The 144,179-nt window shown below is 44.4% G+C and overlaps 1 protein-coding gene across 1 annotated transcript; it reads right to left on the bottom strand.

Annotated features, from left to right (window-relative positions):
- Positions 1 to 43,090: 43,090 nt before the first annotated feature.
- RAB2A (RAB2A, member RAS oncogene family) lies at positions 43,091 to 124,504 on the bottom strand. Its single transcript, XM_068237429.1, has 8 exons — positions 124,397 to 124,504; positions 109,560 to 109,631; positions 99,979 to 100,046; positions 90,398 to 90,480; positions 87,504 to 87,596; positions 79,723 to 79,834; positions 55,599 to 55,667; positions 43,091 to 45,343 (listed from the first exon to the last, which is right to left on the bottom strand). Exons 1-8 carry the CDS (start codon positions 124,440 to 124,442, stop codon positions 45,251 to 45,253), a joined length of 636 nt encoding a protein of 211 aa, XP_068093530.1. The 5' UTR covers positions 124,443 to 124,504; the 3' UTR covers positions 43,091 to 45,250.
- Between the last annotated feature and the right edge of the window lie 19,675 nt (positions 124,505 to 144,179).

Here is a 144,179-nt window from a genome sequence, read left to right as displayed (position 1 = left end):
CCGACGGTCCATAAGAATTTTTTTAGAGCAGTTTTAGAGCTACTTCGTATATACGGAGATTAGCAGTAGCAAATGAACGCTCTTAAAGGTAACCTGTAAAAAGAAAAATCCCCCCTAGGGGGTACTCACCTCGGGAGGGGGAAGCCTCTGGATCCTAAAGAAATGTCTCCCATACTCCTCTATCCTCTTGATCCTGTGGTAGAACCCTTGAAAGGTGGCATCCCTGCGCATGCACATCCCTGCGCATGCACACTAGCTCGGTCCAGTTCAAGCTCCAGTGGAAATAGCCAAGCCTGATTGTGTATGCTCTACTGCGCTGACACAGTGGCTCACACAGTGCTGCAGACCCGATCCAGCCCACCTTTTTCCGAAGATAGCCGAGTGAAATGAAGTAGTGTAGCTCTCTACGAGTAGCACAAGTAGGTAGCTACTCGTAATCAAAATAAAATTACATTAGGCTGCCCGCAGCTGAGGGGGTTAACTTACCTATGCCGCCTACAGACGATGCGTTCCACTCACAGCCTATGTAACTCCATTACTTCCTCCTTCCGGGTGACCACCCTCTGGACTGTGTCATATTGAACTATTCAGTACCAATAGTGTGTTTTGTAGAAGAGGCAGCTACCACAGCTGTTAGGGGTTTTGGTTCTTGGACTCCCCTCCCCCCTTTTCTTCCCAATACAGGGTATGAAAGTTTTGTAGTAGCACCCCTAAGCAGTACCTTCAAGCAGGAAGCATGCGAGCCTTGAGGGGTAAGCAAATCTCTGATTGGTTACCTCCATGACAACAAAGGCACTGAATAGGTAGAGTTTCTGGCCATTCGGTGTTTGTCATGATATTTCCCTGTCAGAAGTTAATTAAAGGGAATCTGAAGTAAAAATAAACTTGTGAAATAATGAATTGTATGTGTAGTGCAGCTAAGAAGTAGAACGTTAATAGCAAAGAAACAAGTCATATATTGTTTCCCGTACAGGAAGAGTTAAGAAACTTAATTTGTTATATATGCAAAAGAGCTTCTCTTAGCCCAACCACCAAATTGGTTGCTGATTTCTGGAGCACTATACATCAAAGGAACAGTAACAGCTGAAGATAAGGTTCAGTGAGAAGAGAAGTTCAAAGGGTCCTTAGCTCTGCAAACCACAAACCATAAGACAGAGCAAACTGCAAATATGACAATGTGATGCAATGCTATAAAAAAAAACCCGATATATAACTGAAAATAAAAATATGAGACTAATTTGTTTGCTACTAATGTTCTATTCCTTATCCGAACTACACATACAATTTATTATATCATAAGGTTTTTTTTCACGTTAGTGTCACTTTAAACAATGAACGTTCTCCTAATAAAAAGTATGAAATGTCACAAAGTAGTAGTGACAAGAGACCAGTGTCTCGGGGACTGTGAGGCACAAGAGGTGCACTGCATCCACAACAGCAGATATTCTCGCTAAATGATCTTACATGAGAAATCTGCCGGTCTTCATCACTATACAGGAATGTGAGTCTGAAGCAGGCGGATTAGCCGAAAGCTTACTCTTTTTTTGTATCATCCTGATTGACAACTTTTTGCTACCACCAAAAAATGGTCACAAAATCAATGTTTTTTTTTTTTTTGTTTTTTTTTAACAATAAACTTTTATTGGTCACTTCACAGAAATTGACAGCATCATTGAGTCCTCACAGAGGACAAAATCAATGTTTCTATCAAGGCTGCACTCATTCCTAATGGCTGCTATAAATATGTGAGTTACAGTACTATATAGTCTCATGCTCAGTAATGATAGTAAAAGCGACACTGAAGTGAAAAAAAAACATACATAATGAATTATTTGTGTAGTACGGATAATTAATAAAACATTAGTAGCAAAGAAAAGGGTCTCATATTTTTATTTTCAGTTATAGATTTTTTATAACATTGCATCATTCTCTTATATTTGCAGTCTACAAACTACCCACTGCACATGAAACTATGAAACAGAGCAGAGCTGATGACCCTTTGAACTTTCCTGCAGTAAAATCTTATCTGAAGTTGTCTTTCACTGTTTCTTTGATGTATAAGTGCTGCAAAAAATAGCATTGCTCTCTGATTAAATTAGTCGGAGAGCTCAGGGAAGCTATTTTGCATAGGTAACAAGTGAAGTTTCTTAAGGCCCCATTCACACTAGAGTGTTTTGCCGCGATTTTCGGCAAAACGCTCAAACGCTAGCGCTTTTACAAAGCGCTAGTGTAATTAAAGTCTATGGGCCTGTTCTTACTTGAGCGACTTGCGGGAACTGCCGCAAATCACCCAGAAACGGCCAAAAACGGCAAACGCAAACGCGTAGCCTGCACCATTTTCAGGCGATTTTCAGGCGATCGGGTCTTAGTGCTATAGAAGCGCTAAAAGCGATCGCGGCAAAATCGCCGCAGTGTTCAGTGATTTTTCCACATGAAATCGCGGAAAAATCACTCCTGCAAATTTGCCGGCGTTTTAAAAACGCAGGTGTGAAAAAAGCCTTACTCTTCCTGTACTGGAAACAATAGGAGACTCATATATGTGCTACTAATATTCTATTTCTTAGCTGTACTAAACATACAGTTCATTATATCATATGTTTATTTTCACTTCAGATTCAGAAATGGTACATAGCCTCTTTACATTACCATCTTCATCCATATTCTTCTAGATTTCTATTTCCCATCATTTGTCATTTTAGCAGCTGGATTGATGTGAATGATGCCGTTTAGCTCTGAGACAGCTATGCCAGCGTATGTATAGACTAGGGAGCTACAGCAATGCTATAATTGAATATTATATAATCACAATTCTTGTTTTACTATTTCAGTCTTGATCTGCGTTATCGCTTGCAATTAACCTGCCCTGTGTGACAAAACTATTCCACTATATGTTGTGACAAGGGGTAATTTTTAATTGGAATCGGCAATGGAAGGTCATACATTGCTGGATGAATGCCCATTATTACTTGCAGAAACAATTAATAGCACATTTTCCTTCATGAGTACCTAACTCAGGATCTAAGCAGATACTGGGTCTGATTTATGGGTGCCGCTCTAGGAGGAGGTATCCTGTGACTGGGGGAAAAAATGCCTATTGCCTACAAAACACTCTTCTCTCTATGGTGTGGAAAAGAAGCACATTCCCACCTCTGGTTCACGGGATGTAGAGGTAATAGTATGGGAGAGGGAATTAAAGTAAACCCGAGGTGAAAATAAACTGATGAGATAAACAATTGTATTTATGCTCCTACCCCTAAAAATGCCTTTTTTGTAGATATCCCATGGTTTTACTTTATACTAGCTGATTGCCCGGCGTTGCCCGGGAATGTATTTGGCTGGTGTTGGCTCCGCCCACTTTTCTAACCCTAACACACAATAAAATGACTCAATGACTTAGTTTGTGAGCTGAAATAAAATGAAACAAAACAAATCTGATTGGCTGTGGCTCCACCCTCTTTTCTGATTTGGAACCCCAGTCACCCAATGACCAACTGGATTTATTTTATATTTAAACATTTACAAACTAGATTGAATGTTTTGCTGCCTCTGCTCAGTGCCAGCCTAATAAGTGTCCCAGAGTTAGAAAAAAGTCAATAGTTCATGTATTTTATCCCTCCCTGCCCTCAGAAGTTGTATTCTGCCAGGAATACTTTTATGGCTGTAATTTTCTTATCAGTGATGTATTCCTGACAAGGTACCAAGCTGTCATTTCCATGCGTAGAAATTAACTCTTTCAGGCAGCAAAAATAAAACAAGTAAAACAGCCTGGTTATTAATATATTTTGCACTGTACATATACATGTTTATCTCATCATGTCACATGTCGCTTTGGGTACACTTTAAAGTTATATATGATCACCGTCATAAGAAAGAGGAAATCAATTAGCCAACCCCTTAATATATAGGTAAAAAAGAGTCATTTCTGACTGAACGCATAACTGGGGTTCTTAAAGGACACCTGAACTGAGGGGGGATATGGAGGCTGCCATATTTATTTGCTTTTAAACAATACCAGTTGCCTGGCTGTCCTGCTCATCCTCTGCTTCTAAAACTCGTCTTAGCCATAGACCCTGAATCAGCATACAGATCAGAGGTTTCTGACTAAGCCTGACTTAATTTAGTCGGACTTCCGTTCCAAGCTGCATGCTTGTTTCAGGTGTGTGTGCCAGATGCTACTGCAGCCTAAGAGACCCACAGGATGGCCAGGCAACTAGTATGGTTTAAAAGAAAATGAATATGGCAGTCTCCATATCCAGTATCAGTTCAGGTGTCCTTTAACCATCAAATAAAGGGAACACACATATGCATCTAGGACAGGCATGGGCAAACTTGGCCCTCCAGCTGTTGAGGAACTACAAGTCCCACAATGCATTGCAGGAGTCTGACAGCCACAGTCATGACTCATAAAGGCAAATGCATTGTGGGATTTGTAGTTCCTTAACAGCTGGAGGGCCAAGTTTATCTATGCCTGATCTAGGAGCTACAAACCTTCTCTTAGGCCTAGTGCACACCAGAGCGGTTCGGCTGCAGTTTGCGATCCGCTTGCGGGTACGGATCTGCTAGGGTAATGTATTTCAATGGGGTGGTGCACACCAGAGCGGGAGGCGTTTTGCAGAAACGCATACTCCCGGGCTGCTGCAGATTTTGGATTGCGGATGCGTTTCTGCCTCAATGTTAAGTATAGGAAAAACGCAAACCGCTCTGAAAAACGGCACTTCAGAGCGGTTTGCCAGGCGTTTTTTGTTACAGTAGCTGTTCAGTAACAGCTTTACTGTAACAATAAATGAAATCTTCTATACCAAAACTGCTACACAAAACCGCAAAACGCTAGCTGAAAGGCTGCAGAAAAAGAAGAAAAAGCGTTTCAAAATCTGCTAGCATTTTGCGGATCTGCTAGCGTTTTTTGGTGTGCACCAGGCCTAAGAGTGGCCGAGAGGGGTCGGCAGCTGATGTACATATGCTGTATTCTTGGTAGAGCTGGACAATAATGATCACCTTGACCAATTTGTATCTAGTGTGTGCACAGGCCTAACACTGTTGGCAGTGATTTAGTTGCTGTGAGTACAATAACTCTACACCACTAAAGATGTATAAAGAAGCTATTATAGCTGCAAAAGGATGTGGAGATATCAGCATAGGAAAGGAAATGCATGCTGAACTCCCAATTCTCTTGGCACTAAGAGGAAATCAATACAAAGTGCAGCTGTTGGACCAGCACTGAGTAAAAAAAGCTCTTATTGAATATTTTTTTTTAAATAGGCGATTGCAGTATTTTCAGTTCAATGGTAAATTTGATCCATAGAAATCATAAAAAAAATATTTTTGTTTTGTTTTGCCTGAGTCACACACTTACAACAAGCATACAGCCAGGACAGTTAGCAAGGAATAAGAACACATCATCTGGTTACTCATTCTGGTGATTCAAGAAGACAGAGGATAAGCACAAGGCAAATAGTGATTTCAAAAGTAAAACCCGGCCAGCAACAGTATCTTCTGTATTCCTCTCAGTTCAAGTTACCTGTAAAAACGCACTCCAAAAAATGCATTACTATGCGATTATATCTCCTTCAGTAATCGATCTGAACGATGTTGTGCCTTCATACTCTCAACCAAAAATCAGTTCTGTGTCGACCAAAATTATATGAACAGCAGCCGATTCCTTTTAGATCGACCAACGTTTTCCATCCTGCCGATTGAGTAAACTGATCGATTCGACCAGATATCAGCCAATTTCTATTGATTGAGCAGAATGGAACATAACTGATTCTCCCCCGATCTGAATGATTGAATCGTTATACAGGAAAATCAAGTATTGTATGTCAACCTTAAGAATTCACCTGGAGTTGGAGTCTTTCTATTAATGGATAAGTGGGACAAATAGCTCTGCCTTCCTAAAATAAACAAAATGATTTGATCGAATTGAATCATCGCAGGCTGATTCCTGTTCAATATCGGCACAAAATCTCTCGGGAATCGTCCGAGTCTGCCACTGCCTCTGTAGTGTATAAATCTAGTGTGTGCATTCATACATTACTTGTCCTGTGTTGTCCCCCGTGCAGTGTCCATTCGTCTTCCGGTTCTTCCTCTTCTACTTGCGCCTCACATGCCGCTGGCACCACCAGCTATACGCCAGCGGCGTGCGACGCACAAATGTAAGAGGAAGAACCGGAAGGGATGGATATATATATACACTAGGGGCGGAGGAGCCGGAGGTATCGTCGCATTCGTCACTCGTCCCGATATCGCTCGCTGTTACCACCCAGGATTCGATCAACCACAACCCAGCATCTTGCAGCATGTCCAATTGATACATGCAACCAATTTTGGCCCCAAATTCATTGCATCGTCGATCGGGCATGCTCTTGGCAGCACCGATTTTCATCTGATTTCATAATAGTTATCGAATCGGATGGTCAATCGGCCACCAAGTCGAGAGTTGTATGGCCACCTTTAGACCATCTACAAAGCAGAATCTGTTCTCTAGTCCTCCTTGAGCTCCTCATCAGACAGCTGGAAGTGCCTATGTGTGTGTATGGGGGGGATTACGCTTGCTTTCTGTGCTGGCAATAAATTGAGGGAGACCCCTGCTTTCTGCAGTCTCTGACTTGCTCCACTGCTCTGATGGATAAATATGACATTTTTCTGCATCAATCAATCTCCCGACTCCGGGATGAAGGGATGTATTATTATAATGCCCCTCTTCGCTAGATGGGGATACGCAAAATAGATTCAGTGGGAGAATATTTTAGTACAGATTTATGCAGAGGAATACTTCCCAAGTATGGAGGCAGCTTAGAAAAATGAGCCTGATTCTGTGGCTAAAAGCCGATAGCACTAAGCGCTCGCGTTTTTACATCTCACTCTTCCCCGAGCCCTGTCAGGCGGCATTTGCCCCGTCACTCAGTCTATTTGTGTTGTGCTCCGCAGAACGGCGCGCTGCCACAAACTGTCATAAACACAATTTAGTCTAAATTACCATTGAATAATTTTACCTTTGCAATGGAAATTGGGCATGAAGTCTGGAATTCCACAGGCACCTTTTTTGGTTTGATTACAGCTGTTATCACACTGACAGCCGGGTTCCAGTCTGCATAAAACAGATGTACAGGGTTTCCATGCCTCCCACAGTTAAGTTTCCATGAGAATGATGCAGTTCACACCTCACTTCTCAATCATCGCTGTTTATGCCACTTAACATAGTGTTTGTAAAACGAGCAGAATACGGTTTCACAGAAGGTCTGCGAAAAATTTGTTCCATTAGTTGGACTGAGCGGAAAAAAAATAAAGAGGAACTCTTGTCAGTAAAGGGAACAGTTATTCAAGACACAGAATATTTATATCTCACTTTTCTCCTGGCGGACTCAAAGCACCAGCCACTAGGGCATGCTCTATAGGCAGTAGCAGTGTTAAGGAGTCTTGCCCAAGGTCTCCTACTGAAAAGGTGCAGGCTGAACAGGAAGAGCCGAGATTCGAGGTCTCCTGTATCAGAGGCAGAGCCTTTAACCAGAACACTTCCAGCCACTTCCGAACAGTTCTTATGGTAGTTGTTCCTGCATGTTTGTTGTTTGCAGCACATCTTTGGGTTTTTTCATTTTCTCCCTATGCTTACATCCCCCTGGCCTATGCTTACTGACAGGCAGTCACCGAAGAGCTTCCTAACACAGCTTCACAACCAATGTCTCACGCACTCCTGTAATTTACATGTAGACAGTAAGTAAGCTAGAAAAGAAGGTAGACTAAATTTCCCACTCCACCAACCCTGAGGCCGGTTTCACTCTGCAAGCCAGCGTTGCCCCCACTGCACCGCCAAAAACAGGCCTTCGGGGAATACTGCGTTACTACGCGGAATTCCCCATCTGGCAAAGCAGGAAGTGATGCACGCTTGCGGTCACTTCCTGCTTCGGGGTATGCAGAAGTTCACAGAAGCGTATTGTAAAAATACGTTTGCACACCGCGACCTGGACGTTTAAAGAGACTCCGTAACAAAAATTGCATCCTGTTTTTTATCATCCTACAAGTTCCAAAAGCTATTCTAATGTGTTCTGGCTTACTGCAGCACTTTCTACTATCACCATCTCTGTAATAAATCAATGTATCTTTCCCCTATCAGACTTGTCGGCCTGTGTCTGGAGGGCTGCCAAGTTCTTCAGTGATGTGGTTCTGCTATGAACTCCCCCTTCCAGGCCCCTCTATGCACACTGCCTGTGTGTTATTTAGATTAGGGCAGCTTCTCTCTTCTCTCTTATAAGCTGGATAAATCGTCCTCTGAGCTGGCTGGGCTTTCACATACTGAGGAATTACAGACAAGGGCAAAGCTGTTTGCAGGAAGAAACGAGCAGCCTGAAACTTCAGTGCATGACAGCTGCAGGGGGAAAGAAACACACAAATGATCTCTTGAGATTCAAAAGGAAGGGTGTATATAGCCTGCTTGTGTATGGATGTATTTTCTATGTGTGGACATACTGTACATCAACCTACTTCCTGTTTTGGTGGCCATTTTGTTTGTTTATAAACAAACTTTTTAAAACTGTTTTTAACCACTTTTAAAGTGGTGAGGAGCGGCGAAATTGTGACAGAGGGTAATAGGAGATGTCCCCTAACGCACTGGTATGTTTACTTTTGTGCGATTTTAACAATACAGATTCTCTTTAAAAATAACCGTCACCATAGACCAGGCGTCAGGAACCTTTTTGGCTAAGAGAGCCATAAACTCCACATTGTAAGGGATTGCTCCTCTCGGCCGCAGTATGGTCTGAGGCGGCGACAGAGGTAGAGTCAGCTAACACTTAGGCCGGGGTTTATGTAATAAATAATAGTGTGTGGATGCTGATCCTGGCTGGGGTTGAACCCTGGTCTCTCGCCTCGGAGATGATGCTCTTGACCGCTGTGCTTTGGCTGACACACAGTCAGGATGTTTTGCTGGTAGTATTGGTTACTCAGCTGACATGTATTGCTACCCGTGTCAGCTGATCTCTCTCTCAGATGATACTTAAAGGGAACATAAACTTAGAGGGATATAAATGTTTCTTTTTAAACAATAGCAGTTGCCTGGAAGTCCTGCTGATCTCTTTGTCTGCTGTAGTGGCTGAATCACACACCTGAAACAAGCATGCAGCCAATCCAGTCTGACTTCAGTCAGAGCACCTGATCTGCATGCTTGTTGAGGGGCTGTGGCTACAAGTATTAGAGACACAGGATCAGTAGGACAGTCAGGCAACTGGTATTATGTTAAAAGGAAAAATCCATATCCTTCTCAGTTTAGGTTCCCTTTAAACAAGATTAATGCCTGCGTGTGATTGGCTGTTGTGTGCATGTGGCCGGCCACTGATTGGATGCTGTCAGTATTTAAACCTTGCTGTGACACTTGCATGTTGCCCGTGATAAGCTGTAGCTTGCTGGTTGCTCGGTGCTCTGGACTGCGCTGTCTTGTTGTATTGGATTACTTGGATTTTGACCTTTGTCTGTTATTGGACCTTCCTTGCCTGCCACCTGAACCAACCTCTTGCCTGGATTATCGTTACGACTGTTTGCTGCCTGGTTTGACCTCGGATCGGTTCTTGACCTTACTCCTGCCTAGCCCTCCTGTACTGCGATATATCTGTTTACCCGTGTATGACCCTGGACTGTTACTAGACTTTGCTAACTCTGAATTCGCCGGGCAGCGGAAGTGTCAGACACATCTTCAGCTTCTCTTGGATTTCAGCAACATGAGCAATTTCCCCGAGAGCCAGACAGGAGAAATACCAACTAACAGCTTGTACAAAAAGCTAGTTGACTTGGGGGTTGATTCACATTGTAGGACGAGATCCCTGCACTTTGGCTCAATAGGTTGCCTGTCAAGTGACAGGCAGCCTATTGAGCCAATCAAAGTGTGGGGATCTCGTCCTACAAAGTCACTGGATCTGACAGGGTCCAGAGTGGGAAAATTGGAGCAGCCGTTCATTTTGGGGGGAGTGTGAGTAAGTCAATAGAGCTACATGCAGTACCATGCCTACTTTGAAAATGTTACTTGCACTGCCACACTAAGCTGCGTTGCTTGAGCAGTATAGCTTAGTGAATTAACCCTTACTGATTTGTATGTGAGCCAGATGTAGCCATCAAAAGAGCCACATCTGGCTCCCGAGCCATAGGTTCCCTACCCCTGCAATAGACTAACATGACTTCCGGCTCAACGCAGAGCGAGGCATGTACACAAGTTCATAGCGCTGGGGATGCTGCGAAAAACACGTCACTTCCAGTATGAAAATCTCCATAGACTTTCATTGCCCAGCTGCCCTAAGTTATCCTTTGTTATCTACCCACCTCCCATAAGCCTCGTACACAGGCTAGATCAGGGCTGCCCACACTTTTTCGGCTCGCGAGCTACTTTCAAAACCGCAGCGGCCATGAGCTCTCCCCCCCCCCCAGCATGCATAGACAGTCACAGTATTCTAGCCCCCACTCCCCCATATCAAGCCTAGTGAATACATTACAAAAGCCTTCTCCCCTTCATTCACAGTATAACGAATCCCCCCCCCCCCCCCCGGCAGTTAGGCGGTCCACAATCCTTCTCCCCCTTCAGACATACATATATAAGTATAGCAAATAGCTTCAGAATCCTCCTGCAGCTATTTGCCCACATTACACTACCTCATATGTCATGCAGCCAGGGGGGAGAAGACGCTGCGCACACAGGCAGCCTGGAGGGGAAGAGACTCACGGCTCACAAGCAGCCTGGAGGGGAGGAGACCTGTCTCCTCATTGGCTCCTCTACCCTCTAGCCGCGCCTCCCCTTTAGCCGCGCCTCTCCCTTCTTCTCCCTGATGCGAGCGGCAGCAAAATCTGACCGCCGCGGCTGTGCGGCTTCAGATTTTGACAGGACGCGGCCAGGCAGCCGCGATCTACTCATCGGGTGGTCGCAATCTACCGGTAGATCGCGATCGACCTATTGGGCACCCCTGGGCTAGACATATAAGTCAAACGCCAGCACGCAGGCCAAATTTGGCCCGCAAGTGGTTTCCACACTATATTGGAGGAGAAGATCATGCTAATGACTGTGTAGTGAGAGGAATTTGGAAGCTGCAATGTTTATTTCATTTTAAATAATGCCACTGCTGACTCCTCCACGTGGCTCTGAAGCTGCTGAACAGACTGGAGGCCAGCAGGAGCATGTGGCTCCTCATAGGATTACAATAGACCCAATGGCGGACACAGCCAGCAGTGGGCCCCTGTGCAAAATGCCAATTGTGGGCCCCTAACAGGCAACTAAAAGTGGGTGTGTCCATAACTAAATTGGGTGTGGTTACACATTGCATATATCTTTATCAATACAGTCTATGGCAACCTTCCCTGAGGCCCAGAAATATTTCTTGATGCAAACATGTAACATCTGCATTATACAGGTTACTGAACAAAAGCAAAACGTAACCCCAATCCTGCATCAAGACAGGGCATGACATGACAGGCTCTGTCTTTCATACTTGAAAACACACCTGAGGTGAGAGGGATATGGAGGCTGACATATTTATTTCCTTTTAAACAATGCATATTGCCCGGCTGTCCTGCTGATCCTCTGCCTCTAATACATTTAGCCATAGACCCTGAACAAGCATGTAAATCAGATGTTTCTGACTGAAGTGTGGAGCTGACTGGAGCAAATGCAAATGAATCTAGGCAGTCTGCAATCTAGACTACCTGGCTGGAACTTAGTACAGAGGGTGAGTGAGCTAGGAGGCAGGAGGTGCACTGGGAAGACAAGGCAGTGGATTGTAAACAGGGGGTGGCTCCAAGTTTTTTTTTTTTTTGCTAGATAGATAGCTGGGTGAGAGGGTGGGCAGATAGATACAGTAGATAAATAGATAGATAGATAGATAGATAGATAGACAGCCGGGTGGCAGGATGGGCAGATAGCCAGGTGGCAGGGTGGGCAGATAAATAGCCGGGTGGGCAGATAGGTAACATCAGATTGATAGCTGGGTGGGAGGGTGGCCAGATAGGTAGCATCAGATAGATAGCCGGGTGGGAGGGTGGCCAGATAGGTAGCCAGGTGGGCATATAGGTAGCTGGGTGGGAGGGTAGGCAGATAGGTAGCCAGGTGGCGGTGTGGGCAGATAGGTAGCCGGGTGGGAGGGTAGGCAGATAGGTAGCCAGGTGGGCAGATAGGTAGCCAGGTGGCAGGGTGGGCAGATAGGTAGCCGGGTGGGAGGGTAGGCAGATAGGTAGCCGGGTTGGCAGATAGGTAGCCAGGTGGGCAGATAGGTAGCTGGGTGGGAGGGTAGGCAGATAGGTTGCCGGGTGGCAGGGTGGGCAGATAGGTAGCTTGGTGGGAGGGTAGGCAGATAGGTAGCCAGGTTGGAAGATAGGTAGCCAGGTGGGCAGATAGGTAGCCGGGTGGGGGGGTAGGCAGATAGGTAGCCGGGTGGCAGGGTAGGCAGATAGGTAGCCGGGTGGGCAGATAGGTAGCTGGGTGGGAGGGTTGGCAGATGGGTAGCCAGGTGGCAGGGTAGGCAGATAGGTAGCCGGGGGGCCGGGTGGGCAGATAGGTAGCCGGGTGGTAGGGTGGGCAGATAGGTGGGAGGGTAGGCAGATAGGTAGCTGGGTGGCAGGGTCGGCAGATAGGTAGCCGGGTGGGAGGGTAGGCAGATAGGTAGCCGGATGGGCAGTTAGGTAGCTGGGTGGCAGGGTAGCTGGGTGGGCAGTTAGGTAGCTGGGTGGGAGGGTAGGCAGATAGGTAGCCGGGTGGGCAGTTAGGTAGCTGGGTGGGAGGGTAAGCAGATAGGTAGCCGGATGGGAGGGTAGGCAGACAGGTAGCTTAGTGGGGAAGGGGGGGCCCGACTCCTATCCTCCATGCCTCACTTGCGGGTCCCCCCTCCTTTTATGAGTGGCAGATACAGCAAGGCTCTGGCGGGGTAAAGCAGATGATAGATGTCCAGCCTCCCGGTCCACGCTGTCTCAACGAGGAAGCAGTGCGAACAGCATACAGAGGAGACAGCGAAGACTGGGAGGCTGGACCTCTAGCGTCTACTTTACCCCGCCGGATCCTTGCCGTATATGCTGCTCCTCCGCCGCTCACAATAGGAGGGGGCCCCCCGAGGTGAGGGAGGATAGAAGTCAGGCCCCTCGGAGGAAAGTAAAAAAAAACAAAAACCTGGAGAAACTGAATGGGCCCCTCAAGAAACGGAACTTGAGGGGCCCTTGTGCCCTGGTATGGCCATATATCTGCCAGTGAATAGACCAATTCTCCCTAACAACAAGGAGGATTTTCATTGGTCCACCATGAACCAATGAGAGACCTTCCTGTTGATGAGGATGGTATTTTGCAATCCATTGGTGAGCCCCATGCTTCTGCTGGGCACCAATCTGTTTACCAGCTTTGGGGATGAGTGGAGGAATCAGCAGTGGCGGAACCAGGATACGTAGTATTCGCATGGTGGTTGTGGACCGCAGCAGACAGAGCGGGCAAAGCAGTTGTGGTTACCAGCCTAGTGAAAATGGACACTGTCCATTTTCATAGGCTTTCATTGTGCCTGTGCACCCAGCACTTTGCAGTCCGTTCTGGAAAAATGCAGCAGGGCGGGACTATGACCTACCGAACGGGCATGTGGGTAAGTGGGAACTGAGCCTAAGTAAGGGCCGGTTCACACTCGGCGCTTTGCATTCGGCTCCGCGATCGCGATTTGCGGGCAAGATCTCGCGATTCAGCGTGGTTTGCGCTTGTGATTCACGTTCAATAGAACAAGAACCACAGCGCAATCGCCCCTGACACGCTGCGTGCAGGCCGTTTGCGGTTGATCAAAATCACACCTGCTGCAGTGTGAATGTGTCCATAGGGATACATTAGTAGCAGCACTTTGCTGCTCGCTGGTGATCAGGAAAGCGCTAAAGAATAACCCTAGTGTGAACCAGTTCTAATAGTCAGGGCAGTCTCTAGGCTAAATTGCACCCAGGGCGAGGGTGTAAAAAGTGCACCATATCCCTCTCACTACAAGGTCACTGTATGCTGCTCTCCAGGCAGACACCCCCCTATAGAGCCAGAACACACATAGGTGAAGTGTTGTCTCTGCCAGGGATAATGTAATGTACTTCAGCATCTCCTGTGATGTATACGGTTCTGTCACACTGAAGTCAGGCAGGCAGATGACACCCCTATTTAAGCTTTCCAGCTTCCTGCTGATTCATTTTCCAGTGTGTAGGCAGGTGACGCAGGAAGCTGCCGGGCTGAAATAGGGGTGTCACTTGACTGGCTATACAGAGTGACAGAGGTGTATATCACAAGACTGGAGGAGATTTGCAGCTTTCCTATGCAGGTAAGAATGCACATATTATTTATGTTCGCCTGGATCCTGCTTTAAATAAGCAGTGAACTTATTTCTTGTGGACCATAAAGCAAAAAATGGTCAATAGCAGCTGCATCCCTGTATTACAGTTGATGATTTTAGAAGGTTGCATTGGAAGCTATATGTGTACGCCAGAGGATCTTGAACTGAAACGATTTCAGAGTGAAACTTTAATGTGACTTAAATGTGCAATTACAGGAATTGTATAAAAGAAGCACCTTCACTGCATTTTGCTTCACCGTGTTTCCAGACAGTTCAAGATGTGCTCTCTCTATGCAACAACAGAAGGATCAGGCTGACAGCCCATCCCCCAGCACTTGTAAACCCACACGTGAACGTATATGGTCATGTGACCCACAGAAGGTCAATGTACGGTAAATGGTCATGTGACCCATAGAGGTTCAACGTAAATGGTCATGTGACCCACAGGAGGTGAATGTACAGTATATGGTTATGTAACCGACCGGAAGTGGACGTATATGGTCATGTGACCCACAGGAGGTGGACGTATATGGTCATGTGACCCACAGGAGGTGGACGTATAAGGTCATGTGACCCACAGGAGGTGGACGTATATGGTCATGTGACCCACAGGAGGTGGACGTATATGGTCATGTGACCCACAGGAGGTGGACGTATATGGTCAGGTGACCCACAGGAGGTGGAAGTATATGGTCATGTGACCCACAGGAGGTGAACATATATGGTCATGTGACCATTCCTTTATTCATCTGTAAAAGGTATGTCATGGTTTGTGCTCTTAATAAATATGTCAGCCTCCATATTCCTCCAACGTCAGGTGTACTTTAAATGCTTGCTTAATTAAACTCAACTCAGCATTGATTTAATAAAATGTAGATTCCTTTTAAGGGAGGTTCATAAATAGTATGGGCCGTTGGGGGGATGACAAGCATTACCTACCTTTGGGAGGCTGCACCCTAGCCCCTGGTCTGCCCGTCATCTTCTCCATCCAGATCCACTGCTAGCTTTCAGACTTACTACTAGCCAGGAGATGTCTCGCATTAAAGGACTACATTTCCCAGCATGCATTGTGCGACAGTGACACGGGCACTCCAAACTGCTGCACCTGTGGGTCTGGCTGGAGAAGAGTGCACACAGATGGGGGGGGGGGGGCTAGGGAACAGCCCCCCAAAAGGTAAGTCATGCTTTCAACCACCCCTAACGGCCCACACTAATTATTATTATTATTATTTATATAGTGCTAACATCTTCCGCAGTGCTGTGCAGAGTACATAGAACTGTACCTCAGGGGAGCTCACAATCTAATCCCTGCCATACGTCTATGTATGATAGCGTGTAGTGTAGGTATCATAGTCTAGGGCCAATTTAAGGGGAAGCCAATTAACTTATCTGTATATTTATGAGATGTTGGAGGAAACCAGAGTGCCCAGAGAAACCCATGCAGACACAGGGAGAACAAACAAACTCCATGCAGACTTTGCTCTTGCTGGGATTCAAATATGGGATCCAGTGGTGCCAGGCAAAAGTGCTAATCGCTACACCACCATGTTGCACGGTGCTCCCTGCTTTAGGAGGAGGATCTTTTTTTTATATTTTATTAAATTGTTACTCAAGTCCCTTTAACCTCTCTGGTGGTGCATTTCTGTGTGGAATTATGAGTCAAAAGTGGTATATTTTTTTTCAAAAATTTTAGGCCTCCAATTCTTAAGTCATAACTCACCAAAATATGCCATAATAAAAGCCTGGTAGACATTCTGCATATAAATAAAAGACTAGAGCACAAATTTGTTGAATTAATTAAATTTATAAATAAACTTAAAAATTGTGAAACTGTACAAATAAGGCAGGCAGAGAGCAGTCAAAATCCAGGCAGACGTCGGTGCAGGTGGCAGACTAACTATATATATATATATATATATATATATATATATATATATATATATATACATACATACACACATGGCTCACTCTTTTTCCTCTGTCTAAAAAAATGTTCAGGTCAGCTTTAAAATTAGTCCCGCCGCCACCGCCGAAAACAAAGGTAGACAGCGAGGGGGAGAAGTCTGGGTCCCGCTGTGCAGTGCTGATCGTGCGCGGGACCCAGAAACTGTGCGCACGCCAGTGCTCAGGTCGGGATTACTGCCAGGGGGGTTAAAGAAATATATTAGGACCTGAATTAAAAAATGAATTTGAAAGACAAAAGAAATTGAGAGCCCAAATAGTACAGTATGTCAATTAAATATGTGTTATGTTATATGTATACAGTATGTTATATGTATGAGATTACACTCACAAGGCAGGGTTTGTAACGCCCGAAACATGTCAGCATGTGGTGTTGGATTTTAGCCTGTCATGTGTATTGATTGAATAAAGCCATATTGATTCTACCGACATCGTGCGGATTTCACTTTCTACAATATTGGATCTGAGGTCTTAGCAGCCCGTTTTCCTGCACTGTGAGTGGATGGAGGTCATGAGCGGAGTTCCACGTATTTTGTGACCCCACTCAGGTTAAGAATGTTTCTTTCCGTAGAAGTAGAAAAAGGTAGACTCATCTCATTAAAATGCAGTTTTTCTTTTTTTTTCTTCAAGAATGCCAGTATTTAACAGCTACGCTTTGAATGTCTTTTTAAGGCGTTTAAAGAGACTCTGTAACTAAATTTTCATCCTTATTTCTTCTATCCTATAAGTTCCTATACCTGTTCTAATGTGCTCTGTCTAACTGCAGCCTGTCCTATTTGCACAGTGGCTGTATTCTCTGTTATATGAGCTGATCTTCTCTCCTCTGTCGGCTCTGTCGGGGTGAGGCAGTCAGGCTGGAATGTGCAGGGCTGCTTGTGATTGGCTAGAAGCTATACACACCCTCTCCAGGCCCCCTCCAAGCTCTGTATGACTCACACACTGAGCTATGTCTTTTGTTTGTAAACACTGGATAAAAATGGCAATTACAAGCCAGGATTGCAGCAGGGAGTGGCAGAAACAGCACAGAGGGGCCCAGGAGAACACAATGAATAGCATGGTATGCCTTTTATTGTAAGAATTTTAGAGTACGGATTCTCTTTAATGGCATTCAGTGCATAGCGCACCCATTCACTTGCATGGGATGGCGCTCACTCCCTAAAAACGTTGCTATTGCCTGTCGTCTAAAACACAGCATTTAATGCCCACAAATGACTGTGTGAACCGGCCCTAAAACCATTAAAATCCGTTTAAAATAGGGAGGTAGTGGTGGACTTACCTCCCCCAAATAGAGTCGACAGTCAATATTCACTGAAAAATAGTTTGTTTATTCAAGGGTACTCCACAAAATATGCAACGTGTTTCACAGGCAACATCCTGCTTCGTCAGGCAATAAAAGGAGCTTATTTAAGTCCAGACAGGTATTAGCACCTCCGTCTGTAAACTTCAGCACACCGTCAGTACACTACAGACCAATTTCCTGCCACTGCCGCCCATGCTCCCCAGTACACTCACGCTCTTAGGCTCCCTGCACATTGCAAATCCGATTTCCGATTCCAATTTGCGATTCCGATTTTCCCTGAATGCTATCAACAAAAAAAAAAATGCAGCATGCGGTAACGATTAAAAATCGGAAATCAGAATCGCATAAAAAAACTATTAAAAATCGGAATCACATGCAGTGTGCAGGGAGCTTTATACAGACTAATTTCCTGCCACTGTTGCCCATGCTCCCCAGTACACTCACGCTCTTATACAGAACAATTTCCTGCCACTGTTGCCCATGCTTCCAAGTACACTCACGCTCTTATACAGAACAATTTCCTGCCACTGTCGCCCATGCTCCCCAGTACAGTTACGCTCTTGAACTGACCAATTTCCTGCCACTGTTGCCCATGCTCTCCAGTACAGTCACGCTCTTATACAGACCGATTTCCGACCACTGCCGCCCATGCTCCCCAGTACACTCACGCTCTTATACATACCAATTTCCTGCCACTGCTGCCCATACTCCCCAGTACAGTCAAGCACTTGTACAGACCAATTTCCTGCCACTGTTGCCCATGCTCCCCAGTACAGTCAAGCACTTGTACAGACCAATTTCCTGCCACTGTTGCCCATGCTCCCCAGTACACTCACGCTCTTATACAGGCCAATTTCCTGCCACTGCTGCCCATACTTCCAAGTACACTCACGCTCTTATACAGACCAATTTCCTGCCACTGTTGCCCATTCTCCCCAGTACACTCACGCTCTTATACAGACCAATTTCCTGCCACTGTTGCCCATGCTCCCCAGTACAGTCAAGTTCTTTATACAGAACAATTTCCTGCCACTGCCGCCCATACTTCCAAGTACACTCATGCTCTTATACAGAACAATTTCCTGCCACTGCCGCCCATACTTCCAAGTATACTCACGCTCTTATACAGACCAATTTCCTGCCACTGTTGCCCATACTCCCTAGTACACTCACACTCTTATACAGACCAATTTCCTGCCACTGTTGCCCATGCTCCCCAGCAAACTCACACTTATACAGACCAATTTCCTGCCACTGTTGCCCATGCTCCACAGTACACTCATGCTCTTATACAGACCAATTTCCTGCCACTGACGCCCATGCTCCCCAGTACACTCATGCTCTTATACATACCAATTTCCTGCCACTGCCGCCCATGATCCCCAGTACACTCACGCTCTTATACATACCAATTTCCTGTCACTGCCGCCCATGCTCCCCAGTACAGTTACGCTCTTTATACAGACCAATTTCCTGCCACTCTTGCCCATGCTCCCCAGTGCAGTCACGCTCTTATACATACCAATTTTCTGCCACTGCCGCCCATACTCCCAAGTACACTCTTGCTCTTATACATACCAATTTCCTGCCACTGCCGCCCAAGATCCCCAGTACAGTCACGCTACTATACAGACCAATGTCCTGCTCTGGCTCCCAAGTACACTCACGCTCACATACACACAGCAGTGGTGCTGACATTTTTTGGGGTCAATTACTTTTTGGCATAGTGGAATGAGATGGGTCTGTGCCGTACCATTCCTCACTGCGGCCAGGAGCGGTCTCCTCTGGTCCATGCCACTGATAGACACTGTAAACGGACCCTAAACACTAGCAGTACTGCTACCTATAAAAGGGAAATACTTGTTTATGTATTTGTTTAGGTCTCAAGCTGTCAAAAGAATAGCACAGAATTGACATTCTCCGTGCCACATTAGCTTCTTAATTTAAAGATTTGTTTCCATGATAGATGATGTTACGTAAGACAGCTTCCAAGAATGCTATCGACTGACAGCACAGTCCGTGCTAAAAGAGCCTTCCTAATTAGAGCCTGAGTGACAATTTTTATTTTATACTTGCCATTAGCGTGTCTGTTGACTTTAAGATAAATAGTCGTTTTCCCTATTAATATTAAAGCGGAACAGCGGTACGCCAGCCTGGCTTGAAGGATCCACTGATTACAGAGTGTTACATTTAATAATTAGTTCGCAGGATATCTGATATTTATAATCTAGCTACTCCTAGTGATTAAATCAAGTGTGTCGCTTAATATTTAATTTGAATTGAATAGACTCCTTTGGGGCACATCGTGTTTTGACAAAATACTAGTCGAAGGGGTCTATTTAAATGTGGTGAAAGTTGGATTTGTTCCAAAATTTACACAGAATTGCCACACATTCAAATTCTCTATCCATTCCCAAATCTATTTGCCATCAATATCCACAAACAAAATATACTCTGAACATCTTTATTTGCTCTTTACCATGTTAAAGGAGACCTGTAGTGAAAGGAGTTTTGAATCAGAATGATACCATTTATTGGCTAACTTAGAGATGAATAAACAGTGAGCTTTCGGCTTATAAAAAGCCTTTGTCGGACTAGTTCCTGACAAAAACTGAAAAACACAGCTAAAGGTGGCCATACACTGGTCGATTTTCCATCAGATCGACCAACAGATAGATCCTTCTCTGATCGAATCTGATCAGAGAGGTATCGTATGGCTGCCTCTACTGCAAACAGATTGTGAATCGATTTCAGCATGAAATCGATTCACCATCTGTGGAGCTGCCGCTGCCCCCGCCCCCCCGGGCCCCCGCATACATTTCCTGATCCAGGCGGCGCGAGTCCCCGGTCTCCGCTGTCTTCTTCACCGCGCTCGGCTCCAGCTTCACTCTAATTCCTGCCAGGGGAAGTTTAAACAGTAGGGGGCGCTGTACTGTTTAAACTTCCTGCCGGGACAGGAAGAAGTGAAGCCTGCTGGACTCGGAGCCCAGCGGAGAAGAGGCAGCGGAGAGAGCCGGGACTCGGAACAGGTAATGTATTGCCGCTATCGTCGGTCATCAGGCATTTGAACGCCGCTATTGACGCACTCCCAACCTGCCGGCGATCGAGCGAAATCTTCCGCATGGACAGAAACGACCGGAATCGACGGGAACGATGGATTTCGGACGGAAATCGATCGTTCGGTAGGCGTTTACGCGACGATTTCACAGCCGATTCGATCACAGTGATCGTATTGGCTGTATATCGGCGGGAAAATCGGTAAGTGTATGGGCCCCTTTATATACACTGACATACAGAGGAGAAACATTCTTTAGCAAACACAAACGTAATTAGATGCCTTAACTGTTACTCAGGAGGCTTTCCCAGGCATCCTGGCTAAATTGATAAGATCAACAGTTCCCTCAACATAACATAAAGTAGACTTATACCTACAACCCTGATCAACAAGGTGTGCAGCAAGCAGCAAAGTACCTCAACCAGATATTACACACCATTGCAGAAATGGCCAACATAAGAAGGACTGCCCAAAAGAGACCATCAAAGAAAAACTCAAACAAATGGTTCGACAAGGAATGCAAGTCACTAAGAAACAACCTACGAGTTATATCAAACAAAAAACACAGACATCCAAACAACATAGAATTGAGGACAGCACATGAAGCCGCACAATGCCAATATAAAGCGACTATTAAAAAGAAAAAACAAAACCACATCCAAAATCGACTCCAATGGCTTGAAGAATCCCTGCAAGACAACTCCTTTTGGGAGACCTGGAAACAAATTGGCAAAAAACCCAAACAAAATAATCAGCACATCCAAAATGGCCAAGTCTGGTTCCAATACTTCAAAGACCTATACAGAGATATTCCTATAAAAGAACTCAGCCCAGAACAAGTACAAATATTCAGCAAATTAAAGAACCTGGAGGAGAAGGTGAAAGATTTTCAAAACCCACTTGACACACCTTTCACACTGGAGGAAATTAAAGAGAAGATAAAATCCATGCAAGGCAAAAAAGCTAGTGGCACAGATGGAATCCTATCAGAAATTATCATATCTGGCTCCCCAGAAATCCATGCTGCTTACTTCCCTGAGGTCTGGAATGAAGGACTAATAACTCCCATTTACAAGAGTGGAGATCGCTATGACCCAGCCAACTACAGAGGCATCTGTGTGAGCAGCACACTGGGAAAACTGTTCAACAGCATCCTGAATAAGAGAATCCTCACCTTTCTCACACAGCACAATGTTATCAGTAAGAGCCAAGCAGGTTTTATGCCAAACCATCGCACCACCGACCACATCTACACCCTGCACACCCTTATCAAGCACCATGTACACAGACGAAGAATGGGGAAAATATTTGCCTGCTTTGTGGACTTTAAAAAGGCTTTTGACTCAGTGTGGCATCCAGGTTTGTTCCTGAGACTCCTAGAGAGCGGAATAGGAGGGAAAACATATGATGTCATAAAGAGCTCATACACTGGTGCAGTGTGAAAGTAAATGGGAAAAGAACACCTTTTTTCCTCCAGGATCAGGGGATAAGACAGGGTTGCAGCCTGAGCCCAACACTTTTCAACATATACATCAACAAATTAGCCTCAGCCCTAGAGGCTTCACCAGCACCAGGACTCACCCTGCATGACACAACAGTGAAAATCTTACTGTACGCAGATGACCTCTTACTACTATCACCAACTAAAGAAGGTCTACAAGACAGCCTAGAAATCCTGGAGAAATTTAGCACAACATGGGCATTCCCCATTAATCTAAATAAAACCAAAACCATGGTGTTCCAGAGGAAAAACAGATCAGCCCAGAGCCCATCCTTTATACTCGATGACTGTGAAATCAGCAGAACTGATAAATATACCTACCTTGGTCTGGAAATCAACCAATCAGGAAGCCTTAAGTCAGCCATGGAAGCCCTAAAAGCCAAAGCATGCCGAACGTTCTATGCCATCAGGAAAGAACTGTACCACATCAAACCACCAGTAAAGTTAAGGCTGAAAGTATTTGACAGAGTCATTACCCCAATCCTACTGTACGGAAGTAAAGTATGGGGCCCCACCACCTACCCAAACCAATCAAAATGGGAATCCAGCCCAACAGAAATATTCCACCTTGAGTTCTGCAAACACCTTCTCAATGTCCATCGGAGTACCTCAAACAATGCCTGCCGAGCTGAGCTGGGGAGATTCCCATTACTGCTTGAGATACAGAAGAGAGTGTTGTCCTTCTGGGCCCACCTACAGAGCAGCAGCCCCGACTCACCCCACTACAAAGCCATGCTGCACAATGAAGACCAAGAAAAGCTGTGTGCACTGAAAGTCGTGGTTAGCTCTATACTCCCTCCAACCCCCGACCCACAGGTCATAACAAAAGTCCAGATAAAACACACCACAGCTAAGAGCAAAGAAGACTATGTGGAAAAATGGAGGAGTGAAATAAAACCGTCACAAAAGCTAACCATATACCAGTCTCTACAAAGAGAATATAAAATGGCCCCATACCTGGAAAAGCTGCAAAACTCTCAAGAGAGGAAAATCCTGAGTGTCTACAGATTGAGTGCTCACAACCTCGAAATAGAGTCTGGGAGACACAGACAGACGTACAAACCCAGGGAGGAGAGTCTATGCCAACACTGTGAGCAGAAGACCCTTGAGGATGAAAGCCACTTCCTATTGCACTGGCCCCAAATATACTGCAACCGGGGACACTTACTTTAAGAAATTGTTGGAACTATTCCCAGACTTTCTTACACTAGAAGAGGAGAGAAAAACATATATCCTACTGGGAGAAGAGGAATCCACAGTGACTATCGCTGCACACTATGTCTCAGCATGCCACAGACTGAGAGGAGCATAACGGAACTGTAAACCTAAAAATTGTCCACAGACTGCTTAGCCACTGTCCCCCTACCCCACCCCCTCCCATGTCCCCCTTTTTCCCCTTGCTTTGGCTATACCTGTAATGAATCTTGGTCATGCCAATAAAGCTATATTTGATTAGATTTGACTCTGGTGATGGGGAGACATCGTAAATTCCGAGTTCAAATTGTAACTGGGCTGGTTACATGCACCATTAATTCTAAGCTAAAGAGAATAGTGGCATTTAAAACTAGCACATGAAAGCAAATAAAATGAATAGTGACAGTAAACATCATCTTACACAGCATATGGCACAAAAAAATGAATGAAACGATAGAAAAATAAAAAGAACTGTGGCATTTAACCACCTTAGCGGTATGAACGAGCTCAGCTCATCCATTACCACCGCGGTGGATTGTTCAGTCCCTGGTGGGTCTTATTTTACAATTTTTTTTCAAAACACGCAATTAGCACTTTGCTAGCTGCGTGTTTAGTTCAATCGCCGCCGCTCGCTGCTACGCGCCGCGAAAGAGGGCCCCCCAGACCCTCAGCGTCGCCTGGCCAATCACCGCCAGGCTGCGCTATGGGGTGGATCGGGACTCCCACTGATGTCATTCCGATCGTCGCCGTGGCGACGAGGGAAGCCCTAACAGGATATCCCGTTCAGAGCGGGATTTCCTGTTGGGTATGATCGCCAGCGGCGATCGGAGGGGTGGGAGGGATGCCGCAGGGAGGGGGGAATCATGTAGCTAGCGCTAGGCTAGCTACATGATTAAAAAAAAAACACCCGCGGCCGAGCGCCGGAAAAAAATAAACCACCAGGGTTTAAAACCCATCCTACCAGCACAAGAACTCCAATGAATGCCTATGGGCCTGTTTTCACTAAACGCAATTTTTCTGATGCAGATTTTCCCATAGGCATTAATTGGAGTCAGTTTTTCTGCATCCATTCTGCATCAATTCTGCAACCAATCTGCGTGTAGTGGAAATAGGCCCTAAAAGAGAACCCCAAGTGGGGATGTAAATTTAAAAAACAAAACAAAAAACAATGCTACCTGATCCATTGGGCCTGGGCGGATCAGACAGCCACAATCCCTGCTGCCGCCTGCCACACTCCTCTGGCCTGCAGTCTTCCACTTTCGGTTTCTGTGACCTGGGGTCACAACGCTGGTACAGAGCAGCGTGCAGGGAGTGGCCAGGGAGAGAAAGCATGCAAGAACACCCCAGTGGCCGTTTGAGCAGGGATTACTTCACTCCTCACTTACCCTCGAGATTAGCGACAATCGTTGTCGCCAATTTTGGGGGGGTTATAGGGCGGTGGTGGAGGGGGGATTGCTGTGAATTCTCCATGTTGTGTACTGTGCTGACATCACCAACAAGGTGGCAACTCTCATGGAAGTTAAAAAACAGTGATGAAAAAGTAACAGTGGAAATGTTCTATCTTAAGCATATTTGTTACTTGAACAGATGACCATTACACAACACTGGCTGCAACAAACAGCTCATTGGCCATAGTTAAAAACAATGAAAGACTGTTATTGCTCTTCCCAAAGTAAGGCCCCTTTCACACAGGCAGCTGACAGGGAGTGAATTCACCGCCTGTCAGCTGCTCTCCTGCACCAGGCAAGGTGCAGGTGGCAGCCCCATAGAGTCCGATCTCAGCTCGATTCAACATATCTTCGACCTTTGCTGCCCAATAACACCATCGCGTGTCAACACTTGACATGCATAGTGTTATTACCACTCAATTCGGCTGCATTTAAATTGCACCTGAATTGCATTGGCGGCGGCAGACAGACAATTGAACTGCTTAGCAAATGCGCAGTTCAGCCTCCCGTGTGAGAGAGACCTAATACTGGCAGTGTAATCTGGCTCATTGCTCGTCCCCCCTCTCCAGAGACATAAACTGACTACAAACCGCAGCCGACTATGTGAGTTAATGATTGGTTATGCCAGTAATATCCCGCTGAGGTTGGTGGTTGAATTGTGCCTGCACGTCTGACTGCCCTCTCATGTGTGTGGCAGGTCTAGTTACCAGATTAATATAATTCATATAATTAAAGCTATACAATAAATTGCCCTACACTCTATAAAACACAGCCAGTTAATTGATATCACAAATTAGCCTAAAATTAAATTAATTCGATTAAGTAAGTCAATACACTTAATTTGTAAAACGAATCAGGTTCTAGCAAGTCATTAATTAAAAACAATTGATTGGTAACAATCAAAGCAAATGAAAAACAACACCTATATGATTCTGCTATGAAATTAATTGCCAATTATAAAGCATTTATCAACCAGCTAAAACTATACTATAAAATAACCTTATTAAATATTCCTTACCTATTAACTTACTAATTAACTACCTGTCACATTTATAGTTACCCTTAACTATTGCATCAGCCTTAACCTGAGCTTACTTGGAAGGAGGGGAGATGTAATTCACTTGTATACATTTTAATTTAATGTAACCCACGCCAGTCAGCCACAACATTGAAACCAGTGACAGGTGATGTAAATAACAATTATCGTGATACTGTGGCACCTGCCAAGGAGTGGGATGTATTAGATAGTGAACAGTCAGCTCTTGAAAGTGATGCGCTGTAAGCATTCAAAATATTAATTGTAAGGCATAGCACAATGGGCAGCACGGTGGCATAGTGGTTAGCACACTCGTCCTGCAGTGCTGGGCCCCCGATTCTTATCCCAGCCAAGGCACTATCTGTATATTCTCCCGTTGTCTGAGTGGGTTTCCTCTGGGCACTCCTTCATGCCAAAAACATACAGAAAAGGTAATTGGCTTCCCCCTAAATTGGCCCTAGACTGACACATATATAGACTTATGACTAGTGTAGGGATTAGATTGTGAGCCCCTCTGAGGGCCCTTTCACACTGGCGCAGTGTGTTACCCTGTTTTGCCACAGAGTAACGCTAGACCAATGTAAATCTATGGTGCATTTCATATCTTGTGCAGTGTAATGCGCAGGAAGTTGCAAATTTAACACACAGGCAACAGCGCATTGTCGGGCAACATGCATAACGACCGGAAGTCAGTAAGTCTATGGCGACGGAGATATTTTACATTTTTCGCGTTGAGGCACGCATGGGTGGAAGCGTATTTTTTCAATACACTTCCACGCAATTCTAATTTCGTTCACAGGAAGTGAGCGCTAGAGAGCCTGCAGCCAGAAGGGGTATTACCGCAGTAATCACCGAAGACTTTTTAGCTTTGCGATCGTCGCAAAGCAGCGCTCCATGATGCCGGCTGAGGTGTGAAACTGCCCTAAGGGACAGTTGTGACAATATACTCTGTACAGTGCGGAGGAAGATGTCGCAGATAAATAAATACTAAAAATATTAATAGGATCAGAGCAGCTTTGACATGGGCGGAACTGTGATGGCTGAATGACTGGGTCAGAGCATTTCCAGAACAGCAGACCATGTATGGGGGTCCTGGTATGCAGTGGCTAGTGCCTGCTAAAAGTGGTTCATAGAAAGACAGCTGGTGATAAGGTCATGGCTGCCCGAAGCTTATTGATGCACATGGGGAGCAAAGGTTAGCCCATCCGTGTGCTTCAATTCCACAGAACAACACCTGTAGAACTACTTACTGAAAAATAAATGTTGGCCATGAGAGAGCAAATATTTTTATATTTTTTCTTGCAGCAGATGAAAATGCATGGCTGCAGTGCAAATGCTGCTGACCCTAATGCAGTACTAAACCTTGGCAGCAATAGAACAACAAGGCTTGGCGTTACATCAATATTATCCCTTGCTCACTCCAATCAGGCATCTCTGGGATTTGATGGAGCCTCCACTTTGCAACTTACAGGACTTAGAGGTTTGCTCCTAACATCTAATGTAACATATCCAGGGACGTAACTACAAACCATGGGATCCCACCTGGTGAACTTCGGTCATACCGGTAAACCCACCTTAAAGGACAACTGAAGTGAAAATAAACTAAAGAAATAAACAATTGTATCTATCTTCCTTCTCCTAAAAATTACTTTTTAAGATATTCCAGTTTTATTTTATGTTTAAATCTACTTGTTACATTTTAGCCGCTTTATTGTGTTTGCTCAATGAACTATTGACCCTTTTTATCTCTTTCCTGCTCTCAGAAGCTATTTTCTGCTAGGAAATAGTTTTATAGTTGGAATTTCTTATCAGTGAAGGTCACTCTGTAGTCACTTCCTGTCTGAGTCAGGACTGAGTCAGCCACTTACATACCTGATATTTAACGCTTTCAGGCAGAGAAAAAAAAAAGGAACCCAGCATAGTTATTAGTGTGCTTGGCACTGTACATACCCATGTCTATCTCATCATGTCACACGTCACTTCGGGTATCCTTTAACCTCTCTCATTCTTTCCATTGCAAGTGCAGTCAACTACTACAAGTGTGTTCATCATAACACTCTCTACCCCCTTCATCCCATCAAGTGTGACTACCATCTCCCCCACACCCCCATAGCAAATATGGCTGCATAACTCATATCACCAAAATAAATGTAGGCAACGACCCCAACAACGGTGGCTAGCATGATGTCTCTCTTCCCCTATAAAATGTGTGACTGGTATAACTCTGCTCTCCCCAACAAGTGTAGCCAGTCTAACACTTCTACCCTTGTAGGCTCCCCTTCCTCAGAGTAATGCAACAAAAGACAGTAGTTTACCTGACCAGCACCTGGTTAGGTCCACTTTCCTGGTAACTGGTACAGTTGTAGCAGTTGCGCTGGTTATCATTATGCGCTTGAACTTGCCATAGAAAACCTTTGGAGGTTATGTGGTGTCCATGCTTCAATGCATCAGAGCTTGATCAGAGTATGTACAACTTTATAAAACCATATCTTTAACTGGTACTTACGTATTATCCTGTGTGGAAAGTTTGGCAGCTTTTTGTTAAAGTTCTGTTTGATCCTCTAGCCACATCTAACTATTTTTGGAAAGCTGAAAGTCCCGGCTTTCCTTTGCACTGGTGTTCCAAGTCAATGCGATGCCCCATTCCCAAGTTAGGGAGGGTTTGGGGGACGGGTGTTACCTGCACTTTGCTGCAGAGAGCGCAGTGGAATTGAGTCTCCTGCCCATGCAAGTAAGACAGAGAGGAGACGAGGGTGCATAGCTGCGCTGTTCCTTCACCTGTAATAAGAGACCCAGGGCACTTGACTTAAGTTTTGAAGACACAGATGTATGCTGCAAAGGAAGAAGACGACCTACTGGGTGTGCTGTTTATCATCATGTTGGTTCGTCCTGTACTTCTATAATTGCACTTTCTGAAGCCAAGTTCAGGGGATACCCCTCCTTCAAACTCAGGACTCAGGACCAGGTGCAACAGAAAGCCAGGACTTTCAGCCAGGCATGGGCTTAAATTCGGATTCGGGTGATCCGGATAGTTACTATCCGGATTTCACCCAGCAATGCTGTGCGGGCTGTGCGGGAGGGGGGTCAAGCTTACCCGTCTGACGTCTCCTTCGCTCGTCCCCTCCCACGATGCATTCCAATGCGCCATCACGTGATTACAAATACTTCCGGGTTGAAGGAGGAAGTGTTTGTAATCACGTGACGGCGCATTGGAACTCGGATAGTAACTATGAAATCCGGATAGTAACTATCCGGATCACCCGAATCCGAATTTAAGCCCATGTCTGCTTTCAGCTTCCCAAAAATGAAAAAAAAAAATCATATCTTCCTGGGGGAGCAAACAGAACTTTAACAAAAAGCTGCCAAACTTTCCAGATGGGATAATACGCAAGTACCCTTTAACTATGCACTATGTGAAGTTTCTGATCAACCTTATGATGCTCACACATGATGACATTTTTTCAAATTTTATTTGATTATTCTGTTAACTTGAAAAAAATTGCATAGTTGTTTTTAAGATACCATACACAAACCCTCGATTTGTCAGAAAATCTGGGAAAAAATGTGAGAATATAAAGATTTTTTCCAACATGTCCAATCAGATTTTTATCAGAAGATGGGCTAAGCGTTTGTTTTTCTTGATTGAAAAAAAAAATTATTTTCAACATTCGTTCGTTTTGGTCGAATAAAAAGGGAAAATCGAACTTTTTTTTACTGTACTGTGTATGGGCACCATTAGACATTCATTACAAATGTGCCTGAAATATTCTGTTTCCTAAAAAACGGACACTTAGCACAGATAGGGCAACTACAGCGCCATGGAATATGTTGGCGCTTTATAAATCAATAATAATAATAACTGTGTTGAGCACTCAGGGATAGTTTGATCCAAACCAGCAGCATGCACAAATCTACTAAGACTGTAAGTAAAGGAGGTGTTTCCCTGCCAGGAAGCATCAGGTGGAGCAGGGGTGCAGCAGGGCCTCCACACTGCTACCTGCAGAAATAAACTGATCTGTGAAGGAAGCAGGAGAATATGCAGAGTTCCCAACTAAGGATGATCAACGAGATGAAAATATTTCCAAGTTCATGCAGGATTATGTAAATTTTGTAGCTTGAAAATGGACCAATCAATTTAAACCTTAGTGGGACTTGATTGGTCCATTTTCAAGCTGCATACGTTTTCACACATGTCCTGTAGCTCATCCCTATTCACAACATGTGCATTTGAAAGCAAACATTCGACCAATGAGCCACCAGTCAACAACACCCCATGGGTGTAAGATAACACTGGCGGTGTAGCAGTAGGTAGGTTGTTAATATTGAAGATAAAATGACTTGGTTCCGCAAATGGGAATAACTCTTGTAATACATTGGTGGCGAGTCAAGCAGTTAATTGAAGGGGTTGGGTAGTGTACTGGTTAAGGGCATTACCTTCGACATAGGAGACCAGGGTTTGAAATGTAGTACTAGTCAGTAAAGAGTAAACCGCATCCAGTGGGAGTAGTAAAGAGAACAATGTGCAATCTGGCACTCTGGATCTCTCTCAGCAACACATTGGGGAGACCATGTACAAGCTTGTTTCCCGGCAGGGATGGCCCCGGCTGACCACCATCTAGCGTGTGTATGAGTCTTTAGACTAAAGGTAACCACTAATGATACAATCATGATTGTATACTACTACCAAATCTATCTAGTAGAATGGTAAACAGAGGGAACATACTTTGAATGGATACTTTAGGGTCAGAATCCATAGAAGTGGTAAGATTGTACAAATAAGATCATTAGTGGGTACCTCTACTCAAATCTGTATCAACCTCATAGGATTGGCCACGCCCCCTGGATTGGCCCAATTCCAATATACAGTAATGCTACATACACACTTGAGATAAAAGTCTTTGGAAAAGGCAAGATCACAGACCAATTTTACCCCATTCCATGTAGTATGAGAGCCATACTCTACACAGTCTATTCTATTGAGCTGCACTTCACATCAGATAAAAATCTCTGCAAGACAATGTACATAAAGATGCTGTACACATGCAACAGATCAGTATCTGCAAAAGATCAGTTCCTGCAAAAAATTCGTTCTTGCAAAAAGCATTTTGCATGGATTTCTCAGGCCGATTTGCATAATTTTTTTTTATTGCACGCAGCTAGCACTTTGCTAGCTGCATGCATACTACGATCGCCGCTACGATTCGCCGCTACCCACCGCGCCACCCCCTCCAGACCCCTTGCGCAGCCTGGCCAATCAGCGCTGAGGGGTGGATCGGGATTTCCTCTGACGTCCCGTCATCCCGCCCCGTCGCCCTGGCGACCGGGGAAGCCCAGCAGGAAGTCCCGAGGTGATCGGAGTGGGGGGGGGATGCCGCTGCTCAGCGGCTATCATGTAGCCAGCCCTGGGCTCGCTACATGATTAAAAAAAAATAAATTGAAAAACAAGTGCTGCGCTGCCCCCTTGCCGCAGGAATTGGAACGGCAAGGGGGTTAAACAAGGTGTGTATGAGATCTGCAGATATCATAGACTATGAATGCATTTTGCAAGAATGGATTTTTTGCAGGAACTGATCTTTTGCAGATACTGATCTTTTGAATGTGTGAAGGATCTTGCAAAGATGTGTATCTGATGGGGAGTTTAGCTCAATCGAATAGACTGTGTAGAGTATGGCTCTCATACTACATGGAATGGGGTAAAATTGGTCCGTGATCTTGCCTTTTCCAAAGACTTTTATCTTAAGTGTGTATGTAACATTAGTTTGAATTAGACAAATTAGCATCTCATTGATCATCTCTGAAGAGAAGCAGCATTTGAGGTGTACAAAGAGAGGTACAGTAGATGGTACAACACCTTGCAGAAAAAGAGAAAGCCATCTAGGGCACTATATCAAAGTAATAAACTCCACAATGTCTCCAAATCAAGTCATAAATCTTTATTTTAACAAGCCGGTTCACAAGAATAAAAACAATTAAAAATCTCTGTAAAAAGCTCCCAGAGGCTACCAATGTAATGGATAGATAATCCCACTATTGCATAAATAACTTGGTACATATACATCAATTAAATAAATACCATACAGGTATAAGCAGATGCTGTTTGTGCAGAATGTATAAAGTGCTTGAAGTGCAAAGAGAAAGTGCAGATGCTATAAATCTGGATATTAAAACATATAATAAACAACAAATACAAGTAATGTAAACAACAGTGTCTGCAAAAAAGTGTCAGTGCATAAGAGGTAGACACGTGTGTGCATGCCCACACCCATCAAAACAAAACAATGGGTGTGCGCATACACACAGGACACCAAAACCAAATGGAATATAGTGCTAGTGAACATTGAAAAAACAAACAGAGTCCCTATCTATACAGTGCATTTCGGAAGCATCAAAGTATTAAGATCAAACATGGACAGTGCTGTGCCCAGTGAAAAGCATCCGCTTACCAGTAAATTGACCGTGGGAAGCGGATGGTTTACTGGTAATTTACTGGTAAGCGGATGCTTTTCACTGGGCACAGCACTGTCCATGTTTGATCTTAATACTTTGATGCTTCCGAAATGCACTGTATAGATAGGGACTCAGTTTGTTTTTTCAATGTTCACTAGCACTATATTCCATTTGGTTTTGGTGTCCTGTGTGTATGCGCACACCCATTGTTTTGTTTTGATGGGTGTGGGCATGCACACACGTGTCTACCTCTTATGCACTGACACTTTTTTGCAGACACTGTTGTTTACATTACTTGTATTTGTTGTTTATTATATGTTTTAATATCCAGATTTATAGCATCTGCACTTTCTCTTTGCACTTCAAGCACTTTATACATTCTGCACAAACAGCATCTGCTTATACCTGTATGGTATTTATTTAATTGATGTATATGTACCAAGTTATTTATGCAATAGTGGGATTATCTATCCATTACATTGGTAGCCTCTGGGAGCTTTTTACAGAGCTTTTTAATTGTTTTTATTCTTGTGAACCGGCTTGTTAAAATAAAGATTTATGACTTGATTTGGAGACATTGTGGAGTTTATTACTTTGATATAGTGCCCTAGATGGCTTTCTCTTTTTCTGCAAGGTGTTGTATCTTCTTACTTGATTGCCACAGGGCTTAATTTGGAATGCACAGTAGTGCGAAGTATTTGATAGTGCTCATCTTTGGTTATAGGTACAGTAGATGGATCATGAAACAAAGTTAAGGGTAGACTAGAGAGGTGCCAATCCATTCACTGGTGTTACAGCAGTCTAGTTAAGTTATAATCATGGTATGTACAAGCAGGGCCGGATTTGTACTCTTCACTGCCCAAGGCCACCGTCACCAGCCGCCCCTCTTCAGTATAGGTAACGAGTTGACCCTTCCCTCCAGTATAGGTAGCCTAATGACCCCCCCAGTATAGGTAGCCAGATGACCCCTCCGCCCTTTCCCTCCAGTATAGGTAGCCAGATGACCCCTCCGCCCTTTCCCTCCAGTATAGGTAGCCAGATGATCCCTTCCCCCCCTTTCCTTCCAGTATAGTTAGCTAGATGACTCCCTTAATCCCTCCTTCCTTCCACCCCCCTTTCAGCATAGGTAGCGTCTTCACACTGTAGCAGCTATCTACGGCACTCCTTTGTCTGCTCATCTCCAGTGCAGAAGCGTCCTCTTCCTTTCCGTCTCCAATGCTGCCCACGTCCATAGCCGCCGGCCACTATGCAAATGTGCACAGAGAGCAAGGTGGCTGCTGCACAGGCTGCTGGCAGCAGAGTACCATGGTCTGGCGCTTGCCTGATCTCCCTGCAGTGCTGCATTTGCAAGCTTGCAAATGTTGCAACAGTTTATCCTGCTGCTGTGGTGCACTAGGCCACGGCCTAGGTGGCCTTGGCCTAAATCCGGCCCTATGTACAAGAACTTTATTAAGGTCCTGTGTCAGGAAAAAGTGGGGCTGGAGATAACAGCATGTGGTCAACCTATGGCACGCACCAGAGTATCAATTCAAATGTTATTCCTGAACAGTGAACTTTCAGAACTTTAAGTTAGCATGACATCAATATTTTTCTTCTTGCGCTAGTCTTTTGGGATCTAAACGAAGTCTCTATATACATTTTTTTTTTTATAGATCAACCCTATTACTGCTGGTCTGGAGTTGCGCTTTACTTTACTGTTCAGAATACAGTACAGCAATAATCACTGATTCCAAGCAAAGCCATGTACATTTTTTTTCTGGCTAAAACAAGTGTTTGTGATTGCTTCATCCAACAACCTGATGGCAGCCTTTGTCAGTGCTTGCACAAGCAGAAGGCTGCCCACAGCATTCGAGGACAAAGAAACTGGCTGAAAAATTCCTCTCCTGTCTATTCCTGGTCACCCATGATTTTATGGATGAAGATGATGGGGGATTCTTGTACAGACAGGTACAGAGGGGGAAAAAAAAAACAACACAAAAAAATTACAGATTGAACTAATTATTGTCAATATGTAGAATGGAGTTTACTTGCTTGTAAAGATCCCATCCATAGAGCAGATTTAATGCACTTTGCACATGCAGACCGAGTGACTAGCAGGCGGCTAACGCCTGGTACACACCATGCAATTTCTTGTCAGATCAATATGTCGAATCGATAATTTCCGACAGGTCTGAGCAGGTCTCTGATCACTTCTGTACAACATCTGTTGGAAAATTGATCGGAAACCGATCAGACCTGTCGGAATTTGTGAACACTGTGGAATTTCCACAACTATGAAACTTGAGATATTTAGATCTGACCTGCAAAAAGAAAATCTAGGGGTCAACTTCCGCATGACAATTAATTACAAGGATATGGATAGGTCAGTAAATATCAGGAAACCAGTAATCAAGATGAGCTTATTTATAATATTCCAAAAGTGCAAAAAGTACAACATTCTTCAATCAATTTAAAGGCCTTTAAAGTGAGTCTGAAGTGTAAATTAAAAAAACAAAACAAAAAAAACTCTGGGTCCTAAAGATCAAAGTTCCCCAACACTGTCCTCAAGGCCCATGAACAGTACGTTTTGCAGACAACCACAAACATGCACAGGTGAGGTAGTGTTTCAGCAGAGTGGATTAACTACCTCTGTGGATTTCCACAAAACGTACTGTTGGTGGGCCTTGAGGACGGGGTTGGGGAACACTGCATAGAGCCTTTCCATTCCTCTTATGGTCCCCGCGTTCCAGCACTGGATCCCCGTTAGCAGTCTCCAGCCGATGAGTCGGAAACGGTTCACTTCCGCTGCTGCGGGAGGCATCGGAAATCTTCAGGAGCCAGAGTGCTCCTAAAGACAGCCACTCCGTACTGCGCATGTATGAGCACGCATTCTTGTGGACTCACCAATGTGCAGTACGGAGCGGCAGTCTTCTGGAGCATACATCGGCCATAGACTGCTAACCAGGTATCCAGCGTTGGAACGCGGGGACCATAGGAGGCACGGGAATGCTCTATAGGACCCAGGGCCTTCCCTCTACTTAGGCAGGTATGTTATTTTCATTAATTTAGTCAGACTATTTAAAGATGATCTAAAAATGTATTGCACTTTACATTTTTGCATAGACCTATGCTTATGGATGGGGATTTATTGATTGAAGATATTTTAGTACTTTTTGGAATATTAAAATTGCTGGTTTCCTGATATTTTTGCAACCTATCCATATCCTTGTATTTAGTTGCGATGATGATCGGTGAAGTGGAACCACTAAGGATAACTGGTACCCATCTCCCAATAAATGCAATTACAGTCAACTTGTGCATGAGTCAGCCCTACATTTTTGACTTCTAGCTGGTAGGACTATGTGGTTGGATGGCTCCATTCCCAGCCTCCAAATGGCCCACGATGCAGCGTGGCCGCAGCACCATCTCAGCCACTTGCTGAGCTGGCTGTAAAGAGAGCTGGGTTGATACAGTGCCGGGGCCACATCGCCTGGGACGCACTACAGTCGGCTCTGGGATGGAGGGGAGTTATTGGGAACTATTATTTCCAGTTGCCACCACTAATTGGATTTACAAAATTGGATGAACACTAGCTGGTTGAGGCTGAACTCTGACAAAACAGAGGTGTTGGTGGTAGGTGGTCCACACGATGGATAAAGTTCAAAACGCTCACCACCTCAAACTAGCCATTGAGGGAGATACCGTACAGTATAAAGACTCTGTGCGAAACCTTGGGGTGATCTTGGATGGAAATCTAAAACTCAGGGCTCGTTTTCACTATTGTGGTGCGGAATCGCCTAGATTCCACCGCTGATGAAATCGCATGCGGATGCGATTCCCCATGCGGTTTTTGCCGCGAATTCGCATAGGTGAGGGTATATGGGATTTTAACAATGTCACTGCCTGTGTGAATTTACATTAGTACCTATGCGAATTCGCGGCAAAAACGCATGGGGAAAACGCATGCGATTTCCCTATTAAATACATTGTGTGCGATTCGCCTGCATTCCACACGCAGACGAATTCTGCAGGGTGTTCCGTGCAGATTTTCTCCGCACAATAAAACGCTCCCGCAGACGCACAAGTGGAAACAGGCCCATTCACTTATATTGTCTATGCGAATCCGCATACGCAAGACGCATGCGGATTCGCGATAGTGAAAACGAGGCCTCAGACGGCAGGTATCAGCTGTCGTCAAGTCTTCCTTCTTCCAACTAAGAAATATAGCGAAAATCAAACACCTTATCCCAGCTGAAGACCTACCTAACCTGGTTCATGCATTTGTATCCTCCCGCCTAGACTACTGCAACACCCTGTTCCATCGGATCTACAGATAAGGTTCTGCGCCCCTTACAGCTAGTACAGAATGCTGCAGCCAGACTCCTAGCCAATGCCCCCTGCAGCTCACACATCACCCCAGTACTGCACTCTTCACTGGCTGCCCGTAAAAAATGGAGAATCAATTTTAAGATCTGCCTGCTGACATTCAAGGCTCTAAACCACATGGCACCCAAATACATAGTGGATCTATTGGAACTTGCCCCTCCACTCTGCCAAAGATGAAGCTGATTATTCCCAGGATACACTTAACATTTGGTGCCCGGGCCTTTTCCTATGTAGCCCCTAAATAAGTCAACATAGCTTAACGGGGTCAAATAGAGTTGAGTTATACGGAAGTGGAGTATATACTGGTAGGGAATTGAAAATGTATACCTATGAAATCACCGCGATTCGGGAGACTTGGGCGCAGGATACAGCCGATATATGGCTTACCCAGCTACTGCACAAGTCCCGGCGGCGTTAATTACTATTCCCCCTCCAGGTCGACGTGGATGGTGGGGAATAATGTAATTCGGCTTCCAGCTATTGCTGGAGGCCGAATTACAGTGTTTTAAAAGTAACTTCTGCTCCGTCTTCTGATAGCACCAAAGTTACTCACTTTGCGTCACTATAGCCATAATTCCTATTACGGTCTAAGGTGGCGCCAGCTGCGCCCAAATCTCCTGCGCTGTTATTACAGCGCTCGATTGAAAATATATTTTTCCCATAAATCCATATTGTTGTATAAATGAATCATGGAATAATATTGTTCTCAAAGTGGAACTTTCTCTTTGTTCCTATTAAAATGGGAACACCATCCAAATCTAATTATTATGCTGGTTTTCTTATTCTTGCTACAGACATTTCCAATGATACTACAAAAAATATAATCAGAAAGTAAGCCACACTTCTCGCCTGGTGTAAATGATGGGATTTATTAAAAACAGACAAGTATCCAGGTGGCCTTCCCAAAGTTAGGGTGTGAAGTTGAGTGGCCTAGTGGTTAGTGCTCTCGCTTTGCAAGCACTGGGTCCCCGGTTTAAATCTCAGCCAGGTCAACATCTGCAAAGAGTTTGTATGTTTTTTCCGTGTCTGTGTGGGTTTCCTCAATGCACTCAGGTTTCCTCCCACATCCCAAAAACATATGGATAAGTTAATTGGCGTCCCCTTAAATTGGCCATAGACTGATGCATGCACTATAATGATACAGACATACGACTAGGGTAGGGACTAGATTGTGAGCCCCTCTGAGGGACAGTTAGTGACAAGACAATATACTTTGTACAGCACTGCATAATATGCCAGTGCTATTTAAATAATACAGTGAACAGTTAACAACTAGTTACTCAGAATATTATGTGGAACTCCTAAAGCCAGTTATCCCTTAATTTATATTTTTGGGCTGGTAATTGTACTTTGAAAAAATGTCACAGCTGCAAGAGATATAGTTTACAATATTAAGAAAAGTAATTTTTATTTAGTTTTTGTTTTACATTTATGACATCATATTCTGACACAATGCAAAGTCCACCTGAACAAAGATCTAGATGAAAAACTTAGATTGTGTTGAACACAAAAGAAAAAAAAAAATATATATAATCCTCTATATGTAAAAGCTTGCAGCAATCATGCCTAGACAGATGAACAGCAATTTGTTAAAAGAGTCAGCCCTTCCTCAGACTGGCCCAAGGTTCCCCAAACCATTGGCACAGAAAGGGATACTGGAACGAGTATGATAAATCAACTAACATACTTCACATGAAACTGTAACTGGGCTGGGATGAACATGCCAAGCAACGTAAACTTCAAAACTCAGCAATGTAGCAAATCCTAACGCAACACTCTCTGTAAGCTCTACACAGCATAGGAAGGATGGGAAATCTCAACAACCTTAGCTTGGCTGATAAACCAAGGCACGTTATACTTTATATACAAAACAGTTAAATACAGAGTTTAGAATTAAGCTCCCCCCCCCATTTTTAAATTTTGCAAAATAGAACCTATAAAAAGCTACAAAAAAAAGGGACACATTTATTCATGATGGTGGTCTCCTGGTAAGGTATACAAGCAAGCACAAGGGCGGGACTATACTTCAGCAAAACTCAAGTTCTGCTACATCAAAACTGCAAGTTGTAAATCCAGCTTATTTCTCGGTGGATGTTCACATATACTCATGTTACTGGGCCAACTTTACACATGGGCCCATATGCAATTAAGTGTTTCACCTGAATTTTCTGGGAGATCATTTTTAATCTCTTTCAACATTTTGCAATTCAAAAAGTAGTTGGAAAAGTACTATCTTTTTTTTTTTTTTTTTTTCTCTCAGAGTAACATCTTGCTTGCAGGTGGTTTTAAAGACAATATACTCACAAGTGTGAAAATATTACCTAGGAGAAAAATTGAATTGCATATGGGCTAGTTAGAGTAATAAATGGAAAATGCATTGTAAGGTGGATGCAAGAATGAAACTGTGATAGGGCCAAAAAGGCAGCCCAAAAAGAGTCATGTAATAACTTATTGAACCAATCAGAGCTTATCCTTCAAATTACCCAAATTAAGTTACAAAGAACCACCAGCATGTTGTGTAGCAGGTTGAATGAAAGTTACTATGACCGCCAAGTACAGTACTGTACTATTCTTCTCTTTAAAAAATAAATAAATGTAATAACAGATCATTGAATCAGACATTTAATAGTTGGAATAAAAAAGAATTACTAGATGTGATATATAGACCACCAACAGTACCGTACAGGACAAGGTGGACCTACAAGAGTAAAAAGGTCGCAAAACTGTCCAGTGTGCTGAAGTGACACATTACCGTCTGGCTTTTTGGAGTGGTGACCGGCCATTACGCTGTTTAGAAGCCCAACTAAACCCCAACACTGAACAAGTAAATCAGTATGATAAGTGAATATGAAATGGGTATAAAGGCAAAGTGTAGGCAGAATACAAGCTTCATGGGCCAAACGTGCTTGTCGCTGAAAATGATCCATTACAGACTCCATGATACACGCTCTATCATCAGCACAAATACAGCTATCAGTTATAAGTCCAAGCATAACATAAATAAGTTTACAAAAGAAAAATTAATTATGATTAAACTAAGGCAAAAAAAAATAATATTTAGCACAACCTAAAGTTCTACCTTTAAAAAGGCAACTTTTCCTTCATGGAGATGAAATATGACTGACTGCTAGGAGTTCAGCATTGATTCTTCATAATACCACCTTCATTCTAATTGTCATCAGGTTTTGAAAATAGACCAGGCATTTGTAACTGAAATTACTCAAAATATAGGGGAGGTGTGTAAAAAAGTAGCAGTCTGATTACAGGTTGACACTTTAAAGGGAACCTGAGGTGAGAGGGATATGGAGGCTGACATGTTTATTTCCTTTTAAATAATGTACATTTGCTGGCTGTCCTGCTGATCCTCTGCCTCTAAAGCCCAATCTACACAATATGATTCTTTGTACGATTCGATTAAATCCAACATGTCCGATCGGGATTCGATTCGCCATTGTTTTGCAATTGCAAATGGAACTGAATCGAATCCCGATCGGACATGTCGGATTTAATCGAATCGTAAAAAAAATCTTATCGTGTAGATTGGGCTTCATACTTTAACACAGTGTTCCCCAACCCTGTCATCAAGGCCCACCAACAGAGCATGTTTTGTGGAAATCCACACAGGTTGGTAATCAGCTCTGCTGAGACACTAATTACCCCACCTGTGCATGTTTGTGGTTTTCTGCTAAACATCTACTGTTGGTGGGCCTTGAGGACAGGGTTGGGGAACTCTGCTAACCCACAGACCTTCAACAATCATACCCATTCAGATCAGATGTCTAAAGGTGCGTACACACGCACTACAAAAATCAATGACGGGTCCGCCGGACCCTCCCACTGGGCGGTCTTTTAGCCGACAGTAGCGCGTGTGTACGCGCTTTCGGCGTACTGATAAGGCTGTTTTCAAACGATCCACTCAGCTTTTTCAAACACTTTATGGAACGTTTGATAATTTACCTCATTGGTAAAATCTAATTTTGAATTCCCTAAGGTGTTATAGATTTATAGAACACTTTATCGATGAAACATTTGATAAATATATAACATCTTAGTGAATTCAAAATTAGATTTCACCCATGAGGTAAATTATCAAACATTCGATAAAGCTCCACGTATTGATGCCATTCTGAGCCAAAAGTGGCCAATAGTTGTTCCCCCCCCCCCCCCCAAAAAAAAACATGAACCTATTCCTATTGAAGCCAATAGCATTCTCTACTTTCAAAGTGCGAGACACTGTCCAGTGTCCCACAAAATGGTGATCACACCGACAGCCAATTTTTAAAATATGGCAGCTGTCACTTATTACTGATAATTATGGGTACCAGTGACAATCATTGGAAGCTGACGCTAATAAAACTGGCAATAATTTAAGCCAATTGCTACTCGTATAAATATGTCAACCAACGGATCATCAGATAAGTGCAATTATTTCTGCAGAAGGAAAAAGCAGTTTCCTGACGATTTAGCTTATTGCCACAGTTACAGATATGCTTGTTTATCTCTGTAATGACATCACACGATTCAGCGAAAAAGTGTTCTATGATGACATCACACAATACTTGTAGAAATAGTTCTATGATGTAATACTATCGCTGGCCATCTAGGCATAAAAAAAAAAAAACAATTAAAATAAACTGTAGATATCCATGGGAAAATGGAATGCATGAAAAGTATGACTTCTAACATTGTGTTAATTTATATTTTACTGCAAGCGGAATGCTTGGGGCAGTGTTCGGTTAAGCAGCTGCAATTCAAACATGTTGGCAAAGTTTTTACACAATGTATTATGAGCAGAAATTCTAGCATAGAAATGATTGCACCTGTCCAAAACTAATCATTCAGAATTCAGTCACCCAGCTGACAATTAATGGATCTGTTCATGCAATAGGGCTTACTAGGCTACAGGTGACATCACTGCTGAGGTCAAATAGCATAAAGAATCAGTCCCATATAGGAACATTAGTTGATGTGTTTGTTCTGCACAACAGTAGGATTGCAGGTGAAATGAGTGATGCTTATCTGTATATAGAAAAAGGCAGATGCAGGAGGCTCCCCGCAACTCCAGGGGACAAACCAATCAAACTTAAAATCTTTCATGCCCGACAGCCCATCACCCGTGTTGAGAAGCCGTACTGGACATAAAAATGCCTATTCAGACATCAAACAGACCAAATTATGTGCAGGTCAGGTAGAGCAAATATTAGCGATGTTTGGATCTAGTGTGGACTAACTTACGTGGGTGCAATATAGTCTGTGCTCACCATAGCAGTAAATTTAGCCCATATGTATGCATACAGGAGTGAGCCATCAGTTTGGTAAGACTTGGCAGCTGAAAAAGTACCCAGTAATTTGGGTGCTGTTATAGACTACAGTGTTAATATCTAGTGTATAATTTGGACATGAGACGTGGCCGAACTAGCGGCAGAGGGAAAGAAGGTAATGACGGCGCTGGTGGTGGGGGGAGTCAGTGTGAAAGGTAAAGCAATAGACACAGAACATTTATATCTCATTCTCCAGGCAGACTCAAAGCACTAAAGCTGCAGCCATTAAGACACGCTCTGTGGGCAGTAGCAGTGTTAGGGGGTCTTGCCCAAGCTTTCCTACTGAATAGTTGCTGGCTTACTGAACAGGAAGAGCCAAGATTTGAACCCTGGTCTCCTATGTCAGAGGCGCCCAAATGTCCTGACGGCTGCGGAATGACGCATCTGCAGAGACTCACAGAATTGTCTGTGTGCAAAACACTTTGTATTTGAAGCCCGGCCTGACTTATTGATGTTCTTCAGGACTGTAGAACATGAGCAATGCTGCAAACCTGCCTGGTTTTATTAAAGACTGTCAGCTAATAGATGGAGAAGGAAATGCCAGTAAGGACTACAGAAAAGGCTAATGAATGAGCCACTGTAAGACTGCAGTTACATGCCTTCACCTGCAGGGAAACAGACACTGTTCATAAAAATAAAGCAAATAAATAATTGGAGCCGTGGTTTTGTTGCAGATGTACCGCTCCTGCCAACTTCCTCTTATACTAGCTGGAACCCACCCCCTGAAGTAACATGACTGAGTTGGGTGAGCTCTGGACAGCAGTACAGGATCCCTCAGGGCACTTTTCCACTAGCCACCACGCGCTGCTGCGAGACGCGCGTCAGCACTTCCTGGTCTGCCATGAACGGCTACGGGATTCGCTGCCTCTCGCTCGAAAACTGATTGCAAGGTCAGCCGAATCGCTAGGGCAAGCGATTCAGCTGGCTGCGCCATTATTTCCTATGGCACAGTTTCCTTGCACGATTTGCTTGTGGGGAAACTGCGGATTCGGCCCAGTTTGCACGCTAGTGGAAACGGGCCCTCATGCTTCCAAATCCTGGCTGATCAATCCCAGCATGCAGCAGAGAAAAGGCCACTCACATGTTGCCGTTCCTACAAAATAACCACTACTTGTAAATAATTTACCAGGTGAGGTTTGACACGACTGTAAAATCACAAAGTCCTTATCAAGCCTGTAACAAAATCAGTTTAATATCCCAACAAAGTCCCAAAACAGTTTTTACACTGAGAACAAAAGCCACTTAATAGTCGCAATAGGATGTGCAAAAAAAAAAATGATAACAGTGCAATAAAAGCAACATAAGTCTGTATTAAAATGAAAACCAAAATAAATGTTCTCACTAAATCAGTTCATGACAGGATGAGTGTTTTACTTCATGACAAAAGCAGGACTATAGCAGGTTATGGTTATCTTCTCCAGTAAATCATGCCCGCTCCTCCCTCCAATGTTCCATGCCTTGCTCGCATACACATTGCAGCATTACATTTTTACATATGCACACTGTACATGAGTAAATATGATACATATACACCTTGATTATGCATTATTTCCCATCTACCAATATCTTAAAAAATACATTTTGCAGAATCCTGCTTCCTCCACCCGTTGGGCCAGGAGCCTAGGGAAGTTATAACACAGCTTCATCGCCAACCCATAACCTGCTTGAGATAGTTTGACACCTCCCATAAACTCTGACCCACTGCTAGACCATCCTGTAGAGTATATACAGAAACTACACTCAGGAGTGTGATAATACAGCTAGAATGAAAGCTCTGTCAGGGCTGCAGGAGGACTAGCATTATCTGTGTAGAGCACTGCTGTCTATTGTGAAGAACCTCAGCTTGCAGAACCTAGCGTGGTCTGGTTCTACTAGTGAAAACAAGCTTTAAATAGTTCTGAAAATGCAGAACCAGCACCTACATGGTGGATCTTTCCTCAGAAGTTCTCTGTGCAGCAAAAGCAAAACAGTTGGTCTTAAAAACATGCAGCTGGAAAAATTCCAAAAGATTTGCCTGTACGCTTCTCTCATGATTCTACGGAATAGCAGACTGGTCATTTACACGTGCGGTTCCACCTGATAAGCGGTTCCCTCTCAAAGCACCTGTCACAGGGTAAAGATACTTTAGCCTAGGGAAATGTTAAATGTAGTGAAAGGAGTCTCCACTGCAACTAGGGCACAGAATGAAGATTGACAATATTCTAGATCCCTTTTGCTATTTATTCAATCAATGAGCTCCAAAGAGTTAAATGGAGAGGTCCTAAAGAGTTGGCAGAGGCAGTAAACTGGTGAGGAATCAAGTTCTTTCCCTGCACAGACGGCAGTGGGAATTGTGTTGGTCACTGGAACGCTCTTCAATGCATTTAATCCTTTCAGTAGAAGTGCCTAACTGACAGTTTCCTTCATGCACATTTAGCACTTTGCTCACACTACCTAAAAACATCTTATCCTGTAATGCCATTTATACTCAGCAGTCATGCAGCATGAGTGTGGGCTGCAGTGCTCCGACATACTGACTGGATAAAACACTAAGTAACTAAGTGGGAAATACCAGCAGCACTGAAGTGAGTACTAAATTATTTCTCTTCATAACAGAATCTCACACTGCCTGCTGATACTGTCACACAGATGAATCTTACAACAAACTCATGCAAGTCCGCTTCTGAGCAAGTACTGGTCTGACTGGTCAGAAGAGGGCGGAGTTCCTGCTGGCACTTGTAGTTCAACATGTGGAGCAATGCAGGTTTCACCAGCCTATAACAAGACTTGTATGCAAAAAATACAACATTTAGGATCAACCTACTGATTTCCTGCAGAGCCAATGAGGTAACAAAATGTAGGAACATTCACTGTGCGTTGTTACCATCGGTGCTGTAAAATACATCTCCAAATGAGCGAACGTCCATTTGACAATCTAAACCAGCTTCAAATATATAGATATTTATTTTGGTAGACAGGAAACAGGCATAATCAGTGGTTTTATTGTTTGATTTCATGTCCCTTGCACAGGTCACCACAGAGCTGTGAATCCTACCTACACAAACCATTTAAAATACTATGAAAACGTTTTAGTGTCAGTAATTCAGTTTTTTCGCTTTTTTTTCATATTTTTTTTTTTTACTTGGAGAGGGAACGAGACGACATTGAACAACCACAATCAAACCTATAAATCAAAAACAAATGATACAGTATGAATACAATTTTGAAAATCTTCTTTAAAGTGAACATTGAAACTGGAGGAGGGGTAGAGGAGAAGGTAAAAATACAATAGCCTATGGGCAGGAAACGGCCGTGTGTCAGGCTCTTCAGATGGAATGACAAAGCTCAACAACAGCCGCCACCAGCTTGTTGTCCCCCCAGGTGAGATCCAGGCGATCCAGGCGTTGAATGCTGTGGTCCAATTTTAATGCCGTTTGCCTAAAATAAAGGATAAAGACTGTTAAACTCTGCTATGCGTTTTAACTTACCATGCAGATAAAAGGGAGCCTTGTGCCTGGTACACACAATGCAATTTTCCATCAAATTGACAGTCGAATCGATTATTTCCGACAGGTTCGACCTGTTTTTGTGATCAATTTTGTATAAAGGTGACAAATCTATCAGAACAACCATCGGAAATCAGGTTGGACCCTTTGGAAATAATCAATTTGACAGTCAATCTGATGGAAAATTGCATCTGGTATACCAGGCATTAGACTGCCAACTATTATTTTAAGAGGAGCTGTCAGCCATACTGTCTCAGGAAAAAAATCAAATATCTAAGTAGATCAATACTTGCTCTACTTACATAACATATGTATTGCACTGTCCACGTTATGATTCCTGTGAATTTTATAAAGGAAAAGTAGAGAGAATCCTATTCTAGACAGTTTCCATATTTAATGTGGCTACTTTGAAGCCAGTCGTGATGTAATATCCGCCCTTAGTCTCCTCTGCTTGATTTGCCTGCCCTTTACTATAGAAAGTGCATTGTTTCAGCTTGTTCCCCACTCCCTCTGGAACTGTAAAATGACTCACTCTGCTCCTGCAAAAGTCCTGGTGGCGTAAGACATAGGTGTAGCCAGTAGTAGGTGGCCATAGCATAGGTAGCCAGGGATAGGGTGTAGGCAGTAGTAGGTGGCCGTAGCATAGGTAGCCAGGAATAAGTGTAGCCAGTAGTAGGTGCTGGCAGCATAGATAGCCAGGGATAGGGTGTAGGCAGTAGTAGGTGGCCGTAGCATAGGTAGCCAGGGATAGGTGTAGCCAGTAGTAGGTGGCCGCAGCAAAGGTAGCCAGGGATAGGGTGTAGGCAGTAGTAGGTGGCCGTAGCATAGGTAGCCAGGGATAGGGTGTAGGCAGTAGTAGGTGGCCATAGCATAGGTAGCCAGGAATACGTGTAGCTAGTAGTAGGTGGCCGCAGCATAGGTAGCCAGGGATAGGGTGTAGGCAGTAATAGGTGGCCGTAGCATAGGTAGCCAGGGTTAGGTGTAGCCAGTAGTAGGTGGCCGTAGCATAGGTAGCCAGGAATAAGTGTAGCTAGTAGTAGGTGGCCGCAGCATAGGTAGCCAGGGATAGGGTGTAGGCAGTAATAGGTGGCCGTAGCATAGGTAGCCAGGGATAGGTGTAGGCAGGATAGGTGGCGGTAGCATAGGTAGCCAGGAATAGGTGTAGCCAGTAGTAGGTGGCTGCAGCATAGGTAGCCAGGGATAGGGTGTAGGCAGTAGTAGGTGGCCGTAGCATAGGTAGCCAGGGATAGGGTGTAGGCAGTAGTAGGTGGCCATAGCATAGGTAGCCAGGCATACGTGTAGCTAGTAGTAGGTGGCCGCAGCATAGGTAGCCAGGGATAGGGTGTAGGCAGTAATAGGTGGCCGTAGCATAGGTAGCCAGGGATAGGGTGTAGGCAGTGCAGTCATAGGTGGCACAAGTGGAAAGGAAAGAGTGCCGGTGATGTAATACTGCCTAAAATGTGCCAAGCTTACCAGTCCTGTTTGTAGAGCTTGGACCGGGCATTGAGTGGCAGCAGGATAACGAAGAATGGCAGAGGGATATCAGAGAACATTCAGCGCGCAATACTGAAGAGGCAGATTTCAAAGGCTGTCTCTTGATTGGCCGTGATGGGCGGGACAAGAGCCCCGTTACTGAGCCAATCACTGCTCTCGTTCTTCTGCTGCGTGTGCGCTCCAGCCGATGGGGGAGCAGTCTCTGCGTTCCAGGTGCGTCATCATAGGACGCGCGTCCCATCCGGCATCTGCGCAGTGCATCAGCAAGCCTCCCGCAATCAGGAAATAGCTTCTGGAGCTTGCTTTTCATGGAGGTAGACAGGGAATTGTAAACGGCGGCGATGCGGAAGTGGTGATGATGCGGAAGCGTCGAAAGGCAGCGGGAAAAACCGGTATTTTGCAAATGTGCATGGTATGATTACCATGCACATCGAAACCGTGATATACCGAAATACCGGTATATCGCGGCAACCCTATTTGTGACGATTGAGAATTATGCTAATGTGGTACAGAATTATGCTAATTATAGCAAAGTCCCCAGTATCTGGAAAAGGTGAGGATTGCCTGATGCATTTGCTTGCCGGTTGCTAGAACCGGGAATAGAATAGCACTAACCTCCCTCCATGGAGTGGCAGAAACTACTTACCGTAGTCCAGGCACCATCTGATACACATCCTGCAGCTCCCAGCGGCTTTCTGGTGTATTCCGTATATGTCTGCTGGCTTCTCACCTGACCTACATGGGGTCACATCACTTGCCGGGAGCCATAGGATGTGTAGTAGGTGCCCGGACAAGTAAGTTGTTTTTGCACTGAAAACTCCCAAATGTTCATCCCTGTTATCCCCCTCAGGCATGCCAGTTAGTTGAGACTTCCGTTGCTTGGGTTCCGGTGATAACTGGCACTTTTCTGTATTATGAAACTCTGTTGTCAAATTAACTAATCAAATCTTACAGCGAAAACATTTAATTGGTTCAGTTTCAAGCTGCATAGATTTGCAGTTATTCTGTATCAACTTAGAATTATTTACATATTTCAAATAAAGGAGAAAGTTGGCACTGAGCCATAACTTTGTACAAAATGCCCTTTAGACGTCCATGGCCCAAGAATATGGGGGAACAAAAATGCCTATAGACGTCCACGGCAGGCGGAAGTAGCTTTGTACTAAAATGCGTTCTGACGTCTGTGGCATATGGATGTGGAAACACAAACCCTGTATAGATGCCCACGGTAGTCTAAGGGCCCGTTTCCACTAGCATGGAAACCAGGCTGAATCAGCAGTTTCCCCACAGGCAAATCGCTCGGGGAAACTCTGCCATAGGAAAGAATGGCGCCGCCGGCCGAATCGCTTGCCTCAGCGATTCGCCCAGCATTGCCCACAGTTTTCGCGCAGGAGGCAGTGAATCCCATAGCCGTGCATGGCACGGCTTCTGGAATTCGCCGGCTTTCCCGCAGACCCGGAAGTGCCGCCGTGCTTCTCCCAGCCGCGCGCGGTGGCTAGTGGAAACGGGCCCTAAGGGTTAATACAGGAAATGGCGCAAGGGAGGACAACCAATACGCTAAATGTAAGGGGCACTGACAGATTACTGCAAGGCAGTCTCAGAAGAAACGAATATAATTTCATCTCATCAGTCCTGGATGAAGTGCATCTTGAAAGAGTAACTTTTTCTCTCTCTGATTGGCTGTTGTTGAGACAATTCTTCCTCTGACACTTTCCTAAGTGAGGCCCACAACGGTTGTGTGTGTAAGAAAAGCTAAATTCCACGCTATTCCTGGTGCAGGATGTCAGGCTACATAATACAGAATTGTTTGTCTTATAATACACAGGCTCTTGTGTGTCTGCTGTTTGCTCCCCCTCTCAGGCGCTGGATGTGAGCCAGTAAAAATAAATACACACATTGTATAAAGCGTAATTAAGTAATTTTCTACATTAACTAAAGAGCACCTTCATACTCGTCAAGCTACACCAGATAGAGCAAACAACTCGCTGAGAATGACCCTCCCCCAACGGTGATATCAAACTCGGAGGAATGCAAACCAAAAGGAAAAAAAAACTTCCTTCTTTTCAGACGGTATTTTCCATGTGGAATCAGCTGTGGAGATGCATACAAGTGTTCAGTGTCATCAATAATTTCTATGATCCCCGAAGTGGCAGCTTGCCAGCAACCCACACACGGAGCGGCTCCTTTCATTCATCAGGATCACACTTCCATTTTAACATGGGCTTCCTCAAGTGGGTTTCACCTAAGAACACAGCATTTTGGGAGGGAGGAGGGAAGTAATACAGTAGCTCTCAGAATTTAAGCTCTTAAGGAAACTCTGCGTCACACTAAATCTCAGATTTATAGTGCTTGGCAGTTGTTCTGCAACTGTAGTAGCCTAGGGGTTTCTGGCAATGACTTGCTATTGACAGCAGCTGATGTGGTTTCTGGGCTTTCTGTGACTCTGTTTTAATAAAAAGCATGCCCTATGGCTCGTTGGTTTTGCCCCCTCACGGCTGGTAGCAAGTTGTCGAGGACTCGGAGAGCCAGACTTGGCGCTGCTCCAGAAAAGTAGCACAGACGGCTGGCTCTCACAGCAGATTGCAATCAGAGCTACATAAAGGCACAGTGAAGCAGTCAGGTGCTGTATTAAGCTACACAGGAACAAGGAACTTTCACAACAAATGAAGCACGACCTGCCCAACTTTCCTACGGCTTTTTCTATTCTACTGGCTCCGAATAATGCATGATCTCCCCTCCCTGCGTGTCATATCCCCTCTCACTCAGAAAGACAAAGAGCATGAGATAATAGCTTAGAGATGGGGAGGGAGAGCTAGGAGGAGTACAAAGACACTAGGGGTGTGGTGACGGTGTAGGATGCTAAGGAAGACTGGACAAACGCAGCACTAAGACGCTGATAGGATGAGGTGTGTGTAAAAGGACATTAAAAGGTTAAATATGCTGATAAAATATGGCAAATGAACACTTGTACACACTGAGAAACGGTCCCATCAACAGAAAGTGGTGAGGTGACCAAGTGTGAAAATACGCAGCTGCAAACAAGGAGTATGTAAAGGTGGTCAAAGTAGAAAACACATAAAAAAAAGTAAAAGTGTCCAACACAAATGCATCAACAGAACAAGATCAATAATATTATGGAGGCGACTAATGATCCAATTTTTTTTTAAGCCAATCTGATCAAATCTATGTAATAGAGCAGTAAACTCAGTAAATATTTTGAATTGATAATTTAAGAAGTCCAATGGTAAGATTAGATAATAATAAAAAAAAAAAAAAAAGAAGATTGGATCATTTGTGGGCGCCTTTACGGGGCCCATACATGGTACATTTTCTTCAGAGAAATTTGATCGATTATTCTGTTTTTTAGAAAGGTTGTAAAATTATTTTCCAGGTACCATACACGAAGTTTCGATTTTTCCGAGCAAAATTATCGAATATGAAAAACAGTATGTTTATCTAATAGTATTTTTTTTTTTATACATCCTACGCCATACAATTTTACAAACAATTGTTCATATTTTTCAAGCATGTCCGATCAGAATTTTACCCAAAAAACTGAATAATCGTTTGTTTTTTTCTCGATGATAAAAAAAAAAGAAAAAAAATATTTTCAATTTTCACTCTTTTCAATAGTTTTGATCGAATAAACGGGAAAATTAAACATTTTAATTGTACCATGTATAGGCATCATTAGACTGACAACCCTGAGAAAACACTAAATACACATGGGCAGAAGGGGAGGTTCAGCAGAAGAAACCACAAGCTCAAAGCAGATAAACATTTCACATACTCAAAAGACAAGCAAACCAATGAGAGAGAAAAATGCCGCAGCAAACAGGCAAGCACTAGAAGAAAAATGACCGAAACTGATGTGTTGCCAAGATATTAAAGAGTCAACTTGATTGAACCATTTCTCAACCCACCATGGGAAAGAACTTAGGTTTTGGACTTATCACTGCCATTGCAAAGGTTCTCATTCTACATGTTGAACTGTAATTTGTGTTACAGAGAATATGGCCTCAATGCACTAAGATCATGCTGGAGATAATAAGGCAAGAGATAACTTACCTCCACACAGTGAGAGAGTTATTTTATCTCTTCATTCCTTAAGTTACCTCCTCTGTAGTTAATTTACCTCCTCTGTAGTTATTTTCACACGCAGTTAATAAACTGTCTTTAACTCTGGAGTTATTTTAAGGATTGAAGAGTTAACTTAAAGACAGAAGAGTTAACTTTAGGTTTGCCTGAGGTAAAATGTTTCCTGACTACTACATGCCTTATCACCATGGTGATAACTCTAGAAGAGTTATTAAAGACAGGAGATAAGCTTAGTGAATTGAGGCCTATCTCAAAGCCTAAGGTTTAATTTTTTTGCTGCCCTTTCCCTTTTACCCACCTTGACTAACAAGCAAGTTGAGGCACCACATCCAGGGACCAGCACAGGCCACTGTATAATTGCAGCAACATGACTTCTTGCTGTGTTGGGCTGGGGTGGGAGGCATGGTATCACTCAGCCCCTCCCTTCACTACTGGCTAGAGAGATGTTTAGGTCACAAAATGTTCCCAATCTTTCCACCATATCAAGGTACGGCAGTGGGCAGTCGGGCAGTGTGGGGGTGATGGAGGGGTTCTTTAGATGCTGTGCATGGGGCTTAGAGAGATAGGGGGTGGGAAAGCCTTAAAGAGACTCTGTAACAACAAAAACCTCCCCTGGGGGGTACTCACCTCGGGTGGGGGAAGCCTCCAGATCCTAATGAGGCTTCCCACGCCGTCCTCTGTCCCACGGGGGTCTCGCCGCAGCCCTCCGAACAGCCGGCGACTGTGCCGACTGGCAGTTCAATATTTACCTTTGCTGGCTCCAGCGGGGGCGCTGTGGTGACTTTCGGCACGGAAATAGACGGAAATACCCAATCTCCGTCGGGTCCGCTCTACTGCGCAGGCGCCGGAAACTTGTGCCTGCGCAGTAGAGCAGACCCGACGGTGATCGGGTATTTCCGCCTACTTCGGAGCCACCAGCCGCCAGAGCGCCTGCGCAGGAGCCAGGAAGGAAAATATTGCGTCACGGCTGTACGGAGGGCTACAGCGAGACCCCCGAGGGACGCAGGATGGCGTGGGAAGCCTCATTAGGATCCTGAGGCTTCCCCCACCCGAGGTGAGTACCCCCCAGGGGCCGTTTTGTTGTTACAGTTCCTCTTTAATCGGAGCCAAAGTGGCTTGTCTCCACAACTGTCCAGCCAGATGTAGAAGTCACATGCCTATGAAGTTGAAGATCCTAGGTGTTGAATGTAAGGGTTTTTTGGGATGCACAAAGGTTAGTAAAATTATATATACACACATATATAAAAGTCTGCCAAGGTGGAACAGTACAGCAGATCCTGGTTTACAATCAGATCCTGATTTAAAGAAGCACAATGTTTATCGGCAGAGTCCATGATGTGGATTACTGCCACTCCTCTATATGCACATTAACCCTTTACAAGCTTGTGTTGGGCTATGTCCAACATTAGCATTTTCCAGAATAGGTCTCAATTGGGACATAGCATGAGACAGGAAAATATGGCTGCCGCTAGGGGAGCTGTTGCCAGATAAAGTCCACCACAGTGTCAGCCCCTTTGGACCAAAGCAGCGGACAAGTCCAACAACTTTGATCACACATGTAGTCCAGAACAATAGAGCCTGAATCACAAACACTAGCAGAACGATAATGTGTATAAACCTACAGCAACAATCAGATTTAATCAGTGCATCAAAACAAACTCACTCCTCTTGCAAACCCTTCAAGTACTGAAAATAAGATTGCAAGTTGTTTGCTGGCATCATAATAGATTATCCTGCCAGCTGAAATCAAACTAAACAGACACTACAGAGCAGATGAACTGCTATGGACTTGCACAGAAACTTCAAAGGACTGAAAAGAAACCGTAAACACTGGGGGAAGTGTATCTGGACAGACTGCAAACTGTTAATGATCCAAAACCAGCAGTCAACCTTGTTTCAAAAAACACAAAACAAAAGAGAACAAGTCCTGTGGCAGTCAGAACTGAGCCAGGTGGCGACCCGTGCAGTATCCGCGCTTTATAAACAGCCAGTGCTTGGAATTTAAGCCCTCCATTTACTCACAGGCCACATGTAGTGTAAGCAGCTGCAGGGCTGCTGGAGTTTTCCCACAATGCTCTGCCAAAGTCTGCAACCTCTGACCCAACAGAAACATCACAAATATGGGATAAGTGCCTTCGATGCACCCCCTTGTGGCCATTTTAAAATTGGCTAAAAGGATTAGCAAAATCTTCACACTTAAAAAGTAGACTTGAATCAGATTTTAGCTAGATGTTCTTTATCTGCATAATAAGCAGGAATTTCATGATAAAAGACTACACAACATACACATGGATACAACTGTAGATGAAAATATTAAACTTCAAAAAACAGATTTCCATCTATACCAACAGCTAAACAATGTTTAAACAACACAATGTAAAAGTTATAGTTTACTATGAAACTGCAGAAAAAAAAACATACTAAACTGGGGCTATTTCCTGAGATATGCATCTACCCCATCAGCACAGCAAAAACACTGAGCCAACATTAAAGCCATCAGCAATATCCTGAGACCCCTGATGAATGGAAGGATCGAACATTAACTTATATACTGCTTTATTTGTTTGTTATACCAAATGTAATGTCTTAAAGAGAAACCATAACCAAGAATTGAATTTCATCCCAATCAGTAGCTGATACCCCCTTTTACATGAGATCTATTCCTTTTCACAAACAGATCATCAGGGGGCTCTGTATGGCTGATATGGTGAAACCCCTCCCACAGTGTGATGTCAGGACCATGGTCCTGACATCACACCGTGGGAGCCTTGTTGCATTGTGGAAAACAACAACGGTTTACAACTGCCCAAAAAGTAAGCAGCATCTCCTTCCACTGACATCACCTGCCAGCAGTAAAAATATCACCATGTGATACATGTCAGAATGTAAATCAGGGAAAGATTTTACAATAGGCAAACACTGACTAAATCATCCATACATAATTCTTGTAAAAATTAAGCACTTTTTTATTACATTAATTTCACTGGAGTTCCTCAAGTTTTAACTGTATGTTATGACAGTATCCGATTTCTTCTCAGGTAAATGGTTTCCTCACCTATGAGCATGGTATCTGCTTTATATTACCGTTGCCTGGCAGGGAATGAAACTTAATCCAATGGGCAACAGTTCATGGCCAAAGCTGTCCAGTTGCGATTGGGGGGTGGGGGACGATTTGTGGCGCATTTTAGAGCGAAAGCGGTTAAGTGGGGGAACATCGTGCTGCGCTCAGGTTAACTCCAACCGATGCATAATATGTCATCCAAAGTAAAGTATTCTGTATAAAAATCAAGTCCCCCACCAGCTTAGAGTACAGTAGTGCTGGGAACTGCCATTGCATGCATAAGTCATATCAACATATTAATTCAACAAGTTCTTCAGTGAGGAAAAGCATCTCTCCTTTGCTCGCAATCACTGAATAGTTGTCTGCTATGCTAACCCAGTCTTATCTTTCTGCCTCTTATGGTGCGTACACACCAAGCTACTGTGGCGAAGGAGCGCCGCATGACGTTACACGGTGGGAGGGGGAGCGGCGCAAACAATAAAGATGGCCGTTGCTGGAGGGGAGTCGATCCGCTGGGCGAACTGCTTGCATGTTGCAGGTTGGGTGCCTCGTACACACACCTGATTATCGCTTTTAGTCAGGCGTTTGTACAGGCCTTTAAGTTTTGTTTCTGGAGATATTTACACAAGATCCAGCAGCCATTAAGCACTGTGGATCTTCCAGCTTTCTACTACAGGAGTCAAATAGAAGCTCTTACCTGCAAATTTGAGAAGCGTAACCTAAAGGTATGTGTGGAACTGTCTTTGTGGTCAGAACCCACGCAAAGATTTTTTGTTTTTCAAAACAAAAAGGCACACTTAAACAGTGCTAAAACCACACTGGCTTGGTTGACACTGGGTCTGCTGCCAGATCCCACAGCAGATGGCAACAGACTTTCAGAACAGACTCAATACTTTCCAATGGGCTTCTTCACTCCCCCCTTTTCAGTGTATCTGATTAGCCTGCTACGGAACTGACTTTTTTTTTCCCTAGACAGCGGATACATCGCCATACATTCAATAGAATGGGGCACATCTGCTCCCTAGTGGAACTATCCTGAAGCACTACTGCGTATCAGTACAACTATGGCAAGTGTAAAATTAGCCTGAATCTACCCTAACACTAATCCTCTTGTACCACTAACCTAGGCTAACCTATACTAATGCATACTTATCTTCAGCGCCTGAGAGCATACCGGCATAACAGCTATTTTTATACGCAATCTTCAATGGCACAGAGATTAACTGCTTCAAATTGTCAGTGCTGAATTTCAATACAGTATTTTCAACTTCCAGCTGGACTATGACCAGGTCACGGTCTACATGTAGGAGGACAGAAGACATTACCTGACCTCAGAACATTTCAACTGATAATGTAAGATAACATTCCCCACACCAAAGCTTACACAACAATACAGTCTGCCATACACTGCTTATGCTTCAGAGGCATGGCCTCATGCGTGGGATAAAGGTCAACTTCTCAACAGGTCAGATAAGCTATCCATGTTTAGCAAGCTGAACCATAAGCGGTTTAGATTTAAAAATATAAAAATTACCTCGTTATTTATGTCGAAGACTCCTTCTTGTATCTTTTCATAGATTTCTTTCGCTGTATTAATAAATGCCTACAACAGAAAGCAAAAAGTACAGATCAGAGACGACATAGCTTTGGAAACGGCTATACAGTTCGAGTCAATTAGGCAAAACTGGGGTACTAATAATAAAGAACAGGCATTATCTAACCACCATTACTAAGGAGTGGAAGGGGGGCATGGGCCTTGGCTATACGTCATGTTACTAGACATTACAGCTACTATATAACAAAGGACTAGCACTGGGAGCAAGTGATGCTTTTCATAAGTGCAGACAACCTCCAGTCACAGAAGACTAGACATAGCAACTGGTGTTTAGGAACAGTAATTCCTAATACAAGTCTTCTGCTACTGACTAGCTTCAGCATTAAGAGCCAGTTTGGGGTGGTTCACACTTGGGCGGATGCAGAATGGAAACGGTAAGTGCATCTGCGAGGTGTACCACCCGATCTGCATCTGCATGCAACAATCATACCCAACCGTTCTGTATCCACACCCCATCCGTTCCGCGTCCACACTTGCGTTGATCACATCCGCATAGCCACCCACCTGTCCCACCGCTCAGTCCCTTCAAAAGCCCGTAGGCCAGCAGAAGCATAGCTCTCCACAGGCTGCAGCAGGCCAATTCTCCCTAGCAACAGGGAGAATTTTCAATGGTCTAACATGAACCAATGAGAATTCTCCCTGTTGCTTATTGGACTTTTGTAGAGCAACTCAAGTGACAAGGCCCCAAGGCCTAGTAAATATGGCAAGATTCATATTCACATCTTCAGCAATTTATGATTTTAAGCAATTTCAATCACTTTTTTTTAGTTTTGCTGCTCTAGTGTCCCTGGCATTGTAGATAAGGACAACCTCCCTGCGACCGGCTTACGCCAATTGTCGGTCACAAGGTGGCAGCCCCAGGTCTGCGTACCGCCAATTGGTGTCAAGTCCTGGGGCAGGGTTTTGAAGGGGCGCGCATCCCCGCTTGAATGACGGAGCTCAGCTCCATCATCAATCTCCCATAGGCGATTGCCGCTAGGAGGCTGTTAGACGGCATTGTACAGCGCTGCGATCTACGGCAGCGATGTACTGGGGACATCCGTGTCACTCGGCTGTCCCCTGGAGAGGCACAGAGAGCGATCGGTTCTCATAGGCTGATGCATATGAGAGCTGATCGCTGGGATTGGCTGGCGGGGGGAGGGTCTTAATAAAAATAAATTAAATATGCAAATTAAAAAAACAACAAATAAAAAATAAAATAAACATCCCAGCAGCGATCAGAGCCCACCAACAGAAAGCTTGGTTGGCTGCATTCATTGTGTGCAATCACTTAAAGTGGATCTGACAGGACAGATGGAAAACAGAGAAATGCACCCTGTATGCATTTAGAGAGTTTAGACTAATTCCTTCTCATCTGTGACTAATCACAACTGTAATTTGATATTTCATTAAAGGTTATTATGCTGTTGCTCATCTTTTAGAGCAGCGAGGAAGTTCTGAGTTCAGGTCCGCTTTAAATATAAGACAAAGGTGAAGATCAGAACCTACTAAGATTAGCACACATACAATAACTATTGACCTCAACAATCATGTATTGATCATTCCAGTAACAATTAGGAGCACATGCACTATACAGATATGCCACTAGGTTATAGCCAAGCAACATATCCTGTTTAATGGAAAGGAGAGGAAGGAAGATGAGTAGCGCGTAAGCGAGCGGGTTCTGGAGTGTAAAAAACGTGCGCTTGTTCAGTGCCACAATTTAGTGATCCATTGTGGAACGATAGTCTCAGCCAAGGGTTTTTATAGTGTTTGCATTAGGATTTACAGCAAAAAAACATGCAATTAACAGAGAAAAAAAAAAAAAATCAGAAAGATGCTTTTCCTTATTGCTGCTTATTTTTCGCTAAAACAAAGTGTCTGTAAAACTAGGCTAGTCTATTGTAGCAATTCTTCTACCGCATATATAGACTACTCTGGCTGCTGTGCTTTCAGCACACGCAGGACACAAACGATTCTACCAGGGAAAGCGTTAAACTGGGCTTGGAAACATCGATTCCCCCGTCCGGAAATCCTTCCTGAATTGTCAGAGCAGGTGGCTATATTAACCAATGGTGAAATTACAGAGCAGCTATGAAGTCACTGCAGTAACAGATAGCAGGCACAGTTTTACGAGCTGCCTGCTGCCAAGCTAGAGCCATTAAATATTAATGGTGACCTTACTAACATTGGGCAGCAGACACTAGAGATGTTACGCTTGAGCAGAGTGCACTAGGGGAAGATGACACTTGCAATGGTTTATGTTCTAGAGCGTGCAGCTCCACTTAGTGGCAGTATTTGCAGGGGAATAGATATGTGTAGCTAGGCAGCATTTTCTCACATTTTACCCCGGAAATGCCAGACAGCACATATATTCTGCATTCTCTTTATTAGAAAATGCACCTAAGCACTATTTGCCGCTTTGCATGTAAGGGGGAAAAAATACAGTAGTGGCAAAAGGCAGCAACTGTACTGTGAACAGGATCTCCATGGTATCAGTAAGCCAGATGTGTAGGGAAAACAGGAATTGTGGGTAGCCCTACTTGTCCTGCTAAGCACGAATCCCCTCGGGACTAGTGGGAAGATCATCTATGAGAGAGTTTTCCATAAGGATACGCAGGATGAATTTCACAGGCGTGAAACTCTGGGTAGTGTCCCGTTTGTCACTGGGGCAGGAAGTGACAGGTAAAGTTAGGCTACGTTTCCACTGTAGCGTGACATTTGCGCCTGCAAAAAAAAAATCGTATAAGAATTTCTGATTTGTGAAAATTCGCATGAAAGTTCGCATTAGTTAAATATAACAATCTGCCTAGTAACAGCTTAGTCATGACTGCTGACAACTTCCTGTAACCATGGATCTAATGCGAATTTTCGGGCAAATAACGCGAAAATTCGCATTGCCTATACAAAGCTTTGTACGCTAACATACACGATGTCCGGGAAAAATAATACAGGACCTCAGATTTTTTCGAACGCATACGAAAATTCACATTGCATGGAAACAGCCCCATTCACTACCATTCGTTGCAAAAGGTGATCCTTTCACACCAATTCTAAAACTGGCCAGTCCGGCCAATAATTTTTATTGATCTTCGGGAAAAATATATCAAAATTATGATCATCATTGGTGTGGCATGCTGTGCTATAGATTCCTGACTGGGAATCAGTGGGAAAAATCGATGAGTGAATGGCCCTGCTTTGCAATCAGTGGGTGGAGGCCTTTAGTAGAATTTTTCCCAGCAATGCAGTTTTAAAGGGAGTCTGAAGACTTATTGAAAAACAAACAAACAAACAAAAAACCCCCAACCAGATACTTACCTAAGGAGAGGAAAGGCTCTGGGTCCTATAGTGCCTTCCATTTCTCTCCTCGTCCAGCCGTTCCTGGGCAGGCTCCCGTTAGTCTCTGGCCAATGTGTCAGAGACTGCTCTCCCCGCTTTGGGTGGGCTTCGGAAGTCTTTGGGAGCACTCGGGCTCCTGAAGACTCCATACTGCGCATGTGCCCTCTCTCACACAGAGCCGCCCGTCTTCAGCAGCACTCGGACTCCCAAACACTTCCGAAGCCTCCTGTAGTGGGAGATTTAAAGGGGGGAGCCTGTGGGGAAACAAGGGGGTGAAGAGAGGAATGGGAAGGCTCTGTAAGGCCCAGAGCCTTCCCTCTAAGAGAAACCATAACCAAGAAATGAACTTCATCCCAATCAGTAGCTGATACCACCGTTTACATGAGAAATCTAATCCTTTCACAAACAGACCATCAGGGGGCTCTGTATGGCTGATATCGTGTTAAAACCCCTCCCACAGGAAACTGTGAGGACCATGGTCCTGGCAGCTTCCTGTCTGTGAACCTTGTTGCATTGTGGGAAATTCAACTGCCAAAAAAGCAAGCAGCAACGACTTCCAGTGACATCACCTGCCAGCAGTAAAAGTGTCACCATGTGATAAATGGCAGAATGTAAATCAGGGAGAGGAAAGCTTTTACAATGGGCAAACACTTATTAAATCATTTATACATAATTATTGTGAAAATGAAGCACTCCTCTTTAAGTATCTGTTTGTTTGTTCTTTTAGGCTTCAGATTTACTTTAAAGTGCATGGCAAACTTCAAGATTGTTTGCATATCCGCCATCTTACATTCGGGACATGGTACAACAAAGTCCCTGTTCTCTGGAAATTAGGTATCCGGAAGTCTCAACTAACCAGCATGCCTGAGGGGGATAACAGGGGCAGAACTTGTACAATTTGCATAGTTTTCTGCAGAAAAAGCAACTAACTGATCCTCTGGGCGTCTTCTATCCTTCCTGCTGCTCCTGGGGGCCTCCCAGTGTCGACGTACGGGTCCCGGCATGTTATGTTATGTGGCCCGCATCGGGACCTATATACAGAGGACACCAGAAAGCCGCTGGGAGCTACAGGAAGCATAGAAGATAGCGTCTGGAGAACTGGTACTTGGTTAGATTGCTCAAGCAACAAGAAAGCACAGGTATCCGGCATCAGCAATCCCTGCCTGTGCCGGATACTGGGGTTGTTGCTGTATATAGTAGCCATCTGGAGTAACACTTTAATGTATGTTCTAATTGCCCAACATAACCTAATCAATCCCGCAGTAACTCCGCTTCACCCCTCCTCCTATTTCAAATTCTGGTCAGATAAGGCAGATGTAAATGATCTCTGGCTGAAAATACACAAATGCTGACAGACAATACATGGCCAGGCCAATCAATCAATCTATACGCCGAGACAGATGCTTTTCAGATTCTTCAGAGGATTAGCTGTCTTGTGGTTTGGTCCCTAAAGTCTCTGAAGTCTAATAAGAAGCCTCTTCAGCATAATCTTCTCTGAGGACTCTGTGGTGTGATGTGTGCATCTTTTTCTAAATAATGCCCTACACACCACATGGAACCAAACTATTTATTTGCATTTCTTTACACCTATAACTTTTGTATTATCCCATACATGAAATGAAACCAGCAGCACAACCCAGAGAAAAGATATTATGTAATCAAATGTGCAATTTTTGCACTATATGGGAGGATGTCCCCAAAAAGCTGACTGATTTTGGACTAGTTCATCTCCTCGTGGGAGATTCTCAATACTACCTCTAGCGCCCTTTCACACCAAGCCTGTTGCGTCCCAATGGACAATATCATTGCAATGTTTTTGTCCAAATATTTCTGGACCTTACTGTAGATATGTTGTTACTACATGTGTGAGGTGAATTTGTGTAAAACAAGACAAGACTATACAAAGGCACTCCAGGTTGTGAGATTTCCATTCATAGTGCTTACATGTGATGCACTAGAAATATGTGTGCATAGAGGGATCTCAATCACATCTGAAAAAGTAAACAGGGTCCACATAGGGAATAAAACTCATCACGGCCCTCCTCATTTCAACTGTGGGAGCATTTGACTGTTGAACTTGCCACCAGAGCTTTGTTTCCTAATTAACAGGACTGATATGTTTTCACCTTTAAAGGCCTTACAGCTCCCCAGAGCAATCAATCTACTGCAGCTCAATTACTGCACTGAGCTCTGGCCATAGCTAAATAAGGGAGAGTGGGGTGGCTTGCTGCAATGGCAGGGCCAATATGAATATGCATAGGCTCTAAGTGGGTGATCGAATCATCATAGAGGGGTCAGGAGAATTTGCAGCAAAATAATGAGAGGAATTAATCATAGCGCATTCGTCAAGCACTTAGGGAGGCAAGCGCGTTCCTCCAGACGTGCCGTTAGGTTGAAGAAAATCTGGCTCCGAGCCAGCTGCGAATTGATTCACAACCCTCAGAAATGGAAGTTTTTAATTTTCAAATAAGGAGAAAAAAAAAAAACCTGCGCTTGCGATTAACATACCAATTATCGCAATGGCCTAACAAACCATACTAATTGAAAACGGCGGTCAAAAGCTTCACAAACCCAACCAGCTGGGATCCCTTATGGGGTGTTCAGTTGTTCACATTAAGTAAAACATTAAACAGAGCCATGAAATCCTGAAAATGTGTTATGATAACTTCATGTAAACAAGCACTTAACAACTGGCACATGGAGGGAAGCATTAGAGCTCTCTGGACGTCCTCCCACCCTCGTTTCATTACAGGGGGAAAATCAGTTAAATTAAGTCTAAGGGCTCAGTTTATTTTAGGTCAAGAGAAATTATATGCTGATTTATGGGTCTACTGCTCTTGCGCTGCAAGTGTGATCGTGCCAAGAAGGGGATTACTAGAACTTGAGTGCGAAATAGGCCTGAGCCACAATTACCCGCAAATAAACATCAGACAATTCTAATTTCCAACGATGGACATAAAAAAAAGACACGATGACTGTTTTTAGACCGCATTATGTCGTCGCCAGCTTAAACAAACCGGCTTTGTTAGGAGAACAAGTAACAGATGAATCCCAACCCGGCAGCGGGTCGACTGCTCCAGATGTTTAAAATCATATGCACCACTTACGCTAACATACCTTAGTGTTTCCCTACTGTTCAATACTATATATTTAATCTTTCAACACACATCAAGTTAAATTACAAAAATATACTTTTCCATGTGCGGCGTGTCTGGCTTTGTGATCCTGCCTACTTTTTCCTCTTGGCTAGTAAATTCCCAATTTGTTATGTGCTGCCTGGGCTGCACATTCTGGCTCGATTGAAAAGAACACCAAGCTGGCACGCTATGGAGGCCTGGAGATCAGTGCTGCCAGGACACAGACAATTGTGAAGTACAATTAAATGGGAACATTCTGGGGAAAAAAAACACATATCTTTCTCTCCCCACCAGTCCCATATGTACTCTTCCCCCCCACAGCCATTATGTAAGGTACAGCAGTCAGAGATTACTTAATACTACGCTTCGTTCGAAGGCTGGCTGTGGATGCACAGAGATTCTAAGATTGGCGTAGGCCAAGACATGAAAAGACATCCGCTTTCTAACACATGCTCAATATTTAAAGTGGACCTTTCATCATGATGACATTATAAAAACAAGCTAAGTAGTTTAAAAAAGTCTTGGAATATCTCATTTCAGATGCAGAAGCAGCTCTGAGCAACAAGTGAGATCAATGGATGACTGTGCAGGAAAAATGACAACTGTGCTAAACTTAGACATGCCAACATGTATCAGAACTAGGAGAAAACAGAGGCTGCCATAAAGGTAAACCGGAGATGGCGTTACCAAACGATTGGATACTTACCCAGAGCTTCCTCCAGCCCCATGAGCACTGATGCATCCCTCGCCGTGATCCCGAGTGCCTCCGTTTGGTCGCATTCAGCCCCGGTAACTGGCTCAGCCATGTTAGTCAAGCTCTTCTGCACATGTGCGGAGGGGCTGCACATGTGCAGAAGACACGACTTGTGCGATTGAGCCAGATTACTGGAACCGAAACCATGCGAATGGAGGCACTCGGAAGGACGTCGAGGGACGTTTCGGTGCTCATAGAGCTGGAGGAAGCTCCAGGTAAGAATCAAATCTTTTAGTAACGCCATCTCAGGTACACCTTAATGATGTCTCTCAATAACAATAATGCTTGAAGAAAACATAGAAAGCAAATATAGTACAACCCTGCCTGCTGACCTGCTCACACTGGGTATTGTGGTGAACTAGTTTGTGGAAAATACTGGACTTTTTTGCAAACACTGATTCTCCAATGTAACAGTCACAGTTTTTTTTTTTTAATCAGTCAGTGAGACAGACAGTTGTGTGAATAAACAAATGAGTATAAACGGTTAATATAAGTACTGTATGTGTTTGCTTGAGCCCTACTTTAGAAGCTTCCTCAGTCCTGCTTATTAAAGTTAACCAGAAAGCAAACCTCAGGTCAAAAAACAGATACTTCCTAAAGATGAGGGAAGCCTCTGGTTCCTTCAGAAGCTTATGCACACTAATAACCTCATTGGAAGGAAATAAATTACCTAAAATAGAACTATAATTGAAAACCTTTAAATACTCTCTGGAGAACGTCTACCGATTGCTAGTGATCCAAACACAGTGGGGAGACTTGTAGATTGCATATAGTTTAGTATTGATGGGGTTAATTCCTAATGTATGTATGTATGTATGTATGTATGTATGTATGTATGTATGTATGTATGTATGTAATATGTGAATAAGTAATCACCCCACACAAACCCTACATGTTTCATCCCCTCAAACGGGGGACTTCATCAGGGGAACAAAAGTGCCCAGTGCAAAATTGCAGTACTACACAGTAAGCACATTAAATCCCATCACATAACAGCCTAATTTTCCTAACAGTTTTGATAAAACTTCAAAAACACTGCATTGTCTACTAAAGTGGGGCCTACCGTCATGTTTTCAGTTGACACATTTCAGGTGAAGTTGTGGTGATGCTGCCATAGGGCCCAATGCTTGGCTGAAAGAATGCATCCCAACATATCAGGTTTGGGGCCCAGAAAGATGGTTTGCTTAGATAAAAGATCTTACGGGTAGCACTGGGTTGGGTGAAATAGTGGATATATATTTCAGACTGCCTTATTATCTGGTAAAAAAATGTGTTTGCTCTAGCCACACAAAGTAAAGCAGTTGGCTGATGGTGTAATGGTTAAGGGCTCTGCCTCTGACACAGGAGACCAGGGTTCGAATCTCGGCTCTGCCTGTTCAGTAAGCCAGCACTAATTCAGTAGGAGACCTTTGGCAAGTCTCCCTTACACTGCTACTGCCAATAGAGCGCGCCCTAGTGGCTGCTGCTCTGCTCTGGCGCTTTGAGTCCGCAAGGAGAAAAGCGCAATATAAATGTTATTTGTCTTGTCTTGTAAATATTCTTCAAAACCCAAATGATCACTGTCAGGAATTTCCCCAACCTGAAAGTCTGCATAGAAAGAGGCCTTACCTATAATTTTTTTTACTAAGCATACTGTAAAGTGAACCTTAAGCTAGGAAAAAAAAAAAAGAGTTTTACTCACCTGGGGCTTCTACTATAGTCGGAAATGCGGAAAAAGCTACGCGTGGCCATACCTGACGGGCCTGTCGGCAAAAACTAAACTAGCTGGCAGCGGGGGACCAGAGGATTAGTGAGTGGCTGCGAGGGCACAGGATTGCTGCAGGGGGCTGGTAGAAGCCCCAGGTGAGTAAAACTCATTTTTTTTCTGGCTTAAGTGTCCCTTTAAAGCGGACCTGATCTCAGAATGTCCTCTCTGCTCAAAAAGATACGCAACAGCATTATAACCTTTAAACAAAAAAAAAATGTCTTTGCTACAGCTGATATAAATTCTAAAATAAATCTGCACTGTTTCTACTTCCTGATTCATGGAAGCAGACATATTGTTCACAGACTGTACTTTCAAATGAGCTTATCTGCCATCTCTGCCATGGCAGTCATGTGGCAAAGGGGAGAGGTCAAATTACAACTTGTGATTACACACAAATGAGGGGGGAATTAGACAGGCTAAACTCTCTAAATACATACAGGGTGCGTTTCCTTCTGTCCTGTGCAAGAGTTAAGGTCCACTAGGATGCTTTTTCCCCTATGCACTTTGTGTACTGCGTAAGAATCTCAAAGTGCACTGTCAAGTAAAAAGTGCACAATATTTGTCTGCTAGAACATTTCAATGAACAGGCCACAGATTTGCACCCACTGTCCAGTAAAGCACTGCTAGGAGCCGGACTGGGTGTGTGAAACCGGACTGTACATAGAACAGCCACTACAATAACAAACACGTTTTACCCCGGGTAGTGCACATTAATAGTTGCACTTTTTACCATGCATGTTCAGAGGCGTATCTAAGGAAAACAGCATTTATGGCTAAGACTAAAATCCTCCCAGGGGTAGAGGAGGGAGAGGGGTCAGCATCCCCCAAAAATTAAGGTGTTAAATTGAGTCCAAATTCACATGAAGCATGACTTGTAAGAATGAATGAAACCAGGCAGAAGAATGCCCAACAGATAAAAATACAATTTAGAAGGAGAACGTCAGGCATGCTATGGAGCTGTGTCCCTAGTACGAGGCACCCTTGGCACATGCCATACTTGCACCCCTGTGTAGATACAGCTCTGAGCGCAGTACACCACATTCAGTGTGAATAGTCCCAGAAGTGGCTAAGCCCTGCTGCCTTGTTCTAGTTGGGTCTTTAAGGTTCATCACAGTCAAAGTCTAACGACGCAAGGAATGCAGTTACACACTTCAGAAGGATAAACAGTGGCCTACACAGCATTATGCATTACTTGGTTTAGGTATGTATTTTTTGTTTACTCCATCCTGCTAGATACAGAAGTAACCCTTAAAGGTACAAGACTTCTCAATGACGAGACCCTGAAGGAATCTTCTCTGAATAGGCCATTAGTCTGTTACTGTGAAACTCCACCACATATAAACCTGTCAACACTTCCACACATGCGGCTTAATGTGCATGCAAGTGTTATACCCTGAAAACTGTGCAGCTTTGAGTATTCACATGATCTTCTCTACTGTATACTCCACGCTATCCCACAGAATGACTCCAACTAGCTAAATAACACCATAGAACGTGACTGGAAAAAATGAGCTGGAGCACAAAAGTCACTCAGATAAACAGGATGTGTTTAGTTTCTGCCCTAAAAGAAAGGCCAAAATGACAACACAAATAAAATAAGCGTAATACATTAAAAACACAGGAAGCTAAGGTTAACCAGCTCCCCACCACGCTGCATTTGTAACAATGTAGAGGAACTGAATCCAGTATAAAGCAGATAAGTAATTCAAGCAGCATAGCCCTGGAAGGTTTGTAGATTTTTCACCCTGAAAATTTTTTGGTTCCTCGGGGAGAGTTTTGCTCACGGCAGCCCTGGGAATTCTATGTGTGCAGTTTATGAGTTAATAATGGCTATGTGCTCCATAAACATAGTAATCCTTAGAGGAGTATTTATTAGCTCGGGGAGCAGCCATTATGGAAGTAACCACAAGCCTCGCAAGCTAGCTTCTCTATTGGATTTCCAAATGGGATAGAGCTCAGTACAGAAATGTAACTTGTGCATTGTAATTAAGCGTCTTCCATAGTTTGTAGATTTATACAAGACCAACAGTGTCATTTATATTACTACATATTTATGCCCCTTGGATTATTTTGAACAACTTTTTCATTGCTCCGAGGACTCTACAACCCCTTAGGGCCTGTTTCCACTACACGCAGATTGGATGCAGAATGGATGCAGAAAAACTGACTCCAATGAATGCCTATGGGCCTGTTTCCACTTAACACAATTTTTCTGATGCAGATTTTCCCATAGGCATTCATTGGAGTCAGTTTTTCTGCATCCATTCTGCATCCGATCTGCATGTAGTGGAAACAGGCCTTTATTCTTTCGGTTGTACACACCGATTGGTCTATATGATGTTGCAAAATAAACAAATGGACCCTATTGGCCATTCTGAAAGTGGCAAAGTTCTATTTTTCATGATCAGATCAGTACAGATTATACAGTACATTATACTTGTCAATTAGGTCAGTTAAAAAGCAGGCGATAGGTTGACAGTCAGCGCGAGCAGCCACGTGTACGCCCTCGTCTGACTACCCGCATCCAAGTCTGCGCACTTAGCATCTGACACGGACGCAGGTCCCAGGCTTTTATTAAGTAGGATAAGGTCGCCCACTCCCAGTGCAACAAGCCATTGCTACTTTGTCTTCTCACGATTTGCAAATGCTACTCACTTTGTCCCCCAACCACCCTCAGTCTGATCCCAGTAACCTGCAAAGTCATTAGTAGGACACCCCTATCGGTATAAGAGTTTGGCAACAGTGTACCCAAACGCATAACTTTTTAGTAAGCTCTCCCCTACTGCTATACTATTGAGGCTACAGTGTAGCTGAACTCAGAACCATTGCGTGCGCTCAGCTATACGATAGCTGAGCGCCTGTGCCCAAATTAAATCCCCAAGAGAACTATAGCCACAATTTGCATTGCGGATTATGGTACTGCTGTAGCACACATCACCCTCATGACTAAAATACCGGCTTCCTTTCTAATATGCTTAGAGAAGGAGAACAAGCTCTGCAAAATCTGCTATTCTTACACTCTCATTCAGGGCTGCGGAGTCGGAGTTGAGGAGTCGGAGCAATTTTGGGTATCTGGAGTTGGAGGTTTCCTAAACTGAGGTGTCGGATGATTTTTGTACCGACTCCACAGCCCTGCTCTCACTACTACATGGTGGATTTCAGCCATAATGAGTAAAATGGTGGAAGTTGCGCATGTTCAGTCCGGACGTGCTTGTTCAAGGCAGGAGCGTGGCATAATGAACCCTATTTTACAAGCTTTTGTCAAATAGGTTTAGAAGGACCCTGTGCTGGAACAATGGGCTGAAGATCTCTTACGTAACACCTTTCTGATAGCAATATTAACTTCAGCCCACCACATGTGAAAGGTGACAGGGGTACTGTAAGCACTGGACAGACGTGCCTTCATGACTTTATAAAGCCTACTGCCAATTCAAGTGACAGTGTAAAACTGAAGCAAAGCTAGCCACAATAGATGAATAAAGCACATTGATAATATAAAACTGTAATTGTTCTTTAAATATATTCTAATCTGCTTAGTGTAATGTGTCAAACCCCGGGATGTGTGATATTTGATGCTGAAATGAACATCATCACTGTGCAGAAGATGGAGGCTGTATGATTAGTGAGAGGCAGAAATACTAGCGGGAAACTCAACATAGATGACAGCCACATCCATCACCGGCTTTCCCTCAGGTATTCTCTGTATGAAGCTCGCCTCCTTGGGAACAGTTCCCATATACCTTATAACATCACCTTCCTCCTGAGTACATCACAATTGCCTAATGATTCTCTATAAAGCTGTGGCCAGGATACACGTAGATGTGTAAAGTCCAGCGCACACGTTTCTGCATACTTCCAAAACAAAATGGGCTCTTACGCCCAGCCCAGACAGTAACCTAAACTTCATGAAAGAAAAAATAGGGTATTTAACCTTATAGCGTGGCTCAGAAAATCAAGAAAACCACCACTTCCCAGAAACTCCAAGCGCTTATTTTTTAGGAAAACCATTTTCATTAAAAAATTATCATGACAGCCATGCTATTGCACTTAAAAAGCCACTTGGCGGAAAAAGCAATGGAAATAATGGACAAAAAAATTTGATGCGCACAACCTCAGGTGCACATGACATGCTTCAAGTAAGATGTGGTAAGAGGATGTGCCAATTGTGTGAACCAATCAGCTCACAGCCATCAAGCACAGGAGAAAAACCGTTCCTCTACACACATTAGAAAACAAACATACAAACGTCCTTGAGACAAATAGTAAAAAACAAAACAAAAAAAAAACCCTCTGGACTGTATGAGAAATAAGATGGACTACCAAAACCAGGTAGTAGCTATCTATAGATTGAGATTTCATGTACTGTACTGCCACCTTGTGGTCAGTAAGGGCATTACCTTTCGAGAATATTGTCTCATTTACCAGAATATAACAGAGTAACCAAGCAGCTCAGGGTGACCCAAACCACTAGGAATGTAGAGAGATTGTTTTTGTGTCTTACCACTATAGAGATATAAATATTCCTTTTAATGACTAGTCTTCTCTTCAGTCACTGGAAAGTAATTTCAGAAAGCACATAAATACAGTAGAATCCCTGTATAGTAAACTCCAAGGGACGGGGAAAAGTGGTTTACTATATCAGAATTGGTCATACATTCTGTATTCATACAGATGCATTTGCTGGGTCCTGAGGACTGAGTTTTCTATATCAGGGTTTACTATAGCGAGATTTCTGAGATAGCCAGTATTTTTTCATGCTTGGTGTATCACATTGCTTTTCCCAGTTTTTGGGGAAGATAACGCAATCAGTGGCATCTCTAAGCTTATATATTACATACTTTATGTTTGCTGCTTGTATGCAGAGAAATATAATGAAACTATCTGCTGGTAAATACACCAATGAGATGGAAATAATTCCGACTTGCATGCAAACTTGTTTGCAGCCTAGAACTGGTCCAGCCCGATTCACCTCCTGCTGAATTCTTTTTATTTTACATTTAGTATTTATATAGCGTCAACATCTTCCGCAGCGCTGTACAGAGTATATTGTTTTGTCAATTAACTACCCCCCTGAGGGGCTCCCAATCTATTCTCTACCATAGTTATATGTATATGGTGTAGTGTATGAATTGTAGTCTAGGGTCAATTTAGGGGAAAGCCAATTAATTAATCTGTATGTTTTTGGGATGTGAGAGGAAAACAGAGTGCCCGGAGGAATCCCACACAGACACAGAGAGAACATACTAACTTCATGCAGATATTGCCCTGGCTGGGATCCGAACCGGGGACCCAGCACTGCAAGGCGAGAGCGCTAACCACTACACCACCGTCCTGCCCAGAATTTGACTGGCCGAATTCCAAGTGGCATACAATTTACATCCAAGTTGGACTAACCTGCATCTCACTGACCAGATCTACTGTTAAAGACAAAAGTGTAACCCTTCTATTGCTATTCAATTATTAAACACCTCTCTTTTTATTCTGAAAAGCTACAACCCTCTGCCTACTGTATGCCAATTTCCTTCCAACACTGGCACCTGGTAGATGCCTCCTCAACTCTTACCAGTCCTGCAGCAGGTACTTAAGGTCAAGTAAAACCATATTCCTGCAGAAAGTAAATCAGATCTTACTTGCATAGAGATACCCATTTTGTAAAAAACATGTGCAAAGTTGCAATGGAACTAGGAAGTAGCGATGTGGGTCTCTAGTTCAAGAAACTCCTAAGACTGCTGTTTCTGTCAAGAGTGGGCCCCATTCATTATAGCTACGTGATAATCAATAGGGACTCAAACATCAAAAAGCTATACCAGAAGCAGCGGAAGTCCTGAGCAATGAACCACTACCCAGTTGTGCAATCCAGAGTGTTTTGGCAGACAAAATCTGCTTTATCTTGTGTACTAGTAGCTTAAAAAAGACCCGGAAGCAATAACGCCACAAAATTTATAATGGGTCATTGGACCAATCATTGCAAAAGCTTCATGAAAGTGGAGGCCATAATCATTGCTGGAGACACTTGTCATGTTCTCTGTAAGCATCTCTAGCAGTGAAGAATAGGCGCTCCCGAGTCCTGCTGTTCTGTTTTAAGATACGGTTTGAATTGACCCAAGGAGGTGGGAAAGACCTGTGAAACAAAATTTTTAGTGTCCAATATTTATTAAAAGCCCAATCCTTGTACAAGGCAAGACTATCATTAAGCTAACTTGGTTAACCCTTTACATCCCTGGGCCGCCTCCTCCTATCTCAAGCAGTGGGTTTTGGCCCCTATTTTCTCAGAGCCTTTAGATGAGACGTAGGGCCGTGGAGTCGGTACAAAAATCATCCAACTCCACTCCAACTCCTCAGTTTATGAAACCACCGACTCCAAGTACCCAAAATAGCCCCGACTCCGACTCCTAAAGTCTTATACTTACTAAGCCTGTGGATTTAGTACAAAAATCATCAAACTGACTCCCGACTTAGACTCCTCAGTTTATGAAACCACGGACAACCCCTCCAGGTACCCTCGACTTCAACTCCACAGCTCTGTTGGTAACATTATGTAAATAGAATTCTGGATCATGGAGTTGCTGGTACCAGTTTCTCCTGATAAGAACATGCATAATGCACAGAGAGGACAACCTGATGGAATTCTCACAGGTTCAGACAGTGAAACCTGGGTGGTGTATTAGTGATAGACATTATATAACTGAAGTGCTCCTCCCTGGCATGCATCAAGGTACTCCCAGAGTCCCAAGGACCCCAGACTGCAAATCACTGCTCAGTTATATTTGCATTCTGTATTACTTACAAATGTTGACACTATAGATCTGCAGTTCCTTAACCTCTTCCCGACGCACACAATTGAAAACTATGCCGTTTAGAGCCCCTTATCCCTGTCAGTGTGTAGCTTTAAATCTCCCATCCCCACACGCTCTTACCACTACAATATTGCTGCTTCGTCACCACTAAACTCAGCTGTCTATTGACAATCTCATTGGCTCCTGATCCTGCTGTGATCAATGTAAGCCAGTCACTGCGATCACAACCAAGAACTGAAAAAGAAAAAGGCTCTGGTCCTTAAAGGACAACTGCCAATCAGGCTGCATTAGCTATGTCTGAGGGGAAAGTAAAGAAGAAAACAAAAAGACCAAGCATGCCCTGCAACTTTCTTTGTGTGGCAGATATACTAAACAAGAGCCAGGGAAACTGGGGAATGATGTTTTATGGAGAAGAAAAGTAAGAGTGATTTTTAACTTTTGATTTGCCTGGTCAGCATCCGTATTACTTGTTTACCAGATAAAAATAAAGAATTGATTTTTGATTTTATGCCCGACAGTTGCACTTTAAGGGGCCTGAGCCTGTGGATCCTGAAAGGGTTAAAAACTATTGAAACACCTGCTGTGTATAAACACAAACCATAGCACATATGCACTATATATCTGTGCTGCTTTACAATCTGTGCTCAGGTTCATATTACTTTTATGTCACAAGAATAAGTGACTCCTGACAGCTCAGTGCGCCACACAGGAAAGTGAATCATAGTGTGCTTGATGATTGACAGATAGATGACATTGCTATAGAGATATACAATGATACTGTAAGGATTGGACTGAATTACAGCATTTAAATAGTCTTATTACACACAGGTGCTGTCATCTGACCAACTTCGCTAAGGATAAATGTGGGCACCGGTCAAAAGCCACTTTTGCCTAAATGACATTAAGACGTCATTTTCAAAGTCCCAATGACCCCCAGAACATTTCCACGTAAATGGATGAGATGACCCCCTACTGATTGTGCTCTGGTGATAAATCTGCTATCGGAAGCTGAAGCGTGGCGAAAAGATGCATCTACATTATTACTGAACTGCTAATTAATCTTCAACTGTCATGTTGATGGGGGATCCTGCTAAGCTGGCTGGCTTTCCACATTGCTTCCCAAGCCTCCCTTGTAGCGAGAGCGCAAAAAGAAAAAAAATTAAAAGGTAAGGAAGCGGAAAGTTTCTGAGTAGCTAATTAATGGGATGCCACTTGCAATTAAGCATAGCTCTTCTTAATTATTTCTGTAATTTTAGACTATCTAACTTCATTTTGTCTAACGGAGTACAGTATATGTTCCCAATTTCATGTAAGCAACACGTCTTCAATCCAAAGGGGTCTGCCGTACCGTTCAGCAAAACTCGTCTCAAGGCTGCAGATGATTCTGTATCGGCAGAAACATTCCGCCATAATTGCTGGCCCACAATTAAACTCTGACCCTGGGTTCCTACAATCTGCTAAAAAACACTACAGCATCATACAATTGTATGTGCCGTAATTGTCAATAACCTTTCTGATGGCAGAGAGGTGGTGAAGTCTATCACTCTTATTGTAATAGAATTGGTTTTTAGTTGACTGAGTGACTTTACCGTGATTAACGAATCTAAAAATCACTGGACACTTCCGTGATTTCAGTCAGCGTTTTATAAGCACTGTACCGCGATCACTCCAGAATCGCCCCAAAAATGCTGCAGGTAACGCGTTTACGTTTGTGCAAGTGTGAATAGGCCCTAAGTGTTACTGCTAGAGAGTGTGGCTTTGACATCTGGATGGCATGATTTCACTTAAAACTATTTCAAGTCAGTCTGCAGTGAAAATCAGTGTTACATAAATTTCTGTGCAGTTTATACAATGTATAATTACAGAAATATCCACAGATGCTGCAGACAAAGGAATATCAATTTTGGGGGCCGGTGCCGATGCTTCGACCCGGTCGCCTACTCCAGACCAACTGCTCAGCAAACAAATGAAGAGGCGGCAAACCACTGACTCGTAATTCAACTTGTATTGAGAAAGGTTATACTACAGGTTATGGACTGTTCATGATTCCTCACTCAGGTGTTCACCCAGTTACAGCTTACACTACTGCTGACTGGGTTCTGGTATTATTGAATGTCAAGCTAAACAGCATCTACTTAAAGAGTGTCTGAAGCCATTATAAAACCTTTTTACCTTCTATTTATCTTAAGCAGTATGAGTAGAGCTGAAATGCTGCATTCCCATGGCAGAACAAGGGCTTTATTCCCCCCAAACCCTGGGGCAAACAGCCACGATATTCAAAGTCATGGATTTTGCTGCCCAGGGAGGCAGAGCTTAGCGCCGTAGCTCTGCCTCTACTGAAGTCAATCTGCGCATGGATCTCCACCTCTCCCCGCCCCTCTCAGTGAAAGAAAACTAAGAGGGGCGGGGAGAAGCCGCACGCGACAGAGACCGACTCCAGTAGAAGCAGAGCTACAGCGCAAAGCTCTGCCTCTTACAGGAAGCTCTCCCCAATTTTTGCCCTGGAAATTTGGGGGGTAATAAAACCTTGTTCTGCCGCGGGAATGTGGCATTTCAGCTCTACTTATATTGCTTAAGATAAATAGCCTGTAAGAAGAAGAATTTGTTTTGGCTTCAGACTCTTTAACAGCACTGGCTACTCTTTAATGCGGACCTGTTGCATTAGGCTCGACCAACTGTCTTATCGCCCCCACCTGACATGTGCTCTACACATGCAGAAGCCGGTCTATAGTATTGCTGGGAGTAGGAGGGGGGCCTAAACTATCTAAAACACCAGAAAGCCCAAAGTACCATAATAATTTGGCGAGCAGCAGGTGTGTCAAGACTGCATAGTATGCAGTCTTACCACGAGTTAGATACACATGGATCAGTGTCAAGTATTTGTATGGTGATAGCCGATAAACCAGATAAACAGGCATCCAAACCCCTTCACAAAGCAGCATTTAAGAATATCTATCTATCTATCTATCTATCTATCTATCTATCTATCTATCTATCTATCTATCTATCTATCTATCTCTTGGTATGCAACAAGGAGAACAACGAATCTCAAAGTTTTCTGTAGAATCCTAAAGGTGGCCATAGATCAGGCAACTTGGCGGCAGATCAACCACGAGATTCGATTATTATAATCAAATGAAAATTGGGCCGAAATTGGTCGCATGATTCAGTCAGACATGCTACAAGATGTCGGGTGTGCAGTGCTAATGGCGAGCAATATTGGGATTAATGATAAAACATCCAACGCTGTTCTCTTTTAATGGTCAATGTGCCCCCGTGGTGCCTAGTGCACTATACATTACATGTCCACCTCTGTGCTGGATCCTCAGTCCATGCACGTACCACGTAGTTGATGACATACATGTTACTACAGCAACCACGGGGGTACGTGTATGGACTGAGGAAAGGTAATGTATAGTGCACGGGGGGGGGGGGGGGGGACGCTAAACATTAAGGGGGACAGCGTTGGGCCAGTGAGGTGGAGTATGCGGCATCACAAGGCCGACTGCAGGTTCATTTCAGCATGAAATTGATCGGTAATCAGCCTGAAGTGTATGGGCAGGTAACATATTCTCTGATTAGAGAGAGATCTGTCTCTTGGTCGATCTGCCCATATATCGTCTGGATGTATGGGCGCCTTAAGAATTTTCTTCACATTGTCCATCTACCAAATACAATAAGGTCTCTTTCACAATGAGACGTTAAAGTCGCACGTTAGAAAATTTTATAACGCAGGCTAAAGCACAGCAATACAAAGTCTGTGCGACATTCACAGTGCACACGTTGCGTTGTGTGTAACATGTAGCAATATTTAGACAGTGCTGCATGCTGTGCGTTTAGCAATACATTTGCTGCGTTATGTGTGTTGCACATGCTCAGTAAGGTTTAAAAAAAAAAAAAAAATTTAACGCATGCGCCGTTTTCATTCCATCACTGTGCGATGAAACCGGCGCACCAAACGCAGGGCTAAAGAATGTACTATAGCGTCCAAGTTATAGTCTTTCACTGCGTTGCATTAGGGGAACGTTATGCGACCTTAACGTTGCATCAAACGCAACGTCCCACTGTGAAAGAGGCCTAAAAAGTGTCCACCCTCTGAATAAAAATGTGTGGATCGAACACTGACAATACCTGACCAAAATTCCAGTGAGATAAGGTTTTCTACTCGGTCAAGCTATACCAAGGAATGGAGGGAGTAAGTTTTGATCAAGTTTTAGAAGTTGCAGTGCGAGAACTACTCATTACAGTGTTGACTAGTATAGCGTGGCCCAGCAGAGAGCCATCAGTCCACCTTCAACATGACTTCTGCTGCTTTTCACTAGTTCTACCCTTGAAAACGATCAAACAAGTTTCAGCTTGACTAAACCAGTGATTGGATCTGCTATATTCTGATATAATCTGTTTAGATAAACTGTGTGGCCACCTTAATATTTAAACAAAGAAGCTGTGGTTTCTTCAATAAAAAGATACAAGCAGAGCAATGACGCAGGAAAACCAAAAATGGGAGCAAGCATCACAGGCAGGAAAAAGAGATGGACACAACATATTCTGAGCAGGTACACATAATGAGAAGCCATGTGTATCCATATAATTTGTGCAGACTGACAGAACATCAAAGAGCTCTTCGCTGTGGTGATTCACACAGTCTTTGCTGGGAGAACAAATAAAGCTGTATGAAAGAGGAACAGGTGTGCACAAGACGTGTGGGAGATGGGGCGATGATGACAAGTCTTTATGCATGGCAACCTCCACTATCACAGCCATTGAGATCATTGTATCCTCGACCTTCTGGTATCAGGATACTATGTACTGGACAGATACTCGGGCCCATATGCAATTAACCTTTTCTCATGTTTTCTCCTAGGTGATATTCTCACACATGGTAAATATGATGCCTTTGTCACCAGGAAGCAAGAAAATGCTCAAAATAATTTTGATAGAGCTTTTCAACCTACTTTTGATACTTTTTCAATTGCAAAGTGCTGAAAAGTTATTTTAAAGAGAAGACTGTTTTCACACTGGGGTGATGCGGTAATTTTACAGCACCACACCGCAGGTCAATAAAAAGTCTATGGGGTCTTTCATACTGAGTCGGTGTGGCGCGATGTGACGGAAGTGATGTAAATAGCCACATCCCAGATGCAAGGACAAACCTACGTTACTGCGCGGTTCTGCGGCGGACCAGAAGTCATGCAAGTCTATGGCGACACAGGAGAGGTCATGGCATTGCGGCGCACATGCGTATTTTTACAATGCGCTTCCGTATTTTCAAAAGCTCACAAGGGCAGTGTAATCTCCACTCTCGTATCTTGGGATTTACTATATATTTTAATCATCTTGCTACATTGGTCACCGTGAATACTAGGTCTACCAATGACGTATTATATACTATTGTCTGTATTACTAGGTACCCCACGATGGTTTCCTACTCTGTACAGTGCCACGGAAGATGTTGGGACTTTATAAATCAATTCTAATCAACTCATCTTGACATGAATAAAAAGTAATTTATTATTTTACCACCATCTAAATCTCTCTCTCAATCAAACAAATGTCCCATAACTTCTGCTCTTTCATTTAAAATGTTACATTCATTCATTAACCACGTCTTGCTGGCTTATGCCTAAAAAAAAGAAAAGAAAAAAAAAGGATTCAGCATTCATCCCTGTCTCACTCAACACTTCTAAAATGCTGGTGCAAGTCCTCAGTCACACCTCGAGTTTTGTAACTTTCTCCTCTGTGGTCTGCAGTCTTAGTACTAAATATCCATACAGAACCCAACTACATGACCCATCCACTTCTCTTCTCACCAGTGAACATGTCCTTTCTTCCAAGCTCACCACTGGCTAGCAACTGCCCAAATGGATGTCAACTTCTGAAAATCATACAAAGCGTTTAACATTATAGGTGCCTTCCCAGATGTATAAGCTACCCATGACGTGTACCGATGCACCCCAAACCACCAAAACATTCTGTGCAGATGACATGGCATTTATAATTTAGGCAAAGTCTATCCAATTTCTTCTTCCTCAGTCCATTTTATGGTGGTCACTAACGATACAATCTTTTTCATCCAATTTTACCAAATCTATATTGTATAAGGGTAAATTGAGTGAATATATTAAATCCATAATTTAGGCATTCCCTAGAAAAGGTAAGATTGGATGAAAAAAATTGGATCATTAGTGGCCACCATTAGACTAACTTGGGCCCAGTAAAGACAGTGGTGTCCTTAGGTCAAATTCATATACCATATCTTCTCTACATGACTGAGTTTTACGCTAACACAGATATTGTTTTTGGATATGTTTCCCAACACCTGCTGTGATTTCTATTTACAGGAACAAGTCTGTATTTGATGTTCGGTTACCTAAGAGCCGAAGACCATGGCCATCCAATATTAGCTTTGTACCTAGTGCAGTGATGATCATATCTAGAAAAACTCCTGGAGAAGCATGCGATTTGTTTGATCTTCTGATTTGCAAAGCTCTGATTTTCTGTGATCACATCCTGCTTTAGCACATGATCATGACTAGCAAATCAGAGACTTGCATATCCATCATCTGACCAAACTGATCACATGCTTCTCCATAAAAACAGGGAACACCAAGAGCCCCAATAGTGTAATTCGTACTGGACAAGGTGGCAATAAGTTTGTATTGCTAGATACTCACAAGTCAGGGTCACCAGCAGGCAACCACTGTAAAGGCAGGTGGGGAGATTGTCCTGACCCCACTCAGGATTAAGAAGTCGCTCTCTGTAGACAGGAAGAAAGGGTAGAAACCCTCCACCAAGGGTGGACTCAAAATTGTATACAATGAACAGAGGCGCCAAAAGTATAAGATTAGATTAAATGAGCTTAAAAACCAACTTAAATGGCAAAATTGAAGGAGGAAGTGGTGGTCTTACCTCCCTCAAACAGACACGACAACGACTGCGATTCAGACAGTCAAACACATTTATTAGGAACTCCAAAAAGAAATGCAACGCGTTTCGCAGGTTCAACCCCGCTTCATCAGGCAATATAGGGAGGAGTATCAAACAATCTGCACAAGGATTCAAATTAAGCGCCTTAATTTGAATCCTTGTGCAGATTTTTTGATACTCCTCCCTATATTGCCTGATGAAGCGGGGTTGAACCTGCGAAACGCGTTGCATTTCTTTTTGGAGTTCCTAATAAATGTGTTTGACTGTCTGAATCGCAGTCGTTGTCGTGTCTGCTTGAGGGAGGTAAGACCACCACTTCCTCCTTCAATTTTGCCATTTAAGTTGGTTTTTAAGCTCATTTAATCTAATCTTATACTTTTGGCGCCTCTGTTCATTGTATACATGCTTCTCCATGAATTCTCGTAGCCATGACCATCACTAGCCTTGTGTACAAGATTTCTCCAGATCCTCTGATTTAATGGAAATAGGTTTTACATTAAGGAATGCGATTCTTAAATGGTCACATAGTGTTTTACTGAGTGGTGTACCACATCCTGTCTACGTCAGAGACTCAAGACACAAATATGCTGTATACATGTTTATGAGAAGACTAGGATATTTATCAGATTCAGCATCTAATGTTATTTCTGAACTATTTTAAATTGAACACTAGGTTTAGATGATTAGCACATTATTCCATTCTATTTTCCTTTTACACATTTTTTTGGGAATGAACTTCTAACTTGTGATTCCATTACATTAAAAAATAAACTTCAAATTTTACACTTGCAGTCAGCTATGGTCTAAAACTGACACTAGATCTTTTTTCACTATTTACAAACACAGTAGCAGTACACACATTAGTGAATACTGTGCCAAATATTTTCTGCGTGTGCTATTGGCTTTACAGAGCCAAAGTAAATTTGTTAGGTTACCTAAGAGCCCAAAGATCATAGCCATCCAATATTAGCTTTGTGCCTTGAGTAGTGATGGTCATGACTAGGGGAACTCCTGGAAAAGCATGTGTTTTGTTTAAATATACATTTGCACAAATTGGTGAACACTATGCCAAATTCTTACTGCATGGCTGTACCGAACCAAAGTAAAATTTTGGTACTTCTGGAAATACTACATTTTCTGCAAGGAGTTTTACATTTATACACGCATAGAAGATGCAGACCTTAGTTATCTGAATGGCATCCATCTGCTTCATAAGCCTGGACTGACCATTTTGTAGTCACCGGTCTCAAATCTTTGACATGTATGTTTTGTTATGGACAATTGTGTACTGGAGGCAGCAGTCGTACAGAAGTGGTGTTACAATTATAAAAGGAAGGAAGCAGAGTAGAAGAATGCATTTTACCTCCTCCACATTTGAGGCTGTCTTAGCAGAGGTCTCCATAAATATAAGGCCATGTTCCCTGGCAAATGCTTCTCCTTCTTCTTTCTTTACTTCTCTTCTTGATTCCAAATCGCTGTGTGCAAAACATACATGTCAGATGCATTTCATGACGTGTCATCCAATGATGTGAAAACTATTGCCTATTAAAGCGGTATAAAAGCCTGACATAATATTCAATAAAAACATGTTTTCCTACTTTTTTATATGCCATACGGTTATATTTGCATTTGTGCATAAGTATTATTCATTTAGAAATTACAAGTTCCCAAAAGTACAGTTTTTTGCTTTGAGAGACGACTTTGCATTTTATTCATAACTGGTTTTATTCATTATGTATTGAAGGCAGACATGCTTTGTGTCTGTCTGTGTCCAGGAGCTTCTGCACAGTCAGAGAATGTGTCACATTCCTCACTTGATACAATTAAGTAAACACAAGATCACATTATCTACACTTCAGATGAGTCCAGATTTCTCTGCACTGAACTTTTCAGTACTGTGTGTAACCCTTTGAATGCTGTTCTAGTAAAAAAAAAAAAATGCTGGTTGTATATAATATGCTGTAAATAATTTTTTAGAGCAAAGAAGAAATGCTGGCTTTCATTCCGCTTTAAAGTGGCCCTGAACTCTTGCCCAGGACACAAGGTAGACCGAGAGAAATGCACCCTGAGTGTATATTTAGAGAGAAAAGCCAGTCTATTCCCCCCTCATCTTCAAGTAATCACAAGTGAAATGTGATCTCTCAGCTGTGTCAGCACAGACATTCAGCAGTCCTTGACAGACACAGCTAAGATGTAAACACAGGAGGATAACCCTTTATCTGCTTCCATAAAAGCAGGAAATAGACACACTGCAGAATTATTGCAGGAGTTCTGTAAGCTGTAACAAAGAAATGTTTTTCTTTAAAAGTTATTATGCTGCTGTTTATCTTTTAGAGCAGAGAGGAAGTTCTGAGTTCAGTACTGCTAAAACAAAACCATTCAAACACTGTTTTAGATTACTATATATTTTTCTGCCTGCCATCAATATGACCCTATACATGCGGGAGCATGATCAGAAACAAATGGTCAGATCCCCACACAATTAACCCTATAGAGGATCCACGCACATAAATTCACTGTTAGATCCTAAAGGCCTGAAATAGAAGGGTTTGTTAAAAGCACAGATGCAATTTCTTACTCTTGACACCATTTCTTCTGCTTTAACTTGCCATATGACAAAATCTTGAAGGTCAATCAAGCCTGCTGTTTGGAGAGTCTCAGGTGATCAGTCCTCACTTTCTCCCCACCGATAACTCATGCTGTTTTCTTTCCACTTAGACATCATGAGTCATCAGGTGGGCGGGCTGAAGAGGGATCATGTGGCAATCAAGCAAGTTCAGCTGTGTCTCAAATTCATAGTTGTCATTTTGGACTGGAGGATTTTCATTTGGCTGTACATAACAAAACAGGCGGCACTCAGGATAAGAAACAGCATCTGTGCTGTTGTGAAACACTTCTGTTTCAGGATAGCAGTAGATTTCTATGCATTGATTTGCTACAGAGTCACCTTAAAATAAACTTCAACAGTGGAACATCAATGCAGACTCCATTTTGAAAAGAATACCTGCTTGGCTGTTAAAAAGGAAGTGTAGCGAAATTAACGTAATTAATAAAATTATTATGTACTAGTGGACCTAAGCCCATTTAAAAGCGGGCTCTAGGTCTGTGTGTTAACTCACTCCCCTCCCCTGTGACCACAGCCGCTCGCACCCCACCGCGTACACACGCCCGCCCTGCTCCCCATGCAAAGGGTGTCCGTGCTGCGCAGTAGCGCAAAGCACACACACACACACACACACACACACACACACACACACACACCTCAGAAAAGCGCTTATAGTGTGTCTGAGCCCCCACTCAGTGTTTGCCCATTGTAAGATCGTTCCTCTCCCTGGTTTACATTCTAAAATCTGTCAAAGGCGGCATTGTCTTAAAAAGGTACATACACACGTCGGATTTTCGCAAACGATCGGACGTTTGAACGTCAAATCGGGTGCTTGCGCGGTCGGTTGTTCAGCTAATAAGACTGGACTTCAACGATCCACTTGGTGGATCGTTCAAAGTCCATTTTATCAGCTGAATGACCGACCGTATACACGCCCAATTTGACGTCCAAACGACCAGAAGTTCAAACATCCAAACGACCAGTCGTTTGTGAAAATCCAGTGTGTGTGTGTACGAGCCTTTAGTCCTTCTATGCACAAAGGCAGATGCTAATTGACTGGCAGTTGGAAAGCGATTTCCCGCAATGCAACAAGTTACAGAGGCAGCACACCGTCAGGCCCATGGCCCAGACATCCCACTGTGGAAGGGGTTTCACCACAATATGTTCCTGATCTATCTGAGAAAAGATTTGTTTTGGAAACAAGGTGCATCACCTTCTGATTGGGATGAAGTTCAATCCTGGGTTAAAGTTCCTCTTTGATTACATTCTGAAACACTCACTCTGGATGCAGATCAGTGCAAACTCCAATGGCTGCACACTTGTTCCAGGAGTGCAACTCAGAAACTACTAAATGGGGATGGTCATTGAGATGTTAAGTTGATGGACGTCATGCTAATGTTATGCAGATATGTAGCATGGAATCGGACCAAATACAGAAAGCTGCAAAAATTTGTATATTAACATAAAATGCCCATCAACTGATAACTATAGACATCTCATTGACCATCCCTATTTGGTAGTTTTAGAGCTGCACATCTGGAAAAAGAGAGCAGACCCTATTACTGAAGCCAACAGATTAGCATGACAGCCAGGCAACGGCCATCAGCATATCATAGTACAGCAGTGTATGAAATACCTGTCCTGATCAGGCAGTTTCTCCCATGCATTCTCAATACATTCCTCTAATAATCTACAGGGAAGTGAATGATTGTTGGACCCCTTTATTTGCATGTAGATCCATTTATAGAGTGTTTCTCTGTGGAAATGCTTCTATACAGGCAGCATACATTTTCCCATTACATTTGCATGTTCTAATTCATATCATGCCTTATTGATCCTTTTATTTTCCTGCATGTGCATTATGCACGGTGTAGAGAGGTGTGAAAAGTATTTGTCTCATTCCCAAGTTCCTCTATTATTGCACATTTTTCTCACTGAATGGCTTCTAATCTTTAATAACAATGTAATAATAGACATTGGGAAATCCAAGTAAACACATAACAGGCTTAAATAATTATATTTATCTAAAGAGAAAGTTACCATCAATGTGATGTAGCTACAATCTAAATACTTTAATCTTTTGATTATGAACTAGCATCAGTATTGGTCAGAGACCATGTTGTAGCTCAAGTGAATTGCACAAGTGTAACTAGACTGTTTCAGCGAAAATAAGCCCTACCTTGAAAAAAAAGTTCTAGTTGGAATTTTGAGCATGCTTTTAATATAAAGCTCTACCCCAAAAATAAGCCCTAGCAAAAGTTAAAGAGGAGGAAGAGGCGGTCAGCAAGCAAGGACACAGCAGTGCTGTGCCAACTGGGTACCGGTCCTGTCATCCCAGCACATGGCAAGGTTACCAGCTGTGTGCAGGGATGACAGGCCAGGTGCCTGATCTGTACAGTAGCATACCTTCAAATCCAGGAACAGCACAGTACAAAGGAACAGGAAATGTTCTACTGAGAAACACTTCCTGATAGAAATATAAGACATCCCCTAAAAATAAGCCCTAGCACATCTTTTGGAGCAAAAGTTAATTTAAAACTCGGTATGTAGCCAAGGTTATAGCAACAGAACAGTCATTTTTGTACACACACGACTATAAGTGAAACCATAACCGAGCAGTGGATCTGTGAACCAAGTACCAACTCCGCATAGCCGGGACAGTTGCTAATAGTTGGTGCTTGGCTATAAAGTATGTAAATAAATTGGCCAGTGTATGCAAACTCAGATGCAAACACACCGCAGTATTCAGATATTTTGCATTTGTACCACAGTTACCCCGCATTCGTTGCGTCAGTAGCCCAGCATAATCGGGCATACAGAATCTGAGGAGCTATTCATACAGAAATCCATACAAACTATAAGAGCATTCCAACACATTCACAGTTATGCATCATGTACTGCCCTTGTAAATAATACAGGGATTATACAGTGTCACAGTACATTAACTATGTGAAAGATGTAATACATAGCACATGCACTGTGCTGTGGTTGCGCCTATATCCTTGAAGCACTAAACTAGGCTGTGAGATTGATAAAAACATTAATCTTGAACAGAAATACTTGCAGCTCACCGGCTTGCATTGAGAACATGCAAAACTACCTATCTGGTGTCATGTAGTCTTTCACGCTAATACCTTTAATGAGATCAACCAGGCACAATTAGCAGCGACATCAGAGCTGAAGGGGCAACGAGCTGCAATGGTGGGGGCTGTGAGCATACTCAAGGCTGTGGCTTTTTCAGGCCTGGCAGATCAAGGTCTTTGTTAATTAGTAATACGGTAACCGCTTTGAAAAGAAAAGATCTTCATTTCATTAAATAGCAGTATAAATGGGCTCAGTCTGCTTCTGAGCAAAATCCTAACCCCTTTCACTTCATGTTTGGGATCAGTTAAAAAAGGTGGAGGCACACACTAATCAAATAAACCCATTACTTTGCTCTCATACAGTGACACTATAGGTGCGTACACACGCACTACAAAAGGAAACGACGGGTCCGCCAGACCCTCCCGCTGGGCGGCCCTTAGCAGACAGTATGCGCGTGTGTACGCGCCGTCGGCGGACTGATAAGGTTGTTTCTGAACGATCCGCTCAGCGGATTGTTCAGAAACAGCCTTATCAGTCCGCCGACATCGCGTACACACGTGCATACTGTCGGCTAAAGACCGCCCAGTGGGAGGGTCCAGCGGACCCGTCGTTTCCTTTTGTAGTGCGTGTGTACGCACTTTATGGGTCTCCTGTAAAAGCCCTGAGATTTAGTTTCCATTGTCTGAAGCTGTCTCTCACTGTAGAGTGATCAATTTGTGCTTCATTCTGTCAATGATGGGAGGTCGTTCTGGCTGCAGTGTCATTTCTCACTTTTGGCAAGAACAATACATTAATAAGCCATTACATAATGGAGCGCAATATAAAAGCAATTTGTTCTGAAAGTGTACCAGAGCTGATCAAAGATAAAAGTTTTATACAAACCTGGGGCTTCCTCAAGCCCCATAAGCTTAGATCCCTCCCAGACCCCGTCCTCAGCCTTCTCCAGCTCTGGTACTGGGTCCCGTAACTTCAGCCAGATGGTGCAAGAGAAGTGCGCCCTCTACTTATCTCTCCGACGGCTGCTGGGGAGATACGTAAAGAGCACACTTCTCTTATGTCAGACTGGCCGCGACTGGATGAAGTTACGGGACCCAGTACTGGCTCTGCAGAAGGCTGAGGACGGCGGTGTGGGAGCGGTCTGAGCTTATGGGGCTGGAGGAAGCCTCAGGTATTATCAGCTTGGATTTCCTTTAAATAACCTTTAGGTGAGGTTTCCACGTGTGCAATTTTTCAGTGAATTTTCACAACAAAAGGGTGCATTTGTATGAAAACCAATGATTGTGAATTCCATAGTGAATGTCCATTTCATGCTAAATTTCCCATGCGATTGTGTGCTTGAAAACACAGCCTGTACCATAGTATTGCATTCCGTATGAGATTTATCATATATAAACGTGAAAAATCGGGGAAAGAGATATAGTACCTGGCAACACAATGCAGCAGGGCGGATCAATTATCAGTACAGGATGGAGGAGCATGCTCATCCAATAGATAGTAGAAGAACCATCCAGTTGGGTTTACACAATGGTAAATGGCAGTGGGTGTATCAAGTGTCTAAAACTATAATCGATGTGGCTCGCTGCATCACAGATAACCGGCAGATTTGCTCATGGTGATGGAATCTGCCCATAAACATTGATGCGTGTATGGCCTGTTTAAGGTAGGAAATACGCTTTTAGATATGCATGAGTTTTGTTGCATGTGGCTAATCACAGTCCAATTTGCTCGTCATTGAAGTCAATTCCCAAAAGAGGTATGCTAATACTTTTCCTTTATTATAAAGAATGTTATAAAGCAGAGCGAGCCCAGCAAAAGTCATTTTAATGCCAGGCACTTTGTACAGTGACAACAGCATCAAACCAGCCAGGGTACTGATTCCCATTCACACGTATTAGGATGCACACGCTTCCATATACATGTAAATGGAAGCCAGACTGCCAGCTGTGGTACTGCTTCCCATTCATGTGTATTAGGATGCACACACCTCCATATACAAGTAAATGAAAGCCAGACTGCCAGTAACCCAGGCAGGGTACTGCTTCCCATTCACATGTATTAGGATGCACAAGCTTCCATATACAAGTAAATGGAAGCCAGACTGCCAGCAGCCCAGCCATGGTACTGCTTCCCATTCACATGTATTAGAATGCACATGCTTCCATATACAAGTAAATGGAAGCCAGACTGACAGCAACCCAGGCAAAATCCGCTGTCGCTATACAAGGCTTCCTGGCTTAGAAGGCATTCAAGTATGTATATAAGTGCAACGCTGTATTCTCCATCCAGAGCACCTGGCACTAGTTAGGGATCAGCTCTCAAATTTAAGTAATGCTCATCACCACCCAACGGTCCATGCTATTTAGGAAACACCCTTAGCTGAAGGTTCATTTTATACATTTTACAAAAACAGTGCTGAGATTCCTTTAAATGGAACCATAACTGAGAGGGATATGGATGTTTCCTTTTAAAGGGGAACTGAAGAAAGAGGTACACGGAGGCTGTTATATTTATTTCATTTTAAACAATACCAGTTACCCGGCAGCCCTGCTGGTCTATTTGGCTGTAGTACAGTCCTGAATAACACCAGAAACAAGCAGGCAGCTAATCTTGTCAGATCTGACAATAATGTCAGAAACGCCTGATCTGCTGCATGCTTGTTCAGGGTTTCTGGCTAAAAGTATTAGAGGCAGAGGATCAGCAGGTCAGCCAGGCAACTGGTATTACTTAAAAGGAAATAAATATGACAGCCTCCATACCCCCTTACTTCAGTTGTCTTTTAAAGAGACTCTGAAGCGAGAATAAATCTCGCTTCAGAGCTCATAGTTAGCAGGGGCATGTGTGCCCCTGCTAAACCGCCGCTATAGCGCCGCTAAACGGGGGTCCCTTCACCCCCAAACCCCCCACTGCGACACGTGGTCGCAGACTTGGTCGCTCCTGGAGGCAGGGCTAACGGCTGCAGCCCTGCCTCCAGTCTTGTCTATCAGCGGCGCATCGCCGCCTCTCCCCCGCCCCTCTCAGTGAAGGAAGACTGAGAGGGGCGGGGGAGAGGCGGAGATCCGCGCTGACAGACGCGCGTGGGGCAAAGCTGCGGCGGTTAGCCCTGCCCCAACCAGGAAGCGCTCCCCCGCTGAAATGAGGGGATTTGGGGGTGAAGGGACCCCCGTTTAGCGGCGCGATAGCGGCGGTTTAGCAGGGGCACACGTGCCCCTGCTATTTATGAGGTCTGAAGTGAGATTTATTCTCGCTTCAGACTCTCTTTAAACAATCGCTTGTCAGTCCTGCTGATCTCTTTGGCTGAATCGCACTCTTGAAACAAGCATGCCACTAATCCTAGTGCTGCGGAAGATGTCGGCGCTACATAAATACTAAATAATAATAATACAAGCATCAGGAAAATACAGTCAAAAAACAAAAAACAAAAAAACAAGCAGTCAAACAAAAAAGCTAGAGTTTACCTTTTATTGGCGATTAACATGATCACCATGTTTGAATTGGAATGCTGGCGGGCATCTTCCAACCATGTTGTGAGGTGATTAAATGTGTCTCTCCTAAATACAGAAAAAAACCCATAAGTACACAGCTAGTTCAAAAATATTCTTCAAATACAAATTTGTACATATAAGCCAAGCAAACCGGTCCCATTTGTAGTGAATGGATATTTACTATGACTCTTGAAATCCAGCTTAGCCTAACCGGTCTTCTCCATTGGTCACCAAGTGAAAAAACTGTATGTAGCACCTCGAGCTAGCAACACATTTCTTTTGCTATGGGGAGGGGGCAGACAGTGAGGTGAATGACAGGGGAGGGGTAAGGAAGAGAATACGCAAGTCGAGGAGATCCGGTACCTCCAACTGGACAGCTCGTCCGGGAACAACCTAGGGGGTGTATGAAGCCCTATGGCTGTTAGATTGGAAGTTGCACTCCACTCAGTACAAATTACATTACAGAGTGATGGTGGATATGGTTTGAGGAGAGGAAGGCAGAAGTTGCTGCAACCCTCTCAGACCATAAACATTTGGATTAGAAAGGATTGTTTTTAAAAATGCCTTTTGGTGTCCATTGTTATCAGTGCAGCATATTTAACATTCGTTTTGGAACTTTATTCACAATAGAGCACACTGACATGCATTCATCTATGGAAATAGATATCCATGCTTGTAGAACAAAAATCAGATAAAATAATGAACACAAACATGTTTGGTAACAAGACAATCAAATCATCCAAATCAAACTAGTGGACATTGTTTTGTTTGTTTTTATAGTGCATTTGTTTGCGGATCTGGAGGTGTGTTTAGCTTCTAAGGACGATAATGGTTAATTTGCATATATTCAGCAGTGATGCACTCGGAGACATCAAGGTCACTCCAACCTGAATTATCGCAAATACTTTGTTTTAAGAAAGCAAACTTTTTTTCCCATTCCTTTACAAAATAATAAACACTTGTTGTTAATGGTCATTTTCATGGAGAAATCAATAGTGTTGTCTAATTTCATAAGGGATGGGAAGGCTAATAATTTCAGCCTCAACTGTTCATGTTAAAGAGAGCCCGAGGTGGGCTAAAAAAAACAAACAAAAAAAACCAAAAAAATAAAAAGTAGGCTACCTGATCCGCAGGGCTGAGCAGATCAGGTAGCCGCAAAAAATGCCGCTCCCGTGGGCTGCAATACCGCACTTTCACTTGTGTGACCCGAGTCACGACGCTGCGCTGAGAGACTGTGTTGTCTCTCATAGCGGCAGGGAGGTGGGGCCGGGGGAGAGAGCTGCCCAATGACAGCTCAGGGAACCCTGTAGGAATGCCCCTAGAGGGCGTTTTAAACGGGGAATTACTCTCTTCTCTGTTTACCTCCGAGTTGGTGACAAATCCTGTTGCTAAACTCGGGGGCTATAGCGCAGCGCTGAAGGGGGGGGGGGGCAAAGTGCGGCGTTTGGGGGACACAGAGCCATGTCATTAGGCAGAGAACATGGGGTCTGTGTCCCATCTGCACCCCATATCCCCACCTCTGGTTCTCTTTAAGGTCAATGTTTTGAAGAGGAAATGTGACAGAACAGCAAGGGAGTACAGCACAAGTGACAGGTTTTTACATTTCTTTTCGATTCAAGGTTTACAATCAATCTTTCTGATTGACTGCAACATGTAAAAAATCGGACCAATGTACCACACGTGTTAAATTTTTACCCAAGTATGAAAAATGGGTGGGGGGGGGGGGAGGGGGAAGGATTGAAAAGAAAATTGCTTACGGGTATATATAAGGAAATTGACAAACTACTACACACCATTCCACTTTAAAAAAAAAAAATATATATATATATATATATATATATATATATATATATATATATATATATATATATATATATATATATATATATATATATATATATATATATATATATATATATATATATATATATATATATATATATATATGCATAGTATTGCATAAAATTCAGTTTGTGCTGCTCATCCCTTGGCTTATGTTATTTTCCCCTGTGAGCGTGCATAACCACACCCATCTCTAGCACAGTTAAGCATATAAATGAGCGGTGCTCATAGTTCAGTTAGTAGCTAGTAGAAGGTGAGGTGTTTTTAATTTCATTTCTCCCATTTAGCTGACCCCTGGGCTTTTGGCATGGTTCCCACTAGAACGCTGATAAAAACTAGCATTTTTGCCTGGTTAGAGTAGGACTCACCAGATCGGGGACATTTTGGCGCAGTTGGTGAGCTTAAACGCGTTAAAGCGTAACCAAAAGCCCCTGTCACTGTTTTCCCTGTTGTGTGCTGCAGTACCCTCTGTATTTATATATTTCTTATGGAGTCTGGGGACCTCCACTGCTGCATGCATGCTTTGCATAGTATTGCATAAAATTCGGTTTGTGCTGCTCATCCCTTGGCTTATCTATCTATCTATCTATCTATCTATCTATCTATCTATCTATCTATCTATCTATCTATCTATCTATCTATCTATCTATATCTATATCTATATCTATATCTATCTGAAAAATCCAACACTCATAAATAAATATATAAATATATATAAAACTTTTGGGGGAAATCCGATCATTTTTATCGAATTGCCATAAGATCAGATTATTTTATTGTATCGTGTGTGGCTACCTTTACTGTTTTATCAGGCAAGCAGCATTTGACACTGGCACTGAGAGGCATGTTTGAACCCATAAAAAAAAAAAAAAAAAAGTTTAAAATGCAAAATTGTTTTAGGCAATGCACAAACCTTTGTGCAAAGCACCAGTATATTACGCGTGAAAAAGCCCACAAGAGCCATCTAGGTATTTAAACAACTCAGATTAATGGAAAAGCACAAACTGCTTATCAAATGAACTTACCTCGTGATGTCATAAACTAATAACGCACCAGCTGCCCCTCTGTAATATGAACGTGTGATAGAACGAAATGATTCCTGACCAGCCTAGGGAAAAAAAAATAATGTAAATAAATGCCAGGATGTTAACAAAAACTTTACCTTAAAGAGAACCCGAGGTGGGTTTGAAGAATATTATCTGCATACGGAGGCTGGATCTGCCTATACAGCCCAGCCTCTGTTGCTATCCCAAACCCCCCTAAGGTCCCCCTGCACTCTGCAATCCCTCATAAATCACAGCCATGCTGCTGACAAACCGCTTGTCAGAGCTGGCTGTGTTTATCTCTATAGTGTCAGTCTGCTGCTCTCCCCGCCTCCTGCAGAACTCCAGTCCCCGCCTGCATCCCTTCCCTCCCTGCTGATTGGAGGGAAGGGTCGGGGGCAGGGACCGGAGCTATGCAGGAGGCGGGGGAGCAGCTGAGACTGACACTACAGATGTAAACACAGCCTCACAGCACGGCTGTGATTTATGAGGGATTGCAGAGTGCAGGGGGACCTTAGTGGGGTTTGGGATAGCAACAGAGGCTGGGCTGTATAGGCAGATCCAGCCTCTGTATGCAGATAACATTCTTTAAACACACCTCGGGTTCTCTTTAAATACTTTTAGCAAGAATATAATTGTTCTGTAGTAGTGATGGTCCTGTTTAGGAGAACTCATGGAGAAGCATTTGATTTGTTTGATTAACAGATAGATTTGCAAAGCTCCGATTTGCTGTGATCACATTACATTAGGGGGACAGCGTCTGCGGGATTTCAAATCAAATCTAATGGTCAATTGGCCGTCAAATCGGTAGATGCATGGGCACTTTTACTTTGTGCCAATAGGGCCTTTTATTGATAACAGTGTTGATCGTTGCAGTATTGCTGATCTACTATAGGCTTCACCTGGCACCTTTTCCAATGTACGCATATTAGGCTGAGTTGGTGGTGTCTGCTCAGAATACGGTAGATTCAGTGGTAGTTGCTGACTTCATAGGTCAGAGGGCTGTAATGACATATTGGACCTCCCGCAGCCCTCACAAGTCTGTACCCATCTTCCCTTCAGAAGAACTCTTGTGCAACGGAAAATCATAAGACTGTTCTAAAATAAGGAGCTGCTTTATGAGCTCATTACTTGGATGAGTGGTATAAATGAAGTTCAACTTTCTCTCAAGAGGTCAGAACTTCATATTACAGCTTGGTTTTAGGGGTACAGAAAACACCGTTACAGATCATATACTGAATACAAAAATCAAACAACTAAATCATACTCTCCTGCCAAAGTCCCGGCTGTGCTAATCACTATTCCCCCTTCTTGTCGGCTGCTAAATTACTCTGTTTTATAGTAATTTGGGCTCTGTCTTTTGATGGTGCCGAAATTAGTGTCTGAGCGCGCCGCTTTAGCCATAATTCCTATCTGTGGCGCTGTTTTTACTTGCTTCACATGCCCATTTTGGCTGGCTGGTCACACTGCTTTGTAGCAGGCTGGCAAGGAGGCGTGGCTCACACCCACATCCAGGAAGCATACTGTAGTTTTAGGCCTGGTTCACACTGGCAATTAGTAGCAAATGGATCTGTAAAAACAGTTCTACATAAGTCGATCAAATCCGTTCTCACTCCATTTTCCATTCAGCTGCTTCCGTTCCGTTTCCCCATATCCCCCAGACCCCCATCAGCACAGTGAATTTTGCTGGCTAGAACGGTCCGTTTCTTCACTAGTGTGAAAAACGTTCAGTTTTCTCATTGCCCCCAATGCAGCGCTTCAGCTTCTGTTTCCGCTCCGCTGGGCTCAGCAGTCAGGAAAAATTGCTAAAGAACAGAATTTGCGGTCTATTCGGCAGATTGTGCGGAATGGATCCGTTCTAACAGACCAATGTGAACGGATCCATAGGTTAACACTGGATCCGTTTGCACCGGCTAGGATCAGTTCCAATAGGATCTGTGAAAAGCGTTTTTTAATGCTAATGTGAACCAGGCCTTACTGCCCAGAGGATCATTTTAAATCCCTCATACAGAAAAGAATGTTACTTGCCATGCAAATGCACCTGCAACCATAATTCACATGCTTGTGTTTCAGAGGGTGACATTTTCAACAGCCTATCTTTCTCGCTGTACTCTAAAGATGCCCAGAGGACATGGCAATAGACATAAGGATATAATGCTCTCCACAGAACACTGCAAACCAGCGAATGATGGAAACAGGTAGCTGCTCATAGGGAAGCCAGTTCTGCTTCTTCTAGGAACATGCGGCCCTCTAAAAACCTTCCTTGGCAATCCCTGACATCCCAATTTACTGAATGGCTTCACAATACATGAATCATTATTAGAACATAGAAAGGACTCCTAGCAACTGAGCACAGAAGACAGATCTGAAAGGAGGCAAATAACCCAGAGCTGCACATTTGAATTCAATAACCTGCTCCCTGGGGCAGCTGTTGACACTAGAATAAATAAAGCTCATTGTAAATAAATGATGAATGACATCTTTACGCCCACCATCTGCTGGTGTAAAGGTTGTTGGAAGGCCAAGGATGCAGATTTTATCCGTTATATCGGAAGCAGCAGCCAGCCTTTCAGCGCTCTCTAGACTTAACGTTGTCAGTTCTTCCCTTTTAATCTGCTTAGGCTAAAAACAGAATGCCAAAATTCAGTGACAGCCCAAATTGTTCTGCTGGTCACCGGCACATGACACCTAAATGGATTTATTGACTGCTCCGCTAAAGAGAAGAGGAGAAATCTTTCATAAAAGATAAATGAGTGTGCTTCAGTGCGGATCTCATTCCAGATGTTCATAGTGGTGGCTGTCAAAACCAGGAGCAGCTGAAATGCACTCTGGGAGGAGGATGACATATAGGTAACCAAAACTGTTGCTCATAGCAACTGGATTCTACATAAACACAATTTAGGCAGTGCCACCTGATTGGTGGTTGTTTCCTGTTGGCAGCTAGTCAGTTAATTTGCTAGGAACCACTTACACTTCTAGCATGTGTCCAAATCAACGTTCAGCACTACAAATACAGTTCTGCGCTTCCCAGAAAGTTCTCAAATTCCTTTTATCACAGGCAGCCATCAGATCTCTTTCATTGAAATTCTACTCAAACATCGGTTAAAAAAAAAGCACTAAGTAAAACCGCAGAGGACCATTCCTCATCTGCTCCCCGCGCTGGTCACATACTACCTCTGGCTCCGCCCAACACGGTTTTTTGAAAGGACTTATCAGGGGCTTTCCTGAGAGCAAAATAAGAAAAATGAGTCCCTCCTTGGCCCTGGAAATAGAGATGGACCAAACATTGCCCCAATAGAGAGAATTCTTACTCGGTAGAGAACCCATTGGGATACACTTAGGAGGGGTTTGACTAAGCATTGGCCAAATTTTTACCACATCCCTTGAAATTGCAGCAATTGTTGGCACAGTGATATGGTTTGGTCCTGTGATGTTCTCCAAAACTACTGGGTCACGCAGTTGCTAAGATATTGACTGAGGTTATGGGTGAAAGAACTGTACTAGATACTAAATCTCTCCTTCTAGACCAGTGGTTTCCAACCTGGGGGCGATCGCCCCCAGGTGGGCGATTTGGGTTCTAAGACGGGCGGTAAATTTGTGTGTGTGTGTGTGTGTGTGTGTGTGTGTGTGTGTGTGTGTGTGTGTGTGTGTGTGTGTGTGTGTGTGTGTGTGTGTGTGTGTGTGTGTGTGTGTGTGTGTGTGTGTGTGTGTGTGTGTGTGTGTGTGTGTGTGTGTGTGTGTGTGTGTGTGTGTGTGTGTGTGTGTGTGTGTGGGGGCGACAGGGAGGCAATCAGTATGAAAAGGCAGAAAAAAATAAAGGGTCGCAGTGTCACTCGTTTTTAAGAAAATTATGGGCAAAAAATATGATCTGTATAAAATATGCAAGTGTGCATGATAGAGTTGCGTAATTCCTCAGGGCTCGTTGGTCACGCGCCGGTGTAATGTCAGATATTGCAGCCCGGAAGCAGCCTTCCTCACTGAGTATCGCGCATGCTCAGTGGGAAGTTAGATATTATTTACCTGAAATATCTCCGCTTCCGCACCACGTACGCTCCCGAAATTTTCAGGGGAGGGAGGGAACCCCCAGATCTAGCTCTTTGTCGAATTGCAGCCCCCGAGCCCCGCTAGTTTCCGAGATACGTTTGCTGAAATCAGTCTCGGGAACTAGCGGGGCTCGGGGGCTGCAATTCGGCACAGAGCTAGATCTGGGGGTCCCCTCCCTCCCCTGAAAATTTCGGGAGTGTACGTGGTGCGGAAGCGGAGATATTTAGGACATTTTACGTGGCTACACAATTTAATGGGACGCAGGCTCCTACTGCGCATGTGGGGCTGCACAACGTGCGGGGCTGCAATAGCTGACATTACACCGGTAAGGGAATTCGCGCAAAGTAGTTGAGTCACCGGCTATTTTTAGCTGGCAAGGTCACAGCGCTAACCCCTCCACTGGCACCACCACCTGGCGTAAGGGTATACCGTACTAAGAGAAGGGGGGCGACAGGGGTGAGTCGTCTTCCCCTAAGGGGCGATACCTCATAAAAGGTTGGGAACCACTGTTCTAGACCTTTATATTGATGCCACCCTCTCTAATCATCAGACTACACTGGTTAAGATACTATGCCTATATGCTTGAAGGGAACTGTTCTTCAGGTTGTTCTCTGATCAACTTCCCTCCAAAAGCTCCTAGTTCAAGAGGGTCAATAAAGCTATGGTGTGGTATAAACTACCAGAATCGGAAATGCCCACAGAAATTCGATAAAATCTGTCTCCAATGGTCTGAATACGTCTTCTCGCACTCCAGATATTGATGATTACATTTTATTATTATATATTCAAGGATGGGCTAATACCTGTTATTCTGATCTATCCTTCGGATTGCACAGGGTGGGGATGGATTGTATGCTGTTGTGTTGTGGAGTTCTCTCCACTAATGTCCAAAAATGTTACATTTTCAATAAAATTCAACTGTTAAAAAATGTTGGCAAGATTAGCAAGTTGTCTCTGAATATGTAAATACAAAGACAACAGAGTCAAGAAGGATGTGACTGGCCGCCAGTGTTGACAACTCATCCCTTTAAATACGGACACTTATGAATTATACATGTCTTGTGGCTAGTTAGATGCAGTTTAGGCACTGATTATCTGTGAGAAGCCCCAGAACCTGTATAACTTAGATGTGTCAGTATTTAAAGGAATGAGTTGGCAACCCTGCTGGCCGCTACCCCTCCCACAAAAGGTATGCACAGATATGGCAGACAGGCACGATCAATGAGATGCAAATAAGTTTCTCCTTGCATTCAAGTAAATGTTATACAGCTTGAACTTGGAACAATAAAAACTGACATTCTGAGTGGTCCAATTTCAAGCTGAATTAATTTGCATGTAATTTGAATGCAAGGAGAAAATATTTGTATCTGAACCCCTAGTGGCAGGTGTAAAATGTGCCCATATGTGCATAGAACAACCTTTAGTGATGCCAAAGGAGAAAATAATATATAATTAGCGGCTTTATGAACTGAGAAACAATAGGGGTGGCCTATATGATTACATACCCATGTAAGCTCATCTATGTTGGCAAAACAAAAAGACATTTTAAAGGTGAGAATATTGGAACATGTGTATGCGTAGTATTAGAGGAGATGGGGAAAATCGGACCACTATCGTGAAAGCCATGGGGGGGAAGCTTTAAATGACAACTGTAGTGAAAGGGCTATGGAGGCTGCCATATTTATTTCCTTTTAAGCAACACCAGTTGCCTGGCTATCCTGCTGATCCTCTGCCTCTAATATTTTCAGCCATATACCCTGAACAAGCATGCAGCAGATCAGGCGTTTCTGACATTACTGTCAGATCTGACTAGATTAGCTGAAATAGACCAGCAGGGCTGCCAGGCAACTTGTATTGTTTAGAAGGGAATACATATGACTGCCTTCATATACCTCTCACTACAGTTGTCCTTTAAGGGAAGTGAGGTTGAAGAAGACCTCCGCTGTAAATTCCAAACTGAGAAAGAGTCAGAATGACGGTTATCATGACTATTGCCCTTCTTTTTTTACTCATTGCAGCGACTTTGTTAAAGGGAAGGTTCAGGGAGGGTGGGCAAAAAATAAAAATCAAATTCCACTTACCTGGGGCTTCCTCCAGCCCGTGGCAGGCAGGAGGTGCCCTCGCCGCCGCTCCGCAGGCTCCCGGTGGTCTCCGGTGGCGCGCCCGACCTGGCCAGGCCGGCTGCCTGCCAGGTCGGGCTCTTCTGCGCTCCAAGGCCCGGAACTTCTGCGTCCCACGCCGGCGCTCTGACGTCATCGGACGTCCTCCGGGCTCTACTGCGCTTGCGCAGAACTACTGCGCATGCGCAGTAGAGCACGGAGGACGTCCGATGACGTCAGAGCGCCGGCGTGGGACGCAGAAGTTCCGGGCCTTGGAGCGCAGAAGAGCCCGACCTGGCAGCCGGCCTGGCCAGGTCGGGCGCGCCACCGGAGACCACCGGGAGCCTGCGGAGCGGCGGCGAGGGCACCTCCTGCCTGCCACGGGCTGGAGGAAGCCCCAGGTAAGTGGAATTTGATTTTTATTTTTTGCCCACCCTCCCTGAACCTTCCCTTTAAGCAGCAGGGAAGCACTGTAGCAGGGAAGCACTGTAGCATTTGAGATTTGGGTGCAGCCGGCACCACCATAGGCCGTGATAGGAATTATGGCTATAGTGGCACTCAGTGAGTAGTTTGGGCGCCGTCAAAAAACAGAGCACAACTTGCAATAAAAAATAATAATTCGGTCGCCAGAAATAGCTGGAAGCTGAATTATATCTTTCTCCCACAATCCACGGCGACCTGGAGGGGGAATAGTAATTAATGCCGCCGGGACTTGTGCAGACGCAGGGTGAGCAGTTTATCAGCTTTACCCTGCACCCAGAGTCTCCCGGCTGCTGTTTCCTATGTAAGCCTGTAGCATCTCTGGAATGCAGCATACTGTGGCTGGCACTACGCTACGTCTCTCTTCACCTCTCTTCTTTGTGATAGGCTGACTCAGTGGCACAAGCAGAAGTAGAGTATCACTTAGGCCACACTATAAGGCTCCTCCCACCCACACATAACCCAATGCCATGGCAGTTTTTCAGAAAGGGGGCATGGCTAACCAACAAAACCTGCATTTTATGGGACAAAGATCAGTTTTTAGACATTTCTTCCTGTTACTTTGTTATAACTTCTGTTGCCTGTCTGTGCAGATTGTATGGGTATTATTGTTACAACGGAGGGCCGCGTTAAGGCAATTATGTCTATAAAGAAAAGAAGTAAGGAACACGGACATTGATAGGGGCTTTGCCGTACTGAGACCATGTGGATATAATGCTTGGGCACCTTGGTGCAACAAAGATATAGAATTTTCTGTATATCTTGAATAGGAAAATGCTATAGGCATATATGGTGCCAGAGCAAGTGCTTGGATACTTTTATTATTATTTAGCAGACATCTTCCGCAGCGCTGTACAGAGTATTGCCTTGTCACTTAACTGTCCCTCTGAGGAGCTCACAATCTAATCCCTACCATAGTCCTATGTCTATGTATGTATTGTGTAGTGTATGTATGTATCGTAGTCTAGGGCCAATTTAGGGGGAAGCCAATTAACTTATCTGTATGTTTTTGGGATGTGGGAGAAAACCGGAGTACCGGAGGAAACCCACTCAGACACGGGGGAGAACATACAAACTCCTTGCATATGTTGACCTGGCTGGGATTGGAACCGGGGACCCAGCGTTGCAAGGCAAGAGCGCTACCCACTACGCTACCGTGCTGTTCACGGTGAGAGGAGGTAGAGGTACCTTCGTATACAACAGAGGGGGCAACCTTTTACAGCTTTGCAATTATGCCCTTATTATGCAAAGAAACTTTTCCTGGAATTGATTCCCTTATGTGAAAGGGGAGAGAGAGAGAGATGCGCTCCTATATATATTTACATTTATGCACCTGTCAAGTAGTTACCCCCCCTGGAGAAATCTCTGCCAAAAGATCTGTTGAAAGAAACCTCTCAGACCCCTGTAAACAGGAAGAGACCCACTCCCTGTAAAATCACACCTGAGAAAAACCCTATGAGTGGGTGGAACACATAGGTGGAAGCCTCGATATCCCACACTGATCTCCGCTGGGTGGTCATGTGTAAGGAGAGCGCCCGAGAATGGGGGGAGTGCTGGACATGAGGAGAGCCCACTACACAGGCTTGCTCCCCCCGTTTTTAAATTTACTTTTGGGCTAAGGTATTCTTTAAAGGGAACCTTAACTGAGAGGGATATGGATGTTACCTTTTAAATAATATCAGTTGCTTGTCAGTCCTTCTAATCTCTTTGGCTGTAGTAGTGGCTGAATCACACACCTGAAACAAGCATGCAGCCAATCCAGTGGGGGTGGTCAGGCAGCCAGATCCCCAGTTTAAATAGCTAGGCATTTGTGTCTCCAGTATAGCTACGTGTCCCCAGTACAGCCAGCAGCCTTTACTCACCTCTCTGGGTCCTGCGATGAGCAGCTCTAGCCCCCTCCACTCTGGCCGGCATCCCTGTTCGCACCTCTCTGGGTCCTGCGATGAGCAGCTCTAGCCCCCTCCACTCTGGCCGGCATCCCTGTTCGCACCTCTCTGGGTCCTGCGATGAGCAGCTCTAGCCCCCTCCACTCTGGCCGGCATCCCTGTTCGCACCTCTCTGGGTCCTGCGATGAGCAGCTCTAGCCCCCTCCACTCTGGCCGGCATCCCTGTTCGCACCTCTCTGGGTCCTGCGATGAGCAGCTCTAGCCCCCTCCACTCTGGCCGGCATCCCTGTTCGCACCTCTCTGGGTCCTGCGATGAGCAGCTCTAGCCCCCTCCACTCTGGCCGGCATCCCTGTTCGCACCTCTCTGGGTCCTGCGATGAGCAGCTCTAGCCCCCTCCACTCTGGCCGGCATCCCTGTTCGCACTCTCAGTTTCAGGTCACGGCTTAATGACGTCATTAAGCTGGGACCCGACAGAGCCAAAGCGAGCAGAGATGCTGATCAGAGCGGAGCGACGATCGCCGGGGGAACGTCATAAAGTTGAGTGGATCCTCTTCTTCCCCGCCTACCGCAGCTGCTCTGTAGTGATCACTATGATCTGCAGGAGATTGTAGTGTTGACATAATCAGGAGTCAATCGCGATGGCTCCTGATCACTGAGGGGAAAGGTCAGCTGTCATGACAGATTAATCTCCCCCTCGAGTGCGGATGAGCGCGGCGGGACGAAGCGGAAAGAAACATTTACGAGGTCGTTGAATCAACGTCCAATCAGAGCGGCAGCACCACCTGCTGGACGTAAATTCATACTGCATTGGTTCGCATTTGGTTAAACATGAGGAATACACAGGCAATGCAGCTATTCAATCTCTTGGAATACCAGGCTGAAATCTCAATCAGCTACATGGGGACAGGTAGTGAGACCATTGTTCCTACTGACAGGTGGAAGGTATAACTGTTCCTAAAGCTGCCTTGTATATTCGCAGCTGGCTTGCTTTATATCGTAACCTCTGAATGAAGTACATTACAGAATTACAACAGGCTTTGGATGCGTACTTACAGTGTCCCAAATCTGAAGCTTTATCTGCTTTCCATCAATTGTGATCATTCTTGCACCAAATTCTACCCCTAGAAGAAAAAATTATCAATTTTAGACAAAACATACACTTGAAAAACAAAACCTAAATCAACTTTTTAATCTTTTTTTAGACTGACCAAAAATTAGTACATCTATGACCTGGTAAGTGATAGGTGAGGGGTGGGCTGCCTTCCATTGCCCTGATCCGCTCCCAGTACGTGGCACATGCAAAACCACACTCACTGAATGTCATAGTACCCACTCGGTTGTGCAGGCATGGAGCCCCTTGGGCTTTTTTGGTCCTTTGAAGCCCCTTATACACCTCTAGGAGATCTGGTTCACCATGAGCTTGCTGGGTAATCTGTAACTCTGGGTGTTTCAAGTGCTCCCCTATAGAGCCACATTAATGCATGCAATGCACTGATGAGGATCAACCAGTCTGAAACAGTCTGTATGCATGTTGGTTTATTGTGGCTCTGTACAATTAATAAGCTGACAAATCCATTGCATTCCAGCGGATCTGGAGGTGTGTTTAGCTTATAGGGGCAACAATGGGTTTGCATATTCAGCAGTGATGCATTGTGGGAGACATCTCAGAGCTCACTACAACCTGAATTATTGCTAATACATTCTGTTTTAAGGAGGCAAACTCTTGTTTTGCATAAGGTTTCAGTAAGAGGACATTTTGGTCCTTTGTAGACCCTTATGCTGGGAATACACAGTAAGCTTCTGGCGCTTGATTCTCTTATCTTCCGATCTTTTTTCTTATCTTTTTCCATTGTCTGCCATGCAGAATCGGGCGCAGAAACGATTGGGCGGGTGATCGGACATGTCGGAAATGATCTCCCGAGCCATCTAAATGGCTCAGAATCTTACCGTGTATTCCCAGCATTACACGCTCTTAGGCGCTCTGGTTCACAATGAGCTTGCAGGGTACTCTGCACATCAAACTCACCAACTCCTCCGGAAAAAGGCCACAAAATAATACTGAACATGTGAAAAATAAAAGTGATAATAATCAGCTAATAAACCTACAAAAGAGAATGGAAACTGCATGAAATAACCCTTACAATACAAGCTGGTATATAAACTGTGTAATTCTAATTCAAGAAGAAAAGGTTATGCTGCCATCTATCAGGTGCACAAGAACTGCAATAAACTTGAAAACCACATAAAATAAATGTACAGTATACTTGTGTATTAGGTATTCTAATGAGATGAGTAAGGGGATGGTGGTGTGCTGCTGTTGCAAATCAACTTAAAGTTTTATTGTTTCATCTTGGGGGGAGGGTCCACTTACCTGATCCAACATCTTCAGGTCACAGGTGACACTATGCCCAACTCCTTGGCAGTGCAGTAGTGGCCAAAGCTCAGAAACCTCTGCCTGCGTTGCACAGCCCCCCCCCCCCCCCCCCCCAGCAACAACAAGTTAGGCAGCGGCTGCTGAGCTGGAGGTGGGCCGGTACACAACAGATGAGTGCTGATTTTGAGAAAAAGGGGGAAAAATTGGCAGGGACCTTCCTCTTGGGTAGGGGTGTCAAGCACTCACCTCCCTAAATGGAAGACGCCAGAGCAGGCATTTAAAAAAAGGAACCTGAGGTGTGAGAACTATGGAGGCTGCTATTATTTCCTTTTAAAGTACCCCTAACCCCTAACCTGGTCCCCGATACTTTTACTATGTTTTACTCCTGGTGCTGTGACTAGCACTCAGCACCATCCTCCCACCTCCAGCACCCCTGTTCTGACATCAAATATGGGTGGGGAGGAAGTGGCAGTAGTTATTCCCTCTGCCCGTCCTTAATCCTGCCCCCTCCACTCGCCGCTATAGTTCCCCATATTCTCTGCACATAGCGCACAGGCGAGCTGCGCCGTGTGCGATCTTGTGGTATTTGAGGTCGGATAGCCTTCTGACCTCAATCACCATAAGCCTGCACACAGCGCAGCTCGCCTGCGCGCTATGTGCTGAGAATAATATGGGGAACTAAAGCGGCAAGTGGAGGGGGCGGAACTAAGGATGGGCAGAGGGGAGGAAAAACTGCCGCTTCTTTCCTGCCCATATTAGACGTTCTGCTCAGTCATAATCTTCGACTGAGCAGAACGGGGGCTACTGGAGGCACTGGAGGGGGAAGGATGGTACCAAAACACCTGGGGATAGGAGGTGGGGGGCTGGATACCAGGTCGAGGGTATTTTAAACAATACCAGTTGCCTGGTAGTGCTACTGATGTTTCTGGTCAGAAGGGGTCTAAATCTAAATCATACACAAGCATGCGGGTAATCTTGTCAGATTTGTCATAGACATCTGATCTGCATGCTTTTTCGGGGTATATGGCTTAAAGTATTACATGCAGAGGATCAGCAGGAAAGCCAGGCAATGTGAATTGTTTAAATGGAAACAAACATGTCAGCCTCCATAACCCTCTCACCTCGGGTTCAGGTGCTCTGACAGAATTCAGACTGGATTAGCTGCATGCTTGTTTCAGGTGTGTGATTCAGCCACTACTGCAGCTAAAGAGATCAGAAGGCCGGCCAGGCAACTGGTATTGTTTAAAAGGAAACATCCATATCCCTCTCAGTTAAGGTTCCCACAATTACTGTCGCGTGGAAGGATCAGGGCTCATTTTGGGGTTGAATGCTGTACAGATGGATCACCTGTTACGATGAAGGGGGAGGAGGGACGTCGGCACTGCGTACAACCAATCGGATTCTGACACGCTAAAGGTCTGGTACACCAGATCATTATGTACTGTTGGGAAACACCTGCACACCTGCTAGTTTCTTGACCGAGATGATCGTGAACAGTCACCTTAGCTGAGTGTCATCTAGCGAGTTTACCAAGCTATAAACATCCTTTCATGTCTGCCTCCAGCCTCATTGTAACAGGTCAGTCATCCAGCTGGTTAGGGGGTTTAAAATCTGTACAGCTGGTAGCGTGTGAAGAACAACATTTTTAAAGGGGTTATTATTAAGAATGTTTTTTCCCAATGCAATGCTCAGTCTAATGATACGTCACACACGTCTCCTTTATCACGGTTCCGGATGCATTACACATACAATTCAGACCCATTTCTGATGTACAGTTGAGTCCCGGTAATCCGCAACTCAACTAATCAGCAGTCAAACCAACCAGAACACATTGCTGGCAGAATTCACAGTGGTGAAGTCCAACTTCTTAAGCTGTCTGGGGGCTCTGCTGTGTGTAAAGTGTGGGTTCCACAGCTCTCCCTAAGGTTATTTATACTTTCAATTACTGTATTATTATTTAGTCATTATATAGTGCCAACATCTTCCGCAATGCTGTACAGAGTATATTGCCTTGTCACTTAACTGTTCTTCAGAGGGGCTCACAATCTAATCCCTACCATAGTCATATGTCTATGTACGTATTGTAGTCTAGGGCCACTTTAGGGGGAAGCCAATTGTAACTTATCTGTATGTTTTTGGGATGTGGGGGGAATCCGGATTGCCTTCAGGAAATCGACGTAGACCTGGAGAGAACATACAAACTCCATGCAGATAGTGCCCTGGCTGGGATTGAACCGGGAAACCAAAAGCTGCAAGATGAGAGCACTAACCGCTATGCCACTGTGCTGGCCATTTTAACATTTAATACAGAGTTCATGGTATTTATTCTATAGTGGGGTATAGTACTCTATTTGCTAGGCCTATTTTTAACATTGAATATCAAGCAACCAGAAAGCACAATAAACCGGCATCAGCCGATCCCAGTCGGGTCCAAATAATGAAGGCAGCATTGTATTAATCACTAAAGCTCAACCAGCAAAACTGCCAGTCTGCCAGCAAAATTGTGCAGATGAGAATTATACCCAAGAAACACCATACCGTATGTAAGGCTTCCATAACAGATTGCTAACATTAGAATCTGCCCCTTCAGCTCTGTCCTGATAATTCTGTACAGGTAGAATATAGTGACAGTGGTAGATAAAAGTAGCAGCGCATATTCCCACAAGGGTGATTGGAGAAACAGGTGATAACGTGGTTTTCTTTGTAGTCATGATTTGAAGATGTAGGACTCTAGCAATCTCCTAGTGTAAAGCAGGGCTGTGGAGTCAGAGTCTGGAGCAATTTTAGCTACCTGTGGTCAGAGTTGGTGGTTTCAATAAACTGAGGAGTCGAAGTTGGGATTATTTTTGTACCAACTCCAGTCCACAGCCCTGGTAAGTATTAGACTAAGGAGTCAGAGTCAAAAAGTCAGAGCATATTTGGATACCTGGAGTCAGAGGTTTCATAAACGGAGGAGTCCAATCATTTTTGTACTGACTCCAAAGCCCTGGTCTAAAGTAGGCCATACATAATATAATTTTGATTGAACAAAAGTGCCAATTTTAAGTACAGAGTGGCGCACAACAGACTGGCCCGGTTACATGTCATGTGCACGGTACACATATAAATGCTAACCAGCCGGTCCCCACGAACCTCTTGCTTGATCCCTACCTTGTGTGTGCTCCCCGTTTTGCTGAAGCATGTGTCACAAGCATTTGCTGCTCCAGTATGACAGCATTACCCATACAGCAGCAAATACTGGCGACACAGAGGTTAATAAAGCTGGGGAGAACACACACAGCATGGATAGAGTAAGAGGTGCAAGGGGACTGGCTAGTCTTTTGTGCGCCACCCTGCAGTATGATCGTATACCTAAACTGGTCAAAGTATCCTAGATTTGTTGGCGCTTATACTACAAAGATGTGGTCACATTAACTGCTCACCATGCTCTGTTTTATCAAAGTCTGTTCTTGACACTGCTGACTTTGCTCAGGAACTATCTGAATCAAGGGAGATGGAGGCAAAATGTGCAGCAAATGGTTCTCATTGTTGGTAAATTTAAAGAGAACTTGCCAGATTAAAAATACTGCTGTTGTAAGCACCAAATATGTTGCCATTACGCTAAAAACCCTTCTGGAGCACAAGCAGTCATTTACAGATGAAGTGATTTACCATTCTGTGCTCCCTGTCTCTTCCAGTATCTCTCCCATTCCCTGTTGCTACTGATTTTTTTTTTTTATAACATGTGAATGATCAGTTCATTTTACTGTGCATACACGATTTGTGAACATGTGCATGCTCAGTGCAACAAACAGAAACTATACTAAGCCCCCAAGGAAGCCAGCAGAGCAAAACTGGTCAGAACGAGCAGAACTGGTAGTTGATATTTGGGAGCATTTGAATCTGGAGATCCCGTTACATTCAGGACCCTATGTGTGATTTATTTTTACATTTTTTTTATTATACTTTTAGTTGAGTGTTTAAAATCTGCATTTGGAATACTCCTTTCTTTTTTTAAATGATGACATATGGTTACTGATATCACAAAGGTTGGGCAAGATCAGAACTATATGGAGGGTACAGCCTTATAATGTGGGTTGTAGGGGGCTAGTAAGACATATTACTGGTAAGGGGTTGCACAAACCTGTTGTGAAGGCATAGTGGTGTATGTTATATATTTGAGCTAATGGGTCACTTTTAGCAGCAATGGAGATCTTGATTGTGTTGGTAGCGCTGTGGTTGTTATATACTGTAGAATTAGAGGCTGCGAATTGAATAAAAAATAAACTAGGTCTGTATTTACTCCGGAGCGGACTGCGCAGGCACAGTAGTTCTGCGCCTGCGCAGTCCGCTCCGGCCCACGTGGTGGTGATTGACAGCCTCCAGGTCGCTCTGACGTCACCGCCGGGGACCGGGTCGGAGCTCCGGCAAACGGCTGCGGGCAGAGCTGCTGCGAGGGAGGTCCTGGGAGCTTGGGGCTGGAGGAAGCCCCTGGTAAGTAGCGTTTATTGTATTAATATATGCCTGACAACTCCTTTAAAGAGACTCTGACAAAATGTTCAGCCTTATTTCTTCTATCCTATAAGTTCCTATACCTGTGGTCTGTCTTACTGCAGCCTTTCCTAGTTGCACAGTGGCTGTATTATCTCTGTTATATAATCTAATCGTCTTTCCTTTGTCAGCTTTGTCGGCTCAGGCAGGAATTTGCTGCTCTGCTTGTGATAGGAACAAGCTATACACACCCTCTCCACGCCCCCTGCAGGCTCTGTATGAGTCACAGACTGAGCGTCTCTCAGCCTATCACATGCTGGTTAGCAGCCATGTCTTTTGTTTGTAAACACTGCCTAAACTGGCAATTACAAGCCAGGATCGCAGCAGGGAGTGGCAGAAACAGCACAGAGGGGCCCAGGAGAACATAATAAATAGAATGGTATGCTTTTTAGTTTAAGAATTTTAGAGTACACATTCTCTTTAAAGGAAACCAGAGACGTTAAAAAATTAAAGATTTGATACTTACCTGGGGCTTCCTGCAGCCCTATAAGCACCGCTGAGTCCCTCGCAGTCCTCCCGCGTACCTCAGTTCAGCCGCAATCAGCCCTGGTAAAAGGCTAAGTCGCGTCAGTCTGGGTCTTCTGTGCGAGGGACTCAGCAGTGCTTATGGGGCTGGAGGAAACCCCCGGCTAAGTATCAAATCTATTTTTTAAAGTCTCTGGTACACTTTAACCAAGTGACAGCTATATAAATGCACATAAAGATAATGATAGGCAAGATAGACCTAATTACTTTTGTTTTTCCTTTTTTATATTCATATTACAGATGTAGTCAGTGTTTGCTTTGCCCATTGTAAAAAGTTTCCGATCCCTGATTTACATTCTGAAATGTATCACTGGTGGTGACATCTTTAGTTCAGCAAGGTGATCTGTACGGAATGTTCGTTACTGAAAGTTCTATGCCCAGAGCAGTTGGAAACAGCAGTTATTACCCACAATGTAACAAGGTTCACAGACAGATAACTGTCAGGACCATGGTCATGACATCACTGTAGGAGCGGTTTCACCACAATATCACATATACAAAAGTCCCTGATGATGTATTGGAAAAAAGGTAAAGATTTCTCATGGGAAAGGGGGTATTAGATACAGACTGGGATGAAATTCAATCCTAGGTTAAAGTTTCTCTTTAAACGCAGATTGGAATTTCCCAAACATCTCTTGTGCTTTAAGAGTTCCTCAGTTTATAACTCAGTTCCTCTGAATCTGGTCTGTTGAATGTTCCCACCTCTTCCCCCTTTGTATAACCTTATAAATAATGAATAATAAGTAATGAAAGTTTCTCAATTCCCAAAAAAGACCGCCTAAACTCCCTGCACATAGAATCGCTGTATCTCGTTGAAGCATTAGAGCAGCCACCCCCCTTCCCCTCAGCCCAGCACAGGTAAATTTAAAGGATACCTGACTTCAGGCAAAGCTACACCAAGCTAAGCACAGAGATACCAGTGTTCTCCCCAGAGCCTATTACCCGGGCGGAGCGCCCGGCTGGTCTCAGCTTCCCGCCCGCCTGTGGTTACAGCGTGCATCAGATTTTCTTCCTCCACATTCAATGCAGTGTGCAGCGGCTGTGTTATTGGAGCCAGCCGCTGTCACTTACACTATCTCCGCCCTCCCCTCAGCTCCTGCATAGCCATGATGTAGAGGGGCGGGGAGAGCCTGGTGGTAACTGAAGTTACACACAGGCACCGCTGGGAACTTCAAAGGAGCTGGAGCTAGTGAATCCCATCCCGATCTGCATGACTATTATGCAGAGGACGGGCTCTCTTCCTTCCTCCAGCAAGTCTTCACATCGCAGCAAACTTCCCAGCATGTGCTCCAGCCTCACCTCCAACCTCGCAGGTCAGATGTCAGAGCACAGGGAAGAGTGTGGGGCAGCGCTCGCTCATGCCGGGGAGACAGCATTGCAGGGCAGATGGTTATCTGTTAATCCCTGGTAAGGTGGTGACTGATAGCCATTAGCTGCCTCTGCTGCTGTGCCTGGTGTAGCGTCACCTCTAGGCATGCCCCCCTTTCAGATGCACTTTGTTTGCTGGGAGGAGAGGAGACAGACATTTTTACAGCTCCTATTGCTGTCCTTCCCCCAACTGCTCTGCTCCGAGATGTTACATTGATGTAAACCTGTCTGCAGACCTGCAGTGTGCTGTGCAAGTTACAGGAGCTGTGAGAGTGCTGCATTCTTGTATTACATTCATATTTAGATGGTACTGCTTGCAATCCTCTCCTCTCTGACCCACACAGTGTTGTTGTTTTTATTGCCCCCCCCCCCCCTCCTTCCTTTTCCACACTGATATACATATGTTTTCTTCTACCTTTAGGGCCCTTTTCCACTTGCAATCGCTAGCGTTCACGCTGAACGCTAGCGATCGCTGAATCGCAATTACCGACGATTCCCCGCCGTTCGCCGCCGCGATTTTGCTATGCTATGCACTGCATAGCAAAATCGCGGCAATTATCGCTCCGCCGCGCGCTCGCGTTCCCGACAAAAGCGAATCGCGGTAGTGGAAATGACCTACCGCGATTCCTATGTTAAAAAGCAAACCGTAGCGATTGTAAAATCGCTAGCGGTTTGCGGTTTTGCGATTCAGCCAGCGCAAACGCGCTGGTGGAAAAGGGCCCTTAGTCTGTCTCTCCCTCTCACACATTTCCTTTTGTCTCTCACACATTCCTCCTTGTTTTTTCTTTCCCAGTCCTTTTTTCCCCCTCTGTAGTACATGCTGTTTAGCACATAGACAAGCAACAAGCATGTGTACATCATGCTTGTGTGCATGTGAGATCATCCAGTGTAACTCCTCATCAGTAGTTCCCAGTGTGTTTCCTCCTTACCCACTTCCTCATTCAAAAGCACCCAGCATGATCCACCTACACTCCTTCCTACCAAGTAGCACCCAACACGATCCACCCTGCCCCTCCCTACCTAGTAGTGGCACCCAGCATCACCCTCCAACTCCACCCAACGTGACCTTACTTCCCCACCCGCCTACTTTTTCATGCCACCCGGCTGGTTAGAAATTCTGGGGAGAACACTGAGATACGTTCATGCTAGATCCACCTACCTCTGTGTGTTGTATGTTCCTCTACTCACCCCGTCACCCCTAATGTATCTCTGTAGTTAGCTTCAGTGATGGGCTCACTAGTAATTATGAGTGTCTAAGCCTTCAAATTCGTGATTTAAATGAGGCTTACCTGCCTCATGTGTGCGGTGGGGAAATAAGGTGTTATTTACCCATAAGTCCGTGGTATATCGTGTGCTCCAAGCAGCTTGCACGTGTTCCTATTGGACGCGGTGCAAGCCTCACCACCGCGCACTTCCTCCTTCCGGCTTGATGGAGGAAGTGCATGTAGTGAGGCTTGCAACGCGTCCAACAGGAACACGTGCAAGCTATTTGGAGCGCACGATATACCACAGACTTATGGGTAAATAACCCCTTATTTCCCCGCCGCACACCTGAGGCAATTAAGCCTCATTTAAATAACGAATCTGAGTGCTAAGACACTCGTAATTACTCGTGAGCCCATCACTGCTTAGCTTAGGTAGCCTTGCCCTGGGTCAGGTGTACTCGAATGTCCCCCTATAACCACGTAGTCTGAGGACTTTACTTTAAAATCTCAAATTCAGTTTATCAGCTTATTCATAAATAATAAAAAGTAGTAGATAAGATGTAAAGGAAGTTGCTTTTTTAAAACAAATTATAATAATGTGGTGGAAAGCCAACAGATTAGAACCAACTTACCGATCGTCAGGTCATGCACAGGCTGGAACCTCTTGTCTGTGAACTGCAACAATAAGCATGATTTACCAACACCTAAAAAAAAATAAAAAAGCATAAGTATAACGTCTGTAAAATTAAGGCAGACTGACCAGCAGTTATCAGATGTGCATAAAATTTCAAGGAAAAAAAAATGCTTCTTCCACTGAAATGCCAGACAAGAAAAAAAAAAAAACTGGAAAAAAAAAAAAGCATTTGTACAAAGCATACCATACATATTACACATCATCTGAGACATTTCTTCACCCTTGCAAACCTCTTGCCGGAAGCAACCTCATTCTAACCAGTCTGAATAACAATTAAATGTATATGTCTGCCAGGTGACATTATGCCCACCAAAGTGCCACTTAGCACCCCTCAACTGCCCCAAACATAAAAACACACTTTTTCAAAAACATAAGTATCAGCAAATGACAGGAGACAAAAATCAGCTCTGCTTTAGAGAAACCGACATCTGGATCATATTATGCATAATCAGCTGAAAAGGGAAGACCGCAAAATATCCTGCTCAAGCTGTCTGCTAACCTTCTGTGTTTACCAAGATTGTCTTTCTGCACATGACCTAGTACATACTGCTCATGTGATTACTGTGCCTGACACATGAACTGCTACTCTGGCATGAATCCTAGCAGTTTATAGAGAAGAGCTAAACTATGAACCTTGATTTCATGCACACAGTCACAACCATGATCTTAGCACAGCTTGTCAACAAAGGGGTGTCTATGCTGCCAACAGTCTCTCAGTTAATGCAGTTGGGGAAAATAAGATGATTTGTACTTTGTAGCGGATTGCTTAGACAGGTAGAGGAGATACCTGGTCTGTACTGAAACACACAAAGCAGATTCAAGGCTAGAAAATAAAATGTGGCTTATACTAATGGTCAGTTCTGTAAATTCAGAACTACCCGCAAGCTGAAATGGAAACCTAATTTCTAATGACATTAAATTAGAGAAACCATTTTATGCAGCAATACTTTACAAATGGTAATCATTTTTAGTGAGCGTTAAATTTCACTTGTGCAGACTCCATTAAAGAGAATCTGTATTGTTAAAATCGCTCAATCTGAGTTAGGTTCACTCAGATGCATAGCATGGGTTCACAGTAATAGAGGTTCATGATCAGGTAGGACACAAAAGGAGGAGGACCCTGCCCAAAGGCTTACAATCTAGAGGGAGAGGTAAGGACACGAATGGTAGGGGACCAGAGTTCAGCTGTGGGTTTAGAGCACTTGTGAGGGGTAGTAGGCCAAAGTGAAAAGGTGAGTTTTGAGGGCCTTCTTGAAGATGATGAAGGAGGGGGCTGCCCTAATGGGTGGAGGTAGGGAGTTCCATAGTGTTGGAGCAGATCTTGAGAAGTCCTGGAGGCGTGCATGGGACTGGCTGGGTGATGCGGGGGAGGAGGGGGGAGCGGGGCTTAGGCGAAGTTCATTGGAAGAGCGGAGTGAGCGGCTAGGTGTGTACCTCTGAGTAAGATCGGAAATGTAGGTTGGACAGGTTTTGTGGACAGATTTGTAGGTCAGACAGAGTATCTTGAATCTGATTCTGGACTGGATAGGAAGCCAGTGGAGGGATTCAAGGAGGGGATCCGCCGTAGTGGAGCGATGGGAGCAGTGGATAATTCTGGCTGCCGCATTCATGATAGACTGCAGTGGGGCTGCTCGGGTCATAGGGAGACCAGACAGCAGGGCATTGCAGTAGTCAAGGCGGGAAATTATGAGGGCATGGATGAGGAGTTTGGTGGTGGCAGAGGTCAGGAAATACTTATTCCTTTTAAATAATACCAGTTGCCTGGAAGCCCTGCAGATCTCTTTGGCTGCAGTAGTGTCTGAATCACACACCTGAAACAAGCATGCAGGTAATCTTATCAGACTTTAGCCAGAAACACCTGACCGACATTGCTTGTTGAGGGTCTACGGCTAACAGTATTATAGGTAGAAAATCAGCAGGACTGGCTGGCAATCTGTATTGTTTAAAAGGAAATGCCAGGTTTCCATCTCATTCAGTTCAGGTGTGCTATAAGAAAGCTGAGTGCACACACGCACGCACACACTTTGCAAACATTTGTATGGGCCCCCACCAAATTTCCCCAAACTTCATTCTGTGCAAACAGCTTATCTCTAGGAAACACTCGGGGGAAGGGGGAGAGAAAACTCTACATCCTACTGGGGGAAAAGGAAACAACCGTGCAAATAGTGGCCCAATACATCGCTACCTGCCACCAACATGACAAACATGACACTTCACAAACTGTATGGATTGTATACCCCTTAAACTGCCTCCCCATACCCTCCTCACCCAGCACCCTTATATCTTCCACACCCTTATGGATTGCATACCCCAACACCCTATAGTATACCCTTCCCTATAATTCCACCACCACCCACTACCATGCTAATGTTTTGCTTTGGCAATGCTAAATGTGTTTGCTCCTGCCAATAAAGCTTTTTTTGGGGGGGATTTAGCATTCAAAGGCTGCGTAGAATGTAAAAACACTAGTATGTGTGGCCAAAATAACCTTTTCTGACCAATCAACTAAATAGGTCATCTTAGGAGAGACAAGCATCAACATTGGTGGGCGGAGGCTATACAGGCGCAAAGTTAGCTGGTCTGACTCCCAATTCTTGGTCATGGCAGTCTTCATAGCCTGCCATGGTCAAGTTCAGACCAGTGAGTGTATGAAGTTTACCACGGAAGGCTGAACTGCACACTTAACAGTAATTAAAGAGGCGCCCCGCAATACTGGCCGTAAGTTCCCTTGTGGGTCACACTGCAGCTACTCCCAGGATGTATCCTCCTCATCCACAGCAAATCTTGTTAGAAAAAAAACAGCAGCGCTTAGGTGATCTACCTCAGGGTACTGGCAGTTCACTTCTTCCACCTCCAGAGATCCCATACAGGGTCCTTATATACCTGAGTGCAACTCAGTGCACAAAACAAAGGGAATCTCTCAGAGGAACTGAGAGATTCCCTTTGTTTTGTGCACTGAGTTGCACCCAGGTATATAAGGACCCTGTATGGGATCTCCGGAGGTGGAAGAAGTGAACTGCCAGTACCCTGAGGTGGATCACCTAAGCGCTGCTGTTATTTCTAATATGAACTGCACACTTGTCTGGCAATTCAACAACTTTTGTACAACAGAGTATCAAGGAAAAAAAAAAAATATCCCCCCCCCCAAAAAAGTGACTTTATGGTCAAATTCTCTGATGTCTTTTCTTCCTAACGTGGTCACATGACAGCTCTAATTACAAAAGCATTGTTTGAGCAGCAGAAGTGGAGAATGTGATGTTCTGGGAATAATCCGTGTCCTCAACTAATCAATAATCTCACTAGGCAAGGACTGTTCAGCACAGGGCTACACCATCTGTGGCTCAGGGCACGTTTCCACTAGACACGTTGCAATGCGGAAACCGCTCCGCATCACAAGGAAACTGCAACCAATTTACGTAAATGGGAGTAGTTTCCATTGACATAATTTACACGATCTGGCAAGATGCGGCGCGGAGGAAATTATGGATAGCATGCTGCAGTTTTCAGCAGCACGCATCCGATCCCCATAGCCATCAACGGGAAGCCGCATAACGCCGGATGCGGTGGGATGTGAATCGATGCGTCAAATACCTTGCATCCTAATCGCCAGTGGAAACGGGCCCTTATGCTGGGCATACACTATATGTTTTTTCTTATCAATCGAGTCGCTGATGGCTCGATTGATAAGTTCCAACATGTCCGATTGCCTGCCAGATCGATTCCGCGCTCGATACCCGCGGACAGGACAATGGAACTAAATGAGCGCAAGATAAGGAAGCGCCCGCAGGGACGAGCGGGAGTTGATCCGGCGGCTAATCAAGCCGCAGAAACGTATAGTGTATGCCCAGCATTAGGGAGACAGTATCTGCTACAGAAAATATCTGTTTGGGAAAATAAACTACTCTCATGCTCCATTTAGTTTTTCTTACTACAGTTTGTGTTTTCAGGAAATCTGAAGTATGAAGGAGAAATGCTACTTGTCTGGCTGCTGCCCAGATTCCCCGTCTCTAATGCTAGGTACACATGATGAGATTTTCTGTCAGATTGATTATTTCCAACGTGTCCAATCTGATTTCCCATTGTTTTCCGATCAATTTTACATAGAAGTGAATGGAAAATCTGTCACTGCATCCCAAAAAACAAAACAAAACATAAAATCACACCTGTGTAGGATGCATGATTGTTGCAGGTATACAACACTAACTTGACAACTACAAAGACAAAATAAGTTTTTTTTGTCGTTAAAAATCTTTTTCTTTTAACAAGGAAATAAAAAGGTAGTCTCCATATACCCTTCATAGTGACTAGCAGTTAAACTCCAGGATGTATTAAAGAAAACCTGAACTGAAAATTAAAAGTCAAAACAAACATACACAAGTCATACTTACCTCCCATGAAGTCTACTCCTCAATCTCTTTCTCCTCTCCTGCATCCTGTTTGTCTACTGTGATCAAGGGAATTCTTTGTCCTCTATTTTGAAAATGGCCATTACCCCATATCAGCTTTTTGGTCAGCACACTGTTAAACTGTAACTTCACCCACCTAAGCCATAGGGAAACATAAAAATTACCTGGCACATCAGTTGTCCTCTCAGCTAAAAACCGACAGCAACTGATATATAACCGACAGCAACTGATATATTTCAGTTCTGACAGAATGTCAGAACCTGGAAGGGATCGTTGTCAGAGGAAAATGGTGAGCTTCTGAGAGGAACTGATCGCAAGGTAACTATGAAATGTTCATTTGAAGTTACCTTGTGTGTTTATTTTAAATAATTTTACTTGGTTCAGGTTCCCTTTAAATAATGACAAGAAAGGGAGGAGCGCCCCGTAGTGTTTTAACTTCTAACAATTAAAAATGCGCAAAAACACATGCGCTTACCAGATAAAAATGAAAGACATGCATCTGGTTTGGAGCAAAGCCCAGTAGAATACGTCCCACCGAAGGAACAACCTGAAGACTGCAGTGGCCAGCAGCAGCCAGCAGCAGTAGTGGTCCAGATGGAATGGTGACCAAAGGTGTCTTTGCAGGGTAGTTGTGTGAAGGGTAGTCGTGTGCATCAGTTAAGACGTTAAAGCGGATCCGAGATGAGAAACTTACTATAACACTTACTTACTATAACACTTACTATGGCGCCAAACCCGCTCCTGGACTGTTTAAGTGCTCCCAATTTTATGTTGCCTGAGGAAGCGGGCAGTAGACCCGTGAAACGCGTTGCAAAGTGTTGTTGTGAAGTAAGAATAAATTATGTTTTTGAACGAGTACAAACTGTCTTCATTGGGGAGGTAAGTCATCCAGTACCCCCCATTTTTAAGTTTTTTAAGCTATAGTGATTTTAATCTTTGGGCGCATCTGTAACAATTTCGAATATAATTGTATCCACTGGCTGGATGGGTGTGAACACCTCTTTCTATCTACGGAGAGTGACCTTTTAGCCTGAACGGGGACAGGCCTAAACTCCCCGACTGCGCGAATAGTGGTTGCCTGGAATCGGCAACCCATATTTGTGAGTAATATTCCTTATAATATTATCATTACATAAAACAATAGCGATATCACACCATTGGGGCTCTCGTTTTCTCTTTTTGTTTCCACGTGTCTCATATTTATCTGCTAAGTGCATGTCTTTTTGCACATTTTTATTCATTAAAAGTTAACACTCTACGGAGCACTCCTCCCTTTCTCGTCTTTATCTACCAGTACACTTACAGCCGAGTGCTGAGGAAATGCTAGAGTGTGTTCACACACTTGTGTGTTTGTACACTGAGGCTACTTTCCCACCAAGACGTTGCATTTTAGGGGACGTTATGGTCGCATAACATGCCCCTAACACAACGCATGGTGGTGTTGAATTTGGACGTCAGATTGAGCTGCGTTATGCAGCTCTCAAAGCAGCCGCTCCAGGTTAGTGATAGGAAGTCCGGATCGTTTTAAGGATTTGGATCATTTGAATCGGATCATTGAAAAGATCCGGATCTTTGAACCGAATCATTTGAATTATTTTACTAGGGAAGCAGACTGGGGGTGAAATGACTAGCAGGACAGGACTTTCCCTGCACTGTACATTCTGTATGTTCCTGTTTCTTCCAGACAGACATCCACTGTGAACCAAATAGTTTATTATGATGATCCGAATGATTCGACTCACAAAAAAGATCCGGATCAAAAGTACAATTCGTTCATGATCCGGACAACACTACAGTCCCACCAGGAGTCGCCACAGTGCAGTGAATATTAATTAGCCATGTGGCTGGCTGGAGGAGGAGAGACCTCCTCCTCCAACATTACTGAGCATGTGCAAACAGTCTAATGTGGCTTAGCCAAGTATAACGTACAGCATGCAGCACTTTGTTTAAACGTGCTGAGTTACTATGTAACGCAACGTGTGCACTGTGAACAGCACATTGATTTTACAGTGCTGTGAGTTAGGCTGCGTTACTGGCTGCTATAACATGGGACTTTAACGTCCCACTGTGAAACCAGCCTGATCCTTGAGCTTCTGCAGTGCAAGATTTCCCATCTTTTGTATTAAATGTACTGTATTCCATTACACTTGTGTGAACAACTTAATAAGGCATTTAGAAGCCACATCAATTTACAAATAAGGAAAAATTCTGAAGTAAAAAGGTACTCATACACACTTAAGCATCTAGCGTGTGTACGCATCACAGAAAGATCTGCAGTGCTCGTTCTTTTCGGCCAATCACAACGCTCTCCTACTTACTGCTGGAAGCCACTCAGTCCTCTTACATCCCCCTCCATAGCAGCAGAATGCTTTGAACAACACTCAGCCTCAAACAGAGGGATCTAGTCCCAATACCTGCAGGCATCATTCTTTGTGTCTATGTACCTGTACTATTGTGGTAAGTTGCTTGTTTCAAGTATCATTCCTATTAAGGATCATCCGCCTTTTGTCCTTGCAGTTGTAATGCAAATCTGCCTCTGGTCATTCACATAGGCAAGTTGGCCAGCCAGTAACAATTAGTATTCAAGTCAGAAAAATTAGCATCTCATTGACCAACTCTATTCAGCACCATCTATGTAAAGATGAACCCTGCTGCTTTTCAATTCTGCCTCCTACAGCCACTCCACTCCAAAATAGTAGCTTATATCCCTAAACTGATGAATACTCTATGTAGGATGGCAATGTTTGGGGGCATGAAGAGAAGAAGGAATTCCCTTTCTGAACAGACACATATGTGGACCTGTTACTATAGGTTGTGGATGTTGGCTTGTAGCGGATAATAGTGTTAAGTCAACCAAAATCTATTTTAGCGTGTATAGAGCAAAAGGTTATAACCCCTCACTTTCACAAGGAATTCGGACTGGCTCCCAATGGGTGACGGTACAAGTTCATATGGACGTCTCAGCTATAGCAGAACAACATGTACTGTTTCTAGTGGGAAGAGAGCACTGCGCATGTCAGAGCAACCTCCAGAAAGCGGGGTAAGGAGGGGGAATAATGCAATTGTCTGCTGCCGACACTTAAAAATACAGTAGGGTAACCAAGCAGCTCGGGGTAACCCAAACCACTAGGAATGTATAGGGGGATATAAGAGACCGAAAAGCCTTCCTACTAATAAGCAATGCTTGGTGAAATTTGCAATAATTCAGCTATAAGTGAACATTTGTGGTTACCCACAATGCACCACTACTTAATATATAGTGAGACGGAACTTTAAAGTGGACCTGAATTCTTGCACAGGACAGAAGTAAACCAGACAGATGTATTTCGAGAGTTTAGCCTGTCTAATTCACCCTCATCTGTGACCAATTCCAATTGTAATTTGATCTCTCAGCTGTGTCAGCAGAGCAGCCAATGTGTAAACACAGGGGGCCCATATGCAATGCACTGTTTCTCCTAGGTGATATTTTCAAACTTGTCAACAGAATGCCTTTCAAACCATCAGCAAGCAGGAAAATACTTGTAATTTTGATAGCACCTTTTAACCTACCTTTTGTTACTTTTTCAATTGTAAAGTGCAGAAAAATTAGTCTAAATAGATGAAAAATTATCTCCTTGGAGAAAACTCAGGTGAAAAATGTAATTGCATATGTCTATTTCCATAAAAGCAGGAAGTAGACTCACTGCAAATGTATGGCAGGATTTGTACCAGCTGTAGCAAAAAATGTTTTTGTTTAACCTCTTAAAGAGAACCCGAGGTGTGTTTAAAGAATATTATCTGCATACAGAGGCTGGATCTGCCTATACAGCCCAGCCTCTGTTGCTATCCCAAACCCCACTAAGGTCCCCCTGCACTCTGCAATCCCTCATAAATCACAGCCGTGCTGTGAGGCTGTGTTTACATCTGTAGTGTCAGTCTCAACTGCTCCCCCGCCTCCTGCATAGCTCCGGTCCCTGCCCCCGTCCCTTCCCTCCAATCAGCAGGGAGGGAAGGGATGCAGACGGGGACTGGAGTTCTGCAGGAGGCGGGGAGAGCAGCAGACTGACACTATAGAGATAAAAACACAGCCAGCTCTGACAAGCTGTTTGTCAGTAGCGCGGCTGTGATTTATGAGGGATTGCAGAGTGCAGGGGGACCTTAGGAGGGTTTGGGATAGCAACAGAGGCTGGGCTGTATAGGCAGATCCAGCCTCTGTATGCAGATAATATTCTTCAAACCCACCTCGGGTTCTCTTTAAGGACCGTAGGCTTAAACTCCCATTCTGACCAGGCTATTTTTTACAAAATGGTGTCTGCAGCTTTAATGGCTTGCTGCAGAGCACTACATATTAGCAGTTCAGTGACTCACTCTCCCCCCCCCCCTTTTCAGCCCACCAACAGAGCTTTCTGTCCCTGTTAATGTGTTGCAATTCAATGCTGTGACGAATCACCAGCATAGCTTAATCTCTCTGCTGTGTCATCTCAGCAATCCCCTCTGCCACAGAGGAGCAGCTAATTTGTAAACACAGGATGTTAACTATGTCTGCTCCCACAAAAGCAGAAAGTAGACACTACAGATTTATTGCAGGATTTGTATCAGCTGTAACAAACGTTTTTCTGTAAAGGTTATTATGCTGTTGCATATCTTTTACCACTTATGACCACCACAGCTCACTCGCTCTGCTGTCTGTATGACTGCAGAGCCCTGTGAGTGGGTCAGGACTAGATTTCATTGGCTCCTGACCCTGCCCATCAATGTAAGCAACTCCCATTGGCTTACATCGATAGACACGCACAGGAGCCAATGAAAGCAGCTACTGACCGGCTCAGGAACTCTGCAGTCAGAGACGGCAGAATGGGTGGCTGAGGTTCCCAGCACAGCGGGTATGCGCGGCGATTCGTCGGTATTCTGCAATTTCTGGTACCAGCGGTCTCTGTTCCTTAAGGGGGCAGAGACCGCTGGTACTTAAGTGGTTAGAGCAGAGAGGAAGTTTTGAGTTCCAATCCGCTGCAAGAACCAACAACCTGCAGCAGGTCTCAAATGTTTATCATGGTAGATCCACTTTCAAGTAAAATCAAGGTCTATGCTAGACATACAGCCAGGAATGGGCTCACAAGTCCTTAAAGGGGAACTGAAGAGAGAGGTATACGGAGGCTGTCCTGTTTATTTCCTTTTAATCAATACCAGTTGCCTGGCAGCCCTGCTGGTCTATTTCTCTGCAGTAGTATCTGATTAAAACCAGAAACAAGCATGCAGCTAGTCTTGTCAGATCAGACTTATAAGTCTGAACCACTGAAACACCTGATCTGCTGCATGCTTGTTCAGGGGCTATGGCTAATAGTATTAGAGGCAGAGGATCAGCAGGGCTGCCAGGCAACTGGTATTGTCTAAAAGAAAATAACCATGACAGCCTCCATATACCTCTCTCTCCAGTTCCCCTTTAAGGACTCGAATTCCTAATTAAAATGAGCCTTAATTGCCGCAGCGGTGCGGCTGGATGATAGGGGTTATTTACACAAAATTCTGCCATCCTGCCTGCGCTCCAAACAGCTTGCACGCGTCCTATTGGACATGCTGCAAGCCTCACTACGCACACTTCCTCCTTCCGGCTTGAAGGAGGACATGCGCGTAGTGACGCTTGCAACGCTTCCGATAGGATGTGTGCAAGCTGTTTGGAACGCAGGCAGGACGTCGGAATTATGGGTAAATAACCCTTTATCATCCAGCTGCGGCAATTAAGGCTCATTTTAATTACAAATTCGAGTCCTTATGGACTCGTGATTACTCGTGAGCCCATCCCTGCATACGGCTTGAAATCTCCGTCTCCAGTCCTGCCCTGGAAAATGTTGAAAAAAAATGCAGTTGTATACTGGCACCATAGGGTGGATTTTACTGTCTTGCTATACTAGTTTATGCAGCATTTTATAACCATCACTTAATAAGCTTGTAAGATGTTGCAGGATGCCACTAAGCTAGCTGGAACTTGAATCTGCATTGCTGCTGGCCAGCCACCGATTACCTATACTAGACCCAATCTAAACCCGCAAAAAGAAAAACTGAGGCTTATGAACAAAGAGCTGTGATAAGGAGTCAGCCATAAAAACAATGAGAGGATACTTTGCCCTGGAATAGAGGCCTGTGCAGGTCCAATTTTTCAGACCCCCATCCGACTTCTGGTGAATTTGATATCCGCACCCCAGCTACCTGCACCCAACCTGCTTTTTCCATTGTCTTCTAAAGTACACATTCAAAGTAACATTGGGGAGCTGTAAAGTAAATAAAACCTATTTTTATACACAAACCAAAGCCAGATAAGGGTTTTAAAGATTTTATTTTTTTTAACTCTTATTTAAAGAGACACTGAAGCAAAAAAAAAAATTATGATATTATGATTTGTATGTGTAGTACAGCTAAGAAATAAAACATTAAGATCAGATACATCAGTCTAATTGTTTCCAGTACAGGAAGAGTTAAGAAACTCCAGTTGTTATCTCTATGCAAAAAAGCCATTCATTTCTAGGACTTTCAAAGTCGTGGAGAGGGCTGTTATCTGACTTTTATTATCTCAACTGTTAGTTAATTTTTTACTTTTCCTCTGCCAGAGGAGAGGTCATTAGTTCACAGACTGCTCTGAAAGAATCATTTTGAATGCTGAGTGTTGTGTAATCTGTACATATTAGAGAATGATGCAATGTTAGAAAAAACACTATATACCTGAAAATAAAAATATGAGAATATTTTCTTTGCTGCTAATCTTCTAGTAATTATTCATAGTACACAACCAATTCATTATATCATATATTTTTTTTCGCTTCAGTGTCTCTTTAACTCAATAAAAACCAAGAAGTAACAGTCCTGTCCAAACAAATAGCAGCGCAGAGCACCCACATGCCTGTCCCTGCTCCCCATCTACAGTACATCTAGTGGAAGTGTCCCACCCTGGCCGTTGCAATGCACACTGGGAGACGCATCACAGGAGATGTAGGCACATTAATATACAACATCTCCAAGCATGCATTGTGGTGGTCAGAGTGAGGCTTCCACTGCTGCAGCAATGAGTTGCAAGGAATAGCCACTGCATCCAGACTCAACTAATTTTCAGATTTAAAGGGAACTTAAACGAAGGATATAGATGTTTTTCCTTTTAAAATAATACCAGTTGCCTGACTCTCCTGCTGATCCTGTGTCTCTAACACTTTGTCACAGCCCCTCAACAAGCATGCAGATCAGGTGCTCTGACTGAAGTCACACTGGATTAGCTGCATGCTTGTTTCAGGGGTGTGAGTCAGCCACTACTGCGGCCAAAAGGATCAGCAGGACTGCCAAGCAACTGGTATTGTTTAAAAGGAAACATCCACATTCTTCTCAGTTAAGGTTCCTTTTAAGGGTGCATAAACACACAATCTTGATCCTCCATGTAGTATGGGGCCAATCAAAATTCTGTTTGTGTGTGTATGCACCCAAAGAGCAATTACTTCTGTTATGCCAGGCATACACGGTGCGTTTATACGCCGGAATTGAGCCGCTGGCTCGATGCCGGCACGTCCCTGCGGATCGATTCCCGCTCGTCCCCGCGGGCGCTTCTTATCTGCCGCTCGTTTTTTTTCTATTGTCCGCCCGCGGGGATCAAGCGCAGAATCAGTCCGCCGCGATGATCGGACACGTCGGATATTATCAATTGAGCCATCAGCGGCTCGATTGGTAATAAAAAAAAAAAAAAAATAAAAAAAAAAACTTACCGTGTATGCCCAGCATTAGAGGCTGGGTGCACACATAGCAGATACTGTTGCGTAAAACACTGCATTTTATGTAGCAATGTTAGTCAATGGGATGCAGAAGATGTGGAGACATGCGATTTACAGTATGCATTTCACAAAGCTGGTTTTGTTGCATATTATGCAAGATTGATGCCAAAACGCACATAATGAAAGTAAGTGGAAACGTAATTGCTTGCATTTTGTATGCTTTTTTTTTTTCTTTAATGATTTCTGAGGTATTTCCGCTTTCTGTTGTCTTCCTAGTGGTTTGCATAAATATAAATCTAAACCACATGCGTTTTACATATGCGAACTGCAAACGCATTAAACCGCACGCAAAATGCATCTTCGTTAAAAAAATGCAAACACACCAAAAACTCGCTACAAAATCGCTCACGCACCTGCATAAAATGTACCTTTTTTTACGCTATGTCCTATGTGAACCCAGACAGAACCTTTATTTGTTAATGATGAGCTACTGCTGAATGAAGGTGCTTGGCAGATCTTCCTGTGCAAAAACGTGTAGGCTTGAGAAGAAACATTGCTATATGCCAAAATTAACTTGTCTTGTAACGACGCGGGTACGCGTGTCCGATTAGGTGGACGAGGCTTTGCGTCGTGTGGCGGTAACAGCACACACATTTTGCATATGCAATACATTGCAAAATCACAGTAAAAAGCGCTCTGAGGCGCGGTCACGGTAGTGGAAAATACCTACCGCGATTCCTGTTATTTTGCAAATCCTAGCGATTTAAGATTCTGCGATTCAGCACCGCAAACGCTCAGTGGTAAAGGGCCCAAAGGTGCCCTAATGCTGGGCATACATGGCTCCAGAATGCGCCGGTATCGAGCCAGCGGCTCAATGCAGTCGCATCACGACTCACCCGCACGGATCGATTCCCGCAGGCGCTGCTAATCAGCGTTTTGTTTGCTCCCATTGTTCTCCCCGCCGGTATTGAGCGCAGAATCGATCCGGCAGGGTATCGGACAGGTTGAATATGATCAATCGAGCCATCAGCGGCGCGATTGATAATATAAAATGAGCCGTGTATGCCCAGCATTAAACTTGCTCGACTTTCCCAGCAGATTCATTCATTATTATCAAATCTACCAGATATCTATGCCACGATATGACCACCCGATAGTAAATTACTATCGAATGCAGTCGTCATCCAGTCCCCTCCCCCCCCCCAACCTTCAAAAATGTTTTATTTTTCAAAACTATTGATCACACTAGCTAAAAAGACCTTGCTCGAAAGGGGGCAGCGCTAGATTTCGGTTTGACCAACAGATCTTCCTCTGACCAGTCTCCCCCATCTAAAATGTGCTTCACAAAGGCATGCAGGGTGTTAGCAGTGGAGCATATGCTCACCTGTCCGCTGTTGTGCTCCTAATGTGTCTTCTCTCCATCGCCACTGAGGTGCCCAAGTCTCGTGACCTGACAGCATGTCCACGTTCACGCAACATACGTGCCACTGGGCCACAGACTCACTGGTGGTGATTGGGAGAGGACACCGGAGAAGCACGCCACCAAACAACCAAGCCTACACTCCGCTGCCCACATTCTGTAGGGCCCGGAATGAGCACTTTCCAGAAGGGTGAGACCTGGCACAGATCGGGATGGGGGAGGCAGTTAGGGTTAGGCCTTGGGTAGGAGGTTCAGTTGAGACACTTACAGGGGGAGGGTTAGGGCTAAAAATTAGATATGGTGTTCGGTAGGCAGTAACGGATGGGGAGGATTTAGAGATTAGGTAGGGAGGTTCGATTTAGGGACTTACACGGGAGGGTACAAGTGAGAATAGGTGCCAGGTTGTAGTTTAAAGTACTACTATTTACTGGTGGCACCACCTGGCACCCAACTCTAGCAGCGCTTCTGCCCAGTGTTCCAACATACCCATCAAAATACCATACAAATGCTACTGAGCATGTGCAAAGTCACAAAGCACATAACATAACCCCATAATGCCCACCAGCATCACAACACCAGCAGGCAGTAGCAGCTCCACAGATTTTTAATAGAAATCTGTGTACAGCACAGGGCTGTAATAGATCCCTCTCCGATCAGATTTCAATCAGTAAAGGATATATCTGATGGTTGAATCTGCTGATCTCCTTTAAGAAACATCTGTACAGGGCTCAACCCAGTTATGTGATGTTACACTGCCATCACCTTTATTGGGGGAGGGGAACCACAAGTAGCAAGGAACTCTCTCTACAGATATGTTAGCATAACTGAAGTCAGATTGCTGCATGTGTAGACGGTCAGTACATGAGCTGATACGATGCTCTTTGCATTATGAATAGGTCAGCATGTGAGCCTCCATCACCACAAACTTGCAAAGCATGCTGGGACCTGTAGTTCTTCAGCAGCTGGAATGCCTCCTCACACCAGCGGCCCACACAGGCACTCAGCAGCAGGGCCAGCAGGCAGCAGCCAGGCCCGGTGCCTCCCAGCTGGGCCCTGGCACTGCTCGCATCCACCACGTCAACCACTCCAACACTGCGGAAATGAGAGACCGGTCGGCCCCGCCCGCACTGCCAGCAGCACAGCCCCACCATACTGTACGCTTCCGCCACCCCCGCCTAGGCACGTCTCGCCGCGGAACACCCGGCCCCGCACAGCAGCCTCTTACCGGTGTCACCGATGATGATGTATTTGAAGAGATAAGCGTACGCCATGTCCGGATCCCTCTCGGCTCGTCACTGCTTCTAGCGGACGTGCTGACGTAATCACGGGGTCGAGCGCCGCACTCTTCGCAAGCGGGCATGAGGGCGCATGCGCATTTCTAGCTCTAGGCTTACCGAACAGGTTGTAAGGGTCAGATCAGGCAGGTACCGCCAAGCCACGCCCCTTCTTCAGCTCGGCTTCTGCCCTGCATTCTATACCTCTGACTGTGTTTGCTCTCTCCTGATTATTATTGTCACCAGCCAACATGCTATAAAAAGTAGATAATCTCTGTCACTAGAAGGATTGAGACCACAACATGTTCCTGCTGAGCTGTTTTTATCACAGAAAAATTACACAGATTCACAGTTGTATTCTGTTGTGGGATAGTGTAGCTCCCAACTGTCCCTCTTTGGGAGCTCTGTCCCTCTTTCCTCCTCATTTGTCCCTCTTTCAGGACTTTGTCCCTCTTTCTATGTAAATAAATATATTTCTCTATTAAAAAATGTTTTTGACTCTAAAGTTTATTCCCATTCTTTAAATTGATATATTACTAATTTAAAAATGTTAATATGAAGGAAAATGAATCAAGATAGGACCAGTGTGGTTTGAATTATAAAACAACATATTTTTCTTATGAAATCTTTATGGTATGCGTGACTAGGGGCGTGACGGGGGCGTGATCAGGGGTGTGGCAGGTGGCGTGGCTTTAAGTGTCCCTCTTTCTCATCTCAAAAAGTTGGGAGGTATGGCTTAGCAGCACGTTAAGGAAATGTTGGTTCTGATCCAGTACATTTTTCGCACAAGAGGGCTTTTCACACCTTATTAATAAAATATCTTTTAACCCCAATGGTGCCCATACATTTAGCGAAGATGGCCAGATTCGACCAAAAGACAAATCGCTCTCTGATCCAATCTGACTAGAGAGAGATCTGTCTGCTGCCCATACATCCCAGGCCGATTCCCAATCGTTTTCAGCATGAAATCTTTCTTGTTCGGCTTAATCTGCCGCCTCACCGCTGCCCCTCCAGTGTATAAATGTATGTGCCCTACATGTGTGCATTTATACATTACCTGTCCTGTGTCGCCCACTGTGCAGTGTCCATCCGTCTTCGGGATCGCCCCTGCTTTCATTAGCCCAATACATGCCGCCAGCATATAGCACATGGCGCATGTGTGACATCACAGATGTGCTACGCCGGCAGCGTATATAATGCTACTGGAAGAGCGGGTGTTTCCAAAGACAGACACCGCACAGTGGGTGACACAGGACAGATAATGTATAAATGCACACGGGGGCACATTTATACACTAAGGCCCCGTTTACACTTAACCTCCCTGGCGGTAAGCCCGTGCTGAGCACGGGCTATGCCGCGCAGGGGGATTTCTCAGGCCCTGCTGGGCCGATTTTGATAATTTTTTTTTTGCTAGCTGCGTGTGCCCTCTGATCGCCGCCGCTCCGCACCGATTACGCGGCGCTCCTCGCGCCGTGAGCCCCCCCAGACCCCGTGCGCTGCCTGGCCAATCAGTGCCAGGCAGCGCTGAGGGGTAGATCGGGTCTCCCAATGACGATGGCGACGGGGGAAGCCCTCCAGGAGATCCCGTTCTTCGAACGGGATCTCCTGATCTCCGATCGCCGGAGGCGATCAGAGGGGCTGGGGGGATGCCGCTGAGCAGCGGCTATCATGTAGCGAGACTTTGTCTCGCTACATGAAAAAATAAAAAAAAAAAAATTAAAAAAAAGACTTTGCTGTCCCCTGGCGGATTTTTAATAAACCGCCAGGAGGGTTAATCAGTTAATACGCTTTTTTTTCCTTCTCCATAGCAGTGCATTGTGAAAAAGATTTCAGTTAAAACGCGTTAAAGAGAATCTGTATTGTTAAAATCGCACAAAAGTAAACATATCAGTGCGTTAGGGGACATCTCCTATTACCCTCTGACACAATTTCGCCGCTCCTCGCCGCATTAAAAGTGGTTAAAAACAGTTTTAAAAAGTTTGTTTATAAACAAACAAAATGGCCACCAAAACAGGAAGTAGGTTGATGTACAGTATGTCCACACATAGAAAATACATCCATACACAAGCAGGCTGTATACATCTTTCCTTTTGAATCTCAAGAGATCATTTGTGTGTTTCTTTCCCCCTGTTCTCATGCACTGAAGTTTCAGGCTGCTTGTTTCTTCCTGCAAACAGCTTTGCCCTTGTCTGTAATTCTTCAGTATGTGAAAGCCCAGCCAGCTCAGAGGACGATTTATCCAGCTTGTAAAAGATAAGAGAGAAGCTGTCCTAATCCTAAATAACACACAGGCAGTGTGCATAGAGGGGCCTGGAAGGGGGAGTTCATAGCAGAACCACAACACTGAAGAACTTGGCAGCCTTCCAGACACAGGCCGACAAGTCTGACAGGGGAAAGATACATTGATTTATTACAGAGACAGTGATAGTATAAAGTGCTGCAGTAAGCCAGAACACATTAGAATAGCTTTTTGAACTTGTAGGATGATAAAAAACAGGATGCAATTTTTGTTACGGAGTCTCTTTAAGTGTGAAAGGTGCCATAGGAAAACATGGGACTTACTTTGAAAATCAGTTGTCCTTTCAGTTATAACTGAGAGCAACTGATTAAAGGTGCGTACACACATGCGACTATAGTCATTTCAAACGATCGTTCCCCGATCATTTCAAATGACGATCGTTTAAAAAAAAAATCCAACGATCATTAAGTCAAACGATGGACGAGCTAGATCGTTAAAAAGGAAAGATCTGCTTTGGCGGATTTTTTTAAACGATGATCGTTTGCAAAAGTAGTACATCGTTAGAAAACGGTTGTTCGTACTAGGCTTGACATGCGCATTTCGTTATATCTCCATAGAATTTTTCGTTATATCTCCATAGAACCTTTCATTTTTATACGCAAGCGCAACAGTTCCTTTTCGTGATGTAACGTTCGTTCTATGAATGTGTCCTGTGACACGTTAATTGCTACATGATTATACCATAATTGTCATTTTAACAGGACAGAGTGTATTTTTGTATGTTTTGTCAACACTATATTATGTTATTGCTCTACCTACATAACTACAGTATGAAATCTTGCACTGTAATGTAATATACGTAACGTTAGTTTTACAGTGTAACGTATGTTTTGAACCGTTCGTTACGTGCGGGTGGAACTTGCTATGATGTCACTTCCAGGAACAATATGTGACGTTGTTCCGGATCGTTCGTTGACAAACGATCAGATCGTTACACACCTTTAAAAGCTAACTTTACTTAGGTCGTTCTTTTGTCAATTAAAAGATCGTTCGTTGTTCACAATGAACAATCGTTGTCATATATGTGTATGTAGCTTTAGTGTAAACGGGGCCTTAGGGAGTAGTGCTGGGGGTTTTGTTGCTCGTCCTGATACTGCTCGCCGTTACTGCCATACACACGATTGACCACGATGGACCGACAGCTTGCAGCAATGCCGATCGATACATGCAACCAATTTCGGCTCAAAATTGGTTGTATCATTGATCAGGCACTTGGCGGCACCGATTTTCATCCGCTTCGATAATAATTATGGATGGTCGATCGACCACCAAGTCGAGAGATGTGTGGTCACCTTCAGACAGCAAGCTATTTTTTTTTTTTTTTTACAAAAGCTACATGTCAGTGCCAGCTATGTTTGTATTGTGTTTATTAAATGTCTTGCACAAATCTACCAAAGTGCAAATTAGTCAGTAGGATTGTTATTGAGTGCAAAAGTGCAAATAAGTTTGAGATGATTGAGAATTATGCTAAATTATTATGATACAGAATTATTCTAATTATTATGAAAATCAATTGTAAAGTTGACTAATCAGATCTTGCAGAAAAAGCGTTTCATTGGTCATTCAAGCTGCATACATTTGCAGTAACATTTGCATTATTCTGCATCAACTTATCTGGATCTCATCTAACCAGCAGTCTCAAACCAACCAGCAAAAATCTCCAATAGTACTCACAGTGGGGATGGTCAACTTCTTAGGCTGTTTGTGGGCTCTGCCGTGCTTAAAGGAGTTATCAGGCAATGAACAAAATAAGCGCTACTTACCCGGGGCTTCCTCCAGCCCCAGGCTCCCAGCATGTCCCTCGCCGCAGCTCTGCTGTCAACCGTTCGCCGCAGGTCCGTCCCAGTCCCTGGTGATGACGTCAGGCCGACCCCCAGGTCAGTCTGTACTGCGCCTGCGCGAGCAGCACTGTCAATCATTGCCACGTGGACCAGAGTGGACTGTGCAGGTGCAGTAGTTCTGCGCCTGCGCAGTCCGCTCCGGTCCACATGGGGGTGATTGACAGCGCTGCTCGTGCAGGCGCAGTACAGGACGACCTGGAGGTCGGCCTGATGTCATCGCCGGGGACCAGGACGGAGCTGTGGCGAACGGCTGACGGTAGAGCTGCGGCAAGGGACATGCTGGGAGCTTGGAGCAGGAGGATGCCCCGGGTAAGTAGCGCTTATTTTGTTCATATTGCCTGATAACTCCTTTAAAGAAAGGTGCAAACTTTGTAAAAAAAATAAGATCTACTGACCGGGGGCCTCCTCCAGCCCCTGGCTGCCTGTATGTCCCTTGCAGCAGCTCCGCTCCCAGCTGATGGTCCGGGGCCCCTCCGTTGCAGATGCCAACCTTGCTATGCCCACAAACAGCCTAAGAAGTTGACCATTGTTTGGTCGGCATCTTCTGCGCTCAATTGCGGCCGCACCAATCGCGCTCACGCGGCTTGGAGCATTCTGTGCAGGCGCATAAGTGTGGCGCCTGCTCAGAACACTCCAGACCACATGAGCGCGATCATGAGCGCCAGGCGCAGAAGATGCTGACCTGGCGAGGTCGGCATCTGCAATGCAGGGGCCACCGGCAGGGAGCGGAGCTGGGGCGAAGGACATTTAGGCTGTCAGGGACTGGAGGTAAGTAGATCTTATTTTTTTATCCAGCTTGCACCTTCCCTTTAAATACTGGGTTCCACGGCTCCCCCAAGGTTGATATAATTGCAATTACTGTATATTAACATTTAATACTTAGTTCATGGCATGTACAGTATATATATAGTACCATATTAGCTAGGCTATTTTTAACATTGATGCCCATATGTAATTAAGTATTTCTCCTAGGAGACAATTTTTCATCTTCTCTTTAAAATCATTTTTCAGCACTTTGCAACAGAAAAAGCAGCAAAAAGAAGGTGAAAACGTACTATCAAATTTACTTGGAGTATTTTCTTGCTTGCTGGTGGTTTAAAAAGCATGTTATTCACAAGTTGTGAAAATATCACCTAGGAGAATACTTAGGAAAAAAAGTGAATTGCATATGGGCCTGAGTCTCAAGCAACCAGAAAGCACTTATTTGGCATCAGCCGATCCCCATCGGTGCTGGATAATCAAGACTCTACTGTGTTTCAAGTAAAGTAGAAAGTTGGTACTGGGCCAAAACTTTGTACTAAACATCCGCGTCAAAGGAATATGGGGGCACAAAAATGCCTAGAGACATCCGCTGCAGACGTAGTGTTGTATTGAAAGCATCTAGAAGTTGGTGGCATACGGACGTGAAAACACAGAACATCTATAGACGTCGGCAGCAGGCTGAGGCCCCTTTCACACTGGGATGTTTTAATTGCATTGTATTACCCTTTTTTACCACAGGGTAACGCCACAGCGATGAAAATCATACCTCCCTTGTTGCGATGCGTCGGAAGTACCCAATTTAATGTGATGTTATCAGGCGACGTGTCGGCTGGTAGTCATGTAATTCTGTGGCGCCACAGATATTTTAAACTGCTTGGCGTTTGCGTCGCACATGCGCAGAAGCATAGTTTGTCAATACACTTCCATGAGCGCCAAAGAGCCTCACTTATGGCTTGGCTTGCAGCCAGATGAAAGATTACCGCGCATTGCCGTGGAAATCTCTAAAGGCTATTTTTAATGTTACCTTGTAGTGAGATCAACGTTGGTTTCTGTTGTGAAATCGGCTTAAGGGTTAATTTCCTAGCAAATGATAAAGCGCTCAAATCAGATGCTCTAATTCAGTGGTGCCCAATAGGCAGACTCCGATCTACCAGTAGATCGAGAAGGCCTTCATGGTAGATCCCCTGTTGAAATTGCACCCACAACATTAGAAATAAAAGATACAGGAACACAACCTAGCAAAACCTTACCCAATGCATAAAATGTTTCATAAGTGGGTTGCTATATCAAATTCAGGCTGTCACCATCTTGAAAATCGCAAAGTGCAATCGTAGAAAAATCACAATTGAGATTCTTGGAGCCTGAGCAGTAGTGAGCCTTGTTGTCCCAGCATGCAACATAATCCTACCAGCTTCCTAGTCTTGGCGAGATGTCATGGGGGTGAGCGACTGTAGCTTGCAGTTAGGTAAATAAATGCTAATAATTCCATTCAAGATTCCATTATAGAAATTAATGTTACTTATTGTGCTAAACGGAGGGTCCATTTACATCTAAAACGGCAGCGGGAGTGATGTTTCCGCGATTAACGTGGAAAAATCACTGGACACTGTGGCAGTTTTGGAACGATCGCGATTAGCGGTGCTTTGCATGCTAATCGCGAATTGCCGGCAAACCGCTGCATGTAACACGTTTGCAGTTAACGCTAACCGCAAACGCGGCAGTGAGAACACTGCCATAGTGTTACATGTTGTAGCAGTTTTTAAAAAAATGCTAGCGGTTTGCCTTGAGCGGGAATCGCGCGATTCCTGCTCAAGTGAGAATGGGCCCTAAGGGCTGGTTCAGACGGACGGTTCTGCAACGGTAAGCAATGGCTGCGGCACTCATCGCATAAAGGACAACTGAAGTGAAAGGTATATGGAGGCTGCCATATTTATTTCCTTTTAAGCAATACCAGTTGTCTGGCTATCCTGCTGATCCTCTGCCTCTAATACTTTTTAGGCCATAGGTCCTGAACAAGCATGCAGCAGATAAGGTGTTTCTGACATTATTGTCAGATCTGACAAGATTAGCTGCATGCTTGTTTCTAATGTTATTCAGACACTACTGCAGCCAAATAGATCAGCAGGACAGCCAGGCAACTGGTATTGTTTAAAAGGAAATCAAATATGGCAGCCTCCATATTCATCTCACTAGAGGTTCCCTTTAAATGCTGTCCATTCAGATGAATGGACAGCTGTTGATGCTATCACTTACCGTTGTTTGCGCAATCACTGCATTTCAATCCCCCCTTTTTACCCTCATTTGGCATCTTCCTCCATCCTCTTGCGTTCCACTGTGTGGCTCATTGAGTCGCACTGACGTCATCTACTACTACATCGCCTGCGCAGTACAGTCCTGATGACATCAGCGCGACTCTTAGAGCCGCTTGTGCATGCACAGTTGGCATCTTGCGCTAGAGGGGACCCCAGACCACCAGCGTGGAGCGGAGCTGCAGCGTGGGCACAGGACGGCTGGCAGGGACTGGAGAAAGCCCGAGGTAAGTGGATTTTTTTATTTTTAATGTCCTCGGATGTATTCTTTAAATGTAAGGCCTCTTTCAGACAGGAGGCAAAACTGCACACTTGTCGGGTTCAGTGTCCCGTCTGCCGCCCATTCATGTGCAATTTAAATGCACCCCAATGGCAGCACTTGTTACATCATACATGTCAGCGCTTGACAAACTGTGGCATTACCCCGCAGCAGAGAATCGCTGGTTTCGGCACCATAGATATAAATATTTAGAGTCCCTGGACTGTGCTTTATCACCTAGGAATTCTTAGCAGATTTCCACAGAATTGAAACACCAGAGCAGTTAAGACTTTCATTGAATCAAACAGTGATACACGGTGCAATCTTTGCTACAGAAGCTTATCTTGAAAACGGCATCAGTAGCAGGAACATGCGAAGCAAAACGGACATCAGAATATAACAAGACAGATATAAAGCAAAGCTAAGATTAATATGAGTGCTGGCTTTGACATTTAAAGATATATCTTATACTGTACATGGAAAAAACTCCAGATCAACAAGTGTTAACTAACCATACACCCCTAAAGGTGGGATATGGGTCGGTTCCAGGTGTAACCCCCATTAGACACTTGCTATTGGCTTTTATGACTCTTTGACTAACAGCTTATGAAAGCCATGGCCATAATGAGAACATCCGTTGCCCTGTACCCTCGATACCCAGAATTCCATGTTTTGGAACACCGGCCAGTGTTTGGACTTACCAATCCCAGGCCAAGACAGCCAGTCTGCTACTCGAGTAGCTAATGGTGCATTTGACCTTTCTTACAAAGCAAAATGTTCACTGTTCTCCTCAGAATTATGGTCTCTTAGTATCTGTCTTGAAGGACTTGCGAGGCGAAATTGCTAAAAAAAAGTAAATTACCTGCCTCATCTTTTATGGCACGGAGGACGCCGTCCGCGGCCTCCGTGCCGATCCGCCGGGTCCGCGCCCTCCGTGCCGATCCGCCTGGTCCCCCCGCTCATTAGCCCCCCGGGCCGGCTGCCGACCCCACGGCCCAGGTCGGGCTCTCCTGCCTCTCACAACATGGCCGCTTCCTCTGGCCGTGGCTGCACAGTCCGCCTGGCCGCGAGTGCGGCTGCGCAGCTCTAGGGCCAACCCCCCTGATCCACGCTACGTAGCGTGGATCGGGGGGGGGGGGGGGGGAGTGGCCCTAGAGCTGCGCAGCCGCACTCATGGCCAGGCGGACTGCGCAGCCGCGGCCAGAGGAAGCGGCCATGTTACGAGAGGCAGGAGAGCCCGACCTGGGCCGTGGGGTCGGCAGCCGGCCCGGGGGGCTAATGAGCGAGGGGACCCGGCGGATCGGCACGGAGGGCGCGGACGGCGTCCTCCGTGCCTTAAAAGATGAGGCAGGTAATTTACTTTTTTTTAGTAATTTTGCCTCGTAAGTACTTTAAGAGAGGACTCTGCATCCAGTCTTTTACTGAAACAATGGTTATCTTAGCTAAAGTGAATGAGGGTAATTCCTGGCAAGAACCTCTCAGGTTCTTACAGTCAGCAACATGTGGTGTGTGAGCACGGCTACGGCACCGCTCAGATGGCTGGAGATGGGCTCACCCCAATACCCATCTCCCATGGTTTCAAGTATAAGGTGGAATCTTCTCCTACTTTCTGTAATGATTTCATTCTCTCTTTGCTTAGACATTTTTAAATAATGGTCTTGCCCTATGTTTTTCACTTTTGTGCATTCCAATGAGAAAAATTCATCATTGGAAAGATTTTCAACAACCATTGAAGAAGAAACTTATTCTTCTGTATAATATATTATGTGTGATAACAGTCCTTAATAAAACAAAAAAAAAAACCCTACAAGTCAAGCATAGTTCATTGAAGGCAACCTATTCCCTTTATGAGAAGAAGTCACTGTCCTCAATGATTTAAAGCACATCTGAACTGGAGCAAAAGAAGTTGATTTTTACTTACCATACCTGGGGCTTATTCCAGCACCCCAGTAGTATATCAGGTCCCTCAGTGTCCTCTGGGTCCCAGCTAAATCGGTGACTAGAACCCCAGTCACTGTGCATCTGCAGTCCTGCCCACGTGCCTCCTTGATTACGTCCCCGTCACCGGGAGCACTTGTAGTAAGCCTTTATGTGGGTGTGCTATTTACAAAACACACATGATAGATGTGCCATGAGTTTCTGTTTAAACTGCAGAGAGTATATGGCAGTGGGGCAGTAACATGCTAATGTAGTGACTGGAGGAGGGTCCTTTGTGAGCTCCTCAGGTTCAGGGTCCCTGGTGTGGTTGCAACCTCTGCATCCGCTATTGCCACTACAGCACTGAATGAGAAAACCATAAAAATAATTTCCAGCCTGCTGTAGTGAGAATAGGTTATCTCGCAGTGCTGTCTGTCTCACACACAATAGGAGCTCACCTAGCCAAGTAAACAAGGCATGATTCTGTCTTATCTACTAAGGGGCCAGTCACACTTATCCCTGTCAAATCCAGCAATGTTTTTCCATGTTTTTTCCTACTTACGATTTTGTATTTTGGGATTTTTTGTTCTTTTGAGCACTTTTGTATGTGATTTTTATGCATACCGATAAAGTTAATTTACATAAATTGTAAATCATTAACTTCAAAATTGCATGCGATTTTCCTATGCTTCCATCGACTTACATCACATGTGATTCCCACATCGAAGACGAAAAAAGGCAGCACTGCCGAGTAATTTCAAAAACACAGAAAAATTTGATCTGAAAAATCGCACAACAACGTAAGTCAAATGCAACGCCAATGACTTGCATTAGATGTGCGCAAACATGAATTCACAAAAACACCAACTGCTCCTGAATTCTGTTGTGTGTGAATGGCCCCTCAGTGTTACCTATAGCTCCTCTGGGTAAACATGCAATGCTGGGCTTTCTCATTAGAAAACTTGGGGCTTGATTCACAAAGCCGTGCTAACTGTTAGCATGCTGGTGAAAAGCCCATTATCACGCCTAAACTCAGTTTAGGCGTGATAAAATAAACTTGCGCTCAAAGTTTTGCGCAAGTTTTACGCACGCAAAGTTTACGCGCGCAACACCATTAAACCCTATGCATCGCTTTGCGCGCACCGGAGTTTGCGTGCGCAAAACTTTGCACGCAAAACTTTGCACGTGAGTTTTTCCCTCAAAGCGGTGCTAACCTACTTAGTGCAATGCTTATCATGCCCAAAAGTCTTTAGGCGTGCTAACTAGGTTAGCACTGCTTTGTGAATCAAGCCCTTAGTGTGCTTTTGTGATTGAGTGTTATTAGTACATTTATGTGTAACTGCTTACTATAAAATAACCACTAGAGGTCAGCACAGTCTAAAATATCGTGTTTTGTGGGTTTGATTTACTGATAGATGAAGTGGCAATTAGATTGCAATTTATTTTTACAGTTAAACTTTCTGTGGTTATTTAGAGACGTCCAGTGGAGATAGAGACACGCTCGGGCTTGAAGCAGGAAACATGGGCGCCCGCTAGAGGCAAAAGTTTGGGCGCCACCATAGGGGTCCATTGTAATTATCGGCAAGGAACGGAAATTTAAGCCCCCCAGCACCTGATAAATATTTAGAGTGTGTGGTGCTCAATAAATATATTAATTAGGTGGCTGCCACCTTGAGGTACATCTGGCTATTAGGAGGGCGCTGCCTAATACCTTGAGGTACATCTGGCTATGAGGAGGGGGGCTGCCTAATACCTTGAGGTATATCTGGCGAGGGGGGCTGCCTAATACCATGAGGTACATCTGGCTATGAGGAGGGAGGCTGCCTAATACCTTGAGGTGCATCTGGCTATGGGGAGGGGGGCTGCCTAATACCTTGAGGTACATCTGGCTATGAGGAGGGGGGCTGCCTAATACCTTGAGGTACATATGGCTATGAGGAGGGGGGCTGCCTAATACCTTGAGGTATATCTGGCAAGGGGGGCTGCCTAATACCTTGAGGTACATCTGGCTATGACAAGGGGGGCTGCCTAATACCTTGAGGTACATCTGGCTATGGGGAGGGGGCTGCCCAATACCTTGAGGTGCATTTGGCTATGGGGGGGGGCTGCCTAATACCTTGAGGTACATCTGGCAATGGGGAGGGGGCTGCCCAATACCTTGAGGTACATCTGGCTATGGGGAGGGGGCTGCCTAATACCTTGAGGTGCATTTGGCTATGGGGGGGGGGCTGCCTAATACCTTGAGGTACATCTGGCTATGGGGAGGGGGGCTGCCTAATACCTTGAGGTGCATCTGGCCATGGGTAGAGGGGCGGTCTAATACCTTGAGGTCCATCTGGCTACCTATACTTTGGCACCTATACCTGGCTACCTATGCTGCGGCAGCTATACTCAGTTGCCTATACAGTGGCACCTATACCTGGCTACCTATACTGCGGAATCTATACCTGGCTACCTGCACTGCGGCACCTATTCCTAGCTACCTGTACCGTGGCACCTATACCTGGCTACCTATACTGCGGAATCTATACCTGGCTACCTATTCTTCGGCACCTATACCTGGCCACCTATACTGCGGCACCTATTCCTATACTGCGGCAGCTATACTTGGTTACCTATACAGCGGCACCTATACCTGGCTACCTATACTAGGAGTGGGGGCTAAATACTGCATAACAAATAATGTTTTTGAGCCCAAAGGTGGGGGTGGGTGCAATTTTACACCTTCAACTGGGAGCAATTTAGCCTACAAACTGCCCTCTTCCAATCCGCACCCTGCATCACACACATGGGGAGATTTGGTGGGGTCTTATACTCACCATTGCTGTGCTGGTCCCTCGTCGTGTACCTCTGATAGCTTCCCTAGTGACTTCTTCCATGTCCGTTGGTGGATTTGCTTCTCCCTCGGCGATGACCTGTTCCCCGGCGATGGGTGTTGAAGACGCCAGGGTCACACAGCGTCTTTAACATCTGGCAGCAATAACATGTATTGAATTCAATATTTAAAAAAATGATTACAAAAAGGTTTTCTTTTTGCGCAAAAATCTAATGCTGCATTCATTTTTATTTTTTTTTATAAATGCCAATGCAGTCCAAGGGCCTTTCGCCCTGTAGTATAAAATCTGGGAAAATTAACAGTAGTGCGTATTCATATTAGCAAACTACTTCTACCCCTAAAAAAAAAAAATGAAAGCAATGTACAGTCTGAAGGAGGCATTACGCATTGTTTACACAGGTGTTTCCAAAAAACGCCTTGAATTGCGCATACAGCTCAGTATGTGTTCATCCAGACGTTTTTCAAGCATTTATTATTGCCTTGCATTAGACAAGTCGACACCCATCATTTGTATGCATTTGGCTGCGCTGGCACGTGGGTCTGTGTGCTTTCTGCGCAAATGCGCATTAGGATACATGTGGAGAAATTTTTCATCATATAAATGGTCCCCAGATGTCCATAACCATGCTTGTCCATAAGACGAAGCTTTGTCTAAAAACTACAAAGACATAAAAACAAAAATACTATGGTGTCCTGTGGAGCTCTCTGCTCCCCGCTAGGGGGTTGACTCAACCGATAACCTTGTGGTTCGCAGGCAGTGACATTAAAGGTGGCCACACACTATACAATCCAATTTTTCACAAATTCAATAATTTCGATCGATTGTCCCGAAAAATCGAGAGCTTTTATTTTTTTGATTGAATTTCCTGTTTTTTTGTTTCAATTTTTGGAGATTGGGCATGTTGGACATGTTGAAGATTTCAGACCAACTTTATCAAGAATTGTATGGTGTGTGATGGATTGTCAATAACATGATGTACAGTTCCAATGATTTTTTTCTGAACTTTCAATTATTTTATTCATGATTGGGGAAAAATTGAACATAGGTGTGTGGTACATTGGTCAGATTTTTTAATTGTTACAATCAGTCACAAAAATTGATTGCTATTCTTAAATTGAACAGATATTTAAAAAAAATTGTATGGTGTGTGGCCCTCTGGACCATCTCATCCACTGACATCATCAAGATCTAAACTACCATATGACAGGTTCATTGACAGTTTGAATTTTCAAACTGCTGTCACTGTCATAGCTTTGAATTTTTACTCAGTGGAACAATTTTAAATGCTGCCATTCTCAAAAGTATTAATGTCAAGTCCGAATATGTTGCATAGTTGGTCACAATGTCACTGTGGGGATGTGGGTGTGTAAATTTCACCTATCATTTTCAATGGAGAGATTCATACTGCTCCCATTCTTACATTTGATGCTAAAACCCCCAACATTCAGAAAGTTGGTCACTGGGTGACTGTGTTCAGGGTTACAAAAAGTGGGTGGAGCCATCGCTAACCAATCAAATTGCACTCATTGATTTTTAGTTGACAAAGTAAAACTGTGGCTATTTTTACACTTTGAACGCCTAACTTCCTAAACTTTAAAGTGTGGTCACTGGGTCACACAGCCAATCAGATTTTAGTCATTGACTTTAATGAAAAAACATATACTGCTGCCGTTATTACATTTGAAATGCCAAGCTTTTCAAACTTTGCACAATTACACACTGGATGACGGCAGTCAAAATGTAGGAAAAATAGGTGGAGTGACTAAACTGCCAATCAGATTTACCCACTGACTTCAACGGAAAAATTTAAAATGCTGCCATTGTAACAGTATTAACGGTAGAGTCCGCAAACATTAGAAAGTTGGGGGAAAGTGGGTGGAGCCACCAACAGCCAAACAAGATAGACCTGTTTATTTTCAATGGGGACAGTTAAATTTCTGCCATTCTAAAGGTGCCCATTAACAGTATTATTTTTCCTTCAGATTCTATCTTTCGATGCAATTTTTATGATCAAATTGTACAGAAAACTGCAATGTGTGTGACATAAATCGGTGTGAAACGATTCTTTGGTCGATCAGAAATGGAAAAACTATTAATCTAAATTGGATTTTATCGGAATGTGAAATCTTAAATCGCTCTGTAAATGGGAACAATTGATAACTGCCTTCCAAATTGTTTTGATCCTTCAAATTGCGCTGAAAGATCGAATCTGAAGGAAAAATTGTACTGTTAATGGGCACTGTAATGCTAAATTCTTGACAGAGATGACCCCAACCAGCTGCCTCAGGTAAAAACACACTAGAACCTGTACCGGCCTTTATTGGCAGAGGGGAGTTACATTGCATGTTGGTGTTAAGGCTGAAAAAAAAATGGGGCATATCATAGGTAGGAACCCAATAAGAGGGTTGGAGGTAGAGTTGGAGGAAATTAGTTTTATCATTTACAGGGATCTTTTAGGATTGTGTAATATTGTAAATGTGCCTATGCATTAACCCATTTTCCCCAGATCAGTGTCCTAACATGGCCGCCTGATGATAATTTCAATTTATTTCCGGCAGACATTGATCGAAGTTATCGATTGCTCCGTGCGGAAGATCTCACTCATAAGAGGGCAGGGCACGGTGGTAGATTTATAGTGTTCCATAGAGGCAAAAGTGTGCATTTGGCCAAGGCTCCAAAGTTGGCTGACCCCTTCACCCCCAATTAATAGTGCTCCCCAGGACCCCTGCAGAGTACTCACGGTAGTAGAGTGCCCTTACCTGAACAGCTGGCGTACTCCCTCCAGTCTGTGTCCTTCCATCTTCATCCCTGAACACTGGTGCTTGTTCTGGACAGGCAATGATGTTTGGAGATGAAGACGGCAAGACACGGGAGGGAGCAAGCTGGCCTGTTAATTGGGAGGACAGTCAGCTCAGAGAGCCAGTGCACACCAAAAACCTCTAGCAGATCCGCAAAAACGCAAGAGGTTTTTGAAGCAGATTTTCAGAGCGATTCTAGGCATGTTTAGAGAGGTTTTCTAAGCATGCCTAGCGGTTTTTGGACTGTTTTTGTATAGCAGATTTCATATATTGTTACAGTAAAGCTGTTACTGAACAGCTTCTGTAAAAAAAACGCCGGGAAAACCGCTCTGATCTAGCGTTTTTCAGAGTGGTTTTCCACTTCCCTATACTTAACATTAACCTTCCTGGCGGTAAGCCCGAACTGAGTTCGGGCTATGCCGCCGGAAGGCACCGCTCAGGCCCCGCTGGGCCGATTTGCATAATTTTTTTTTTGCTGCACGCAGCTAGCACTTTGCTAGCTGCGTGCAGTGCCCGATCGCCGCCGCTACCCGCCGATCCGCCGCAATTCCTCTCGCCGCGGCCGCCCCCCCCCCCAGATCCCGTGCGCTGCCTGGCCAATCAGTGCCAGGCAGCGCTATGGGGCAGATCGGAGTCCCCTCTGACGTCACGACGTCGATGACGTCGGTGACGTCATCCCGCCCGTCGCCATGGCGACGGGGGAAGCCCTCCAGGAGATCCCGTTCTTTGAACGGGATCTCCGGATCTCCGATCGCCGGCGGCGATCGGAGGGGCTGGGGGGATGCCGCTGAGCAGCGGCTATCATGTAGCGAGACTTCGTCTCGCTACATGAAAAAAAAAAAAAAAAATTTAAAAAAAAAGATTTGCTGCCCCCTGGCGATTTTTTTGCAAACCGCCAGGAGGGTTAAGGCAGAAATGCCTCAGAAATCTAAAATATGCTGCAGCCCCCCTGAGTTTGCCAGCACCTATTCAGTAGGAGACCATGGGCAAGACTAACACTGCTACTGCCTATAGAGCATGTCCTAGTGGCTGCAGCTCTGGTGCTTTGAGTCCACCAGGAAAAAAGTGCGATATAAATGTTCTGTGTCTGTCTGTGTCAAGACTGAGAGACCATTTAAAGGCTTAGGGATAGAGATGGCCCACACGGTTTGCCCACGAACTTCTTCGCACGAACTTCAGTGGTTCGCGTTCGATCCACCCCCTATACTACATCATTAGGGTCAACTTTGACCCTATACATCACAGTCAGCAGGCACAGGGTAGCCAATCAGGCGACACTCCCTCCTGGAGCCCCATCCCCCCTTATAAAAAGCAGGCAGCGTCAGCCATTTCACTCACTCGTGTGGCTGCAGTAATTAGAGAAGGGAGAGGTGCTGCAGAGACATTAGGGAAAGCTTAGTTAGGCTACAGTTAGGCTTGTAAGGTTGCTCTTTCTTGCTGATATTTATTGCTAAAAAGCACTCCTCATCCTCAACAGTTCTTTTGAGAGCTAATGTTGTTCTTGTGATCTATTTTTTGTGTGTATGTGTCCCACAGACACTGGTGAGCATATACAGCCCTGTCGGTCAGTCGCAGCTGCTGGTGGGACCTTGGCCCCTTGGTAATTCCTACTGTGCCACTGCCAGGCCCAGCACACTCAGTGACTACCTGTGTGTGTGACAGGTACACATTTGTAATACCCATCACTGCATATACCTACCTGTTTTTCAGTGTACCCACCTACCTACGTGAACACACGCAGTGTCACTGCACCTGTTCACAGTACCTGTGTGTGTGACAGCTGCAAATTTGTAATACCAGTCATTGCATAATTGTTCACAGTACCTGTGTGACTGCATGCTGTGTAATATACCACTCGGTGCATACTGTACCTGTTAACTGCATCTGTGTGACAGCTGCACATTGTATTGTAATACCTTTCACTGCACCTGTGTGACTGCACATTGTATAAGTCAAGTCAGTGCATACCTTTCACTTCATCCCCCCTTCAATATTGGCAAAACAGGCAAAGGCAGGCCACCCGGCAGGTCTGTTCGAGTTCGTGCTGTCGTGATTTCTTGCTGCCCTGGACCAAAGTACAGTGTTCAGAAGGCGCAAGCCATGAACCCCCAAGATTGTCAGGACATAGTTGGCTATTGAACACAGAAAACCTCATCTTCCTCAGCTTCCGTACGGAACCGTGACATATCTTCCTCATCCTGCTCTGATTAACACTTAGTTGGCTGCCACCACCAAAGTGCCATCACCCCATGGCTCAGCGATGTGGACATTTTTGTGTGTGTCTGCCTCAGATGAGAGCAATGCCATCTGTACTCTCTGCCAGCAAAAATTGAGCCGTGGAAAGACCAAGACCCACGTAGGGACAACTTTCTTACAAAGGGACATGATGACAAAGCACAAACTGCAATGGGATGACCACCTGAGGAAAAGCAGCACACAAAAGCAAAGCCACACACCGCAGTGGAAGATACCAGGCCACAATTATTTCGCAAAAAAGGTGATACCCAAACTGTACCGTTATGTTGAAAGGCAAGTGGTGTAATCTCTGGCACACAGCATTGGGTCAAGGGTCCATCTGACCACGTGGTCTGCAAAGCATGGTCAGGCTTGCCCGAAGACTAAGTCATTCCTCACACACAGCATCTCTGCATGCATGCCGTGTGACTGCCTGCACCAAGACTAAGTCGCTCCCCACACAGCATCTTTGCCTGCAGGCCGCTTTTCTGCCTTCTCTGCCACCACCAACGGGGTCCAGGATTCCAGGCGGATTCCTGAATTTTTGTGCTGTGCTGTGACATCATTCTTAAACACACTGTAAAGCATAGTTGCCAGCTTGTTCTGCAAGTGCTGCATCCTTTCTGCCTTCTGGTGATTTGGAAACATCTCCGCCACTTTGTGCTTATACCGAGGGTCTAGTAGCGTGGCCACCCAGTACAGCTCATTCCCCTTGAGTTTTTTTGATATGGGGGTCCCTCAACAGGCTGGACAGCATGAAAGATGCCATCTGCACAAATCTGGATGCAGACGTACTATCCATCTCCTCTTGCACTTCCTCAGTGATGTCAGGTAAGTTCTCCTCCTCCCCCCAGCCACGAACAATACCACGGGAAAGTTGAGCAGCACAAGCCCCCTGCGACACCTGCTGCGCTTGTTCTTCCGCCTCCTCCTCCAAAAAAACACCTTCCTAATCATCTGACTCCTCTTCCCCTCACGACTCTTCCTCCTCCTCCTCCCCCCTCTGTGCTGACGCAGGTGTTGAGGAATCATCTGCTTCTGCTGAGAATTGATCCTACAACTTTTCCTCCTGTTCCTGTTCACGCTCCTCTACAGCTTGATCCTCCACTCTACGCATGGCAGGCTCCAGGAAGAAAACATATGGGATCAAGTCGCTGATGGCGCCTTCACTGCGACTCACCAGGTTTGTCACCTCCTCATTTCGCATGAGTGTCCAGTACTTCGGCCAGAACATCCCCAGCTCCCCAGAGCATGTCCTTTGACTGTAGTTGTAGAGATACTGTTTGACGGCTTTCTCCTGTTGTAGCAGGAGGTTGAACATCAGGAGCGTTGAATTCCAGCGAGTCGGGCTATCGCAAATCAAGCGTCTCACCGGCAAGTTGTTTCTCCGCTGAATATCGGCAAAGCGTGCCATGGCCGTGTAAGACTGCCTGAAATGCCCACACACCATCCTGGACTGCTTCAGGATGTCCTGTAGGCCTGGGTACTTCTCGGAATTATTAGATTCAGCACATGTGCCATGCAAATTCAAAGCCAAAACGAGATTGCTGCCGTTGTCACACACCACGTTGCCAATCTCCAGTTGGTGCGGGGTCAGCCACTGATCCAACTGTTTGTTCAGAGCAGCCAGGATAGCTGCTCCAGTGTGACTCTTCGCTTTGAGGTAAGACATGTCTAGGATGGCGTGACATCGTCGTACCTGGCATGCAGCATAGGCCCTGGGAAGCTGGGGCTGTGTAGCTGGAGAGGAGATCGCAGCACCAGTAGAGTTGAACTGCCACTCAGCCAAGGAGGAGGAGGAGGACAACAGCGAAGAGGATGTAGCAGGAGGAGTAGGAGGAGAAGGAGAGGAGGTGGTAGCAGGCCTACCTGCAAGCTGTGGAGGTGTCACACGTTAGTCCGCTGCGCAGCCACGTACTCCCTGCTTGCCAGCGGTCACCAGGTTGACCCAATGGGCTGTGTAAGTAATGTAGCGGCCCTGACCGTGCTTGGCAGACCAGGCATCCGTGGTCAGATGGACCCTTGACCCAACGCTGTGTGCCAGAGATGACACCACTTGCCTTTCAACTTCATGGTACAGTTTGGCTATCGCCTTTTTTGAGAAATAATTGCAGCCTGGTATTTTCCACTGCGGTGTCCCGATGGCCACAAATTTTCGGAAGGCCTCAGAGTCCACCAGCTGGTATGGTAACAGCTGGCGAGCTAACAGTTCCATCAAGCCAGCTGTCAGACGCCGGGCAAGGGTGTGACTGGCAGACATTGGCTTCTTCCACTCAAAGATTTCCCTCATGGACACCTGACTGCTGCTGCTGTGTGCAGAGGAGCAGGAACCTCTCAAGGTAAGAGGCAGAGTGGAGGAGGGTGGCTGTGATTGTGAAGGTGCAAGGGAAAAAGTGGCTGAAGATGATGCACCTGAAGGAGGAAGAGGAGAAGGAGGGTGGCTTTTCCTCAGGTGGTCTTCCCATTGCAGTTTGTGC

Source organism: Hyperolius riggenbachi, chromosome 5 (genome assembly GCF_040937935.1).
Source record: "Hyperolius riggenbachi isolate aHypRig1 chromosome 5, aHypRig1.pri, whole genome shotgun sequence".
In the NCBI taxonomy this organism is placed as follows: domain Eukaryota; kingdom Metazoa; phylum Chordata; class Amphibia; order Anura; family Hyperoliidae; genus Hyperolius; species Hyperolius riggenbachi.
This window is presented reverse-complemented; position numbering and strand designations above follow the sequence as displayed.

Coding starts and splice junctions, on each gene's coding strand:
- RAB2A (XM_068237429.1), bottom strand. CDS start 124,442: ATGGCGTACGCTTATCTCTTCAAATACATCATCATCGGTGACACCG. Junction 109,632..124,396: donor CATCATCATCGGTGACACCG/GTAAGAGGCTGC, acceptor ATTTTTTTTTAG/GTGTTGGTAAATCATGCTTA. Junction 45,344..55,598: donor TCTTCGACATAAATAACGAG/GTAATTTTTATA, acceptor CCTTTATTTTAG/GCAAACGGCATTAAAATTGG.